This window comes from Gambusia affinis, linkage group LG06 (assembly GCF_019740435.1).
Source record: "Gambusia affinis linkage group LG06, SWU_Gaff_1.0, whole genome shotgun sequence".
NCBI classification, from domain to species: Eukaryota; Metazoa; Chordata; class Actinopteri; order Cyprinodontiformes; family Poeciliidae; genus Gambusia; species Gambusia affinis.
In genome coordinates this window covers 9,721,251-9,829,246 of record NC_057873.1, presented here as the reverse complement: position 1 = coordinate 9,829,246, position 107,996 = coordinate 9,721,251, and the positions used below count along the sequence as shown (strand labels likewise).

General features: G+C 40.4%; 1 protein-coding gene and 1 long non-coding RNA gene across 6 annotated transcripts; both read left to right on the top strand.

The window, feature by feature from the left end:
• Positions 1 to 4,901: 4,901 nt before the first annotated feature.
• LOC122832405 lies at positions 4,902 to 8,816 on the top strand. 2 transcript variants are annotated; one of them, XR_006370841.1, is made up of 9 exons: positions 4,902 to 4,970; positions 5,058 to 5,247; positions 7,327 to 7,507; positions 7,599 to 7,701; positions 7,809 to 7,887; positions 7,995 to 8,033; positions 8,133 to 8,339; positions 8,454 to 8,569; positions 8,677 to 8,816. It is a non-coding gene; the product is annotated as an uncharacterized LOC122832405 (long non-coding RNA). The 2 variants fall into 2 exon arrangements; XR_006370840.1 differs by having other exon boundaries at positions 7,809 to 8,033.
• A 34,271-nt stretch (positions 8,817 to 43,087) lies between these two features.
• epha4l (eph receptor A4, like) lies at positions 43,088 to 106,722 on the top strand. 4 transcript variants are annotated; one of them, XM_044118668.1, is made up of 18 exons: positions 43,088 to 43,509; positions 44,971 to 45,038; positions 48,090 to 48,753; positions 68,658 to 68,813; positions 76,340 to 76,675; positions 86,499 to 86,623; positions 86,711 to 86,870; positions 88,272 to 88,383; positions 90,758 to 90,813; positions 91,280 to 91,393; positions 91,818 to 92,018; positions 96,643 to 96,704; positions 97,848 to 98,057; positions 98,162 to 98,311; positions 98,628 to 98,824; positions 101,077 to 101,235; positions 101,869 to 103,100; positions 105,185 to 106,722. In XM_044118668.1, exons 1-17 carry the CDS (start codon positions 43,413 to 43,415, stop codon positions 101,981 to 101,983), a joined length of 2,982 nt encoding a protein of 993 aa, XP_043974603.1. In that variant the 5' UTR covers positions 43,088 to 43,412; the 3' UTR covers positions 101,984 to 103,100; positions 105,185 to 106,722. The 4 variants fall into 4 exon arrangements, with proteins under 4 accessions (XP_043974603.1, XP_043974604.1, XP_043974606.1 ...); XM_044118669.1 differs by having other exon boundaries at positions 43,089 to 43,509; positions 90,755 to 90,813; XM_044118671.1 differs by having other exon boundaries at positions 43,090 to 43,509; positions 91,833 to 92,018.
• The last annotated feature ends 1,274 nt before the right edge of the window (positions 106,723 to 107,996 follow it).

Genomic DNA, 107,996 nt, shown 5'->3' with positions numbered 1-107,996 from the left:
CATAATCCACTGAAACACAAGGCAGTTATGTAATAGTCAGGGATGTATAAATGTCAGTGCTATGCATTGCTTACAATAATCACAGCGGCAGAAGGTTAAGGTAGCTCTAACTTTATTCTGCTACTGTCCCTTTAGAAACCTTGTTGTGCTTTATGTCATTCTCTTGCCTGTTTTTCAGCATTTTTGTTTTGTTTATGTGATCAACTTCTGTGATTAAGAAATGAAGCTTCCTTGTAAAACAAATGCTTGTTTTTACCCAACATTATAAAACTGATCAGGTGTTCATTTTACCTATGCATAAAATAAACCCCTTTGGAGACAAAAATGCCAATAGTGTAAATCAGATTATATCTCATCCTTCAGTTTTGCATTTTTTTTTTTCCCTTTATGCAAGTTACTTGCTGGCAAACAAATCGGAATGAATAATCACAAGAGGTTGTAACAGCCACCAGCATTCCCAGAGGGCTCCTACAGCCTGAAAGCACTGTTGTGTGACAGCATCAGACAGCAGCCATGCATCACAACAATATGGCGCTGGCACCCTCTGGACACATTGACACAACAGATAGCCGGGTTGGCAAAGTGGTAATCATGCCCACCCTCTGGTATGCCTGGCAAAAACATGATCTGAAAGAGCAGCAGACCGGCACTTCAGGCTTGGCTGTTGGCTTGCTTTGGCATTTTCAGCAATGGTGTAATGAGTATGTGATTGATTGGAACCACAACAGGGATTCATGTACTGAGTGGTATACAGAACACACCAGGCACTCTCGGATTACAGGCCTCGTGGGTTCTCACCAGATTAAACGGTTACATTAAACAGCATGAATAAAAAATTGAAATTATTCTCTTTAGAGCACAGCCACAGGAGAAAACACTGGTGTGTTTCCAATGGGGATTGTTAGGAGGAATGCTTGATGTGGTCCTGTTTCCTTTCTAAAGCCCACATGCTTGCAATAATTGTTTCTCCCTTAGACTATTTGTGCATCCCTGCACCGGCAGAATCTAAATATATAATTAACAGCTACAAATTGTACAAATGGGACATCCGGAACATGATTATGCCAATGTTAAAGGTTGTCTTAGTCATTTGGGTAATTGCATTTACATGCCTGAGGCGAGATTCTCCTTGATGTGGAGAGGGCACCACCATCTTAGCTGATTTGGAGCCTCTAGGAGTCCACTATTATCATGTTTTAATAAGGACTTTTGCAACCATGGTCATCAAACCTTTAAACAAAGAGTGACCTCAGACTGCTTTTATGGTTCTAATTTGTTTAATTGGGCCTAAAGTTCATGAGCTCATGGGTATGATGCATCTTATTAAACTACACACAGGGATGGTGGGTAAAACTATTGGGCAGCAGTGGTGCCAGGCAGGATCCCCACCCCACCCCCATTACATCTTCATCTGGTCACTTAGCAAAATGAACTGGCTGCTCACATGGCATGGCGATATTTCACACGTTTTTACCAGCACCATAAATTGTACAGCCATTTTTCCAAATACTTCCTCTTGCTTTGCTTGTTTTTATTTATCAACATTACAGCTCAGGAAGGGTTTTACAGTTTTCTGTTCTTTTTATGCCAGTTTGTAACCCAGCCTTGCCAAGATCCAAGACTCAAAGAAAAAAAAAAAAGCCTACAGCCTACAAAAGGTTATATTTATCACTACATCAAGGAGAATTAGGAAATAAAAATCAGTGGTGGTATCCCTACTGGGGATTTATTAAACTGTCCCTATTGATCTTTAATTCATCACTTGATCCTGGCCATCAGGCTAACGCAAGCGGAACAAGAAGTTGGCTTGGGCCTCAGATGATGACTCGTACATAATCAGGGCCCAGCAATCAAGAGGCCTTCCTTAATATTGACAATCACAGTAAAGCTTTCCTCTGCTCCCTTATTTATTTACACAAGGGTCAGTTGAAGCCAGCTCTGCCTCCGACTCAGACTGGTCAGTTGGTTAGAGCAAGCTGTGGTCTCAGGGGACGGTAGAGGTGAAAGGGTCACAAGGTCAGGGATTTAGGGACTCTCAAGGCACAGCAACACACAATTGTTCTTTTCTAAGCTATGAGGGATACGATTAGGGTAAGATTTACTTATCAGTCAGTTCATCAGCCACAGCCACAGAATCACAGGTGCAGCTTGGTGGGTGATTGGCTTAGAGCGAAGCAACTTAATCAACTTACAAGACGAGGCAAGGACATTGTCTCCTGTCTATATCGGGTGCGATATGTACAGAATTGTAAACCTTGTGATACTGAGGCATCCAAGGCAATTTGTGAGGAAAAGGAAAATTTTATGACTTATCACATGCATTTGACATTTCTTTGTCTCCTTTCTGAAAAACAAAGAGTTCAGTTTGTTTCTCTCTTACACTAAAGACATGTATGTGATACTTGGTCCTAAGTCAGAAAACTAGGTTATTATTCGCAGGCAGTTTCAAATTCTTCTGGTAGTTTTTATTCTTTAACATCTTTGCTTTCTGACATCCATCATGAGAAGCCAAAATCTTACTGGTTTAATACAGAACTTCCAACAGACCTGCACTTAATTTGACTAAACCATGAGAAAACAGGTCAAACCAAACAACTAAATCTAAGCAGAGAAAGATGATTAAGATTAAAGAGAGAATAAAATGTAAAAAAACAAGTTTATAATGTAGTTCTACATTATAAAAAATGAATATAACATTTTGCTCTAAATTATTCTAAAAATGTATCAGGGATAGATTGTGAATAAAACATATAGCACTATTAACATGAGCGTCTTTGCAGTTGGGCAAGTTTTACAGGTTTAGTTTTACTATGTGTTTGGACTGAAAATGTCAAATCTGGCAACAGTGGCGAATGGGGCCAATTTTGTTATTAATGAGCTAGTATGGCAAGCCGTTTTAACAAAAATTCGGTTTTACCGCCATTCCATTCCATTCCAGATATCTCAAGATGTTTTAGTAATTTAAGATGTTTCTAATTATATTTTGACTAGACAAAATACCTATTTGAGATATCTCTAATTACATTCTGACAAGTCAAAATGTCGTCAGATTTACCATTGACTTGTATAGAGACTTCAGTTCAAGATATCTACAATGAATTACTGACTAACATAAATAGACATTTCAGATATCTACGTTTAAATTATGACCAGTCGTGAAGTAAATTAAAGATATCTCGATTTTAGTTTTGACTAGTCATAATTCTAGTTAAAGATATCTCGAATGGATAGGAGATACTTTTGGCTAGTGAAAATTAAATTGTAGATATCTTAAAAGAAATAATGACTAGACAAAACAAAATTAGACATATCTTGAATTGTAGTTTTGACTAGTCAAAATTCCTTTTCAGATATCTCCACATGAGAGATATCTCAAATTACACAGCTTTTCTATTTAAAATATCTTAAATTGACATTTTGCCTAGTCAGAATGACATTACTGATATCTTGTATTCTGTATAATCAAAATGTCCCTGACTTAGGTAGCAATTTGAAAATATAATAAAACAATAAAAAAAAAAAAAAATAAATGTTTTGACAATAGCAATTATAGCTTTTCAAAACTTTCAAAACAAAAGTTTTCTGACATTTTCAACATTGTTGGAAATTAATAAACAGGAAACTCTGCAGATTTCAGAAGCAGTCTTATAGTTTGTGAAGTTTTGCTATCTCCGCATTTCCTACATTGCTGAGCTCTTTGTTGTGGCATGCACTGACAATTTTGTGCAGGAAACATACAATTCTGCAGGCAACCGTTTGGACAGCTCAAAGGGGCTTCCACGCTATTCTTAATTCAGATATCTAAAAATGTAATTTTGTCTAGTCATAATTACGTTCAAGATATCTTGAATCGTAGTTACGGATATGTGTCCCGTGACAGATATCTCAAATGACAGATCCAGTGACGTCATTTGAGATATCTTGAAAGAAATTTTGACTCGTCAAAATGTAATTGAAGATATTTTGAATTATTACTCTTACTAGTCAGAATGTAAATGTAGATGTCTTAAATTCTGTTTAATCAGACGAAACCGAATTTATGTAAAAATGGCTTGTCATAGCACGTGACGCGCATGCGCCATGCTGGATAGAAATATGACGCACCTTCATCCTGAGCGGCTTTTTTTTTTTTTTTCAAAAGTTGAGGCTAAAGGCTGAACGGAGACACGAAAATCTCGGTCTGATATTCATGAACTTTTGGACTTGGAATAAAAATGATATTTTCTGATCTCCCAAGACGCGGAATGCGAGTGGACGCTTAGCTTTATGGCTGAAACTTTTGTGGACCCAATTTAAATCGTGTCAGTGTTCATCGAGACCTAGGTTGGCGTTGTTCTGTCAGATAGCCATACATGTCAGAATAGCATACATATGGTAAGAGCGCATGCGCACGCATGCGCATTCTGCAGGAGGTCCGCCATACTGAGAGGAGTCGTCAGCTTGTCATACGCGAGAAGAGACACAATAAAAAGTAACTAAATAAATTAAATTTAATGCTGCTGCAGCTGCAGTAAACTACAAAACACGTCCTAAAACACGCCCTGTTTAAATTCACGTCCCCCACTTCCTTAATATTTTTGGGTTGGATAACATGTCTGCTAACTTGGATAGCATGTCGTGTATGAAAACGCAATTTTTACCCACACTGAAACTGGGGCAAAACCAGTGTTTCACTTTTGAAAAAAATCCTTATCTACGTCATGATTCTATGTTGCTGATTAAATAAAATCATATGGTAATGACAACGTATACATGTCTGAGCTAAGCGTATGACTATCTGACAACGTATCTGACAACGTATGCTGAAACGTATGCAAACGTATGCTGATCTGACAGATATAGTTTGTCAGTTTGTCATACGCGTATGACGATCTGACAATGTATGGCTATCTGACAGAACAGCGTCTTGTACTTGACTAATTAGTAGGCGGCCAGAGCGCCACGTTTGAAATCGCTGTGTTGGTTATTCGGTAAGTTATTTTTCGGAAACCTTATTCTAAGTTGTTAGTCTTTTTCCACCGATGACGTTAGTGAAGGCATTTTTTGCGTCTAAACAGAGCAGCACACAAGAAGAGACCCAGCCATGACCTATCAGCAGCAGTTTGTTTGGTTGCTGGCGTCCCTGAAACATCTGAGGCAATATACTACAATCAAGCTGATTATCGCTTCAATCAAGCTGAGGAGTCGCTTCCGTCAAGCTGAGGATTCCCTACATGGTGCCTGGCGGATCCGCCCGACCCATCAAAGGTTGGTTAAGTCAAAGAACTGTTCCAATGGCGGGTCCAGAAGACATCTCAGGGTAGGAGCTGTTGCGGGTTTTGCTCTGCTACGCTGCTGATGCTAACGTTGTTTGTTGAAGGCCAGCGCTAGGCCTCATGGTGTGCTGGTTTGGTTTGATTCTCTGCTGAGAGTCAATGAGCTGAGAAGGATTCTGCTGTTGTAAATCCTTCTGTCTTTGGACTTTTATTGTTGTGTGAAGCAGTTGCTGTGGTCTTGTGACCTGTGGAGGTTTAGCTGTGACTAGAAACTGATATCTACAATCTGAAGTTCCTGGCTTAAAGTCAGTTGTGATGTGAAAGAAAGAAGGCTGCCAAGGACTTGGCAAATACATTTTTGAGGCTGTAGGAAGTGATTCAGCTAAGGCTTTGTAAATATCTCTATAATAAACATTGTTTACCTACTTATTAGTACAAATACTATGTGGCTATGTTGACATTAATATAGCTGCATTAGGATAATATTTATCTTTGTATATTTCAACATACATAATTCTTTTTTTATTTTTTGTACCTACTTAATATTTAGTTTGAAATTTAGGATCCATATTTTAATAATTCAATAACTCAATCACATTTAATTTACGTTCAATTTAAACGTGAAAACCGATTAATTTTTGCGCCGAACCAACGCGTGGCCTCGTGCAATTTTGTCATTTGACTTCATTTCTTCTGGACGATGACTGAACGGAGAGATCTCCTGAACCTGCATGCCGGACGTCACAGAGGTAATGTTCACACTGTAATCCACCATCTCTTATTTGCAGGTTTTCAGCTGAACTCCATGTTTTCCTCCTGGAGAGGATTGACTGGGACCTGTCCTTCAGTGTTTAAGTTTGTTTTAACCCATTTTCTCTCCTAGGCTAAGCAACTAGCGGACCTTTGGTTGCAAATAACTTTGTTTTTGCTCATAGATAAAGCCACCAAAAGAGCTTCTATGACAACTAACTCTCTTTTTTCCAATAGAAGCTCTCCTGGACCAGCTTTTTTTCTTTTTCTGTTTCTCTCTTTATTCTGTCTGTTCAAATCCCCTGGGGGTAGTGGCAGATGGCCTTCCATACAGCGCCAAATTCTGGTTCTGTGAGAGGGTTCTTCCTATTAAGGGGAAGTTTATCCTCTCCACTGTCACTACATGCATCCTCAGTAGGAGGCCTTGCTTAAGCTTACGTTGCTATTAATGAATTGAAATTAGTGCAGTGTTTCTTATTTTTTCTGGAAAGTCTTCCTGTTAAAGGGACGTTTTTCCTATTTACTGTCACAGCACACATCTTCAGTATGGGTCTCTGCTTCACCTTACATAACTTTTAATCATTGTTTCACGGCAGTTTTTTTGTTTGGTACATTTTCCTGTTAAAGGGAATTTTCTTCGTTTTGGGAAGTCTTCCTTTAAAGGGAATTTCTTTCACTCCACTGTCACCACATGCATCCTCCCGACGGGAAAGGGGTTGGTTGCCTTTCGGTCGGGTTTGTGCGAAAACTAACCCTCCCGACGGGAAAGGGGTTGGTTGCCCTTCGGTCGGGTTTGTGCAAAAACAAACCCTCCCGACGGGAAAGGGGTTGGTTGCCCTTCGGTCGGGTTTGTGCGGAAACGAACCCTCTCGACGGGAAAGGGGTTGGTTGCCCTTCGGTCGGGTTTGTGCGAAAACTAACCCTCCCGAATGGGAAAGGGGTTGGTTGTCCTTCGGTCGGGTTTGTGCGAAAACGAACCCTCCCGACGGGAAAGGGGTTGGTTGCCCTTCGGTCGGGTTTGTGCGAAAACGAACCCTCTCGACGGGAAAGGGGTTGGCTGCCTTTCGGTCGGGTTTGTGCAGAACGAATCCTCCCGATGGGAAATGGGTTGGTTGCCCTTCGGTCGGGTTTGTGCGAAAACGAACCCTCCCGACGGGAAATGGGTTGGCTGCCCTTCGGTCGGGTTTGTGCAAAAACGAACCCTCCCGACGGGGTAGAGGTATGAACATAAACCAACCAAACTGACATTTTCTGTCAAATATGTGTTTGAAATTCATTTATAAAGATTGCTAAGAAGGTAACAATAAAAATAACATTGCAGTGACGACAAAAACCGTCAAGACAAACCACTCATGGTGAGAAACGTTCTCAAGTGCCCCACCCACTCCCCGACTGCTGCCGAAAATGACCGATGGAAAAAGCCTTCATCACCCCAACTACTGATGGATGACCTCAGTTAGCCTGCCATCGGCTTCAGAAGTCTTACTCAAGAAATGCTGCAGGTATTTTACTGTTATTTAAGAGGTGATGATTTCATAGTTAAAGGGTTTGACCCTAAACCTGCACCCGTCTTGTTGTCCTGTTGTCCTTCAGTAATCCTCCTGGATCACCTGGTTTTTCATCTCTGATTACGCCCTTCATTGGACCCTCATCGATCGTTGTAGGGTTCAGCCGTCTTCCTCAAGAAATGCTGCAGGTATTTTGCCGTAATTTAAGTGATAGTTGTGTGTTTTTGAAAAGTAACAATTTCATTCTGAGTTAAGGGTTTGACCTTAAACCTCCACCTGTCTTGTTGTCCTTCAGGAAACCTCCTGGATCACCTGGTTTTCCATCTCTGATTACGCCCTACATTGGAACCTCATCGGAACCTCATGGACCGATGGTAAAGGCTCTCATCTCTCCAACGACAATAAAAAAGGCCCTCGTTGCCCCCCCCCCCCAACCCAATCCCCTGCTGATGGATGATCTTAATTATCCTATCTGTCTCAGTGGTCTTCCTCAAGAAATGCTTCAGCAGTAATGCTGCAGGTATTTTACTATTGTTTAAGAGGTGATGATCTCATAGTTAAAGGGTTTGACCTTAAACCTGCACCCGTCTTGTTGTCTTTCTTTCCTGTTGTTCTTCAGGAATCCTCCTGGATCACCTGGTTTTTCATCTCTGATTACGCCCTTCATCGGACCCTCATCGAGCGACGGAAAAGGCTCTCATCTCCCCAACGACAACTGAAAAGATCCCCCCACCCCCCACCCCCGGACCAGCCAAATCCCCTGCTGATGGATGACCTTAATTATCCTACCATCGGTCTCAGTGGTCTGCCTCAAGAAATGCTGCAGGTATTTTGCTGTTTGATATTAACAAGTGTGTTTTTGAAAACTGATTATTCATTGAGTTGTTAAAGGGTAAAACCTGCACCCATCCTCTTGTTGCCCTCCTGTCCTGTTCTTCAGGAACACTCCTGAATCATTGCCCCAACAACAACAGAAAAGAACCTCATCGCCACCCTGCTGATGACATTAGTGACCCTACCATCGGGTTCAGCCATCTTTCTCAAGAAATGTTGCAGGTATTTTGCCGTAATTTAAGTGATAGTTGTGTGTTTTTGAAAAGTGACAATTTCATTCTGAGTTAAGGGTTTGACCTTAAACTTGCACCTGTTCTGTTGTCCTTCAGGAATCCTCCTGGATCACCTGGTTTGTCATCTCTGATTATGCCCCTCATCGGAACCTCATCGGCAGATAGAGGAAAATGGCTGAACTTAAAACATTTATCAAAACGACTTCAGTTTCTTTTCTTTTTTCCTTTCTACCAAAAACTGGATAAGTCTTCAGTCTAGATTTTTTTTTTTCTTTTGATGGACAATTTTATTTAGAGACTCTATAATTAATTGTTTATTTATTTTAGATATTTAAAATTACTTCCAATTTCAGTGTTTGGATTGAATGTTTATTGATTTTTCAGAATGTGTTGTTGCACAATTTTAGCGTTACCATGGTTATGGAATTGATTATGAGAAGGCTTAGACTGGTTTACTGTGATCTGTTTGCTGATGTTTGTCATTTTCTGTTTCTACTGCATTATTTATTTCAACTATTTTTGTTTGCTCAATGTGTGTTTTTTTTGTTTTTTTTTTCTATAGATTCTAAGCTGGTCTGGTGTTCTGATTGGCTGTGGTTTCTTCCTGGAGGAGGGTGTTGGTTGACACGAGTTCACGAACATGGAAACTTCTCCTGGATCAGTTGACCTGTTGTTGTTGTGTCTCTGCTCTGTCTTCTCTCAGCTCCAGTCGGTCATGGCAGATAACTGCTGGTACTGAGCCTGGTTCTGGTTCTGCTGTTGGTTTGTTCCTGTTAGAGGGGAGTCCTTTCTCTCCACTGTCACAGCATGCATGCTCTGCATGAGGGACTGCTGTAAAAACAATGACTCTACACAAGCGATTTGCTGTCGCCCCTTGCTGGTTAGATGGAGTGAATGCTGTAAGTAATGACTCCAAACAATCTGCTGGGTTTTGTTTGGTACAAATGTTTTAAACTACTTTAATAATTAACTGAGCTTATTGTACGAGCAGTTGGAGTACATGTGATTGAACTAAATTATTTCAAAGTGCATTGAGGCGACATTTGTTGTGAATTGGCAATATATAAAATTAAACTTTCAAACTAACAAATGAGCCCCACCAATAAAAAAACAAAAGAACCCCCAACAACCTATGCCAAAACGTTCAAATCCCCAAATGTAGATGCCAAAACGTTCAAATCCCCAAATGTAGATGCCAAAACGTTCAAATCCCCAAATGTAGATGCCAAAACGTTCAAAACCCCAAAAGTAGATGCCAAAACGTTCAAAACCCCAAAAGTAGATGCCAAAACGTTCAAAACCCCAAACGTAGATGCCAAAACGTTCAAAACCCCAAACGTAGATACAAAAAGGTTCAAAGCTTATAATTCTGTTAATTCACAACAATGTTGATGTCAAGGCATTTTACGGGTCATTTCAATTTAGTCAGATTACTATTGATCCAAGTTATCAGTTCGTTAAGTTCAGTTAATTATAAAGTGGTTTAAAAAGTTTCTGCCAAATGAAACCCAGTAGATTGTTTGGAGTCATTGCTTATGGCATTCACTCCCCTGGACCAGCAGGGGGCAGTAGCAAATTGTTTGTGTAGAGTCATTGTCTTTACAGCAGTCCCTCATGCAGAGCATGCATGCTGTGACAGTGAAGAGAAAGGACTCCCCTCTAACAGGAACAAACCAACAGCAGAACCAGAACCGGGCTTGGTACCAGCAGCCATTTGCCGTGACAGACTGGAGCTGAGAGAAGACGGAGCAGAGACACAACAGGTCAACTGGTCAGGAGAACTTTCCATGTTCATGGAAGTGAGAAGGAGAACGGTTAGGTGATGGCAGCATCATGTCAGCCAATGTCTTTTTCCAGGAAGCAACCACAGCTAATCGGCTATGGCATAATGATGCAGAAACTCATTCTTAAGGAACAATAAACTTTAAAGTCTAATCAACATTTAGTACTAGAACTGGAACACGTTTCAAATGTCCAAAATAAATTTAAATGCATGACGATGTAAGATTCATATCAAGGGGCTTTGAATGTGATTTTGTTTGCTAATTAGTCTTAAGGACCTCTTCGTAAGAAAGATCTGCGCTAAAACCGAACTTCGACCTCAAACACATCCTAACCTGGACTGCCAGAACAGCAGGAAGCCATTTTGAAGGTTGCTCTTTGTTTTAAGGCCCAATCCTGCTGGATTTCTCATTCACTTTGGATTAAATGAAAATGTTTGACTGCTGTGATATCTAGAGAGGATGTTACGAGTAGTGTTGCATTATAGTACAGTTTTTAAGATGAAACATTTTTATGCATGTAGCACAAAATAAGTAAATGGCTAACTGTTGCAGAAAATGATTGTATTCAGCCTTTCTCCCCCAATCTAATTAAAAGTTACTATCAATTACTGCAATTTATGTTTCCTCTTGGTTTTTGTGTTGATGGTGTTAAATCGATTAACTGGGATGTAATCCGGTTTTCTGACTGGTTGCATTTCTGTCCCATTTCAATGATTTATCCCAGCCCAAGCAATAATGTCACCTTTCACATTCAACCTGCCAACCTCTAATTGCCTCTCTGGGATACAAAGCGCAGGGTGCAGACAGAACAGCAGCGATCAATCTTGCCTCTGCAGCCACACGTGTAAATGTTTAGATGTTCGGCCGTGTTACTTCTCATGTTAACTTGCATCCATTAGCGAAAGCCAGCATGTCTGTCTATACTTCTCCTGACCTGATGAGCCTTTATCAGTGGGAGACTCTGCACCTGGTTGCTTGATTCTTGTGTGTGTGGGAACGGATCAATCTTATGTGTGAACATTCGCATGCTTTTCAGACATGGATGTCGGAGTGCAAGTGTGACTTCCTGAGGAGAGTTTGTGATTGTTTACATGCAACAGATCAGAAAGGGAGACACTGAAATGCTGATGAGATTGACATAATAACCAAAACATAATCCCCCCCCCAAAACACACACTCCTGTCGCTGTGGAATGCCATTTTTCAGCCAGCATGACTCCTGTTTGAGTTGGAGAAGGAAATATCAGTCTGCCTTGATAAATGATGTTGATCCAGGGCCAAAAGATCAAGGCGACTGTAATGTGATGTAAACTAATGAAGAAACAAAGACAGACACACGAGAGTAGAAAAAAAGAGATAAAGTTGGCAGTAAAGTCACAATGGAAAAGGGGCAGGAGGGAAAGGACAAAGAGTGGATGTGAAGCAGAAATAATGGGATTGATAGATTTTAAGATGGGCTAAAACTGAACAAGGCAGGAGGGGGAATCAAGAATGTCTGGAGGCCACACTTATCTCTTTGAATGAAAGGAATGCACACATACACACACAAATACCAGCTAAATTAAGATTTGCACCAAGGGAGAGCAACAGAAAATCAATGAGCAGTTTAACACCCATCCTCCAGGAGGTGGAAGAACACCTTCAGGCTATGACAGAAGCATGTGTCCATGTCGATCGGTGCACACATGTACATGTGTTGGGACTCCTATGTGATTTTTACCCCAGGGTGGAACTTGAGTATGGACATACACCATCACATCCTCAATCAACTTCCCCTCCTTCATCCTTCCACTGCTGAACCCCCAGCAGGCATGTCCACCCAACTGCCTGGAACGTCAATTATTTAAAGAAAAAAATAAAACAAATGTTTTCTCGGGCAGGGGGGTCAATGATTGAGCAGTGGGGTGTGTACCTGAAAGAAGAAGAAATGTCCATTCTTGGAAAAGAGGCACAGCAGCAGATGCAGGTGTTTTGCATGGCCAGTAAATAAATGACCTCATGTGGATGGACCATTTTCACCAATTCTGTCATTGTTTTCTTCTTTGTTTCATTGTCAATCACAGAGAAGGTATACTGCCCACAAAACGTTGATCTGCAAGCTTCCTGGTGATGGACTAAAATATGCTCAGTGATCCCAGATGAAGGACAGAAGACACCATTCTTATGTGTCTGCATATTTACCATTCAGTGTAAATGGGCCTTGATGGTGGCTGGGGAGGAGATGGAGAGTATCGATGTTAGCGTTTCTTTTTTCTGTTGGACGGATTTCCAGATTATGCTTGTAGTGATGACCAGACAGGTTGGTAAATGCAGATAAGAGAAGCAGACCATTCTTCTACAATTATGTGTTACAGGTTGGGTGATCCTCTTTAGGTCTTTGTGAATGAAGACTAAAGATAAATTGTCAGTCTTAAGTTTGACTTAAGTTTGACTGGTGTCATATGTCTAAGAACTTTAAAAAGTCTAAAATTCCTTTACAGAAAGTACTATACAGATCAATGGATGTTCATAGTGGGCTTGGCATCATCGAGTACCGGCTCACAGTGCACAGGCAGTGCACCTGACAATTACATCCATGCATTGTGACTCCGTTCACTTGTTTAGAGGTTCTAGTGCCAAATATGTAATATAATATAGTGGAAATGCGGAGGTGGGGGTGTCTGTAGTGGTCACCACCACCACCTCCTCTCCCATGTATCAACACTCTGAGCCTGGCAAGTCTTGAGTCAGTTGAGACTGGAGCTGGTGTTCTTGTTCTTTCAGGGTGGTTCATTTTATTTAATTTCGGTTCCTGGTTTGGTGGTTTGGCTCCGGGTTTTCAGCGGGTTCCAGGTTTTTAACAGTGTTTGGTGACAATCAGTGGAGTGGCTTTTCTTTGGCGGAGGAGGCTAGCTGTCGGCTTGGTGCAACATTTATGACAGGTGTACACTTTGTGTGTGTGTAGGGGTGGGAGTTTGGGGGTAGGGAAATAGGTGTACTGCCAGGAAACACTAGGCACATGCTGGGGGGTGCCTCCAGGCTCATGGTGTGAACTACTCATAAAGCATTATTTGATTCAGGCCTGTTGAACCAAGAATAGGGTTCTTGGTTCAACACACCTGAACCAGTGTGTTGAACCAACACACTGGCCTGCTGTAGGCAGTCTTCAATGGCTTGTCTACAGCAGGCCATTGAAGACTGTCTTTTCATGGATCTAGGAACACAGAGAGAAGCAGAATTGGTAGCACAACAGATGATTGATGAATGAAGCAACATGGAGGCTTCATTACTGCAGCTGAAACAATTGGGTAATGTTTAAAGTAGGAGCCTTCAACTCCTGTCCTCAGGGGCCGGCGTCCTTCAACTTTTTGATGTGTTCCTGGTCCAATACACCAGAGTCAAATGACTGAACTTCCTCTTCAGTCTGCAGAAAAGGTATCTAGAGTCCTGATAATGAGCCGATTATTTGATTCATGTCTACTGAAGAAGAGAAAGTTGCTTCTCTGCAACTTTTAGCCCTTGAGGTCTGGATTTGAAGATCCCTGGTTTAGAGAGCACTGGTTTTCTCTACTCATAAAGTTAATGACTCAAATGGGAAACTACCCATTATATAGTCAATAGAGGAACTCTGTGCTGTAAAGAATGCTTCAGAGTGCCCTGGAATGCTTCACCCTGTTAAATCTTTATTTTTGAACTAAACATATTTTAGGTGCTGTGCTTCTAAACATTAAAAGCATGCTGACATTTTGTGGGAATTATTTGATAAATTGAAAAGTAAATTGAGCATTTATTTCCTGCTTCTTTCTATCTTTTTCACATCTCTTGTACCCTCTCCACCCCGCAACTACACACACACACACACACACCCAGACGCCCTGGCTGACCTTAGTGTTTAATCATCATCCATTAGTAATTAGGAGCTGTTTCCTGAGTGTGTATCCAGAGGCTTGCTGAATAAAGACTTTAGAGGAAATAATAATAAATAATAATCAGACTGAACCAATTAAGACTGATTACCTTCTGTGTCACATTGGGTGCTACACACTTCTCTGGTCTCATACACACACTACACTTGGAACACTTTGTGCTGACTTGTGAATATTTATATACACCGTTCTTTTGCAGCACTCACACATACACAAACGCGCGTGCTGCTGGGTTTCACCCTAAATATAGTCAATACTATGCTCCAGTAAATGGTGTTGCAGTAATTGGGATCCCGTGGAAAACTTCACTCCTCATGGGGGCTCAATCTAACTCCAACAAAACCAGGGCTCTGTCTCTTAGGATAAGCCCCTTTCAGTCTCAGTCTTAGCTGGAGACAATGGCAATGTGGCATGGGATGGATTAGTAAAATGGGTGGAGAGGGCCGACATCCCAAAACGTGATTAAGTATTTGGTAAGTGACTCTGAGCGGGACTCAGGAGATTTGAAAGTATGCGCTGAGGACGCTGGCTCTTTTCTGATGGTAAGTAAGGCTGAGAGATGCATCTCGGGGGAAGAAGGGATGACAGTGGTGGTGGGGGGGGAGATGCACAAGATGTCAATAAGAAATATGTGGCTGCTTTTGTTTCAGCAGGTCCCCTCAGGCTGAAACTGGTGAAGATATCAATCCGCAGATGCACTCATGAACTCATTGTTCAACACTTTCCCCCATGCAGAGCTCGAAATGAACAACGAACTCAGCTTTTTCTGCATATGAACACTTTCTCTGCAATTAAAGCAAAACTATGAGCTCATTTTTCCCTACTTCCTAAATAAAATAAAAAATTCAGCGTGTTATCACCTCTGCCTTTCTGCCTGACTATTTTAATGGGCTTTTAATGGTGTGGCGATTGTCATCCGTCAGTAGCCCATGGGGCTGTCCCCAGTGGCAGATTTGGCTCCAACAGCCACAGCCAGTCCTCTAGGAAGCACCATATGGCGACAGTTAGCACCGGCATATAGAAATGTAACACATCCTCCTGGGAGGAGGGTGGCAGTTCCTGTGGATACAGTATGAAGTGTGTTTTGCGAGTGAAAGTGAATGAGAGCAATCTCAGAGTAACAGATTGGCTTGTAGAGATATCAGTCTCTGCATTAGATGAGATGATTAGATGAGTGCCTCTGATTTGTCAAGATGAAACCCTTGTAAATTAGAGCGAGGCCGTGTAGATTTAAAGTGTTATGGTAATATGGTTGAAATTAGAGTAGAGAGAGGCTGGATGCAGTTGATGAGAGCAGTGAAGAACTGGTACAATTAAAAATTCTTGATGGGGAAAAAAGCTAATCTCATAGTTGGTGCATTAGATTTAAGTCAGAGGTTTTTGCTTTTACTCAGAAATAAAATTAGCTCCGGTGTTAAACTCCTGCTTCTAAGATTTGCACTTTGAGAAAATGTATGAAGTGATGAAACTTCAGATTTATAAAATCTTAATTTTTGTCTCAAAATATTAGAACATTCCACAAGATTAAACAAAAAACAATATTATAAACAAAACTATCAGGCTTCTGAAAAGTATGTTCCACATAACCGAGCAAGTGTTCCACTCAACACTTATTGAGTTGGGGCTCTTTTTGCATTAATTACTGCATCAATGTGGTTCTGCTGATGTGTGATGGAAACTCAGGTTTCTTTGATAACATCTGCATTTTTGGATCTGACCTCTCTCATCTTCATCTCAATAACACTCCATGTCAGGTTCACTCCATGTCTGTTTGGTGGGCAATTTAACATCATCATTACTCCTGTTGCTGCTGCGCCCTTTCCTACCTCACTTTTTCCTTCCACTCAACTTTCTACATACAGCACTCAGCTCCTTTAACAGTGATCTTTTTCGCATACCCTGCTTGTAGATGATGTCAACGACTCTCTTCTGGACATGTTTGTCTTTTGTAGCTAACTGAAACAGACTGAGAGACATTATGAGCTTTTAAAGTTTAACATTTTTACAATATTCTAATTTTCTAAGATACTCAAGTCCATTACCTGCAAGCTATAATCAGCAAAATTACAAGAATTAACATAGTTGAGGTTGTAATGAATCTATATAAGAAACTCACTTTGTGAAGCGAGTGTCAAAAGATATTAAACTTTTGAAGAATTTCAAGCACTCCCTGCATAAACTTTTATGTACAATATTTTTTTCAGTTTACTAAGTTCAAGTTGAATCTTATTTGAAACATGAACCGGGACATAAATGTATTCCTAATTTTATTTCATAATTATGGAAGTATCTGCTAGCATTGTGAAACGAATATTTTTTGTCGCAGAATTTCGCAATTTAAATATTTCTGTTCCAGCTTGAATATCTTCAAGGAGTCATTTTAAAGTCTTTATTTTGGGAGAAAAGTGTCTGAACAGAAGTTTTCAATCTTTAAAGAAGTCTCAAAAGACACTTCTTCTTTTATATGGAGATAACCTACCTGTTATTCCACTGGAGCCTCTGTCATCAAAGCTGTCTTTCTTCTCCTCCCATCCCGGTCTCTCTATCCTCTTCTCCATCACTTTCTCTGGCCTGTCAATGTATTAAATAGGCTGAGGCACCGCAGCATTGATGTTGATTTCATACATGTCACGCGACACAATTACTTTAATAGTGCCATGAATAGATTTCATGGAGAGATGGTTGGATTTGTTTGAGAGGCAGTTTAGAGACAAAAGGAGGCTGTCATCTCTGTTTGGCCTTCAGCTCCAGAGCTCCTATTAGCAGATGCGACATTTTGACAGTCCTGCCACGAATAAAGAGATGATGTCTTTACAACTTTTTTCTTCCAAAGTCTTTTCTTCCGTATTTTAGTTCATGTTTCATTGTATACTTTTATTTAAAAAAAATTTTTAGGCACCGTGTATGTGCTGTAACTGGTGAAAAATCACAAGAATGAGCATGAATGAATGAAGATGGACAGGTGAGACAGTTTCTTCAAATCTGCAGAAAGTCCAAGTACAGACTGGTTTATTGTTTGCTCAGACTGCTGTGATTTAAAGTGATCCTGGAGCTGCCGAGTTCGAGTTGTTCTTTTTCTAGCACATTATTCTGGCGCGTAGCAATTATCTATCCTGCCCTTTGCTCTGTTTAAATGTAGTAGCAGCGCAAACTTGCTGTGCTGCTGCCTGGTTCTCCGTCAGGATGTTGTTAACGGGGAGGATGGAGGTGTTTTCTTTTGCTTTCACTACCCGCCGTGGCAACCAGAACCGGGTCTCTGCGCTTTAGGGAGTTTCACAGTGGACTGTTTTTCTTGGACACTATAGTGCCCACTCTGGAGCTGGAGAACCTCTGTGTGAGGATAAAGAAAGAAAAAGAAACAACCTCTGCTGTGCTGACAGGAGTAGAACAGTTGACACATGTAAACCTACGCCACTACTGCAATCACTCGCTCATTCACCCTGTATTTCCGAAATGATAAGCAGGGAACAAGTTGTGGCGATTAGAAAGTTAGGAGTTTTTCTCCCTTTGTTCAACATATTACAACTATATGGTTTAAGAGAGTGTAGATCCTTACAAGAAAGGAAGAAGCATACAGTGTTTCTGTAGTATTTATTATAGTTTTGTAATATCTACTGTACTAAACCTTCAAGCAACTAAGAATCTGTCTTTTGATTTCATTTGATGGCTTTTTCACGTCTGTTCTTGAAAACAGGTTTCAAACTAATTAAGGTCATGCTGGTTCTATGACGGATGACTATGCATGTGTCTGCAGGTGACAAAGGTTGGTGTCTGTCCTCATTTTAGATCCCCTTTAATTACTCTCTTGTCCTGAAAGCCAGAGTCCCGGAGAGCCATTCGCCTCTAAGCATTAACTCCAGCTGGGACAGTGAGCAGGAACGGGCTGGACTGAATTAGCGTGATTCCATGTATTTAATCTAGGATGTGGTCAAGATATTTTTTTAAAGCAATCTGTCTGTTTTTGAAAATATTCAGCATTGCGTACATTAAAGTGGTAGTTCAGCATTTCTTTTACAGGGGTTTGGTGGGGAGGTTATAGCTAATGCTGTACCTGAATGAATAACTTCTGATTTCGTCACTTTGTGTAAAAAATTAAATAAGAAAAATTAAAAAGAACCATCAAACATTCAGGATTGGAATCCTTTGGGACAGAGTTCAAATTAAAAAAAAAAGTTTTTAGCTGAATCTACATGCTTACTTATACAAATAGTAACACCTGATGTTAGTACTAACCATGTGTGGATGGACACCATGTGTTAAATGCTTCACCCATTCATTTCTACTGGAAAAAATGTTTGCAGGTGTTTTAATATTTAAAATACTAGCTAAATTAATAAACACCAGTAGTGGTAACTAGCATGTCCAGAATGAGCCGAATGTTGTTAAAATATAGTTATATTATGAGAAGAAAACACAATACTTTGAATCCATTTAAACCCTCAAGCAAATATCATTTGCATAATTCTTTAAGTTAATAAAATATAGTTAATAGCAATGCAGTAAAATGTCATGCAAATGAAATCAGTTCACATGTTAAATGAAATCCAAGAAGGAAGAGGCAGTGCAGTCAGGGAGTAGGGAGTCTTTGGCGTTGGTTGGAATATTTGTCTCTCCGGTGACCCCACTCTCATCCGTCATGGTTGGTAAACAGACCTCTGACATGCACTGACACTCCACCAGGACCCTGATCATCCCCAATGTGCTGAGATACGGGTGGGCTTCTGTGGAAAAACAGACTGTCCTCTCAAACGCTGATACTGAATGTTTATGCTCAATATTGCAATCTTTTTGGTGGATTTGACTTCATGTCATGTTATGCAAAGAAAGGGAGTTAAGGTGGAGGTGTGAAGAAGAAGCCACAATTGTCAGAATAACATGCATGCATGAGCGAAAAGATAAACGCACACTTCCTCCTCAGTGTGGGGTCAGTGTGGGGTGTGAGGTGACTGGCAGTTTGTTGTCACATTCATGACAACAGCAAAGGGGGTTTTCCACCACCTGGCTTAAATTAGCACAGATATATATGTCCTCAGAGGAGGGGGAAAAAAACACAGCCGGAGAGCAAGTCTGCATGCCACAGAGCAGTGGCAGCACAGAGGTTGCGCTCAGCAGTCGTGGAGCAGTCCGGTGCGTGACATGCATGATTAAATGAGCAAAGCATCTGCTCTCCTTCTTGGCCTCTTGCAATAACAAAAGCTGATTTGAAAATCCGTTGCCTGAGGCCGTGGTTCACGGCTCATATGTAGCTCAGTGTGCCGGAGCTCCGAGCCCTGGACACTCCTCAAGTGCTCCTCAGTGATGAATATAAGGAAAATCAGACATCTATATGTTCTACTGTAAAAATCCGTTGTTCAGCTTCTATTGCTTGGGAAGCAGATTTTCTTTTTTTTTCAAGTCGTCTGACTTTGTCCATTTTTTGCGAGGAGGTGAAGCCTTCAAATAATTTATAGTTTGTTGCTGTATTTTTTTTTTTTTACCTGGGTTTTGGTCTTCTTTTGTCATTTAATGTCCTTATAGCAATCAGCTGAAAGCAGACCCGGAGGTGGGACTGTTTAGTCAGCTGCTGTTTTTACAGTAAAGTTAACCAGAGTCATATTTCTGTTCATGCAGGGCGAAAACAAACCCAAAGACTCATTTCCTGGGATTTGGCTGTAATAACAAAGCAAAATGTAAAAAAAAAAAAATCTTTAAATTGAACACAAAAGCCACTCAATTATTGTGTGGCTGTCTTTTGTTGGCAAACAAAGACATGATGCCATAGGAAAACAATGTTCAGGCATCGCCATCCTATGCAATCAGCATTGTAGCCTACACAATGTTATCGACACGTAAGACAAGCAGACATGAATTTGTTGGAAATCAAACAGAACTGACTCCAAACAGACTCCAAAAATGTGTCCTAATAATAAAATGACTGAATCTCACTATGCCATATAGATGCATCATTGTCTGTACACCTGGGGACACATGTAGAGAACTGAAATATTATTCCCAGATGATCAGTTTAGAAATGGTGGAAAGAAATTAATAACGTGAAATAATGAAATACTAACGCCACAGACAAAAGTTACATACCTAGTGCTCACAAAGCAGAACACTGGGAATTCCACACACTGGATCCCATTAAGCACACATTCGGAGTGTTTAAACATTCAATATGTGTGTTGCATCAAAAGCAACACACATACTTTAAAGAAGTAACAGGACTTGATATCCCCTTAAAATCCCTTTTATTTTCTCTCTTACTTGGATTGATGTCGTACATTTCTAATACACCAGCATATATAGTAACATAAGGAACAGTCTTACAGTAGCTTTAGGTTTAATCCTCTGCAGGACTCTAGACTGTGACAACTCCACATCCCCCTTCTGTTTTAGTGCGGCAAGATTTGTGCATATTTAAAGCAGCGTGTCACACACAGGCACAGACTAAACAAAGACAGCTCATGTTTCATGCATATCTCTGCTCCATTTGCATGCGCTTTCTCATTGAGGTCAGACAGTCAAATGATGGTAGCGAAGGGACAGAGATTTATAGCCAACCACATGTTTGTATGTGCATGTCTGTGTGTTTGTTTACATCGTCCTGCCAGCTCCCAGCACGGCGGCTGCGCGTTGCACCAACACATTTAGTGGAATGCCCCAGTCTGGCCTGATAAACGCCTGAGTAAATAGAAAGGCAGGGGTAAAAGGAAGTGTTAGAGTGAAGATAAAATATAAAGCAAATCATTGGTTCTTCTCCCTGCTTACCCAGTCCTAATTTTACAATAAAGCTTGAGTAAATTGTTTTTTAGTCAACCCGTTGAGCTGCTTTTAAATGGTCCTTTTTTGCTCTAATTTCATTGTGACGTGATGAATGCAGATCTTGTAAACCAGTCAGCTGACTTCACATAAGTAAAAAAAAAAAAATGTTTCTCATGTCTTCCTTTGAAAATTGATGAGCTGTACATTCCACCTTCAAAGCAGCTACTCCAAATCAGTTTAATGTGATCTCAGTGGGGAACATTACAGCAGAAGAATACATATAAAGTGCACATTTTTTGACACTTTAAATAGAAATGTATAAAGAAAAATTTTAATTGGTACAAACATTTGATTAACATTGAGGTTGATTTATTTATTTTTTTTCTCTGAGCTAAGTTAGACGTCAGGAGATGGCTTCTTCCCAGCAGGTTCCAAACTAGCTTAATGCCCCCCACCTGAGCTTTCTCACCCTCTCCAGTCTTTAAATCACGGCTCATTATCAAGCCGTTAGTCCTCCTAATCCTTATCCATTCTAATAAACACCCCTCTGAATGCTTAGTCTGTCTGTCCATGAAGCTACAGTGGTGTTAAAAAGTATTTCTCTCTTACATATTTCTTCTATTTTTGCTTTTTTATCACTTAAATGTTTCAGCTGATTAAGCAGTTTTCACTGGTGGTTCATAGTTTCTAAAAGTAGAATGGGTGGCAGATCTTTTTGTTATCAGGCTCGTCTCCTATAGAAGCAGCTCCCAGTTTTAGTCTGTGAGGGGAGACACTCTGCCTACATTTGAGACGAGGCTTAAAACTTTACTTTTTGATAAAGCTTATAGTTAGAGCGGCTTAGGTTATCCTGAGCTACCTCTGTAGATTACTGGAGGTCACACTGACTACTTCTCTCCACTCTGCCATATTTTCTTCATAACTTGGCCCTGTGATTTTGTTTAGCTTTGTCCCTCTGGTAGAGAGCACCATGAGCTACTGCTGCCAGTAACCCAATGTTCTGACTTGACTGTGTTTGTATGTTTCACTCCAAAATACAGTAAATGGAGTGAAACAAAATGAACCAATTACTATTCCTGTAATTGGTTCATTTTAGTCATGGACTGTTTTTCACTCCATAGATTTTTCTACTGGCTCAGAGCTTATCTGCTTAACTGGGTTTCTTTCTTAGATAATTACTGAAAGAGCTGCTGCTGCATAGAAGGTACTCCTGGTTCAGTGTTTCTGTGCGTTTTTTTTTTAATCTGTATGTTCTGTTTTTTCAGTCGCCCAGTTGGTGGCAGTAGATGGCTGCTCACACTGAGCCAGGTTCTGCTGGAGGTTTTGTGCTTTTAAAATTTTTCTTTCTACTTTTGCCACATGTATGAGGGACTTTGAATTCGTTTATATTACTAGATTCAGTTATAGATAAATTGGACATGCTTTTTTGTGAAGTTGTCCTCCTGGATGAATGAATGATTGATGTGCTTTTGGAATAATTATGGTAGACCAGCCACTTCTGTGAAAGTTCACCACTGATCTCTTGTCAAATGATTGAGCTCACCCTCTCCTTTCCCACTATGTTGGACAGTATGTTGAATTGAATATAAAATGAAGTAAAAAATAAAAAATAAGGACAAAATACAGATTTTATCAAACCTGAGAAATGTCCAACAACTTGTGATATTTCTCACATTTTGGTCATGCAGCAGAAGCCAAATACATGTAAAAAAAATTTGCAGCTATGATATTTCTGATATTTACACTAAACTGATCTTGAAGGTTTTAAGTTGACAAAGATATGCTGCATGCATGTCACTGTAACACTTGAATTCACTTAATAAACATCCATTTATTAAACAGAGAGGGATGCTAATGAGGGGCCATTTGTAGCTCAGGAAGACAATGAAAGAGCAAACACTGACTGTCTAAGATAAAAGGGTTCTCAAAGAGTGGGAACTAGCAGGATGGACCAGCAGTGTCACTCTCACCTCCAAAACCACGGTTCGAATACACTGTCCTGCCTGTCGTTATCTCCACATGAAGAGGGGATGGGTGGTCTGGGAAAAGAAGGGGAGGGCAATAAAGCACAGAGATCTTGTTGACAGGTAGTTGCGCGATGGGCCAGACTCTGTCTGACAGGGCTGCCACAGAAGTGCTGTTGACGTGTCTTGTTCTTTGAAGAGACAGCTGGACTCCCATGTTGTAGTCGTCAGTCCAGGAAGTAAGTGAGCATCTCTCGTGGTGCCACGGCGTGCTACAGGAACTTCTTGACAAGTTGTGATGTACAACATTGCCTTCCTTTGTATCAACTCAGCAACGCCTAGACCACAGTTGGGGAAATAACATGTCAAGAAATTTTTCCCCAACTGTCAAAGGAGGACAAAGCTAGGATGCATGTTATGAGAAAACATTACCATCTGGAGCCCAATCTTTGATCCTGCATTCATGTTCCAAATATCTGCTTTGAGACGGCTGTTTGGTAGGGGACACATTTTTTATTAGCATTAGCATACTCTATGTTCTTAAGACTACGAGTCCTTCAACGCTAAACATTTTTTAATCATAAAGCTGTTTCTGCACTGCTGCACACAGTCTTGGATCTTTCTGAACGTCTGTCTGCCTTGTTTCTGCGCAGGACGACCTTGATGGCATGGCTGGCTGGCTCCTGCTGCAGTGACAAAGAGTCGGAGGTTTTCTTTGGGTCCAGGCACTGAAACCTAATCGGGGTTCCATATTAGCAGGCAATGAGTGAAACAGTCATCAGTAGCATTTCAGGGAAGCAGTGGAGCTTTAACACCTACTGTAACGCCCAGCGTTGCTTCCTGCCCTGGATTACACTGAGGCCTTGGGCATACAGTAGATGACAACACAAGCGAATGCTGAGACTTTGTTTTTCCCCTCTGTCCTTTCAATTTCCCACCCATTCAAATTCACACAGAGCTTATCCAAACTAAGGTGTACTTCCTGCTCACATGGACTTACATACACAATGATACTCAAGCAATTTCTTATTCCACTTAATAGGTACTTGCTATAATCTGTTTGTAAGTGATGTTAATGGACAAGCAGCAGAAAACCTAAAGTATTAGCGCTCAGTTCAACACATGCACAAACACAAGCCTGCTGATGGAGAGCCCCTGCTATGTGCTGGCCTTGATTTAGTCATTACTGTGAGGAAAGTGTAATGGTAGCCCACAGACACGCACACAACCCAACTCCTCTCAGTGTATACAGACACATTTAGCCTGTTGCTGTACATGGTCATGGCGACGGTGCTTTAAATTTTCCACATATGTCGCAACCATATACTTTATTATACTTATAGTTTTTTATGTGTTAGGCCAACTCCTTATGGAAGAATTTTGAAACTGAAGGAGAAAGATGTATAATTTTTCATTGATTCTACCAATAAAAAATGAGATAAGCCCATCCATGCATATGAGTTCAGCCTCCACTGGTGGTGTGAGCAACATGCTGTGGGGAAGCGATGGCCGACTAAAAAGCCAAGTCAAAAAAATAATTGAGATTTTGTGGAAATGCTTTACAATTTGTGTTCACCGTCTGGCTCAGCTTGAGCTAATTTTTATACAATGGGCAAAGATTTTAGTCTCTAGAAGTGCAAAAACTTGCAGCTGGAATTGCAGCCAACTCTGGTTCATGCTAATGCATGTCATACTTGCTTGGTTGCTACTCAATCCTAAAAACTCTGGAATAAAAATAATTACATTGATGATGATCCAGGCCTGGATAAGTCTGCAAAGAAAAAAAAAAGACAATATGGAAAAATATTAGTACTTTCAGACTTTGTTTCCATGTCATCGTAAAGACTGATCCATCCATTAATCAGTTGGTTCCTCCACCAGTCAATGTATCAATCTGTCTGTGCATCTATCCATTCATCCATCCGTGGCCAAATAATAATACTAAAAAAAATTCAATTCCTTTTGAATTTATGAAAAATGGCTCCAATTCCAATTGAAAAAAATAAAATAAAACCGTGACTCTGGAAAATATTTTCTTAAATCTGGAAAATCCCTTAAAGTCTTAATAAGGTGTATGGATGTCTTTTCCAGACCCTGTTGGATTGGTGCATTTGGACTTTTACTCTTTTTTTTTTTTTTTTTCTTCTCTAGCCAGTGTGTCAGAAGCAAACACACACCACATGCACACGCACACGCGCACACAGACCACCTGTCAAACAGCTAGTCCTATCTGTTATCAGCATGTCTTGGCCTGTCATACCAGCCTGTCGTCTGCAGCCCGTGTCCCAGAATGCTGACAGATAAGCAGCGTGTGTATTTCTGCGTGCATGTGGCTGAGTGTGTGCCAGTCAAGCGTCAGTGTGCACTTTTTAAAACTCATCCACCTTTAAGGGGTTCCCACGTTCTGCTGAGTTAATCTCAGGCCCTTTCCTTCTGATCCGACCAACCGGACAGCTATCTCTGTGCAGACAACACACACATAGGCAGACATCCCCACCGCTGTCAGGCGCCTGCAAACACAACCGCATGCTTCCAAATCAGATCACGAAGACACACGCTAAGATGACACAGTGTAGACATAGTTGTAGCAGAGAGACAAGCTAAACCATGACATCAGTTTGCTGCAGTACTTGATGGCAATAACTGAGCATGAAATAAGGCTCCGCAAGTGAAACGACTACTTATGAAAGGGCGTACTGGTTTTATTTCATTATTCCTGTTTTCACTACATGCTTTTTGATGTTGCTTTAAGTTCATGAAAATACAGAGAGCACTCTGCTTTACATAAAATCCCAAAAATGTATTCAATTCCAACTACACAGAAGTATTCGGTTCCAAAGCCTTCCATGTTAAAAAAAAGAGTAGTGAATAACTAAAATGGTGAAAAATGTTTCTTCATTCATTCTTAGTGCTGAACATTAAAGCAGATTAAATCAAAAATTTAAATTGCCACATGTTTTTTTTCCCCTTTTAAATGATTGATTTTAGATTTTTTTAAATTTAAAAATGTGTTTGTCAAAGGCAGAAAAAAAGTTACATTATCAATGTACATTCAGTCAGATTAAAAAGCTGCGTCAGTACCCTAAGAGAGCTTTCTAGAATGAAATGAAGGAAAGAAGAAGTTTCTCCACTACAGTGTGTACAGACTTTGTGTTATTTGTGTCATTTGTCCTATGCAATAAAACACATGTACATTCCTTGAATTAAAAGAAGCTTGTGTCTCTCTCAGGCACAAAAATAATGAGGCACTCTGGCTAATTGTCAGGAAATTCAATTAGCCACATGGAAAGTTGGTAAGCTACAACCTGAATACATTGTTGGATAAAAAAGAAACTTCCCTTGTTTTTAACAGGACTCAATTGTAATTTATAACAAGCTTAGCAAGAAATTAGAATAATTCGGAAGAATAAAACAATAAGCAGTTTAGTGCTGGTTGCAAAAGCAAAGTAATTATTTGAAAATGTTTTAACTACAGGTAGTTAGATTCTGCTTCTCTCTTATTAGAAGCCAGGAAAACTTACTCAGATCCCTATTCCCTGATGTCACTGAGCAGAAGAAATCTCATTATCTTTTGCCCCTTTTTCACAGGCTCTTTTTTGGCTGGCTCTACTCAACCTTGCCCACTTTACAAGCATTTTCACTACCATTTTTCCCAGTCGTGACTCTGTACTGGTTGCAGGGCCAGTGGAAACAAGACAACTTTGGAGATGAGTGGAGCAAGGCGGGGTGGGGTGGAGCAGACAAAGTAGAGCCAGTGGATTCAAAATGCAACTATTACATATGAATAAAACCTTGTTTTTCTTCAAAGCACCACTCTCCAGACAACAAATACATATTACAGTGCAGAACCTGAGGAAGGTGGCAGAGCTGCACAATTTTTCAAATTATTCATGCTGTAACGACTAGTGACAGAGGTAACAAATAAGTAAAAGGAAAACATATTTTACCCAATGCAGCTTTAATGTGGAGTTGGTATTTTGCCTCACTTTTAGCATAGCCTGCACCTCACTTTTAATTGTTACTGAGCAGTTCTAATCGCTTTCCAAGTGCACTTTGTTACCTTATGAGCAGAGCTTGTAGTGGGCAGAGAGAATCAGCAACACAAAGAATCTACCAGTAAAATAAAGGGAATATATTTAACGTGTGTGACAGAAAAGGTTACACATCCAGAAACAAGGAGGTACTCATTACTACTTGTTATAAGTGCTATAATATTCTTCATTTTATAAATTGTTATTTAATAAAGACAGGCAATGTGTGCTACTCTTAAAGGAGATACACAAGATGGCTTTGGAATTATTACATTAAAATATCTCAAAGCACTTTTAATGAGTTAGCTAGACCTGATTTAATTTAACATCTCTACCTACAAAGCCTGATGAAAGAGAGTGGTTTTAGATTGTTGGCATGTAAAGATGCATTATACATTTTGAAAAGACGGTCATAATCACCTAGCACAATTTTCCGTTCTTTTCAGAGTTCAATTTGTTAAAAAGTTTGTATAAACTATGTATTCCATGTGACTATGGATTACAATTATGCTATAATTAGTGCTGGTCTGTCATAATTATCTTTTGAAAAACACAAAGCATGAATACTTTTGCAAGGCACTGTGAAATATATTATTTTTATGTGGATTTGAGTAGAATCAGAATATGAAGACTGCATCATACTGATGATGTAATATTGATGGGTAACACAGATTTGGCAGTCCAGGGCAATCAGACACTGGTGTTTCAGCACACACAGTCACACTCCAACAGGGAGCCAGCAGAAGTGGAGGAGAAGGCTTCATGGTACTCTGAGGTGGGTGGTACTCCTCAGTGACTCTCAGTAATAAAAGTCCAGCGTGATTTGAAAAGGCTCCATTGTGGCTTCATTCTGCTTCTCCATGAGGGGAGCATTCCTACCAAATTGGACAAAAGAATTTTAATGGGGCGGCTAATGGACTGTGATTAGATAGGAGAGAGAGGGAGAGAGAGCGAAATAGGTGGACCTTGCCGGGAGCGGCCAGGATGGGGGTGGAAATGCTACGACGATGGGGATGGTGAAGGGTTGGGGGGTTTTGGGTTTCATCTATTCAGGGAGGGAAGGGGCGATGGGCCAGAAGATTATCCCATTTACCTGCAACCTTTAAGGGGGAACTGGAGAGGGGGCACAGAGAGCTTCATTGCAGAGTTTAGGCTGTGAGGGGGACACAGGGGACACCACTCCAAAGGTATATTGGAATATATAGTGGTGGGATGGATGGGAGCCCACCTGCTTTTAGCTGTGAGTGGATTCAGTGTTGTTGAAGTGGCTTAATGCAACACTTACTCTTTTTGGTGCAGGTCCGTGCAGCAGGTATTACACAGGGAGATGGTAAAAACTAAATTCCTTTCAGAATCTTATTTTCTCTGATGTGGTAAAAATGTTGTTTCTGGTCAATGTTTTTTTTCTCTCTTTTTTTTAAGCAAATCTCTAAGCAGTTACTGTAATCTTCCTGAAGGAGATCTCTGTGCTTTTACCTCCTTCAGCTTCTCTTTTGGATTAGCATGATCGTCAGAACTGTCAACTTATGTCATTCTCCATTAAATCCTAGTTGGTGACATTTTTGCATTGCAGTTAATATAAAAGAAGCATGATCAAAGTAGCTTTACATTATCTCATAAACTCATTACACCATCATGGAAGGTGGACTAAACAGATTTAGCCACAAAACACTGTTAGCCTATTTTAAAATTCTTTGCAGAGATGGCATTGAATCATGGTATCATGCTGGAATTCACTGAGCTCCTGAGAGACCCATTATTTCCAAACATATTTGAAGAAGTGGTCTGCATGCCTATCTGGTGGATTGTACACATCTAAGGCCACAAAAGTAGATAGAAAACAAATCTGTTTTTGAATTTATGTGAAAGACCTTGAATAAGAAAGCAAGTTCCACATCAAATATAATTGTAGCAGCAAAATACAAAAAACTCCAGCATTTACAAAACCTAGAGCAAAGAATGAAATATTTTGTCATAAGCAGGAATGCTAACATTTTGTTATCTGTAGGTATTAACTCTTTCAGAGATGGCCAGAAACAAAAATACACACATGAAACTGAATCTCCACTGTTTGTCCTTTGCAACTAGCATTGCAAGTGTAGCACCAGTTGGCTGCTAAAGGAAGTTAGAAACACAGCATTTTATGAATTTTTGTAATTTTTTCACACAGGGAAGCCATATTTAAAGCTTGGGATAACACAGTAGTATTTTGCTGACATAAAGCAACCTTTTTGTATTACCTCCCAAGAAACACACTTGTAGGCAGTCTGAAGATCACTGATAACAAAGTCAAGTATTGTTATTACCGTCTGATTTTACCTTTGTGCTTTGACCCTCTCATTAGCCCCTCTGTATTCACAAAGACATATTTTGCTTCATGACATCTTCAGTTAAAATCTAAAATTGCAACAATTTGTTTCTAGTTTACTTTTTGAATAAATAAGAGTGAGGGATAAAATAATTTAGTCATTAAGTATGTGTAATTTCAGTCCTTCACCTTATTTCCCTTTTTTCCTTTCCCCCATGAAAAGACAATGTGAGCTGCATTGTCTCTGAATAAACTGACTTTCTTGTTTCAGAGTAACAGTTGTGTATGCATCTGCTTTTCTCCAATTCCTCCTGAGTGAAATGACTTAAAATATCCTGCCGTCACAACAGCACACACAGCACCGCAGACAGAAAACACACACTGTGCTCTTACCGCTATGCAGATAAAGCTCAGTGCTTTACCTAAACACACACATAGATGCACTGTCATTCCTTTTCAAATTGGATAGAGACACTGCCATGCGATATTTACATAAGTAATAACAGTCGGCTGCTTCGGAGGCCAGCGGCTGCTATCTCACAGCACAGAGTCGGTAATTGCTATTTTGGCAAAGAGGCTACTTGTGTGTGTGTGGCAAACATGACAGTGTATGTGCATACAGACATCAGCAGAATGCACAGTCAGAGTGTTGAATTTGTCAGGAATTTTTACTTATGTGTGTGCACGTGTTTGCTTTCTCACCAAATAGCTTCTATTTCTTCTTCTTCTTGATTTGCAGCACATGCCTGAATGACTGTTAGTGTTGTTTTGTGTCCAGTGGGAGACAGCGGGATGCCTGTGTAGGCTGCCGCTCCACAGTCAGATGTTTGGCGCTGGCTTAGCGCAGCTTGTTATCAGCACATGCTATCCCATGCTGGAAGTGAGCTGCTGTGTGTTTTAGATGAATGATGTGCTGGCTCCCTTGTTTGTTCTTTTTTATGTGCATTTTTGAATATTCTTATTCCACACAAATATGTGCGCAGCTGTCAGTAGCATGGGATGACTTTGTCTCTTAGTAAATACGTTTATTTAAAAATTCTTGTTTTGTTTTTCTATCATATTGGGTGCTTTTCAACAGGAACTGCACCTTAATTATATATTTTTTTAATTTGTTTTTTTTTTTATTCCAATCACAGAAGAACTATTTCTTTATCCAGAACACCCATTTACTGATGTCACCAACTATACATGTACCATGCACAACTTAAGTCACGGCACAAACTTCTATGTATTTGAAGTGACAGGTCAGCATAGAGTATAAATGTGAAACAGGTTCAGAATCTTACAAGTTGTTTTAGAATTAAATATTTTGTGGCATATAATATTGTCATGTTTCAACAAACGCACCATCACATAGTAATGGTGTATTCAGGGTAGTGGTGTTATGCATGTACATGGTATCATCTAAATAAAGCTCCTTCTTCAATGTTTTCTTTTGCCTCCTACAGACGCACTGCCAACCACCAGCTGCTACTTTGTTAGTGGAAATGGAAAAAAACAACAACTTTTTTTTGTATATTAAGAAATGTTTTTGATTGATCTAATCAAAGTTAAAAACTAGAAATGGACCAAAATATCCCTTAGATGGAATACAAACCCCAGAAGACTTGATGATTTATTTGTGGAAAGTTGGTTTTGGTTGAATACAAACATACACCACACTTTTCAGATTAAATAAAAACCATGTTCCTTTCCCCCTTCACAATAATTAATCATAAAATCACAATAAAATACATCATAATTTCTGGTTGAAACATTTCAGTAATTTGACAAGACACTGAATATGTGAATAGTCCTCCATGCTCTGACAGCATCCCCTCCTTTGCACAATTTGATAAGCTCTTGTAAGTGTCACTGTGCAACGACGGAACGCCATAGCAACCAGTCCACCTTTCTGTGATTACCACGCTCAGCTCTACCTCACACTGCCCTGCTATCATTGCACATCATCTAAAAACAGCCAGGCGCCTTTGTGGACCAGCAGCATGAGACTGACAGAGATATATTCAATATTAAGATCTGTGTATATCTATGCAGGGTTAAATAAACTCCTGCAGGGTGATTTTAGAGTGAATGATGCGCAGTTGCAATGTTTTGCATTTTCTCTAAACATTCAAAGAGGATATGAGGAGAACATGAGCAGTAAAAGCAGATAAGCCACTGAGAAATCCTAGCAGGCTATAAATTCATAAACTAGTTATGATTAAACAATCTTTCTTTTTCTAACCATTCTTTGGTAGTTATCTTACAACACTCATATTGCTTTTGGAGAAAACTTTCAGTTCAGTAAAATTATATACATGCAGCTAAAAGCTAAAACCTAGATTTCTTTTCTAATAAACTGACTTTAGGGCAATTTCAAAACTCTTAACTCACACCTCTTGAGGTTGTTCATATTGCCATTTGCTGTGTTTTGGATGATTCTGCTGTTGCTGAAGCCCCACAGTTAGAGCTTGCATAGACTTTGTTGCTTGCTCCGTGTATTTGTCCCGTATTTTTATCTGCACATTTTTCAGAACGTCAATTCTGAAAAATTCGACATATTCTTTTTTTTTTTTTTTACCGTTTCTTTGTTTTGATTGTCAGAGAACTTCAGCTGGAAGTCACATCTATGGCGATATAGCTGTGCCAATGCCCACTCCAGAACTTGTCTTTCAAACGTTTTTAAGAGCAATTCTCTTTTTAACCACCTCTTTATAATTACATGACAAATGGAGACAAATGATTGTCTGAAAGTGTTTTGCTGCGTTCTTGTAGTCTAATTGTCTCACTGATGGTTGACATCAGTTCATCTTCAGAAAAAGAGCCAGCTGTTTGAAGGAGCTCATAGCTGCACATTTTTTCTTAAAGTTTTGAAATGTATAACACTTAGTCTTATGTAATGATACCATTGTGGAACCTATAAACAATAAAAAGCGACCAATTATGGGGAAGTGGAAGATTTAAGACCCCTTAGTGAGCTTAAACATCTGTATGAAGATTCTTTTGTTACAGCTTAATTAAATAACGTCAGTGTGATTTTCAAGTGTTACAAACGGTATTGTTGTGTTTGTATCCTTGTTTTTGCCATCTTAATTACGTCTTTTTAATTCTCTTTGTTCTCATTTATTGTCTTTTTAATTTGCGGAAATTCCAATAAAGCTGTTCCTATTAATACGTTTTTCTGCTTTAGTTGTCAGAAAGCAAAATTAGTCTGGAATCTTGACTGAAATCTAACTCTGACACCGTTTTTTGGATGACTTAGAGATGATTGTGCCAAGAAGAATTCTCCATAAAATCAAGAAAATTATGAACAGCCCTGAGCTTCTTCTTCATGAGATTGTCATCCAACATAGACTCTTCAGTTAGAGGCTTCATTAAACGCGCTCTAATACAGACTGCTACAGAAAATGGTTTCAGCCCAGCCATATGCATCTACAACACCTTTTTGAAAAGTATAAAGTATTATGACATCAATGTCCCCCTGAAATAACTTTCAAAAGATTTTAAAGTTAACGTTCCTCATTCACAAAAATCCAAACCTGTCGGCTGACAAAATTGTCTCTCAGGAATACAATATCTCTTTCGTTATTTTGCTCATAAATACCTACGAGGTGAATGGAGATGATTGTTATAAGTGACAGAATGAATTTAGCCATTCCTCTGTCCCTCTCTACTGCACCTGCAAGACCATCTGGTCTTCATTCCTGCCTGCAGCAGGCTCAGCATAGTAACAACAAAACCACGGTGTAGAAAAGAAAAGGCAATCTGTCGGTTTCAAGTAGCCACCAGTTTTACCTGAAAGGTTTGGTTTGTTACAGCTTTTGTTAAATTCCAATCAATGCGCTGTCCAATAGCTCTGGAGAGAGCTGCAATCAGTTTAAGTTTGTTATGTAAAATACAAGCACTTCTCTGAAGAGGAACATTCATTTGAACGCATTAATGTGCAACACTGATTGTGTATTAATTTTCACCAAGATCTTTGAAGACTGAGTTACAATTTCAAATCCGTACCACCACAAACACACACCCACAGATGGAGAGTAATTTTTGGGTTTCAATTAAAAACATATATTTATGGTTTTCCAAATACAAACAAACAAATGCCATGCTGAAGAATTTACTTTAACCAAACAAGTAATTTTTTTTTTTAATTCTCACATGGCTGTCAGTTTCAATTAATTGTGTGCACTTCCGCTTTGTGTAACAATATGCAGATTTATAAATCCAACCAATTACAGGCTGTGTTGTAAGTGTCGCCATGTATCATGAGTCAATCACCAGATTGAGCTGCTGGCCTGCTGCCAGTTGTACATGTTACTGGACAGAGCTAAATGATGGAGCTCAATTTGCCTATTTTACTGCTGAAAACAGGAAAAAAGGCAATTCATTTTCTTCAAGGAATGGGTAATGTGATTTTAAATCAGTAGAAAATGTAATATATCCATAATAACTATAGTATGATCAAGGCTGTGATTTATTTAAGAATATATTAAAGCATGAATCAGTTCTTCACTGTACATCTTTATTTTATACAGCGATGTGTAGTCTGAGGCATCCAAATGTCAAGTTTCAGATCTAACTTGGCAGAAAGGTACTGCTGGTCTGAATGAACAAAGATCACATGTGGAGTTTCTGATAGCTCCGTTGTTGAGCCACTTTCACTACAAATGCTTACAGAGGTCAGATAACAATAACACTAAACTCAATAGTTTTGTCACTGTATGATTACAACCCCTTACAGCCACTATGGAAGATATGGTATACTGGATTGGTCAAAATTTCCTGCAGCCAATTGCAGAAAGACAGAAGTCATTGTTTTTGACCAATGGGGCTACAAACCACAGTACAGACCAGAAACCACTGTGACTCAGAGCAAAGCTTGAAGTCTTTTACCAAATCAGCCTACATCAGATAAAAACATTGTCAAGATGAAATGTTGACAATGTTTAGCATGATTTGTCATGATTCCTGACAAATCATGACAAATTATAATAACATGGTGTTATTATAAGTAGGGTATATTATTGAAACTTTGACTTAGTGTCTAATGTCACCCCTACAAATTCCCAAAAACGGGATTATGTCACAAGTCACTGCACTAGATTCCTGTTTTTGTGATATATTACAAAGTTGACTGTGAGATATGATGTATCTCAACTACCATCACTCCACCAGGTAATTTTGATAATTCTATTTTAATGTACTTTCTTCCTTGCATATAATCTATTTTTTGTATTTTTCTGGAAATCACCTTAAACTTCCTAGATATGTAAATGTTGCAATCCAAATGAACTTGCTTTGCCTTGTTTCCTTCTTAATACCCACTGTCTACTGTTTCTGCCCTCCAGTCTGTTAGCAGTTGTCTTTTCTTAACAAAGGAATAGAAAGCATGCACTTTCAGCATTCTAAATATCACAGATACATTTAGCGGGTGCACATTTAACAGGATGTTCTGTAACCCCTACGTCGGCTTCAGCTTCTTGTCTTTCTCCAAATGTGATTCATAAGAGCTCCTGACCCGAAACCGTTAAATGACTCAGACACCTAAATTATCCCCCCTGCAGTGCTGATTCCCTTTTGAAGCTCCTAAATGTAATTTCGGTGCAGTCCTTCACATATAAAGTTGAAGGTGATTTGTTGCTGATGTTGGGACTTTAAGCTCTGACTGCACTGCCATGCACATCTAAACGTAAAATCAGAATAATGTGACGGGAACTATAGTTTCTTGGATTATGACCCAGCCCCGTAAAGCCCGAAAATGTTTCAACAACAAAACAGAAAGAGGGTTTTTATGGTATTAAAAACAAGACACAGCAAGTTGTAAAGCGCATACCTCAGTCACACCTTGGAAGTAGGGATTTCTATGAAATGTGCTTTTCAGTTCCACCCAGCATTTATTTAAGCCTTTCTTGTGAAAGGAATGGGACCCAGACATGCTCTGATCAGAGAGGTTATATTGGAGCAGAAATGCTCTGTAGGAACACATATATCCTGCTGTCACTTCACAAACCACTGGCATTTCTCACAACAACGATTCAGGACTGGAACATGAAGGGTAGCAAATAACACAGCGGCCTCAACAGCGGTCCACTTTAAAAACCCTCAGGTAAATTTGAAATGACACAAAGGATATCCTGCTGTGCGCTTGCTTTTCCACATCCACATAGAGAGCCTCCACCTGCTGAGCTAGTCTGCTGGACCTACCGTGTGCTATTGATTGAAACACTGCAGCCAGGGAGTAAGGACCTGGGTTGCAGGGCAACGAATAGGTCACCAAACAGTGAGCAACCTGGCATGGGACTTGAAGTGGATGTTGCATGCTGGATAGAAAGATGAATTTCAGAAGAGTTCTTTGTCAGATGTTGCTTGTTCATTTATTTCAGCCTGAAATTTGTCAGTATGCAGAAATATTCACTGCTCATTTTACCAAACGTTTTCAGCCAGTGACAGTCCACAGTCAAGCTAAGGATATGTTCAAATGGCAATTTAATATGCAGTGAGCTCTGCCCACAATGTCTAACTATATTTAAAATGCCATCTTAAATCTCTAAAAGTAATAACTCACCATGCAAACGATCTATTTCAGATACTTACAGATGTACGAAATCTAGACGCTCCGACAAATATTTGTGAAAGACTGGGTCACTATCACATGCTTAAAGAGTCCCAGAAAGTGACCACATACATTATGCTACCACCTACACAAGAAATCTAGTCGGGAATGTCCTTGCAACCAAATATCCCACAGTCAGCTGTTATTGGTATTGTAATAAAGCTGAAGTAATTGGGAACGTCTCAGCCATAAAGTGGTAGGCCACATACAATCACAAAGTGTTGTCAGCAGATGCTGAGGGCCAAAATCCACAGAGGTCACTAACTTTTTGCAAAGTCGTTAGCTGCAACCCACCAAACTTCCTGTGACCTTCAGATTATCTCAAGGACAGGGTTGAGAGCTTCATGAAATTGATTTTCATTATCGAGCTGCTACATCAAACCCTTAAAGCTTCCAGGAGAATGAGACTTGTATACTTGAGATTATAAAATGGGCTTGATTTGGGTTAGTTCTTGTGATTAGTTCTTTATTTTGACAATATAACACGACTATTTACAACAGATCCACAAGGAAATAAACAAAATGTGCTGGTGAGATGAGAAAATCCAAAGGGCTTATTATAAATCTCACCACAGGTAACTAAAGATTTCAGCTGCATAAACTCAAACTGACACATTAGAAGTGAAAATACAAAATATATAACAATCAGAAGATGATTGTTACACAAGCTAACTGAATAAAAAAGTAAAAGTATAGAGAAGAATATTTTAGTGTTACATTTACATCTTCCAGTAATCATAAAGTATGAAGACACAGCTTTCATCTTAATAGGCTGAATTGCTTTGGGTTGAAGAAATATCTGCTAATTTAACAGGAAACATGAAACATGTCCTTTAAAACTCACCTGAATGGAAATTTCAAAGCTTACAAAACTGGTTAGTTGCTTGCTTTTAGAGATGTTCACACTTAAATGATTGTGTTTTCTCTTTAAAAAAGAACCAAAATAAAGCTGGAGACAAAGAAACATAAGGAGGCGATGCATAATGGCTGCTTTTGTTCACTTTTCTTTCTTTATCGGTGAATAGGATTGCTACCAAGGTCTTACTCAAATCTACCTGGATTAAAGCACGAAGAAAATAGATACAAACATGGCATTGTCTCCATTGGCTGTTTGTAAAATATGGTGGAGTTGTGATCCTTGTGAGTGTTGACATTGTGAAACAGTTGGTGCTGGAGACCTAGAACAGCTGTGCTTACAGAGTGAACACGATGATGTCATGTATCCACGTATCTGTGTAAGCAATAATTCCACCTCACTGGACTTTTTTTTAGCTCACTCCTGACATTTCGGCACAGAGCGACGCTCCTGCTCCTTCTTTGATCTTTTCATCCCTTTTCACTTCTGAACTCTTGACTCCCACTCACTTGGACCTCTGGGGATTCTCAGTCCCTGATTGGAGGGCCCCAAGGAACACTGCATGAGGCTGGGGATTTGAAGGTTTTGGGAAGGGCTAGTTGCCTAGGGGGTTAGTGAACAGCAGGAGGAATCAAAGAGACTGCAGCTGGAACAAATGCCCAAACAGTAGTTAGGTGTAGAAAATAACAGGGGGTGGGGAACCCAACAACCAATGGTGCACTTCTGGATGATGAATGATAGTCATGTTGAAGCTGATAATTCAATTGAATTTCTACTTAATGTTGGTTCAATTCCAAGGCGTAGTCAGAGGCCAAAGAGGGTTCTTGTTTTGTTGCAACAAAAGCAGAACAACTAAGGGATGATTGGAAAATATTGATTGGAAAAAACACGATTGTTCACCATTGTTTTTTATCTCATCTTGTTCTTCAGCTTTATGTCATCCTTTAAGTTTTAGTTTTAGACATAATTTCAGTTTTTTTTGTTTTTCTGACCAGTAAATTTACTCTCCAGGGTCCCCAAGGTCTGTATTCAGACAAACACGTGCACCCCAGATTTTTGTGGCCATGCTGACAATGTCCAACTAGAGCGACAGTAAGACCCCTTAGTAAGCTTAAACATCCCCTTAAGGTGGCACCAAACAGGCAAGGAAAAATGAAATAAAAGTGTATCAAACATTGAGGAAAGGAAGTGAAACAACAATGATGCTTGTTTTGAAATAACACGGTGTCTAAGCAGACTTCTACTGTCTTAAACAAGTTCAATCCTAAAAAAAAATACATTGGGATTTTTATGAAGGCCATTTTGTGGTTATTCACAAAGAACCACATGACTAATAACATAAACAGAGGTTCGTCATCAGTGGGCTTCTTGGGAAAAAAAAAAGCATACTTGGAACTGAATAAAGCATTCGAGTAACTACATGACATAAAGATAGAGTGATTTAAAAATCCAAGCTAATATAGTAATTCAAGTGAACAGTACGTTGTTATTCTTACACTGTTTTACTTTTCTGTCTGGTGGTCACTCTGAGCAAACAATTTATGTGTTCCATTCTCATTACTGGTTTCAAACAGGATGGTTTCATTACTGTAATTTCCAGCTTCAGTGTAAGTGAGAATAATAGTAATATCTAATATTACATGAAGATAGCTTAAAGGGTTGCTGGCGTTGTTTTAAGACAGTGGGTGATCACTTAGAAGAGCTCGATTGCACTCCGACTAGCCGCTAACTACAAACCATCTGGATATATACTGGATAAATGAAGATGACAAAGAGCAGCTAAAATAACAGTTCCTACAACCTTTTACCTGAACCTTACATCAAAACCCAGAAAGTGTCCCTTTAGATCCAAGATGTAAATCTTTACAAACAAAGCTGATAAATTCCAAGCATATGATTTGCAGATCAGACTGGCAAATGACTGCCCCTGTGCGTGTGAGGGCGTGTGTGTATGTGTGAGATTCAAGCTAAAGCTTTGGAGTCGGTGCAGATGATTGGCACACAATGCAGATGTGTGGGCAGCAGATGCCATCTGGAGAAAGAGGAGTGGGTTTGCAATAGGAGGGAGACGGGGGGAGGCAGATGCCCCTCCAGAAAGAAAGAGAAAGCCGATGGTTTGACAGAGGAATAAAAGAAACGATGGGAGTGTAATCAATCAAAAAGACTCTGACTCAAATAACGGGAGACAAGAGACACCACCCTCCCACTGCCGCCCTGTTCCGACCACCATTGCCGGCTGTCATCACCAGTTGAGGGTTTGCTACCATTGATTGAACCAGATCAAAACCCTCCCCTTGGTTGCTCCCCTTGGTTGCTCCCCTTGGTTGCCCCCTCTGGTTGTTTAGGTTGCCGGGCTCGCCTTCATGGGGAAATTCGAGTGGAAATTCTTATTATCTGCACGTGGTTGTTAACAGCTGAAGTTTTGGGTCCGTTTTGACTGATTCCATTGAAGAACCAGATGCTTTGCTTGCTTCATTAGAAAGTGGGCAGTCTCCGAAGAACCTTTCACCCAACAAAGACATGACATCACCGCCCCAGAAGACACACACCTCTATTGATTAATCCTCATACTTAGATTAAACACTGTAAATAAGGTGTGTCTGTGAAAAGCAAACAAAGCCACATTTTAATACATTTCAGTTAAGGTTACTTTGTTTGGATGGCCTGAATTGAGCTTGGTATAAAAGTAACAAAACAGATGAGAAATAGAGAGCTGGAGCCTTGGGTAACAAAGAATAACGAAATAATGAAATATTTAACATTTTGACATAAACTTTTGTTTCCGTAGATTTAATTTCTGTTACTATAAGAAATTTGCATATTATATTTAATGAAATGAGCTTTTCAGTGCAGGAGATAAGACATTTTACACAGACTACTTGCTGCTGTTTTGTCTAGAAAACTCATAGCAATTAACGCTCTATTGAGGTGGTGGCAGCATCATGGTGTGGGGATGCTTTTTCTCTGCAGAGAGTCAGAGTTTTTTGGGAAGTTGGATGCAGCTGTGTACAGCATAATCCTGAAAGAAAAGTTGTGTGCAGAATACTTTAAGATTTTTAAAAAAATGTATTGTCTTTCACAATGGATGTAATTTGTCAAAAGTAGAAAAAAAAATCCAGATTACTGAATATTTGTGCAAGGTGCAGTAAATGCTTCTGTCTCCAAATACAATTTTCCAACACAGACACATTCAAACTTTTATATGAGTATAATCACAGGAAGAGAGATTAAATTTTGTTTTGACTGTCCATCTTCACAGGAAATAAGCAGCCAAGCAACTGATATGGATACAATAATTTGCCCAAGGATAGTCAGGTGTGGCGCATGTTTCCCTGCTGAATCACCATGTCTGTAATCTATAAAAGGCCACATTCCAATTTAGCCGAGACACAATATTCAGGAGGTGCCAGTTGTGGTTTGCAGATCCTTCCAGTGCTCACCGGCAGCTGTGTGTGCTGATGCGTAACGCCCTGACCTGCCCACACAGAGGCAATCTCCTCTGCAGATCATTGAGAGGTTGCCTGCCAACGACAGCAACGTGCCCTTCTCATGGGAGCGACGGCCGACCTGTGTAGGAGGACATAAAAGTAAGAGAGCACCCTGCACTAAACCTCAGCCCTGGACACAGCTGGCTTCTCCGCAAACATGAACAAAGTGGTCTTTGTTAGGAGGAAAAGGCAGCGGTACCATCACTGCCTGCACACTATCACACCAGGTTGTCTTTAAAACTGTAATGGTGAGGGGAATTAAGGAATTAGGTCATTGATAGACAAAGATCAAAAATTCAAAGGCTCAAGGAAAATGTACATACTGCCACACTAATTTAATACAATAAAAAACGTGCTATGACAAACTGCTTTGTGATTTACTGATAAATACTAACAGTTAAAACCTTTATTTATTTATTTTTTGCCAAATCCCAACAAAAAAATTCTATTTTTTTTTTTATTTAAAATTCTTGAGCTGAAACAAATAAAATAAATTAGCTAAAATAATGTTTTGTGAATTGTTAAGAATATTTTTCTCCTATTATGAAAAGAAAGATAAAATATAAGAGTTAGTTTGTGAAGAACAAGGCATGAAACTTAAATACTGAAAATATATAAATGGGGTGTAGCGTTAATGAGCTGTGACTTCCTCAGGGTGAAGCAGCTCAGGTTGCTAGCAAGTTTGATGTTAGCATGACAGCTAAACTAGCCAAAGCTGAATAAAGATGGAAATTTTACTCCAGTGCAGAAACTTTCTTAACCAAAAGTGTTTTACTAGTCTTTAACCTTTACTACGTTGTTGTAGATCTGTTGGTTATAACATTATGACCACCTGCCTAAAAGCGTGTTGGTCTCCATTTTGCTGCCAACATGGTTGAGAATAGATTTCATTTGACCCCTAAAGGCTTGCTATGGTATCCAGAAACAAGACACTAGCATCAAATCTTTTAAGTCCTGTTTGTTGTAAGTTTGGGCCTCCATGCATAGGGCAGATCCCACAGATGCCTGATTGGATGCCTCATAAAGGAGACTAGGATATAGTCTCCTTTATCCTGCTAAAGGAGACCACAAACATCAGGATATACTATTACTACTAAAGGGTTTACACGATGAAGAGCTGATAGCAACACCTCTAACATCACTACTTTGTTGTGTGCCACCATAAAAACATTAAATGAAATCACGCAAAATGTCAGGAAGAGGATTGTGGACCTCCATCTTTGTAGTTTCTGGATGCATGAAGGCGGCATCTCATCAAACAGTTGTGCCCATGATGGTGCATGGTGCCAGTCAAGAAGGGGGTCGGATTCTGTATCTCAGCAATGAAATTTTGGTTTCTAGGTTTTTCACTTTCTTCACAATTAGTACTTGAGCATTTGGTCTATTTTTTGATATTTTAGCTGAACTGCTAAAAGACAATGTTTATCTGATAATCAAAAGTAGATAAAACTCATGTGTAGGAAAGAAAGAAGGTTTTACAAGATGAAATTCTGGGATTATTTATGTCTCAATTTATACTTAATCTTGTGAAAAGCTGTGGCCCAAAGTCACAAAGAAATGCTGGATTTTAGCTTTCTAAAGAAGTATAACAATTGTCTACTTGAAAACAAAGACTGATGTTGTTTAAAGGCAATCATACTCATCTTCAGGTTAACCAGACACAGTCCTGCCAGACCACAATTCAGCAGTAAGCCCTGGCTATGTTAACAACAACGGAAAACAAACAGACACGTGATATTCTGGGTATACTTACATAGCGTTAGCCTTGGAAATTCTTGAAATTGTGCCCCAAATTATTTAATAAAATCTTGTTTATGAGGGTTTGTTGCAAGTGGAACACAACAGAAACTAATACATTTTCAAGTGTTGCCTTTAAATTGTATGTCTTGATCTCCTCATTTATTTTTGCTATTTACCAAATAAAAAATGTTTTAATTATTATTTAATTATTTTATTAACACCCTAAAACAGGAAAATATTTTCACAATTTAATGGCATAGTGTAAGAAAAAAAATTGGTTTTTTTATGTAAGGAAATGTTACCCAGATTTTATATACCAGCCACTATTAGACACCATGATGACACAATCAATTATCAATACATTTTATATCAATACATTCACTCATTGCTCTACCAATTTAAACATATCTCTATACTGTTTTCTGTTAACATACTGAAACATCTAATCCAAATGTTTAGGTAGAATTTGTTACCAAAACAAAACAGCTTATGTTTCTAATTTTCTATTAATGTTTTTATTTAACCTCTTTACAACATGACATTAAGAAACTGATATTTTTTTTTTACTTTTATTTAGATATGATGCAGAATATTTGATGCCTTCTGCAATTTACTTTTCTTTATAGTGTACCAAAAGACAAAGGGACAATAATCCATACAAGTTTACCACCGATCTCAGAGCAGCTCGTGTCAATTTTTACAAAGTGCATTACCATGTAATGCAAGGGAAGGTCACGCTCCTGCTTGTTCTTTAATCCAATTCCGGAGCCAGAACAGGTGTCGATGTGTCCGCTAGGTGGCGACCTCGGGCTGATGAGGCTTACCTCGGACTGCAGACATGCAGGATCAGCACAGTGTGACTGTTGATGAGCGCAGAGGGCAAGAAGAGACGCACTCATGAGCCGACTGCTTTATTTGTAGCTTTGATTACTCATGTAAAGTAAGAGATGAGCTGGTGTTCCCAAGCAGAATAAAACTAATTAAACTGTTTACAGTTTATTATTTGATTCCAATTGGCAACTCACAAAATCATGTTGTTGTTGTTTTTTTTTTTTTTTTTTTTTTAACACCCTGCAGCACCCCTCTGTGAGGGGGTTGATGACACTTGAATAGGGGGGCAGTTAATGGTTATTTGCACCCCGCTTCCTTGTCCCCGAAGTTTCCTCCTTGAATTGTCGGAGTGCGCGTCCGAGCGCACAGACACGCCTCCAGCCTGTGGATCGCTCGGTGCGTCTCTTTCCTGCTGTCCGCTTCAAACCCATATTCCGCTGGGGAAAGTCAGAGGACGAGAGAGTGGGAGTGTGTGTGTGTGCGTATGAGAGAGAGGGAGAGAGAGAGAGAGGGAGCGAGAGAGCGGGACCAGAGAGAAGAGAAACGCGAGAAAAAGAAGAGAGGAAAAAAGCCGAGCCGCGTCGCAAATGGCACTCATGGCAGGGATTTTGTTTACGGTCACCGTTCTTATTTCTGGGATTTCTACTCTCGGTTCATCGGCACGGATATACCCACCAAATGAAGGTAAGAAAACTACAGCAGACTTTAGACTTCATCCACCCTCCCAGCTCCGCACCGTCCCTGTGCTTGTGTTTGCGCAGCGGAGACCTCTCACTCCTTGGCCCCTCGTTGCGTTTGCAAGGGGGCCCCTCAAAGAGTTTACAAAGAAAAACACAGCGACGATCACTTTTTTCCCCCTTCAAGATTCGGCGCATAAGGGATGTCCAAATGCGCATTGCTCGTTTTTGCCTCGGCTGCATGGAGACCCTGTGTGCATGAACAGATCTCGCTTGTGGTCCCGACGCAGACTGTTTTGTCAAGAAGAAGAACAAAACCTGAGCTGAGCTCTAGACAAAATGCGCTTAAATGTAAGCGTAAGCGTCTAAATAAAAATTATATTAAATAAAAATTCAGGACAAAAACTCCAGAATGAGACTAGAAAAGCAGCTCCGGACCCAGCATTGTGAGAGCTCATCGCTCTTTCTGTCACTTTGATGGAAGACGGCGACAAAATCAAAAAGTTGAATTGCGCGACTCTGCGCGTGTAAGATATGTACCGAAATACGGGGGGGAGAAAGAAAAGAAACAAAACATTATATATATATATATATATATATATATATATATATATATATATATATATATATATATATATATATATATATATATAGGTTAAATAAAATCGACGGAATAATGCAAAATGTTTACACCAAAAGAGCAGAGGGTTTGGGGTTTAACTTTCTACTGATCGGCCTGGACAGCATTCTCTTCGCGTAGAAGAAGAGAATGCTTTTTTGCAGAATATTTTTCTATTTGTGTAGAGAGCGGGATTTTAAATAAAGTAATCTGGTAGCAACACCCTGTGTGTCCCCATCGGAGGAGCAAATCTGCATTGGACTCACACAGACGCACTCATTTACATTTATTTTAGTTTTATACAGGAGAAATATTAAACTTTTGTTTCCGTATATTTAATTTCTATTACTAAATGAAATTTATATATTATATTTAATAAAAATTTGATTTTCAGTGCAGGAGATAAGACATTTTACGCACACTACTTACTGCTGTTTTGTCTAGAAAACTCATTGCGATTAACTCTCTATTGAGCTATTATGTTATGTTTTATCTCTGTTTTAATTTTAGACTCTTCATATCTGCATTTGGAACATCTCCAAGCTTAAACGAAGCACGTTTAAAAAACCTATTTGAGACCCATACACCAATCGCTATAAATCATCCTCCTCAACGAAAATCAATCAGCGGCCATCACAGCAGGGGAATTACTCAGAACACGACATACGCAGGGACAACAGCAAATTTAATTTTAATTCCCTGCCCGCAATGATATTTCTCATGTGCGGATATTTTTCAGTTTGACTGTTATTTGGTTAAAAATTAGGAAGCCATTTTTCTTGCTATGTTGATGTTGTGTGGACAGTCTGAGACTTACATGCTTGAACGTCTCCCATTCTTGTTTTCCAGTCACGTTATTGGACTCCAGGGCCGTACAAGGGGAGCTGGGATGGGTCGCCAACCCGACAGAAGGAGGGGTATGTATAAAAAAAAAAACTGTTCCACCGAGAGAAGATATCCATTATTTGCAGGGGGTTTGGGAGAGGCGGGTGTGATAAATAAACAGTCCTCCCTGATAAGAGTTTTTTTCCTTGTGAAACCATTCCAGGAATATTGGGTTGGATATTTTGTTTGTCATTTGTCTAACCTGTCAGGGTATTTATTCTTGGGGCAAGGAGGCACAGGGCTTTTGAGATTCTCATATATGATAACCTTGAGTAAAATGCCACATTATTAAAACTAAAAAAGTAATTGAAAACAAATAAGACTCAAATATGTAGCAGCATCTATTAGCAGAAAAGTGTCAGTTATCCAAGCTACTGCATAAATAATCAAATATTAATGTCAGTTAAGGCGTATATTCATTTGGTATTTGTTCTTTTTGGGGTTTTTTTACATAAATTTGAGGAAAACTTTGGAAACTGTGTGAAATCACCAGGAAGTACATTTAGAAGTAATCAAGTTATATCTAGTCATTCTGTCCTTCAGCGAGTAACACAAGTCTAACAATATGATATTTAGTGATAATTTAGTCAGGCTATCTGCACTGGTAGCCTACAGTGTGATTTCAGTTACTTACTTATAGTAACTTTGCCTTAGTAAGAGTTCTGGATGAGGTTCTTTTATCGTCCACTACATGACTGCCCGGGTTGTTCATGTTTCTTGTAAGTGAGGAAAAATGTAGGTGCCATATTTCAGCCAGCTGACTAGCTGTGCACAGCAACAGGTGGAAGTGGGGCAATTCTGTGTTACCCAATGCTCCAGACAGCCATAATAAAACTCCCTCTGGCACTTTGTCTGGCATCTCATTAAACAGACTTCTGTGACGGTAAATTTGAGTGGATTTGAAAATGTAACTTTTAAACCTTGGCATACTTTGAGACGGTAACTAGGGCATGCCTTGGAGTGAGATCATTTCATTCAAGGTAAACCAAATATTTTGATCAAATAAAATGTGATACTTTATTTTACATGTGGAGATACTTCAGAACACCTGGAGGGTCCCATGAGTTTCCAGAGTCCGCTTCAAGTACCCACACAAACCCCCCACCTCCAATGCCAGAAACCCCTGTTCCCCTTTCTGCTTGCTCCCCTTGCCTCTAACCACTCCGTAATGGTCAGATGCAGGGGCTGATACTGCAGCGGGCGTCAGGTTTCCTGAATAGACGTTGGATTGAATCGGTCTTTGTGGAGAAACTTTATATCCCTGTCCACCATTCAGTTGAGGAGGGAGGGAAAGAGGAAGAGAGAAAGAGAGGGGGGAACTTGGCAGCTTAGAGAGGGTCCTCTGGAACTGATGAATAAGGCGGAAAGTGCCGTGGGCTTCAGCCCCAGCTCCGGCTACAAACCAGAGAGGAAAAGGGTCGACTAAATGTGTGACACCACACTCTACCTGCCTCTGATATTAGATATCAGAGCTCAAATAAAATTTGGACACCTCCTCCAGCTCTACAAAGGGTAAATTTTGATAATGTGTTTAATTTCCTCAAGAACCTGAATGAATAGTAGCTTTCATTAGACAAAGATTTTTCTCTCTTGAATTTTAGTTGAATTGCATGAATAAAAAGAGAAACACAAGTGAACCTTTGAAAGTTTAAAAAACCCCATATCATTTTCAACAATTTGCCCTGTTACTGAATCTAAAATCAGTGATACAGATGATAGATGCTATGCTTTTGACCCTGCACAAATAATTCTGTGCTGCGCTCAGGTCCTCCTATCGGCCGTCTTATCACAAACCATTGATTGACAGGGTCCTGGCAGCTCCTGTGAGCCTGCGTTCACCCTCTCATTATGACCAATTGATCTCATTCTGCCTTTTTCCTGCTATCAGGGAAAGGGGCAGCCTTATCTCAGCGGCGCTAGATTTTCACAACAAAAGGGGAAGGGTGGGAGGGTGTGGGATGCAAAGGGAAGGGAGCAGAGTGGAATAGAACAGCAGGGAATGATAGACATTTTCTCAAATCATACAGCTGCAGCTGTATTTAGTATTATCCCTTCCACCTCCTGGGAAATAAGGTTTTAATCCGGAGTGTTTACGATTAGCCATTGAGTCATATCTGCCAGCATCGCCCATATCTCCCATCATCCCGGTTCTATTCGTTTTTGTATGGTTTTCCAAATAGCTAAAGCTACGCCAGCCAAAGGCTTGTCTGCTTCTGTTTACAGTCCGGCTCAGTCAAAGACTCTTTTTAAAACACACAGTTTAAAAACTTGAGGGAAGCATAGTGCTTTGAGCCTTTCAAGATGAGGTCCATATTTGCTCAACAGTGCTCTGTTGAGAGGGGGAACTATATCATAAGTAAAACAAACACTCCCCTTTGGCAAAAATAAGCCAAATCACACAGGGTAAAATAATCCATGCACCTCACATCAGTACCCTTCTCTTTATGAGTTCATGCTAACCTCAGTGAACATGTGCGTCTCGGTCTACAGGTCTCTCTTGATTATAGAGACACAAAGCAGGCCAGGGCCCATTAGATCGTTAGCACTTGTTCAAAGACTTTCTGGGTCTGTGCAATGCGGTGATGGCATTCTTTCCTTTATAACTACTCTAATGTTCTTAAACATCCACACAATGTTTGTGTGTGTGCTGGAAATTGATTTTTTTTTTCTATATCACTCCCAAAGTAATTGTACTGAAGATCATTGAGGCATAAACCTCATTACACTCTCTTTCTTTCTGATACTTCAGTAAAGGCAGCGAATAAAAGTGGCTTTGTGATTCCATATTAAGGGCTAACAAGTCTATTAGGTGTAATTCATAAAACATGCATTAAGTTAAGCAGTCATCTCAAATATTGACTAAAACAGTCAAATGCTCCTTTGAGGTTACATTACCTCATAGTCATGTTAAGCATTCCACAGGCCGTTATGATTATGAGATGTTTTTCAGATGTCCTTAAACCTTAAGAGTTGTTTTTGTACTACTTTTTTCATTATTGTTTGTGGCATACAACTTAAGCTGTAAGATCCATCAAGTCTAATTTCATTCTTGTTACATTCTTTTTCTCTTGGCCTTTCCCTAGTGGGAGGAAGTAAGCATTATGGATGAAAAGAACATCCCCATCCGTACATACCAGGTGTGCAATGTCATGGAGCCAAATCAGAACAACTGGCTCCGTACTGACTGGATCCCCCGTGGAGGTGCCCAGCGTGTCTACATCGAGATCAAGTTCACCCTGCGGGACTGCAACAGCTTGCCGGGGGTCATGGGAACCTGCAAGGAAACCTTCAATCTTTACTACTACGAGTCCAACAATGACAAGGAGCGCTACATCCGGGAGAACCAGTTCACCAAGATAGACACCATTGCCGCAGATGAGAGCTTCACTCAGGTGGATATCGGGGATCGCATCATGAAGCTGAACACGGAGATCCGGGATGTGGGTGCCCTAACACGGAAGGGTTTCTATTTGGCATTCCAGGATGTTGGAGCGTGCATTGCCCTTGTTTCTGTTAGGGTCTTTTACAAGAAATGCCCATTATCCGTGCGAAACCTAGCTCAGTTTCCTGATACTATCACTGGTGCCGATACGTCATCGCTGGTGGAAGTTCGTGGCTCATGTGTGGATAATTCAGAAGAAAAGGAAGTTCCTAAGATGTACTGCGGAGCTGATGGAGAGTGGTTGGTGCCCATAGGGAACTGCCTGTGCAACCCTGGATATGAGGAACGCAATTCAGAATGCCAAGGTAAGCAACGGCCATTTATGTTTTTCTTTCTTACTGTTTTCTTTTACCTAATTCTAAATGTTTACATCAAACTAACTCCTCAAATCCTGACCACACTCATCCTTTAGTAATGTTCCCTTCCCCCCACCTGTAATTCTTTGTTTCAATCCCCTTTGTTTTGTCTCTTTGTCCTGTGCTTTCCTTTCTCTATTTACCCACCTAGCACTCTGCTGGAAATTTTTATCTCCTCGCTCACTTGCTTTCTCCAGTCTTTTCATGGTGTTCTTGTGTGATAGAAGTAATGATGACTGTAAGTGGAGTAATTAGCAGGCCCACTGGGAGGTGTTGTGCAAAGGGATGTATCCCAGGAGAATTGGTGAAACTGGGAGTGTAGCTTAGAGCTCCAACTGGTTCACACTACTGCTGTGTCTTTCACCCCACCTGTTCTTTCTCTTGCTCCCAATGGAGCCCAAAGCTTGAAAAGGAGATAGACAGTTTTGGGAAGAGTGGGAAAGAGTGAAATAGGCTTTACGATTCCAAACATATTTGGGAGGAGTGAAAATGCTGTGGTGAGATTGGGCTGAGATGGCGATGTTTGTTTTGAAGGACTATCCTTTTTGGACAATTATTCTAAAATCAGATTGTTGTGATTCTAAACCTGGCCCTTGAGCAAAGATTAAAACATAATTTTAGAGTTCCCTCTTCTAGTTTCTTTTTAATTTCTGTAATTTCTTAATAGTTCCTCAGTCTTCTGTCTGTTTTATTATGCCCAGTGGAAAGTGTGACATGTGGCACAGCACTATTTTTGTGGATCATGTTGAGTGTTTTACCAGTCTGACCCAGGGTTGTAAGCCGTCCTATAGGGCGGATGCCAGTTTTGCTTCACTGCTTTATTGGTAGACACCTCCAACAAGCCCATCACCATCGCATACAAAAAGCAGTGAGCTGCAGCAGCGAGGGGTCAGAGGCTGGGCACGGGTGATTAACAGGAGGGACGGACCACTACACCTCTCCTAATTTACGAGGGAGCCTTTATCTTGGAGAACTAATTGCATGACAAACAGGTCTGGTGATTTAGGGGTGCCAGTGGCTACATGGGGGTAGGGACGGGTAAAAGGGTTCAAGTAGTCACAGATGGGGCTTGGGGGTTCTTTTTGTATATATGACCAAAAAAGGCTTCCCTGTTACTGCTTTCAGATGATTCCCACCAGATCAAAACATGGTTAGTTGCATAGCTGACATAATGCTTTTTTGGCACACTGTAATGCAGTTTATAATCATACCACCTAAATTTTTGGAAAAAGAAAGGTCTATGATCCTATTCACTTAACTCTATCTTATACTGGCTTTAGAAATTAAAGTAGTGTCCTTATCAGAGTAATTCCTGTTGAGAAAAGTTGCTGCTACAGAAAGCTGTATGTATATGCAACCATAGATTTTATTGGACTAATGCAGTCTTGTTATATTTTGCCAGCTCTATTCTGACACTGTTTGATTTTAAGCCAATGTATCCATTTAGGTCACATATCACTGCAGCTCTTTGATTGTGTTTAAGTTAACAATGCCAGCCAATCCATTACCTTTTAGCTTCAGTTACAATGTTTATATTTTAACATTTCACTTGCAGTCGTACTCTGGGTGACATGTCTCGAGTGCAGACTGAGCAAATGAACTCTACTGACTCCAGGGTTAAAAGGTGCTGCTCACCATTGGTTCTCAAGTGCACTGATGAGCTGGTTAGTATTCCCACAAGTGACAGGCTCTATGGGAGAATGGCTCCACATCTCGATGGACATGTTGACCAAGAAACTCAGACAGAAGCTAGTTTTGGGGGCAGGGTGGTTTTCAAGGCCAACCTGAGGGTTTTGCTTTTCTTGATGTGCGTTTTGTGATTTGAAACAATTTTGAGTTTGAAACAGTGCGTCAGTCTGCACTTAGACTAGATAGTTGTGCACCCTCATACTCAAAGGTGTTTTGTGCTTCACATGGTGTTGTTGTTAGAAGGTGTGCGTTTGTAGGCTTGTGTGTCGTTTCTCTTCCTGTGTATGCGTGAGGTTACAAGGGCACCTTGGCCCCTGGTTCCCAGCCTAAGATGAATGGAATCTCCTCCATCATTGTTTGGGTGACAGGAGAGCCGACTGAGGAGGGTGATGTTTGGGGAGAAAAGGGAGCCGAGGGGGAGCTTATGGGGCACAGAAGACTTGCATTCTCCTCCCCTGGTTGAGGTCAAAGGTTGCCCCCTTCTGCATCCATCTTACTGCTCTGTCTGACAGGGTTGTGGATCCAGGATTGATTAAGACGTCAGGATTTTGACAGCTGTGTTGGTAGAGTTTGTATGTGAGTCTATACTCAACATAGACCTGGGTGAGTATGGTGTACCCCCAGGGCCAAGGCAAGAGAGACAACCAAGAGAAACTGAGGGCCAACGGCCCCCCTGATCTAAGAAGAGGGCTCTGTCTGTTTGTGTTCAAGATCCATTTCCCTGTTAACTATGCCCCTCACCCTCACTACCCTCATCCCACCCCATATGTTCTGTAGGGATTATGAAGGTCATGGAGGACTCTCGCTCGTCATCTGGTGAGGAGCATCTTTACCGTTGAAGGTGCTGCAGTGTAGATGAGGGATTTGGAGGACGACATTAGTAAGGATTCTGTAGGCCATTATACAAACATAATTATTGCCTCTACAGCATTTTTGACACTGAAAGAAAAACTTTCTTCCAATAGCCACACATAGCAGGCATGTGTGCTTTCATTAAAATCAGCGGATTTGAAGTTATGATTTATTTGCCTTCATGTTGTATAGGTTTGTGTATGTTGAGGATGCAGCCTTGTTGAGGCGTCAGCAGTTTCATGTGACACTGCAGATTACTTGCTCGCTGAGCTGTGAACAGGTTTCCTGCATCTCAGTCAACACACAGCATGTCTTTTGTTTCCTTTGTGAGATTCTTGTTGACAATTGCATTCCCTTCCCCTTCAGTATGTGTACTTGATTTTTTTGGTGGGATTTTGCAACATGTTTGGAAAAATGAGTCCCATGGACAACGCTGGATGTTTGTATGACTAATTACACTCACAAGACGTCACCATACATAATTCTTGTTTTCATGAGAACAAAACCAAGACATTTTACTACTGTTTTTCTGGAAAGAAAACATTAAAGTTTTTCCATTTTCACAAAAAGAGCAAAGATGATATAAATCGCAAACTGTGTTTTAAAATTTTTCTTTTATTAGTTTACAATTCTTCAGGCCAGGTCGGACCAGTTTATTTATTGTGGTTTCATGCTAGTCTCCATCTATTGTTAAGAGAAAAAAAAAACATAAATGCAATACAAATGAAATCAATGTTTCACAACAGTAAAATTCTATTTTATATTCTATTTCGTTCAGGTATTTTAGATTGGAACTGTAGATGAACAAATGTCCTCCAATCTGATTAAAAACCGTAAAATTAAAGCCAGTTTTTGGGACCAGTTAGAAGCTTTAAGATTAATGCTAACTTTAGCATAGTAAGAGACTAATGATTACCCAGTCCTGGTATTCTTACACTGTTCATCCTGGTGACCATATTTTGATTTTCAAAAATTGAAGACACTTGGACCAGTCATGTTTACTTTCTTGTTGACATGCTACACATCTTCTCTAATTTGGGCATATTTCTGTAGCGGACCTTTGAAATCACGAGAAAATATATTATACTATTTGAAAACCTAACAAGTAGAAGCTCAAGAAGTAGTTGGAGAGCAAAGTTGATTAGTTTTACAGAACTGCTTAAAAGCTTGCATGCCTGACTCAGACCTTTTAACGTACATTTTCGATTGATTTAATGCAGTTAAAAGTATTATATGGTCGGGAAGATAGCTTCTATTGATCCTGGAGGCTGGACATGACTTTGACCTATAGTCAATTTACTGAAGAAGAATAATCCAAACCTAAACTTTAGCCAAGCATTGCTCTAGATGTCAGATTCAAGTTTAAAATATTGTTTGTGCTTTTTCTTTTACACTTAGAGTGTTGATTACTCAAACATAATTAATGCACTTCTCTTAAATTAAAGATTACTGTAGCTTTTTTCTGGCTAGAGGTTCCTTGATGTTAATTTACTGCAAATCTTGCATGAATACCACACTTCACTTTCTAGATCCATTATGTTACCATTCAACATTTTGCTTGTATTACCTGCATGAGTGGATCAAAGCTTAAACTGACTGGGAAGTCAGTTTGGGTTGAGATTTTTTTCATCACCTGACGTTCCCCTGCTCCCTTCCCTTCATTCATGCACTATTCCCAGCTGTCTCTGTTGAGCTGGAAGCCCTCAGTGGTCCTGGATTAAGAGGTTTTAAGGATGAAATTTCTCTGCTCATTGTGAGTGTGTATCTGGGTCTCCCATTCTTTCTCTCCCTCTGTTGACAGTTTTAAATATGCGCTTGGGAGCATCATTCTAAATTCACCACGTAATTCTATTTAGCCAGCCGGTCCCCGATGGCTTTAAATACACAGACTCACTCTCCCTCTCCCATTTCATCCCATGTTCCCCCCCCTCTTCTTCTGCATATGCACAAATTAGGTATTTGCATCTTCTTTTACGCCGGCTTAGTTGCTTGCTTGTTCTCTTTCTCTTCCATGTCATCCGTCTCCTTAAATTTCCCTTTGCTTCAGTGATCTGTTATCTGCATTTATCTTTCTTTTACATCTCTTCCTCTTTTTATGCTCCTTTTATTTTTTTCTCCCGAGCTCCTGTTAGTAATTTTCACCCATTGACACTGTCTTTATTCTCGCGCCTTCCCTTTTTTTTCTCCTCCCTCTGCGCCGGCCGTCGAGGTGGTTAGTGTTTGTCAGCCTGTCTGTGGTGGCGGCAGCAGGAAGTGGGCTGAATAATGAGATTATACCTTCAACGGTGGGGGGTTGGGGGGGCAGCACACTGAACATCATCACCCGTCATTCTTCTCTCAGACGTGCATTCACAAGTGACACTTGTGAGCGCTCACTCTAACTCCAATTATAAATGCTCAGTTTCATGCAGAGAAAGAGAGAAATCAACGTGCCCGCTCACGCACATGCACGGCCTTATGCTTGAATATCCTGCCATGCACATGTGCAAAATGACATGGTAAACAGTAAACTCAGAGTACACTAACACATATGTACAGCAGATGCATGCACAGTCAGAGGCAAGCTGAGTGCAGGAGGATAGAGGTGAATGTACTCATCACTCTTTCTGCCACCAGAGACGCTCATTTTGTGCTGCTGAATAGAGGCGAGGAATCTATTACCAATTGAAAGCAGGATAGAACAACAGGTACAGACAGAGAGGACAGAATATCCCATGAGGTTCCCCCCCCAGTCCTCCTGAAATAATTATTTAAGCCATTTTTAACACTTTGTTCTCCTAGATGTTGAAGCTAAAATCCCCTGAATGCACAAATCTTCTGTTTAGTAGCTGGAGGAGGGGCTGCTGGTGGTAATTCAGACATCATTAGCTGAGGTGCTGAAAAGTTTTTCCTGCTCGGCCGGCCGTCCCGCCTCAGTATTTGTTCCCTTTGCAGTTCTCGGCACTCAACACCCTTCTCCAGCCCCAAATCACCTCCCCACCCTCTCCCGTCGTGCCCCTCTTCAGGGCAGGAAGCCATCAGTGATAGAACGTGTTCTGTGCCGATAGTGCCGAGCGCGTGTGTATTACCGCAGTGCTGCAAAAGAAAAAAAAGCTGCTTCTACTTATTTATTCCCTAATGACTTTTTAACCTCTCATTTATTAGAACCAAAGAAACTCAAAACCTTGTTTCGGATTCTTTTTTATTTTTTATTTAACCACCCGTCCTTTGCTGCGGGAAAGTGCAAATATATGTAATATGTCAAACTTAGGTTTTAAATAAAGAACACTGGCCTGAGCTGCAGTTTAGAAATTATCCTTGGATATTAATATAGATGGCATCATTTTCAGCAAAGTGCTTTACTGGCAGATTCTAAATAAATCTTACACAGTGAATTGAAAGGAAGCGGTTCAACAATATATATAACTGACTAATAAAAGAGAGCGCATCGTTCAGAACCACTCAGTCAGATCAGAAAGTCTGTTTAAAGAGGTGTTTTCTGAAGATTTTAAAATAGATTGAAATCATAAATGCAGTGAGTTTGCATAGCGTTTTTCTTGTCATACTTATTTCTCCCAACACCTTTTATGCCAGAGCCACATCCAGAACTATACAAACACACACACATTTATACGCTGATGCACAGTTCGACAGGCAACATGGGTTTTAGTGCCTTGTGTCAGGGCATGTCGTCATGTAGCAGGGGAGAAAGCGGTACTCAAACTCATAACTTTCTTTTTGCAAAACAGCTACTGAACGCTAAAACAATAAGGCGCCTTTGTGCTTTGCATTTAGCTTAATGGTACAACTTTATTCAACCTGATGCATTTGCAGTGGATTTAAACAACCACATAGTTTAAATTTCTAAATCAGGCCATTTTACACTGCAAAATTGGAAAAATAGACTCAAAATAATTACTTGTTTATCAAATTTACATACATCGCCCAAACTTCCACAACCACCCAAACAAGCTCACTAAAATAAAATATATTTTTTAGTTTTAGTTTGCTTTTGTTTAGCTAAAGCACCTTATGCACAATGGGGATAAATAATAAAAAGCAAAAATATTTATTTATTCATTATTTTTAAAAGAAGCACGTCATAATTTTAGATTGCCTATCATCTAATAGTGTGTATTTTCAAAAAATGAAATACATAAATAAATAATGGTACAATAAAACATTTATTAATCTGGATAGATCATCAGAAAGTATTCAGAAAGTGCGACTTGTCATTTAGCCCTTCACACCTTCACTGTTCCTCTTTTAATTTTTTATGTCTACCTCTTCGGTGCACTCTGACATCTGAAGCTGCTTTTATTTTTTTAGATATAATTTAGTTTAAAAGGCATGGCTCAGCAGAAAGCATCCAGATCTTTTGTTCATTTTGTATGTTGGGTGCTTAACAGTGCATAGATTCATAAAGTCACAGCTTAAATATTGATTATAGCATCAGAAACATGCTGATAAAATGTCTTTGTGGTGTCTGTGCACGATTTAAATCACCTCTGAAGTTGTGCAAACTTAAACGTACTTATTGGACAATAAGTAAACGATTTCCCTGCCAGCGTCCTCTCTGTTTGTACGGAGGAGCTAGCACGGCTGTCAGATGGCATCAGCGCCATATGTGGCATAGAAGTGGAAAAAATTGACAAACATTTCTGCTCTCCTCTCCTCCTCTCTCCTCTGCACTCATCCTTCTGAAAAGCATCCTCTCTTTGAAGCCTGCGTTGGGAAGAGGGAGCGATTAAAGCAGTCAGCAAGCAAATTAGCATGTCAAAAGGTTCTGAATCAATACCCCAGCTCTCTACCAACACAACCCCCTCCGTCTCCCTCTAACCATCCCTGCCATTCTCCCCATTCCTCCGACTGCTTCCCCCTCCATTTTCTCCCGCACTCCTGCGTGCTCTTGCTCTTGTTCCTTTGCCCCTTCTCTTTTCTGCTGATCTCAATTGAAAATCTTCCTCCCCGCGCTCTCAGCTGGCAGACGGCTGAGAGAGAGGAGGCCGAGTTTGTAAAGAGAGATGGACGGATGTATAGGCAGAGAAAGACGGGTAGGGAGGGAGAAGTGGACAGGCATCGAGTGGGCATGGGTTGGACGGCTCTGGAGAGAGGGAGCCTGTGAAAGCGGGAAAAAAAAAAAAGGGCCCCTGCCACCCTCTTTGTGCCGACAGACAGGCAGAACGGACCTCTCTCGCCAAGAGGAGCAGAGGAGATGGAGATGAGGAGGCAGGGAGAGAGAGAAAAATGGAGACAAAAAACATGGGGGGAAGTGAAGTGGAAAGAGATTTAGTTCCAGTCTGGCAACTGTGCTTTTTCTGCACTTCATCCATCGGTTCACCATTGCACAGAAATTCTTTTGATCCGGGGCAATGTGCTGCTGTAGGTGTGTGAGCCATTATCTGTCCCGTATTTGTTCTTTGCATCTGTCTCAACAGGCGTATCACATGCTGTATCATAAACCTCTATTAATGTCCCGATCTGGTTGCACGATCTGAACCTGGAGACAAAGCGGCCCGCCGGCTCCTCGGGTGGACGAACTGCTCTCTGCTCGCTTTCTGACAATGGGAAGCTGATTGCAAACACCTTGAAAATGTTTTATCTCTCCTTGCCTCTTTCTCCCACTGATTTCTATCTTAAGCTCCCTCAGTCCCGCCGGGCCAATAGTAGGTGGTCTTTTCTTCTATTTCCCCCGTCATCCTGTTCTCTCGGGGCACAGGGTTCAGTGGCCAAATCAAAGAGCTTCTCTGCAGCAATCAGTTAAGGGTTATGACTAAAAAGGCTTGCAATAAAGCGCCGCTGTTCAATCTGATGGGCCCTGAGACTGGACACAGTGCCCATGTTAATGAGCTGAGATTCCCTCTTTCTAATCATGGTGGTGGAGGAAACTGAACACCGCTTTATGCTCTCCAGAATCACACGCATTCGCATCAAAATATGTCAAAATAAATCTCAGTACACATACAGAGGTAGATGCAAGCAAAACTGTTTCTTATGCAATTATGAGTTTTAAATCAGTTACACTAGGAAAGATGCATCACTTTGTATTATTTGATCTGTCAATATTAAATGATATTAAATAGATATTAAATGATTCGGACCATATAAGAATTGTATTCAACATACTCCAAATACTTGTTTCTAGTTGTGACTGGTCCTTAGTATGTGTATATTATAAGAGCAGAGGTGAAGCCACATCATGTGTAAGCGATACACTGTAAAACAGGGTTTACAAATATTTAAAAACATATATATATATAGGGAGAGAGAGATTAAGTTGCCTCTGTGATGTACTCTCAGAATTTTTGACCCACCACTTTTGTTTTTAAATACCCACCTTCTCTCTAAACAACATAAATCAAACGTTTCTTCAAGGAAATAAGCCAGTATTTTTTTTTTCTTGTGTTCATGTAGAAATCTTTGGTCTTATCCCAGAACTCTGAGATCAGCTGGCTGCCCTCCTGTGAATCGTCTGTGCCTCAAAATACAATCTTGTTTGTGTATCAAGCACACTGTGGGGTTTCTTGTGAGGTGCAACCTCCCTGTGGGAGAGCCAAAATGTAATTTGAGGATGTGGAGGTCTTGCAGCGCTGGGAGACCTGAAGCTACAGCGCTCCAGCCAGAGGCAGAGGTGCATCCATGCCAGGGCATGTCTCTGGGATTAAAAAAATCTTGATCCTTTTTGATCCCAAGCCTGTTGCAGAATACTGCTGGAAGGGTGGGGAGAAGAAAATGAGACGTGTTTCTCTTGAAGCTTCACTCCAAGGTGGTATATTAGAGGAAGAAAGAAACATGAGTGGATAGAAAACCGAAGGAAGAATAAAATAGAGATAGAGAGAAGTTTATTTGATGACCTAGTGTGTATACGTGACAGAAACAGTGTGTGTACAATAGAGAAGAAAGGATGATGAATCAATTGCTACCTTCTGGCTCTGATAAATGGCTGGAGATATAAAAGGTGAAGTGGAGGGTTATGGGTACAGAGTGATGCGGCTCTTTGAACAAGCCCGGTGTGGTCAAAGCTCGACTTCCAGCAGCTGCGGTTGATATCAGAGCCAATATTGCTGGTGTTTGTAGTTGAGCTGTTTCACCTGACACTGAAATGATTTCAGTGGGAATGGGGGCACCTTTGAATGGACCTTTTTTTTTTATTGAACTACCCAACAATTATTCTGCTTAACAGAAGAAAATACCTCCAGCAACCAACTTTGATTTTATGTGGTGTAAGACCTGTTTTTGTGGTCATACATTATTGAAAAGAGTTGGGCAATTCTGTACAGTTATGAGCAAATTTCTGACAAGCCTGGAGGCTTAAGTTGGCTTCAGTTGCTGGCGAAGATCCCAAAATATTGGGCTTCACCCTACAGAGCCTTGCAAAACTATTCATACCTACTAAACCTTTCCTGGCTGTGGTTTTAACCTTGCCCAGGCTAAAACCTCAAACGTAGGGGTTTTAATCTACTTTGACCAACACCAAGTAGTGCATAACTGTTCAAGGAAAATGATGCACAATTTCAACACAAATAAATGAAAATTTCAAGACATCTATAAAGTGAGTTATGCTCTTGTATTCAGGCCCATTTACTATAACATCCATGAATAAAATAAAATCCATTGCACCCGTTAGAAGTAGAAGTTTGTTATAACTCGGGAGGAGCTGCATAGTTGATAGCTGTATTCTGCTTTTCAAAAACCCGTGCCTTTTGGAAGAGTGGCAAAAAATTTTTTATGAAAACAAAACTACACAAAAATTTGTTTGAAGTTTTCACAAACCAAATAGGAATCATTTACAGTGACCTGTTTACATAAAAGATAAGAAGGATTAGTTTTTCATGAGCTTGGAGGGAAGAAATATTCCAACATAACACAGAATTCAGTTTCAGTGCTATCCAAATACATGATGTTCATTTTACACTCACACTGATTGGTTTCTCCTCTAATCACTCTGCCTGTGCATCTGTCGTCACATTAAAGCTACATGCTAAAACATATTAGCACAGCAATCCTGTCTATGCAGCCATTAACCTGAGACATGCTGTACCCCCCTCTCCCCCCCTCACACTGCAAGGCCGTGTTCAAGCTGCCTGTGGTTAGAGAAGGCTTCGCATTCAAACTATGAAACATTTATACATGCTGATTTGTCCGATTGGCTTAGGAATGCACGCAGTTATAGTGCCAAGCATGCCATACTAACAAGAGGCCAAATCACTTTTAGTCACAGGTCCCCTTTAAGACCATTACACTTCCATAAAGGAATGACCTCAGTCTTGTTTGGAACAAGAAAAAAAATTAGGGAAAGTAACTTGGAGGGGGCAACACCAGAATAAAGTAAAGGTCAATGCTTTGACACCTACATTGGAGACCATCGCTGACCTGACATGAGCTGCTGAAGAGTTACTGACCCGAGAAATTTTATGTCCCTCAGTGTACACGCACACACACAGCAGTCACAGCACTAGTGCTAGTCTCAGAAACTCACACACACACATGCACGCACAATAGAAGGTGTTTTGAGGCCCCAGACAGGCTGTCGTCTGGGAGCTGCCTGTAGATTACCTAAACAAACAAACTAAAAATAATCTTTTTAGCTGTGAATCGACCCTTTCCGAGCTCTCCTCACGTACATCCAGAAAAACCGCAAGAGGCTAATGGCAAACTTGCCCTTGAGACTACTGACAACTAGGCAATTAAAGTTTTGCATGTGCTTCTATATGCTTAAGCACTGACAGATGTGTGTATCACATACTGTGGGTCACATGTGACTGTGAGGTGTGTTTATAATCTGACTCACTACAGGGGATTGGATAGGATTACATCTGAGTTTCATGTAAATTTACTGTTGTGGGAAAGTTTTCATAATGGAAAAATCTGATCATTTGAAAAACAGACAGATTTGCACAGGTTTACATATGGATTTAGAATGTGGTAATGATATCAGATAGAAGTAATTGTTCGTGGTATAAAAGCCACCTGAAGGAAAACACATAGGACATCTAGCTGAATTACTGGTAGCACATATTTACCCTAAATGACCAGATTATGATGTTAAGAGAGTCCCATCTTAGAACCCTCATTCCCCCCAAAAATGAACAAAAATACCATCTGTCATCCAGTTCACTTTGCATAAAAAATTTTTTGGTAATAAAAACTTGCACAATTCTTTGAAAAGCTGATCTTTGAATATTTTTGAATGTTGTCATGTTACAACTTCAAGTTTTTTTATAGGAAATATCTATAATCATAAAAGAAGATGTACATTTTAACTCCCAAGAGCCAGCTTCTGTTGCCAAGAATCAAACTGCCAGTATTCCTCCCTTGAGCCACCGCCTACTTTACATAGCATCCGACCTCTTTAAGGGATGCATCAGCAGTTCACCAGTGTATACCACTTCACTGAACACACCATCCCTCAGGAAAAATCTTGTGGTGGCAGTACTATGCTGTACCTAGCTGCCTTCAACAGGCAGCTAGGCCTAAGTTGATTGGAAGGTGAATGAGGCTACATACAGGGTAATCCTGTTAGAGGGTGCAAAATCTTCCAGCACCTTTAAAGATACAGTCAGATCTGCAATGGAATGATTGAGATCAAAATATATTTGTGTGTTAGTATGGCCCAGTAAAAGATCAGACTCTAACTCAACTAATAATCTATGCCAAGATCTAAACTTTGCTTTCGACAGTTTTTCTCCATCTAATCTGATTCAATTTAGTCAATGGAGAACAGGCAAAATAATCACCTTCTGAAGGTGCAAAAGACTTAAGCAGCCAATTGCAGTGAGTGGTGGTTCTACAAAGTAAGGACTCAGATGAAAATTATGTATTCTCTTCAAGTTACAGTTTTATGTTACATCACAGAATATTCCAAATAAAGCACTCAGTTTGTGGCTGAATTATGCACAGAGAAAATATTCAAAGGGTATGAATACTTTTATAAGACATTTAATATGCTATTAATATCTGATTATGCTTTCTAAATTATTACTTCTTGTAGTGATCACACAGAATAATTTAGCCAATGTAAATTAATTGTAAAGTTGCAAAAATAAGAGGATGCTTACAGATGGAACTGCAGTAAAATAAATGAATAACGCTGTTTAACCAGCATGTTCTGCACTGATTTGTTATCGATTTACATTAAAGAAAGACACGTGTTTCATACTTGTTTACAGAATTGGATGTGAGGCCCCTTTCAATCTGTTTCCTTATCGCTTCCTCTTCCTTTTCACCTATTCTTAATGTGTGCTTGTTGTGTTCTCCTTACACATCCTCCATTTTCCTTTCCCATTCTCAACGGCTCTCCATGAGCAGAATGGTTTAACTCTCCCAATTGTTTGTCGGTGTGTGCCGGCACAGGAACATTAGCATTCACCCTTCCCCTCTCATGCTCCTGCTTATTTTTCTGTTATTATTTTGATAATAGACTCTAAATGAAGCTCTTTTCATTCTAAATAATGTCAGGAAAGGATGCTAAAAACACACATATGCAAATGTGCTCTGTCCAACATGAAACTCCATCCTTAGGAGACCTTGAGAAAATTGGTTTGACACAAAAACATGACTGTTTGTTTATTGAGCATTGTCCCCACTGTGCTGCTGTCCTATTTGTCAACCTCCTCTCAGAAAAACACGCCTGTTTAGTGGATGTGCGTGTGTCTGTTTATTTGCATGCATGGGTGGTGCTGCGGAGTGCCTCCGAAGCGCAGAGGGCTTTTGAAGGGCTTTTTGTTCATACCTGACTGTGTGCAGGTGTGCAGAGGTTTGTACGCCTCTGTTTGTGGATGAGGTATAATTTCTGGTCTTGTTTGCCTTGAATCATGGTCAATTATCCACCTTCTGTGTGGATCGTAGGTCACAAAAGGCCCTCAATCTTTTGGCGTCGTGCCCAGCTTTTGGTGATGCCACCTCTGGCACAAAAGCTGCACAATCCCAACATGTCCAAGTCCAGCAGGATTTCATCAAGGAAAGATATTATTTTCCCCTTCTCTCATTTTAAGCTGTTTGCCTTCTTTGCTCACTTTACCCTCTGTGATTATGCTTTCCTTCTTGGACCTTTCTTTAGTGTTTGATCCATTTCCTCACATTCACCTTCAGAAGCCTGTTCCTTATTTTTTAAGGAGTGGCGGTGTACGTTCTGAAGAGGCTGGGTGGAATACATTAGATTTTCATGATATAACCATTGTGCTGATATTCCTTTTTAAAGCCAGGCTGGAGAAATTAAAGGGGCAGTTAAGGCCTACGTGTCAATATGAACAAGGAGACCTTGCTGAACAGGAAGTCTAGAGAACAATATATATATTTTTTTCCACTTATGCAACACAAGGAATAACAATAAAGGTGGTTCTATGTTGCAATTTTAGCAAATAGGACAGTATTGAAGAGGAAATGGCTCATGGAACCTTAAAATTTTAATTTACCCTTGCTCATATTCTTAGTAAATAAGTCTCATTTTCCCACTGCTGTCAACCTTTAGAACCTCTCGTGGAAAATAAAATAGATGTTCTCAAGATTTGATTATAGCACGGCATTAATATAATAGCAATAATTGTTCTGTATGTCTTCCATTCAAATACCATAGCAACATGTTTACTAGCAAACATTGTTTGGGACTGTGAATGGTACGTACCAACTGAAGTGCAAATAAAAAGCTGAGTTCTCTGTCTTATGGTGACCATTTTGGATTATTCATTTCAAATAGGTGAAAAGCATCCAAATTTGATTTTGATTTTTTTTTTTGCTACTTGGAACTTAAAAAGTTGGACATTTGGTTACCATTGCCAAGCATAACTAAACCAAAATGTTTCAATCAATCACCAACCACCACTGAATAGTTATCAGTTTGTTGTCATGTCATTGTTGTCAATCACCTTAAGACAATTAGATAATTTTGGTAGTCGGAAAACTTGTGTACAATCTACATTTTATTATGTTATACACATTATTAAAACTTTGTGAACCGTTACCTGTATGGAGTTTAGCTCTTGTAACAAATTTTTAGATCTGAGTAAAAAGCCAAGCGATCAGCACAAGATTGTCATTAGGTATACCCTGTTTTGTTCTCAGGGCTTAGCTTGGTGATAATTTTGATTGTCACTATGTGTTTTACTCAGCTGGGGCCTTGGCTGATGCTCCTGTCTGCTGGATACATATATTTTAATGAGGGCTACATTTCTGGTAGCACTCAGTTGATGGATTGGTGCTGCTAATATACAGTTATAAATCATCCGACATTTGACAGACAAACTGCTGCCAAGTCTCGTTCCCCCGGTATTAGCGACCACTACCGAAGCCGCAGTGATTGTCAGCAATGTTGGCTCTTGTCTTCTTAATGTTGTTAGCCCTGCTGGCTTTTGTTTAAATCCTTCATTACCACTAGTAAGGATGTCAACCCAGATGTGACCATCCGACTTTACTATTTGCATGTTAAAGGATGATACAGCTAATGTAGGACCTTATCCCCCAATCCAGGTCAAGGTCAAGATGTGTGTCGAGTATTCGTCATCAATCATGGTGATCAGTTTCGCTGGCCGTGTGTCCCTCATCCATCATGCTGATGTGTTTTGCTTGCCGCGTGGCTCTGCGTTGCTGTCGGGGCCGGAGGTAATTAATAACGTAGAGTGACAGAATTAATGAGTTAACCTGCTCCACTCTCCTGCTGTTCCAGTGACAGATGCTAACGGTCAGTGGCTAGTGATCCTGTGCTTATATACCAGCCACTCAGGTGACTTGATGTCTAAGCTTTTTCATTGTCTGCATTCAGCACAGTTAGAACATGCAGCTTGTGACTGATATTGGGCAAGAAGATAAAGCACTGAAAAAAATACAAATGGTTTCTAACAGGAGTCTCGCAGTTATCATCAATCTACAGAAAAACAAAGAAGCCATACTGCATAGTGATGGTTGGCTCTTCAAGGTGCAGAAACGCATTTAGATTGAAGCAGAGACTCTCCTTTGCCTCAAGGCCTGAAAGTTGATCGTTTGGTTTTTCAAAGAGCTGCTTTGTGGGGATGCCTCTGACTGCTCTTCTAAAGAGTGCTTACTGTCTGTTTTGACTAAAAAAAGGGTCTGACTTTTCATCACTTAAGGAAGATAAAGTGAAACCATGAAAGCAGTGAAAATGCCATCGATTGAACTTAATTCTCTTCTTCTGATTAAAAGAGCAGCTGTCTGTCAGCAAAGGCCTAGCTATTGTGTTCTATGTGCTGGGTGTTACATTCCCATAGCTTTGAACCGCTATTGTGGTCTGCTCTCATAGTTTCAATCCCCAGTGCATCGGATACTTTGTTGTGTAGGCTGCAGTATAGCTTGCCTATCGGGCTTTATATGTGGGTCGCACAAGGTGGGCTGCAGCGTGTGGGTAGATGTGGTCTTATTTGGCTGCAATATCAGGAACATCTATGCCTGTTCAAAGCTTGTTGTGTGGGTTGTTGCCACTCTGAAGAAAACTTCAGTTGGCATGCATGTGGGTTGCGATCGTAGCATCAGTAACTTTTTTAAACACTCCTATTTTTGTCGATGGTTGTGTTGATTGCTTTGTTGTGAACAGATTTTCCTGCCTCCATACACACACTGCAACCAATTCAGCCAGAGGAATCCCCACCACACTTGCAAAACTACTCATTAGCTCCCTCCCCTCCCCACCCTTGTCATCCCTCTCCTCTAAACGGGCTTTAGCTTGGAGACAACAGGAATGAGGATTGGGCAGGAGAAAGACTGACAAAAGGAGGGGGAAAGACTAAAGCCGGAGAAGAGGACTGAATGAGAGAAGGATCTGCAGGGAGAGAATAGGGGAAGAATACGATGCCCCTGTCTATGAGGGATCCAATTTTTTTCCCGCTTTTCCAGAATAGAACAGTAAGTCACCAGTGTCTTTGTCTGCCTTTGATCTCTGAGCTCGAGGATTTGGCACCTGACAAACCCCTTTCTGTCTGAAAGGAGGCCTGCCGAGAGAATGCCAAGGAGAGCGGGAGAAAGAGATAGAAGGCAGAGGGAGAGTCAGAAAAAATAATAAAGAAGAGCTAGAGAGTGACATGGGCAAAAAGGGAAACAATATTGAAGAAAGTGTGGAAAAATTGGTTTCGACTTTTGCAAGCTTTATAAAAGGGATACGATGAGGGATCTTATCCTAGGTCCCTTATAAACTAAACACACGTGTTCAAGTGTGTCTGTATTTGCGGCTGAGTGAGGGTTTGCCATGGCTGGCCCGGACAGTGATAAATCCAGAGAGTCTTAAGGGGGAATCTCAGACCACCCACTGCTGTGGTTTCTCCCCTTAGACACACTCTCATGCTCCTAATAGGAAGCAAATTTCCCAGCTTTACTTGGATATCGACCTCTTTTTTTTCCTCTGTCATTCCTTTCTTTAGGGCAGTTGGTGCTATAAACAAGTCCTCATGTTTTTCAGACATATGCTTAAAACTCAGATGTTTGAGAGTGCAGATGAAGATGCCAGCACATCTCTGTAGGTCTGGATTTTCACAGAAAGTTTTGGGACGGCCTGTGGGCATTCTGAAGACAACCTGGGATGGCTTAATAATTGACATGCAAGTGTCTTATGAATTATGCACAGTTGGAGGTACCCCAATCTTAGGTGTTTTTTTAGGCTTTAAAGATACTCTGCAATGAAGACCATGAAGTTTGGGACTCAAGTAACTCTCCCTCCAGCTTTTAGCATCAAACACAATCAGTTGACCCCAATCTAAACTCCAGACACTTTCCTGGTCAGCGAACAAGTACCTATCCCTAATGCAACTTTGTATTTTGCCACTTGAGGTGGTCAAAACCGCTTAAAACAACACCCAAAATCCTGCTGTTTTTCTGTCTCCAGAGGTTTGAGAGATTCCCTCAAAGATACAGAGATAACTGAAAGCACCTCCTGACTAATCTGTACTCTCTTTGTTTGTGAAACTGTGAAGAAAAGAAGAGGCTTCGCTCACCCCTGCAGGCTGCAGTCAATGAGGCCGTAGCTTAGCGTTAGTGAGTGAAGCGGCAGGGATTTAGCCCCGATTGAGTGAATGGAAACCGACAAAGAATGACTCAGCAGGTATCAGCTAGCCCCACTCGGTTGACGTTCTGGTACGCTAATCCAGCTGCTCCAGAGCAGAGTCTGCGAGGCAAAGAGTTTATTACGTTTACAATAGAGGGATTTTCCGGTATTTTAGTGGGCTTGTGGAGGGTTTCCTCAGCTGTTTGTATATGTGAATGTGTTGGCTGCTTGGTGGAATGAGAGTTTTTCTTGGACTCTCTCATTGCTGTGGTGCACGTTTGCTGATTTGATTTCTAGTGTGGTTAACACATGGGGGAGTTACTTGAATTTATGTAGAAACCTCTGATGTATTTATGGCTGCGGTGTGGATACCATCAGAAACATACTTTGAGATCTGGATTGGTTGTGAGCCATTTCAACTAAAGGGGTACAGACAAACACCGTTATGGCATAACATTATGACCAGTAAAAGGTGAATTGAATACCTCAGAGCATGTAACCTTTTGGTAGCTTACTTAAATTTACTTAGATTAGGCAACTAGAAAACATTTTGTTTTCAGTTTGCTATTAAAGTAGGAAGAATAAGTGTAAGAATTTATATGAGCATCACAAATGCTACATGGCGGCAAGACTTCTGAGTCCAAGTAGCTCCAAAACTACCATTAGTTGTTCAAAAGTTGTTCAAGGAAGAAACAGTGGTGAACCAGCAGCAAGCTGCAGGCTAGTTAGGATGACCATTTTAACCATTTAAAAGTTCAAACAATGGGCATGTGAGCATCAGAACTGGGCAGTGTAACAGTTAAAGAAGGCTCAAGAATGGTTTTAGAAGCAAGCCAATGATGATGTTTGGCTATGATGCATGTAGTGCACCATCTTAATGAAACTTACCAGAAATTGCTTTGCTGGGAACAACTACCCTCAAAATGCAAAGAGAGAAGTGCAGAGCCAAACAAGATGGCTGTTAATGCTGATGCAGTATTTTGAAACTGCCAAACTACAACCAGGAAAAAAAAAGTACAGAAAATAGGCATCATTATTCATAACAACTCCTCTTGTTTGTTGATTGGCCTGGTTGAAATTCAATGAGAGAAATCCAATTCATTGGGAGAAATCCCACACGGAACAGGGAGATGAAAATCAAGTGGAATTGCATAGAAAGTCAATGGCCAGGTTAGGTCAGGGCTAAACAGTGACCAGCTCAATATCAGTCAGGTGATTATAAAGTTATTCTGGATAAATTGTAAGTGTATAAGTTAACAACCGAAATTTAACATGAATTCATTGGCTCTTTATGCACCGTGATAAGATGGATACTAACATACACATCGCATCAGTTTTAACATAACACTACCAACACCCCAGCTACCATACCATTACTCTCCAACTGACAAGAACATGCCAACCTCCCTGAATGACAGCTTATTTGGTCCAATCGGTGTTGCCACTGTCTGCGCCGCGCCTCTTCCAGAATTGCTCCTTTGTCCTCCTCTTCTGGTTCAGCGCTCAGGGGGTGAAATATAACCCTGCCAGGTTTCCCCCGGCCATTACAGAAACAGATAGACAAAGGAGAAACTCCTTGAAAGACGAGACCTCCAATCAAACTGTCGATCAAAAGAAAGCCAAGCACTGTCGCCAAAAGTAGGAAAAGTGTCACTTTGGTTACCGTTTTAGATTGAGGTGTATGTAGGTGTGTATTTGGACTCCAGCTGAATAAAAGCAACCCTGTGAGAGTGACAGAACCCCTACTGTGCCAAGTGTGGTGGTATTTGCTTGTTAAGTTGTCTAAAATGCCACAGTCTTGTGTTTCATTACAGTGCCAAGTCTTGCTGTAGCTTTGTTTACAAGTTGTGCAAGAGCGACAAAAGATGGTTATTTGAGCTTCTATTTTCTGTCAGAGAATATTGCAACCAATACCACAGTTCTCCTGTTTTCTGATACCAGAATAGGGATTAATGAGAAAGGTGAAAAGAAACAAGGCATGAGAGAGAAAAAAATGGTTAAATTGACAGAAAATGGCAAAGATCAGTATGTTCTCTACTTGTCCTTCATTGGAAAACAGCTTCTGTTAGCCTCTCAGATTACATAGAGCAAAAACAATTATGTCTTTGGTACTTCTTTTATGGTGAAATGTCAAATGCAGCAACTGACAGATGGCTTCATTAAAGGATTTATTGCATTCTAGGTGATTTTTCTTACCCATTTGTGCTTCTTGTTTTGGGTATTCATATCCCCAATATTCCTTTTCTATTTATCTTTTATATAAAGAAAACTGAAATGTTTGCTGAACATTCTGCGTGCTGATGCAGATCACATTTAACCCAAGCTCCGTTTCCTCCTTGTTATCTTCCAGCCTGTAAAATCGGTTATTACCGTGCTCTGGCCACTGATGGCTCCTGCTCCAAGTGTCCGTTACACAGTTACTCCGTGAGGGAGGGCTCCACCTCTTGTGCCTGTGACAAGGGATTCTTCCGCTCGGAAACAGACCCAGCATCAATGCCCTGCACCCGTAAGTACACCCGTATTCCAAAATTTTGCATTTCTTTATTACAGCTTACATCTTCCTAGCATGCACTGCTAAGCTGCGTTATCAACCTTACCCTTTCATAGAAAAGCAGCCCGTTCCACACACACACACACACACACGCGCACACACCCACACACAACCACGCACACACACACACACACGCACACACACACACACACACACTAATCATCCTGCACAAACATTAAACCAGCTGCTGATGCTTTAATAGGTGTCTACTGACTACAGGTGGCACATAATGATCAGTCATGGTGACATGAAGAACTAATTATGGCATAAACTGTTACACCTCACTGTAAAAGAGGAGTGGACAGTGAAAACACTAGAGGTTGAATGTTTCCAGGAGGTGGTAAAAATAAAGTTGGTGAATCAGTCAGATGGGGCAGTACATGTGCTAAAAAATTAATACATGAGGAAAGAAATATGCTTAGTGTGAAATTTCTTACTATGTGTTCATTTTTCTCTTGGTTTTTTTAAAGTTTGTAACAAATTGTGAAAATTTGTTACAAACAAATTACCCCCTTAGTTTTTTTGGGGGAAAAAACAAGCTATATGCTTTTAACATCGGAGGCATATTATTATTTATTAGATATGAGCAAAAGGTGAATAAAACACCACAATTTCATGGGAGCCAGGGATTTACACAAAACTTAATAAAATGTATAGCATTGCTTTTACATTTAGATTTTTATTTTTATTTTTATTGTGATATTTAAGCAAAATAATCAAAAATGTAGTTTAAACAGTGAGCAGTACTAACTTATCTGCTTTTGCTGTTCTTTTCTTTATTGAATAACACATTTATAACAAGACTATTAGCTCGTTAATTAGTGAGGCTATCAATTGGAAAAGAGCCTTAAAAGCAATGTTTCTTGAATTAAACCATAATGTGGTGTTCCTCTAATAATGTCTTTTGAAGTGAAAGATATCTAAGCAGCAGGATTAATGTTTCTGGTGAAGTAGGGAAAAGTGCAGTAGTCATCTTTTGGCCACTTGACTGGAAATGTTCAGCAGCAGGAGTGGGAGGGGCAGCGCTGTGCCACTCTGTGTTCCCAGTTGTAAGAGAAAACTCTTTTGCACTTTTTCTGGTTTCTCATTAAAAGGCCTTCCAACCACAGAAACTCTGTCAAAAAACATATTTGGACTAAAGAAGAAAAGCATAAAAATGTCTTAGGTATAGTGAAATAACACTGATGTTTGTTTTTAATTGTTTAATCACACATATGACGAGCCAGCTACACTAATAAACATAGGTGCTTCTCAGAATGATAACCACTAAATAACTCCAGACTGTAATGAGAAGGTAAAGTTCTATGCTGTGATTTAGGTTGGTCCTATTAAATTGCTCTGTTATTCAAGCAATATACCCAATTTGGTTAGCAGACAGGCTGTTTTTTTTTTTTTACCAAACCAGTTAGAATGATTTATGGTTGGTATTTGTCTCTAAACCTATTAAAGCTGTTTCTTGTTTCCTGTTGAAAGAGGCCACTTTACAGCAGGCAATATTGTTTTCAACAGCTAAAGCTCCTTCTGGACATTCAGCTTCCTGTAATAGAAATAAGGACGTGCTGTTTATAAATTCCCTAAAGAAAACCTGAATTGTTCTCATTTTAAGTATCTGTTCTGAAAATGATGTTTTTATTTACAGCTGTTAACCTGAGATCCTGTTTAGTTCTTTGATGTATTAGACATAGATTATTTTATTCTCCACCCTGGTAAAGATGTGTTGTTGCAGCAGCATAATATCACACACTAAAATGTTTAGGAAAATCCTAACTTTGATTTGATTAGATTTATTCAGTGGTTAATATTACATATTATGAAAAGATTCATATTGGCATTCCTTTTAATCCCATTTTGCAACATGCCCATTAGTTAGAACATAGAGAGAGATCATCTGTCTTGGTTTGGCCATATGTTTTGGATACTTACCCTTATGAAACATCAAATGATGGCCCAGTTTTCAGAATGCTCTTTAAAATGTCCTGTTTTATACTTTTTAAAAAACTATTTTTATTAGACTTTAAGACCCATTGTAAGAAAAATCGTCCCACAGCAACACAGATCCTCCACTATACTTAGCAGTGGACATAATGGTGCTTTTTCTCACATTTATACTTTCCACTTGGAGTGTTGGTTGCTTATTATTTCTCTAATCTAACTAAAGTACACACTTCCAGTTAAAGTCCTATTAGAGTTCAGGAAACGAATGACGGTCTTTTTATATATATATATATATATATATATATATATATATATATATATATATATTCAGGTTGTCACGTACAACAGATAGGGTCTGATGTTGGGTGAGTTCTTACCTCCCTGTACTTGCCATCACCGCTTTGGGTGGTGGCAAGATAAATAAGGGTCCTCATCCAGCCGAGTGACCAGCAGCTGTGTTTTGTAATACAATAATAACACCTCAGTGTAACAGAAAATCATGTATTACTATTTTAAGGTTCCTAAAAGCTCTGATCAACCTAAAACAAATCAACCACTAGTTTAAAAAAATTGTTTAAAGGGATTAAATGTTGAATTCCTTTATAACTCAGTTTGAGATTATTCTATCAGAAGCATTTAATGCATTTTAGAATTTTTTTTTTTATCATGGGCTGTCTGTGTGCACTGAATAGACTAGGTTTTAATAACAGTGTAATATATAAATCCTAAATTCTTTCACTATTTTTACTACATTACTGGCTTCGGTAAATGGACGAGCTGGCAGGTCATCCTCATTGTCTTATTAGTCAGGGTGCAATCTCGCAGTGACTGCTGCAAGCAACAGCTGTCGTAGCTTATTACTTGGCTGATTTCATAAGACCCAGCTTCATCACCTCCGCGACATTCCTAACTCGGCGGATAGGAACTGAACATTAGCTCGGCTCCCAGAGCGACCTTTGCCACTCCCCGTCGGCCGGTCAACATTTGATCTCTGAACTTTCACCCTGTCTGTCGACTGCTGTATTTTCTTTCTTTCCTCCGTGTTTTTTTTTTTCCTCTAACTTTTAACCCACATGTTGGAGCTCTGTAATTACGACTGTCACTCACGCAGCATCCATCGGGATCTTGTTTTCATTCGGTCTCTCTTTCTCTCAAAATCTACTCAGAGTCACGAACAGATCAGGAAAAAAAATCTATTGAAATGATCTCCCAGTTTGGTTTGCTGAAGGTCAGCCTGGAACATGAGCCAGCATCTCTGGTAAATGGGGAACACACATATATATATATATGCGTGTGTGTGTGTGTGTGTGTGTGAGAGGGAGGGGTGGTGGGGCAGACTGAAAATGCTTTTCACAGGTCTTGGCTCTCAGTTTATCACTGGAAGACGACTGTTAAGGTTGGCTGTCGTGTAATTCTCTTGTAGTGAGATTGTTTGTGTTACCTCAGCTGTACTCTAGCTGTTAACACCCGTGTTGCTCCTTTTCGTGTCGGCTGTGACTGTTCTTTTGATAGGCCGGTAATGGCCGCTGTATGTGATCACAACAATTGTCTTCCAGATCACATATCAATCTTCCTCCAGTTCTTTACCTCCCACTCTTCAGCCTGACCTGCGAAATGGCTGGCATGATGAAAAAAATTCCATGACCAAATAGAACAGTGGAGCCTTTCTTTGACAATTACATTGACTTGCTCTGGTATTCCTGTTTTATTTTTGTTCTTTTGGTTCATTGTTTTATTTTAGCTAAAACGCATCAGGGTTTAAAAGAATCTGGTGAAAGTTCAATTGCTCTTTGAACCCTTCAACCTGTCCATATTTGTCATGTTCCAGTCACCTTCTACATATTTTATTGGGAATTTCTGTGATAGACATAAACAGGTACGCTACATGTCTGGTGTACATTTGCATTAAGCTTTCCTGACACTTTGTGGAGTACGGTAACCTTTTGCTGCAGTCTCTGCATTCTCTGCGTGTTGGTTTATGGTTCTGACCTCAAGCCACCATCAACCTTTTACTGCCTTTCTTCCAGGATCAACCCATATTTAGTCCCATCCATCTTTCCATCAACATTGGACCAACATCCCCACATCATAATGCTGCTATCACCACCGTTTGCTGTCCATCACATTTGACCTGTGACTCCCAAACTGAGACCCTTGGATTTTTTTCAATGCCGCTTTCCCAAAAAGCCAAAGTCTGTGGAGTGCATGTCCAATAGTTTCTACGTTGACAAATTTTCCACACCTGAGCAAGATTTGATTGTTTCACTGTTACGCTTGCACTGCCTGTTCATTTTGGTGGATGGCATTGTTTCTCATTGACAAAAAAAATGCAAAAAACATTTTAAATGCATGTCAATCTATCCATTTCAGATTGCAACATTAAAGTTGTTAAAATAGTGGGAAAAATGGTCATTCCTGGTGATTAACTGCAGCTGAGTGAGCAAACATGTGCTACACAATAGTAATAATGACCAGGGAAGGACGTCCCCAAGAGCTAGCTGCTCGACCGTGTTCAGGTTAAATGGAGGGATTTTTTTTTCTCTCTCTGTTTCGGGATTCTTTGAAACCCTGATGTGTTTCTCAGATTTTTCCTCAGTTTTCTTAGTCGCTGCTTTGTAGAGTAGGAGGGAGGAGTGGAGAGAGGAATGAACATAAGCTGGAAGGACTCAAGGGGGGCGGGAGGAGTGGGTGCTGAGTGAACCCCAGCCGGATTGTAATAGCGAGGTCGATGCTCTGGCCAATTTAGCCGACTCTCTAACTCAGCCCTGCTCAACACTCAACACAAGCAACGCAAACAAGTACTGTTAAATAGAAACAGAAAGACGGAGAGCTGCAAGAAGGTGATGCGGCTGAGAGGATTGGAGTTTGAAGAGAGGATTTTAGATTGGAAGGGCAATTGAAAAAAACAACGTGACAGAGAAAAATCCAACACGTTGACCAGCCCATAAACAAGAAGGAAAATGCGTTTTCGGGATAAAACTTTCCGAACATTGGGAAGGTTTTGGAAGCACAGTGGCCCGGTTCTCTCTCCCTGGATTAATTACCGGGTGTCAGTCACAGCCGACGGCTCTCCCACGCTCCCACTGGTGCATTCAGAGAGAGCGACAGGTACTGCCAAAAGTGCTGTGTCTGTGGGCATGTGTGTGCGTGCATATAGGTGTGTATAAAATAAAATGAGAAATTCTGACATGGTGTTTAAGACTTTATGGAGTCATGAAAGTTACGCAACAGTGTTGTCATGTTTGCCATAGCAACAAACAATCTCTGTGATATGAATAAACACATCCCTACCAGTTTGCTCCCTGATTCTAAATTCCAAGCTTCTTTACAGATTCGTTTCCACAGTGAGTATTAACACATCCCTTCATTTATTCTGTCATTGACCTATACTATAGAGTATGAAGGAGTAAATGTCAGTTAAACACAGAGCTCTGAAAAACACATTGGGACAGTGGGACGGTTTCTGTTGGAAACATTATGGAAGCCTCATGTTTAACTTGTTCTCATTGTCTGAGGCGCTTATGGGAGAAATGAGGTGAAAGAGCAACAGAGGGAAGGAGAATCAGGAGCAGCAGACAAAAAGGGGTCGCTTTGTCACAGTTTTTAATGGGAATTTATTAATAGATTTTCATTGTAGGCTGCAGTTGTGAGAGGGGAAATTGAATGTTGCTAATATTAACGGTCTACATCCTTCCATCTTACAGCTTGTGCAGCCAGCCAGACAGGCCGCTCTTCTCTGTCTATTTCCTGTTCCTCCTTGCTGTAATCCTTCCATCCATTCAGAGCTGCTCCTTTCAAGTTGTTAAGGCTCATTTCTTCTTTTTAGATGAACAGACAGTGTTTGTCTTCTCCTTCTGTACGTTTTCATCTCAATCTTTTCAGCTTTTCGCTCCATATTGAACATTTACCAGAAACACATTCACAAAATGTTGACATGATAGAGGACCAACATCCGTACATCTAAAAAATATTCTCTAAAAGTACATTTCTCAGATGTTGCTTCATGGATGAAGGCTTTCTCCTTTCATGCAGCAAAACTTCATCATTAACATCATCGATGATTATTCTTCTTTGAGCTAGTTCACTTCTTTTTCCTGTCATGCTTTTGTGAAGAGATAAAGAGTCTTTTGTAATTTCATGAGAGTGCTCAAATATACAGTTTGGACTTTTAGACGGTGTCTTTACGTTCTCATCTAAACTTTGTGTCATTTGTTCTTTGTGAAATAGCTCAAGTTCAGTCAGATTGCATTTACAATTCAAGGATTTGAAAACCTTTACGAGATCTGTGCTCATAGGCCTATAAAGGCTAATTGAATATCTGCAACACTTAAATCAATGACTGTAGAAACCACCTGAGGGTTTTTGATAAATGTTATTTATTTTTGTCTAAGAAAAAGATTCATCTTGGGTAACTAATGCTGCCTACAGAGTGCGTACAGGAACTGAACTGTAAATCCATACCAAACAGATGGTTCCAAATTATATCAAAATCTAGAAGGAACTCACCTCCTTTTACACCTTAACCTGCCTTTGCACTTTGTCTCATTTCCAGTTTTCTTTATATATAGCAGGGTTACATAGATTTACTACTTAATGCTTATCCCAGATTTCTACCGCTGCTGAACGAGAATGTTGTTTTTCTAAAAATAAAACAAGTCACCGTTTTCAGTGACTTGTTCTCCTTACAGAGGAGCTCCTCTTCCTGCACTTCCTGTCCTCTCCTCCGCTCCCGGTGTCTGTGTGAAATCACTCATCGCCACGCCACTCCTCCAAAAATAACACTGATAATTAATTTCCGTTGTGAAACGATTCATCAGCGAACTGACTAGCTTTCATATTTCACCCCGCATCGATCCCGAGCTCACTCGCGTGCGCTTCATTGGTTAAAGGGAGCGCGAGTCAGCCAGGGAAAACAGAGGCAGAGCCAGACGGAGAAAGGCAGAGTTAAGTCAATTACCGCTGTTTGATAGTGCTATGAAAAACGAAAAAAGAAACTAAAAACAAACGCATTACTCACAACAGAGCTGACATGTAAAGTGGAAGTGGTGAGCTGGAGAGTTTGCATCACTTAGAAACACGGTAGCTGTTTTCACGAGGCTCAAACAGCACATAGACTTTTCATTATAGTAGCAACTTTGACTTTGTCTAAAGTCATGGAGCAGGAGCAAAACCAAATAAATCTCAGGCACTCGCCACCTTCAGCTTTTGGATCTGAACGGGGCTCTGCTGCCCTATTGGATTTCAGTTAACATTCTAAACTAACTGAGGGGAAATTGGATCTTCTCCAGCTGTAATGGACAGGACATTAAAAGGGAATTCAAGAAGCCTGAGCTCCATTAAAGGGACAACCCTGTCAATTATGCATTTACATCTCAGCCATATGTATATGTGTGGAGAGAATTGACTGACAAACCCAGAGGGGAATGAGATCTCTGAAGTCTTTACAGAAAGATATAAATGTTTTAATCTTCTAATCTCATCCACTGTTGATTAATAAGTTACTATTGTCTCCCGCTGTTGCCAACTTGATTTCTATCCCTCCCCAGGCCCTCCGACCGCACCCCTCCACCTCATCTCAAATGTGAACGAGACCTCCGTAAATCTAGAATGGAGCCCTCCTCGGAGCTCTGGGGGCCGCCAGGACCTGACGTACAACGTTGTATGTAAGCGCTGTGGGCCCGACGGCCGCCGCTGCCAGCCCTGCGGCAACGGCGTTCACTTCAGCCCTCAGCAGCTGAGCCTGAAGGGGACCAGGGTGTCCATCAACGAGCTGCAGGCGCACACCAACTACACCTTCGAGGTGTGGGCGGTGAACGGCGTCTCGCCTCAGAGCCCGGGGCCGGAGCAGGCGGTGTCTGTGACCGTCACCACCAACCAGGCCGGTAAGAGGAGCAGTGATTGGCTGATTGTGGGCGACACAATACATAAAGTGTGGCCGGTTTCCGTTAAAGGAATTTGCAAGAAGGTGATTATTATTGCTAGGGTTTATTAAAAGTATGATTTTCCTGTGGAAAAAATTATGTCTTATTTAGCAATATTAAAAAATATTTATTTGTAAAGATGGAAATGAGTAATTAGGGATTTAACTCATCATTTGTGTATAACACCTTTAACGTTAATCAGTACCTCTGGTAAAGATGTACAAAACCTGCTATTTAAAACTAATATAAAACTAATATTGTATTTATTTGAACACAAAGAATATTTGTAATAATAAATAATTCTTTATTATTTATCAATTAATTTAAAAAAATTATTTTTGCAAAGTGAGCGTATTCTATAAATTAAGAGTGATTCATCGGCACTCTGCAAAATGGGAAAGACAAGAGAACATACCAAATTAATTAAGCCTGCCGACTGTTGGTCTTCATATGCTATGAATTGACTACAAGATAATAGTGCGCCTTTCCAAAAGTATTCATATCTCTTGATATTTATTCACATTTTGTGATGTTGCAACTGCAAACTTCGCTGAATTATATGTGGAAGTCTGACATGAAGCACCATGTAATTTGTTAGGTGGAATTATAATGGTTGATTTGGTTTTCATCAATTTTACAAAAAAATTAAATAAAAAATTGCTACGTAGAATCTCCTCCAACGTTTCCTGCCATCACTTGAGCAAATGTTTTAGTGTACAGTGGAGCCTCACCTGTTCATGGATTTTAGTAAGGAAGGGAGCTCCTAATAATTTGTGGGAAACCCATTTTTTGTATGTTTGTTTTTTCTATATTCACGGAAAAGCTCTATTAATATTAAGAAGTTAAATGCAAGCTTGGGAAGCTGAAATAACAAGGCACAACGCTGCATGCCACGCAATTGGGTGGCGTTTGTAAAACAGCCAATCCAGGACCGGCATTTATTTTTCTTGCACACAGCCTAACTGTTGGTTGTCTGTTGAAAAGGAAGAAACAGGTGATACATGGCCTTTCCCGGTTATCATAAAAAAGCATATTTTGCTTATTGATGGTTCCTATATTTTAAACAAGGCCATTAGTTCAGCTTTGTTCCTAGCAGGGACGCAGCATTGGCTCGCTCTGCAGCCACCCCTGCCAAGTCATTGGTTGTTTCCATGGGCCACTGTGGCCACCGCTGAGTGAGCAATGTTCCCTGCCTGGCCACACCTATGAAAATTTTCTGGCTTTGCCACTGGTTCCTATGCAAAAAAAAAAAAAAAAGCCCAGCAGTTTTATTACCAACATGATGTTCTCTTACTTGACAACATTTTGTAATTTATGTAGGTCTGCTTCATGCAAACCCCAAAATCCACAGAGCTTTTTTGGGCTTTTCTGTGTGCGAGTGTGTTATAGACTTGAGAAGCTGTCAGAGTCTTGCTTATTTAGATTTTTGCTTTCATGGTGACAATCTGCATGTGAAAATGTGTTTACTAAAGTGGTGAGTAGATTTGGCGGCACCCGGGTGATTACTGTGGGCTGATAGACTAAGCAGTTGGAAATGATTTTCTGCAGTATTTGACTGGAGTTTTGCATAATTAGGCTTCAGAAGCCTAGGCTGAAGATAGGGGCATTGGGCTATATTTAGCTGTGGTGCTAATGAATTAGATGACTTCTATTGATCTGTAGGATTCATTACAAATGTTGGTGTATTTGTGTAAGTGTTTCTAATTATTCCTGTAGAATAAAGCTATGAATACAGAGCTAAAGAGGAGTCCTTCAGCCTGAGGATGCATTCAGAGCCTTCTGTTGTTTTGTCATTTAGTCATTCTGTTACCTGTTGTTGTGCAAATGGATTTTTACAGCCTTTGATCTTTCCTCTTTGTCTCCGTTGCCAACCATTACCTTGGCTTGCTTTACTACTCTGCTCTTGGGTGGCAAACACAGGGTCTTTTTGTGTCTTTTTTATTTCTAATTTCCCTCCATGGGAAAAGTGAATGCCTCCAATAGAGCCCGGTTCAGCAATTTAAGGACACAGTGGCTTGATTTATCAGATGGGTCCAGAAAACAGAGTTGAATGGATGTGCAGCTTGTGGGAAGAGCAGCGAGTCTGCCAGACAAGCATATGTGGGAGCCGTAATGGAGCGCACCCTAGAGTCCAGGGTTGAATGCACGTACTAGCATGTCAGTTTGGTCACACGGATTCTCCGTTGCGCCAAAAAAGCTCCTAAATGAGCTCTTTCAGACATGAATTCATACAAAGACACAGCATCACACAAAAACACACACCGAGCAGTGTCCCCCTGAGGTTGCTGGAGGCTAATCTCCTGACTCGACGCTGTAAGATATGGATGATGTTGCCTTTGGCTCCTCGCTCGTGCATATTTCACAAGATTTCGATGCTGCAGCTGGAAGCTCTATCTGTGTGTTTGGTGTGTATTTGTTGAAAGGTGGACGTGCAACACGCGAAATTTAGAGCCAACCCAAGTTACAGAAGAAACATGCGACTGGGCCTGGGGGCCCCATAACCTCTTAAATTTATGTAGAACAAGTATGCAAACGCAGCAGTTGTATAAAACCTTGAAGGTTGTTTAAAATAGAGGCTATAACAATTAAACACCTTCATAGTTGTTGATATTTGTTGGCAAAGTGAGATCTGTTTTCAAAATGCTTTTAGCATATGAGCTTAGCATGTGTGCTTCTAGGCTAACTCGCTATAGCTATGTTTGAGACTCTTATTTTGAAGTAAAAAGGGAAGTCATTCTTGAGTTGTCCTGTTCCGCTGACAGAGTTGGCTAATAGAGATATTCCCGTACAACAGAGAGAAAGACGGAATATAAAAATCCTTTGTCAGAGGACAGTATTGCCAAAGGATCGTTTCACAGTTAAAATATTTCATCATTTTGAGTTCAGAATCTAAAACATTCTTTACCACACAGTCTGAGATTCAGCAAAAAAAAAAAAATTCTTTAGAAAACATGGAAATTGAGTTTTTACAAAGCAAAAAATCCATAGAATTAAAGATGCAGGTACCAGTACCTATAGAGTAGACAAACCTAAGCTAGAATGTTTTGCACAAAGTGCATTTCTTTAAAAACACATTGTGATTTAAATTCAAATTCAAAAATACTTTAATGGTCTCAAAGCAAAATTAAATCATTTCTGTAACTGTTATTTTGCCTTTGCATATTTATGTGGATAGTGAAAACACTTTTAACATAGCATAACTAATTCTGATGGTCTGTATGATCCCAGCAATGTTATTACTGATACTTCAGTTTTTGTATTTGATTAATTGATTTATTTATTTTTATACATACTGTAACCACATGCAGATCAACAAAACAAAATATTAAATTCTGTCTGCATTCATTCCGATGGGTTTAGCTGGAAGTGTGCCCCTGAAAGAATTTCAGCCTAGGGCCTCATGCTGCCTTGGCTCAGTCGTGTCTCCATTGCTAAAGATGAACAATGTCTCCATCCATGTGCATCTTGTAATTTATGTGCACATAAAAGTGAAGGGCTCAAGACTGATTGGATTTCTTCCTCCTACTGCTCAGTAGGGGCTTTGGTAGTTCTGGTTTCAGTCTCTGTAATCCACCCAGTGATCTGCTGCCCCTCTCACCCAATTGGCTTTGCCTCATCCAGACATTGTGGATCACAGTTATTATGATAGATTTTTTGGGATTTATATGTGCTGTGGAGAAGACACCCACGCCACCGCCTTCCTATAAAGGTTTAGGTTTCGGCTGGAAAAGAAAAAGCTTGGAAAGAGTGGGATCTCCTGTGGGTTTGCAGAACGGTGGACTGGAAGTAAGTGCAGCCAATCTAGTCAAACGGAGTCGTAGATCTGTGATCAAGCTTGGATTTGTGTTGGAGGAGGTCAGATTCCGTGTGTCGCCATGAACAATTCCACTGTCATAAATCAAACAGGATGTAACCCTTTGACTCAGACTGCATGGAGAACGGGAGGGGCCAAGGGGTTGTCTGCGCTTTGAACTGACCCCTGGCTGTAAAAGAACGTTTTCTCCTGCTTTATGGGACGAAGCACTCTGTGTGAGAAAAAAAGGAACAGAAAGACATGTTTATGTCTTAATACAAAATACCTGGCAGGCTGAGGTGCCTAAAAGTGAATTAGTACATGTGTGTGTGGGCAAAATTGGACGAGAGTTTCCATCTCCACCAGTGCACCGGACAGACATACATGTGGAAATGTGTTTTGGGAGGTGAAAGCAGACTCTATTCGTGCAGGATCGGAGCAAAGGGGAGGGGGAGCGCTGTAAGCAGGAGCGGGCTTCTTTGCTCGCTAAAAAACGGCTCCCTGCTTGACTATTTCTCTTCGTTGGCAGTGAAATTGAGCGACTCGAATCTGGCGACCGGGCTCCAATCTGGCGGCCACATGCTACAGCTTTGGCTGCGTGTGTCTTTTCATGTTGAACTGCTGTTATTGCAAATGCTCGGGTTCACCGCAGTTGCTCCAAGCAGGGCAAATACTTTGCATCAAACACAACTGCAAAGACAAACTCGTTCACGTAACAAGCCAAGACAAAACCTCAAAACCATAAAAAAAAGGACAGCTTTTCCTTCAGGTTCCTTTGGGAAGGTGTTCACACAAATCACACACTGACTCAATGCGCCTCTGTCAGGATTTTAGTCATTATTTTACATACATGGGTGGTCTGTATGAGTAATGATGCCCTTTTTTTGTTGCAGGTGTGTGTGTGTGTTTGTCTGTAGTGCTAGTGTTCCATCCTGAAATGAGATGTGAATATTCATTACGTCTAACACTTATTATTAAACTGCCTCAGTTTGCCCACGCTTCCAGGAGGCTGTAACAAATTGCAGCCTTGGCCCACATATGTAAATTCACCTAGTGGGTGATTTAAAGTCTTATGTGGTCCTTCCGAGACACAGTCACAGGTAAAGTATTTATTTAAATTTATGGCCTTAGTCTGACGGTTACAAACATTGGGCTTTTTAAGGTTTGAAAGACCCAATAATGTGTTGGAAGGATATAACTTCAATGAATAAAAAACAAGAATTTGGTTTTATTGTGAGATTTCTAAAATCTACACAGGTTAGAAATTTAACAGATATATGAACTCTCAATAATACTTGGTTCAACATCTCTTAAAAACATGCAGAGAAACCACATAGACACATTTTGTAGCTATTAATAAGGTTCGGGCATTGATGTGGCTCGTAATTTCAGCTACTGCTTTATCAGAAAGAGCGCAGTCCAACCTAAGTTGCTAGCTTACTGAGAGGGAATCTACTTTTAGTCACAGTCCATAAATACTCAATAAAATAAATGTCACGGACATTACTGGAGCTTAATGTTTCCCTGCTTTATTTATTCCACAGCCAGTTTATGTTTAAACTGAGGGGTCATTTTCATGTTTGAATACTCAACTGTGTCCCAGTCTCAGCTTTCTAGCTGATGAACTGATCTGAAGTTGAAAAATGAAGATGTTGTTTTCATTATTCCATCCATTTTGTGGAAATCACCAGTAACCACTGGCAGAAAAAAAACCCACAACATGACATTGCCACTACCATTCCTGACAGGTGGAGGAGCGTCCCCAGATTTGGATGCCTCACCTCGACTAATCCAGAGATACTTCTTGTCGCAGGGGTCAGAAAGTTCAGTCTTTGTCTCCTGTAATAATGAAATCTTATTCTGGAAAGGATTTGCCTCGTCAATATGAGCAGCTGCAAATTTATGGAGAGCATAAAGGTGCTGATTTTGGATCTGGATCTAGCATTTCCGTCCATGCTGATGGTAAAACAGCTTTGCTGCTGACAATGATGATTTCGTTCTTACAGTTTACTAAGGCATGGCTTCCTTGCCTTAGTAGTTCTTTAGCTGATCCTGAACTTTCTGTCATCTAAGAGGAAAATTTTGTGTTAGATGAGATTTAGACACAAATGAGGGTTTCAGGAGGACCATGATTTCGGGCAGATGTTGGAAGACTTACATTAAGCTTCCCCAATTATTTGAGCATAATTTTGACCCTGTCTGGATTTTAGAACATTTTAGATATGTTAAAACTTGTGCAACCAATTCTTGTTTAGAACATTTCTAAGGTTGTGCAATCTATTAAAAGGCCAACACTAATGACATTTATATCCATTTTGACCATAATTGTGTCTATATAGATGTTTTGTACAAGACTTCACAATAATTCAAATCTGACTTTATGTCACTATCCTCTTCTGACATCTATCTGTCTAATTCATCTCAACATGCTATAAAACTTAACCTTGACAGATTATTTAGTTTGCATCTGATCTGCAAAGTCAGATGAGGAGCCTGGAAGGGAAGCCACCCAGGAAATCACTCATCTTTATCTTCAGATTGGTCAGGGGAAAAATAAAACGTGCAACGAGAGCAGCGGAACACGATTACGTCGCCATATCTGTCATCTTTGGAGGAAAGATTGATGCTGGGATGATCTTAGGGGAATTAAGCCCCCCGACCTCTCAGGTGTTTCTTTTCTGATTCAGTGGATTCTCGGTCAGCCCCATGAGGGCCTTTAAATTGCCTCTCGCTGCCGGGTGAGATTGATTGGGAGGGATACAAATGGCCGCCATCTAATTGTTTAACAGAGACGCCACACATTAGGCCAACAGGATGACACAACCTTGGGTTAATCCTTTTACCAAGTGATGTCTGCAATTCCATCCCTCTCCATCTCCATCAAGACACCCACCCACCCCAAACCGTCTGCCCGACCCTTTCCCTCCTCCTGCTGCTGCTTCTTCAGCTCAATGAAACCCAATCCATGGCTGGTGCTTGGATTCCAGGCCCGTTTGAACTCAATCCCTGACTAAAAGCAGGGGGTTTGTTAGGCTTAGCTTGAAGGTTTCTCCTCCCTGGAGTCCCCAGTCAAAGTGATGAGAATGTATATAGTGTCATAGATAATCCAATCATAATCGGTGGATTGGGGTTCCCTCATTAATCATCCAACTGTAATTTCTTAAAAGGCAGATGGTCTGGAATGAGTAAGGTTACAGTAATCGCAGAGGGGCAGAGGTTGAAGATTTCCCCTGTTTGGACCCTGAAGAACAGATGTCCGACATGAGGTTACCTGAGAGTTTGTGGACATGTTTTTGTTTTAGCTGCTGTGGAAAATAAATTAGCTTACCTCGAAAGTGCTGGAGACGTTTTCTTCTTTTTCTCACTGCAGATCATCTGTCATTCCTTCTTGTCTGATTCCAACTGAGTCCTTAAGAGTTTCTCTTGCTTTCAAGATTATTTCTCCCATAGCCCTAAATTCCCCTTTGTAACAATGAGAGTGTGCATAACCCAATTTTGGCCTTGTCACACTTCCTGAAGAAAAAGGTTTGATTTGTGTGCCGGTGATGCGCTGAGGGGAGGGAACAAGTGTAGGCCGTAATCTGTGCTTTAACCTTCACATGTTAAAGGCATCTATGCGCAGACAGCGCTGCTGTTTGAAATATGGCCTCATTATCAGCTGCAGCAGAAAGAGCTTAAGATAAGATCACACACTGGAGCTTTAATGAAAACCAATTGATTTTCTCTGTTTAAAGCCAAGAAAAAAAACATGAAGGTGTTGAGCTCATTTAGCTTCATTCAATCTCTTCGTAGATATGCAGGTTTTCTCAGGGTGACCTGGCAATCTGCAATGAATGAAGTTAGGAAAAGTCTCTGAGGCGGTTTCATTTAATCACACCATTAGATCAGAAATACACTCCATATTTGGCAATTCATGTATTGCACATCCAATTTTGAATGTAAGTCAAGTTCAGAGACGCATTAACACAATTGCATCATTGTCTGGCCCTGAGCTTTGACTTTCTCAGCAGGAGAAACAGTAAGGTTAAAAAGTGTTGTGCAAACTAGACTTAAAGGGATAGATAAGACTTTCTTGAATGTGTTTCTGTCAATTTATCATCAGTAATAAATTCCTTAATTGTAGTAAGAAGGTGTCACTGAGAGATTGTTGAAAAGTTAAGAAATCCTTTGCTGATTTTAGAGATTTAAAACGCAAGTGAACATTTTTCTATATCCATGGGATACACCACAATATTAACAGATAGTGAATGTTTACACTTTCTTAGGAAGCTGTTATCAAGGCTGTTGCAGTTTTATCAGTCAAAAACCAACCATGCTAACATGGTAAAGTTAATTTGACGGACGCTAACGGCTGTATCAATCTGCCTGATCATCTGTGACTCATCAATCTACTCTAAATCTGCCATCTACTCTAAACAGTGGAGCAAATTGATTTCTCGTCAGGCTGTCATTTGTGCAGCGGTGTCAATGATAGAACATTCCTGTGTTTCTGTTGTTCTCATTCTGTAGCCAGGGGAGACATTCTCATGAGCTCTCAAACAGGTGACGCAATTTATGTCCTACACTGATGTGTGCAAACGCAAAGACCGCTAAGCAGAAATAGCAACAAGTACTACAATTTCTTGCAAAAGCTATAATGGCCACTATAGAATATTTTCACGTTGACTTGTTTGAAATTGCTGATTGTACAAATCTCTCTGATTATTGGTGTTCTGGGATAATTCCAAAACAACTTAAAGAGACGCTGAGTCTTTACAGACTTAGAGTGGCCTGACAAGTAGCAGCTTATGAGGTAGCTCAACACAGCTGGCTGCTTCAGCCAACATTACCTTTTTTGTAGGAACATGGACTCTCGTTGGTCAAGAAAACACTCACAGACTAAGCGTTTTTTCACAAATGAGGTGTTTAGTGTATTTAGAATAAACTCTGGTTCACATATCCTCTTATTTCAGTTTGTTTATGTACTAGGAGGCAGACCGAACTAGCCGTACTGTGACCGTTTGCAGCAGGTGGTCTTGGTACATTTCCAGACAGACTCTAGAGCCCCTTTGTTTATGTTTGATTCAGCACATCTACCAGGTGTACACAGCCAGGAAAATCCAAATGCTTTCCCAAAGCCAAGTATGTGTTGTATTGTGCCGTACAATAAACAAACTAATAAACAAAGTGTCTTTTTTGTAAGGAATAAAAATCCATTAGGTCTACTTGTCCAACCATATTTTCATTAAATAGTGAGAGAACCAAACTCTCACGAGGACATGATGAAGTTCCTTGTGTTTTCTATGAACTCAGAGCACATGTTTTCTGACACCCCAGACAGATCTTACCTGTAAACAGGTTGCATATTCTATATGTTTTTTTGTTTTTTTTTAATATAGAATATGTAAAAAAACTAAATATTTTTTACATATTCTACATATGTAAAAAAATATACGTACATATTTTTTTTCTCTTTTTTTTTTGCATAAATTACATATTATTTAAAAGTTGACAACCTCATCAACTGACTAGAACAAAAGTAAATAAACTACAGACCGTGGCAAACGCACAAAACTACGTTTGTCTTTTAGCTTAAAAGTCTAATAACAGAGTTGTATCCCTCAAAACTGTACATTTTAAATGAGATGTTTTAAATTGCTAAAATCATCCAGCTATAATCTGGAAAACTGTTAGCATGTTAAACACCAATTTAGAGTTGCTTTTGAACCGTAATAAATGGAACGTTGACAAACATACTTGATGTGTTTTGATTACTTTAACTATGGCACTTGACAAAATGCAATACTTGTTACGGGTTTTCACAATATTTGACGATGTGATGTGTTTTTTTTTTTTTATATTTTCATGACGTAAAGCCCTTTGAATTGTGTTGTTGCTGAAGTGTGCTACACAAATAAACTTGATTGACTGATGCATTTTCTACTACTTTTTTCTTTGCTAAACTAGTCAAAAGCAGCAAACTACACTTCCTTTTTCTCTTTCTTTAATCAGCCCCTTCTCCAGTAACTTCCATCCAGGCAAAGGATATCACCAGACACACCATCTCACTGGCCTGGCAGCCACCAGAGCGGTCCAATGGTGTCATCCTGGAGTATGAGGTCAAGTATTACGAGAAGGTAAGTGATGCTATGAGAGAGTTTTCACACATCGAAGTTTCAAAAAAGCAACTTTGGAGTAACTGACTGCCTCTTTGTCATCCTCAGGACCAGAATGAAAGAAGCTATCGCATCATAAAAACATCATCCAGAAGCACGGACATCAAGGGCCTCACCCCCCTCACCTCTTATGTGTTTCATGTGCGTGCTCGGACTGCCGCTGGCTACGGTGAATTTAGCGGACCCTTTGAGTTCATGACTAACTCCGGTGAGTCTCATAACAGCGCAGCCTCTCTTCAACTTGTCTTGATGACATCACTGTCACAGAGCAGAACAGGCAGGACACCATGCCAGTTGCCACATCATTTTATGAACAATCTCACATTGATAGCATCTTTTATGAGGTTTTCTCCTCATCATTTCAGAGTGATTAATCACAACCTGTTGTCTATAAAGCATAAATTATGCTGCTCCCCAGAACCTGACTGGCAACTTATGTCTCAGCATCTGAGCCAGCCACGGTTCAGACTGGAGGTTTTAAGATAGAAGAACCTAGCAACCTTATCTCCAGCTACAGTTCAGAACTTGGCATCAGTTTCTCAGATTGCACCGACGTGGCTGCTGTATCACCCATTACAGTGTCCCACAGTACAGCCACATAACTGGTTAGTCACAGAAAGTTATTTAAAATCTTTGAGATTCCAGTCTGTCACTTAATGGAGAGCGTTAGATGTTGATGCTCTGAATATAGCTTAAGCTCTTTAGCATTTTGCATCTATTTATACAATGTTTTCTCAGTGTAGGTGCTATGAAACCATTAGAGAAAATTCATGGGTGTTGAAAACATTGTCATCATTTTGTTGTAGATTTTCTCCTGGGCTAAGCTGAACATAGGTTAGATTCTGCAATACATTTGTAAACAGAGAAGTCTGTTGGGCTCCTGGAGGACTTGCCTCTTTGTCAGTTCTTACCCAAATTTCATTCCCACGTGTTGCCATATTGTCACTTTCACATCACTTAAACAGCCAATCTGATGTTTAGGCAGGGCATTTTTTATTGATGTAACTGTTGATTTTATTATGCTTTAAATCACCACTTCAAGTGGTTACATTTGCTTGCACTTCTCTGTACAACTATAAAATCAGTTTGACTTTGCTGCTGTTTTACCAAAGTGAGCCTTTTAATTCAGTAACTCTGCGTATTCAATCCAACCAAATAACTGTCTATTATTTCCTAACATTCACCGTCACCTTGTAAAATTCATTGCATGTACATTAAATTAAAGTGACAGAGGTGCACTAAAGACCCAGGTGTCCTCTTTGTGATGCAGAGGCACAGTGGCACATGATAATGACACGGTCAAGCACACATCCTAATGGGTCATCATTGTCTCCCAATGAAGCATGTGGAGCGGCCAATTTTGTGGGGAGGACTGTAAAATGGAGGCAGGGGGAGCAAACACTGTGCTGGATAAGGGAGCGACAGGGGAGGTTGTAGGAGGAGATCAGTTACTTTGACAAACACACAATGCAGAGCAGCTCTTTGATGCATGGCAGCTCGGTCAAGCATAATGATGTTGACTTTTCTCTTTGTCTCCCTCTAACATTCCTCACTTCTACTTCTCTTTTCTTTCCCTTCTTCCACTCCCTTCAAATCCTTTTTGCCACAGTCCCAGCTCCCATTATAGGCGACGGGGCAAACTCCACCGTGTTGCTGGTGTCTGTGGTGGGCAGCGTGGTCCTTCTGATTATCCTCATCAGCGCTTTCGTCATCAGCCGAAGGTGAGCGTCATCCCTTCTTCCCCTCCACTATCCCTGCTGCTTTCTGTCTCTTCCTCATTCCCTGCAGCTGAGGGACGTCTTCCTCAGGCGTCGGAAAAAGCAGCTGTCAGGAGAGTCATTCACAAATATGCACACATCCACACCGCCAGGCAGCTTGTACAACTGGCTCACGTCAGATGAGTGATGACTTGCCACACCGGAGACGTGATTGACAGCTCCGACAGCTGAAGAGATGCAATCAGCGACCCCTCACTCCCTGTCTCCTGCGTCCATCCCCCACTTCTCTCCTTCCTTGTTGTTCCCCCCCTCTCCCTCTATCTCCTTTCTAGCTGTGGTAATCACGGCTGCTGGTTATTTTCCCCTGCTGCGGTTTTCTGTCTGCCAGGAAAAAAAAAAAAAAAAAAAAGAATGAGAGAGAGACATATAGAAGTAAGAAAGAAAAAGAAAAAGAAAGAGTGACAGGAGGGACAATGAGATAAGGGGGCAATGGAAAGTAGAAGGTCGAATAGAGAGAGAGTTAGATGGAGAGGCATCAGGTGGATTTGCAGTGACCCAATCTCAGAGTGTTAACCAGGCAGCAGGACAAAGCGCCATCACACAGATGGGATTACATGCAGATGGACTGTCTCACCTCAGGGTGTTAACCACACTCCCATCATGTGTGTTTGTGTATTGAAGGTGTAAATGTGTGTATTCTTATGCAGGAATAAAAAAAAAAGTTTTGCATGTGTGACTACAGAGAGGAAATATGAATGTTGTGTGTTGATTCCTGCCTGTGTGTCCCCCAATATGTACACTAGATCACTACTTGCATGAGTGTGTTGGTGTTGAGAATGATGATGAGTGAAAGGGGCAGTTGGTTGTGCATGCGTGTGTGTGTGTGTCCTCTTTTTTCCATGCGATTGCCTCTCTCTCTCCAGCCAAGCAGGTGGTTGTCTCAGCCCTTTTTTATATGCATGCGATGGCCGCTGTCATTGTGCTGCTGCGGCCAGTCTATGATTGTAGCAAAGGACTGCAATCACGTTGCCGTTTACCATCATTGCACAACTATTGCTCAAGGACAATGGCTCACACGTGGTCATTTCCACCACTGACTTGTACATCAATATGAACACAGATGTCAGGCTTCCTGAGGGATTTTTAGAGCATTTTTGTGTAAGGATTAATTCATAGTTTTTCTTTTTGTCCTCCCTCTTTCAAGTCCATCAAGCTGTTCCATCTTTAATGTTCTTCAAGATCAGTTCCAGCTGAATATTACTATCAATCGTGTAAAAAATTAATAAATAAAAAGTACATCTTTTAATAACGATGCTCTGTCTGGTAACCCGAACAGGACAACTGGCTAGTTGCTGAAAATCCAACTTTCCCTTATTGGTAAATGTAAGAAGGTAACCTCAGTACTGTTTAGTGAGGTACTGAATACAGAAGACTGAAAGATTGGTATTTTTATTATCAGTATGGTGTTCAAAAGTACTGTCATAGGAAGCAAAAAGATTTAAGCTAGGTTTATAGTTGACACATTGAACAGGGCACAAGGGTTGCCTGCCAAATGGGTCGTCCCTTCCCCTGGCCTCGCTTGCTGTTCCGGCAGCAGGTTGGGCACCTCTGAACTTAAAAACACGACTATAACTCAGCCTTTAAAAGCCATATCTGGACTTCATTTAGACTGCAAGAGAGTCAGACTTTGACAGATAATAGGACGGCTAACCAGAGCATAGCAAATAGCTCTGCCAGATTAAAAATGCTTTTTGAAAATAACCTTTAAGCAGATGTTAAATATAGTTTTCATTAAGCCCAAAATCCTGTATTGAAATGTTTTATTGGTCTGATGTAATATTATAATTTATTGCTTTGATTTGCCAGAAAATCCTCATAAATAGCAGAAGCAAAGGCTTCAAAACATCAGTCTTTATATAATTTATTTATATAATGTGCTTCGCTTAATGAATTGATTTATTGAAATACATTCTATTTCTTTGAATATTAATCAGTATTGTTTATGGTATTCTCACAGAACATCAACCTAGGGTAAAAATGCTATGGTTTAAAGTATTTAGGCAATAATAAGGCAATTTAGGCAAATAATTTTTTGTTTCCTATAATCAAATCAAGGGCAAAATTTGGCCTAAAATTTTTTTAGTTGGAAAATAAAATAAATAAAATTCGATTTACCTCATGCTGACTTGAGTGTTTATGTGGTGTAGCAAACTTCAGAAATACTGCTAGGCATTCTACCTTGATTGTAGTTTTTTCCAGGCTCACTGAAACACATTGCCTTCTAGTTTGACTGTAACTCTGAATATGAGATATTTTGTGGCATATTTTGAAAACCTAACATGAATGATTGTCCTATTTTCTTTTTTGTCCCCAGAAGGAGTAAATACAGCAAGGCCAAGCAGGACTCTGACGAAGAGAAGCACTTACACCAAGGTAACTCACAGTTCGCCGTCCACCTACGCACTCCGTAATTGAAAACCATTAGTGCTGTCAGGTGTGCTCATGTGCATGCACTCTAAACCACAAACGAGTCCCATAAAATGGGGAGAAAAACAAACTATTTGGAAGTTAATGTACTTGCTTGCTAACATGTTTCAAACACCTCATTATCAAGTCATCAGCGTTGTTATTTGCGTGCCAGAAGAATTTCAAGTTAATGAGCTCCATCTTCATCAGAGTCCGCCACTATGACATGAAAAGCAATAGAGTCACAGTGTGAAGTGAGGTATGGAGGGAAGTGAGGAGGAGGAGAGGATCCAGAGAGGAAGGCAGTGTAGCCTGCAGCGTGATGGAAATAAAGAACAGATGGAGGGCGGAGAGCAGAGTTGCCTAAATGAATGAACCTCACCCTTTCTTTTTCTGTTTTTGCTTCTTTCACTTCCACCTTTTCTTTTCTCAGGAGTCAGGATATATGTTGACCCCTTTACCTATGAGGACCCGAATCAAGCCGTCCGCGAGTTTGCCAAAGAGATTGACGCTTCCTGTATCAAGATCGAGAAAGTTATTGGTATCGGTAAGGAAAAAAGCTTTGTTTGGACTCTTTAAATGCTTTCATACTTCACTTTATTTTTAGAGCAATATTAAAACAATGCTAGAAGACATTTGTTATACCTTAAGAGAAGTCACAAGGCAGAAAAAAAAATCAACACAAGCTAAATATTCTGTCTGTGCTATTCCTGTGGCCAGAGAAAAGTCATCCAATGACAAAATAATAAAGCGAAAGAATCAATATCCATTTCCTCTTCTTTTTCTGCTCCAATGGATAAGAGAAGGGGGAGGCCAAAAGGGGATTAAAAAGACCCTGATCAATGTTAAACGTGGAACCCTTCAAACCTGCAGACACACACACATACACACACACACAAACACTTTTTGATTTGATTTATAGTACCTGAATCAGAACGTTCATTTATCATTGCGCCACATCTTGAATGCAGCCTGTGTGTTCTCAGGAGAATTTGGTGAAGTCTGCAGCGGTCGCTTGAAAATGCCTGGCAAGAGGGAGATCTGCGTGGCCATAAAGACGCTGAAAGCCGGCTACACTGAAAAGCAGAGGAGAGACTTCCTGTCTGAGGCCAGCATCATGGGCCAGTTTGACCACCCCAACATCATTCATCTGGAGGGTGTGGTCACCAAATGTACGTTCAGTATGTGGCTGTTTCGTTCTTTTAGCATTAAAATAGGACTCAGATGGGTGGGAGGGATTGTAATGAAACTCAGCTCCCACACTCTCAACATTTACACACACAGTTACTGTTATATCATTAGAAAGGTCATTCATTTCTGCTGTCTCCAGTAAAAAATCTAGCAATAAATCATAATAAATTACATATTTCAGGGAAGGTGATCATGGGGACTAACAGTCTCTGGCACTAGCCAATGGTATACCTTTCGGTGCTGATATTTGACAACATGTATAATAATTGAGTATATAAGGGCTACTAAGACTTGCAAAAGTCTTAGTAGCCCTTTAAATTCTTCACATTTAGTTTTTTACGAGCTCAAACTTAACAGCTAACTGAGCACGGCAATGTCATCCATCAAATCCAACAGGCTGGGCAAGAATGACATTAATTAGAGAGGCAGTCATTGTTGAGATGAAGCAGAAGAAGCCCTGATAGGATTTTGCTAAAACCCATGTAGAAAACCCAGCAAACGTGGAAGAAAGTGCTCTGATCAGATTAGACCAAAATTAAACATTTTGGCCTACATGCAAAATGCTACGTGTGGCAGAACACCAACACTACACCTCACTTTGAAAACTGGATCCTCACCATGACACTTGATGTTAGCAGAATCATGGATTTCTTTAGTAGAGACACAGAAGCTAGTCAGAAGTGATGCTAAAATGGATGAAGCAAAGTACAGGACAATCCTGGCAGAAAACCAGTTAGTAGCTCCAGAAGACTTTCAGCACGACAAGCAGCCAGAGATATAAAGGGATTGTTTAGATCCGATTTGGTTTAGATCATGCCTAAATTTAACTAAGAATCTGTGACAACTCTTGAAAATGTCCCCAAATGTTTTCTGTCCAATCTTTCTAAGATTGAGCTACTTAGCACAAAAGAAAAAAGGCCTCTAGCCGCAAAGCCGGTGCATACCCTCAAAGACTTGCAATCGTAATTGCAAGGAAAGGTGGTTCTACAAACTGTTGGCACAATTCATCTCTTCAAACTACTGTATGCATCATTTCCCTTCCACCATTTTGGCAGTGTTTTATGTTGCTGTTTTGTATTGATTTATGTTGGTTTATCAAATGAAAGCCCATTAAAATACATTGTTGTTTGTGGTTTAGCATAAGTGTGAGGGAAAAAATACATAGGTGTGAACGCTTTCGGAAGACACAATGTGTGCTGTATGGTAGAGGTAGGTTTTGTCCAGATGGATTGGGTCCTGCCTTGGGGAGGGGGAGGCAGTGTTAGAGGTAGCTGGGCATTAGGATGGGGGTGTGTTGGGGGGCTAATGGGCCAGGAACAGGCCCTTCAGCACAGCTCCAGACTCATTAATCATGGTGTCAGCTGTAAATGTGTTTGGGGTTAGGGAGTGATACCCTATCCCTTCTCTATCTGCTTCTGCATGGTCACAGAACACCGGCCAAATTTCTCTCCCTCTGCCCTTGGCACTCTCCTCCTCTTTCTACTTCCCCATCAACCCCCGACCCCTTTCACACCTTCGCTTCATGGTATTTGTGAACCTATAGGTAAGTGCGTGTGCAAGCATGTAGGAAAGTCTTTTTGGCGGTTACCATAGCTGATGGCCGGCCTGGCGTAGATGGATGAAGTGTCTGAATGCTTTGTGACACAACAGCCCAGCCATATCTTAGCTAGATAACACTGTCTCTACCCCGTCATACTCGTTCGCCTTCACACACGCACAGCAATGGTGACATGCACGAACACAAGCAGACTCTTTGTCCTGCTGGAGCTGAAAGTGCACAGTGGCACAGGCAGAATTGCTTATCACCTATCACACCGCTCACCACGCAGAATGACCTCTCAGACCCAGACAAAGGGAGAAAGACAGAGTAAAGAGGGATAAGAGGGAGGAAGGAGAAGAAACTGTAGAGGAGTGGTGGCCAAGAAAGGTGCAAACAGTTGCAGAGAGGAATAGGCAGGGAAGTAGTTAGGAGCTGAGAAAAAAGAGAAAGCAGAGAAAGCAGGAGTGGACAGTGGTGTGACTACTGAACCGGCTGAGAGATGAAGAAGAAACTGATGATTTGCATGGCAGTGACAAAGGCCGACACAAACACCAAGGCAAATAGAACATCCGATAACTCCCACTCTCTCCACCCATACTTTTGAGAGCTTGATACAAGGTTTGGGCAAATGAGTCCTTCACACTTGAGAGTGTCAGTGGAATCTATTAAAAATCCATTATTTGAATTGCATTCCACTCTCCATTACAATCAAGTTAAAAGGAATTCTCAATTTGGCCTCAGTTTGCTGGCATGTCCAACTGAGCCAATTAAGGCTTATTAATAATGGAGGAACTCCAAATAGGCACTAAACTCCATAAATGTGCAAAGATCTGTCACTGAAGACTGCTGGCTGCAGTCCACCATCCTGAAGCATGTGTATGCTTAGTGTTTCTATCATGTCAGTGTGTAATTAAAATCTAGCCTCCATTAGAGCTTGAAATCAGATGTGATATGTTTCAAGGCTGATTTACATAAAGTTGGAGAATGCTAATTTCCAACCGATCTGCTCTTAAAAGCAGATTGTGATGAGGTGCAGGAGAGAGCCAGCAACTCCCCCAGCGTTGCACCCCCTGTTGCGTTTTCCCCAAACTCCACGGTTTTGTTGGCAGGTGATAATCGGCCCTCTGATGCAGCCCCTCGCCCAGAGTTCAATGCCAAAGGCGGCAGGGCGTACTCAGTAAACAAGGAATTAGCATGCAAATGGGCTGGAGGGAAGAGGGCGGGGCTGGGAAGGCGAGAGTTTAAGGTCGCAGGTCAGACGCTCCTCAGAGTTTATTGCAAAGCTGTCAATCACCGGCAGCCCCAGGCCAGGGGCTTGCAACAAAGAGAACAAAGATGGCCGACAAAGAGGGCCCCTACTTCTCCTCCAACTTTAGTTCCACTTCCTCTTTTTGGGCATCACTGGAGTCCCCCATAATTAACAGAGTGCCAATCATGCAGCATGTAAGGGGCTGACTGACGGCCTCTTGGTGTGGCTGGAAGCCTGCTTTGGGGCCGAAGAGCCTCACCTTGAAGACCCTGGTTTCCAGTTGCTCAGCTGGCTTTCTGCTCCTTTTCTCATTCTGTTGGGTCACAAAACTTGTCCAAGCATCAAGATTTAGTCAGGGGTATTTCTTCAAATAAATAAGCTTTTTTAATGCGTTGATAGCTCCTCAACTTTTTTACATTTTCTCACTTTACAACGACAAACCTCAATCATCTTAGTGGGATGCACTAGATCAATACAAATGGGGATTCTTTTGTTCTTTTTTTAAAAACTGGTTTTCCTTTTACCATTTCTCCGTATTGGGAACATTTGTGAGTAGTTGTCATTTTAAATGAGTCTACTACCCGAGTTATTGATCTCTGAAGCTCTTCCAAAGGTAAATTGGCCTTTGGCACACATCTTCATTATTAATAATACAATTGGAGCTCTGTTTGTATGTTTAGTGCCATTGCCCTGTTGGAAGTGGAATCTTCAGTCTTTCACAGCTGCTTGCTGGTTATCCATCAGGATTTGGCCCGTATTTAACGTCTTACACTCAATTCTATCTCTGCTGAAGAAAAACATATGAATAACATGATGCTGCCACCACCACAATGTTCCAACTGGGAGGTGGTGGACAGTGTTCAGGGGTAAGCATAAAACATCATAGCAGAGTTCACCAGAGTTCATTAATTATCCTCAGCTCCTCGCAGAACTTAAATTAATGAGATTAAATTAATGTTTCCCAATTATTGGTTTTATGAAGACAACTGGTTGCATTTGTTTTTATTTAGGCATTTTAGAGTAAAGGAGGCTGGAGAAAAATAGTGAATGCACTGGTGAGGGTCGAGTTGAAATGAATATCTAAAAACTGAATACAAAGAGTGTGGAGTAGAAATTTGCAGCTTGCTGCCACTTTGCTGATGGACACAACCCCCTCCAAACACACACATGCAATCATGTTTAACTCCCCCTCCCTTCCATCCTCCCTCATTTGTAGAGACCAATGTTAAGCAGGGACCCACCGGGAAACGTCCTCCTGTTCTGCCGTCTGCCTCGGCTCAGATAAAGAAGCAGCTCCCCGCCCCTCTATAGAAAAGAAAAGGTGAAAAGAGGAGTGGCAGGGTTCAAAGGGGAAAACCGTCTGAGTGAAAAAGGCAGAAGAAATATGGGAGCTATCCGAGAGTGACAGATGCGTTGAAATTTGACAGAGAAGAGACAGGGCAAGGGGGCAGCGAGTGACATAAGTATGGAGTCTGGGGGGATGCTGGGTGTTTGACTGCAGTCAGACTTTGCACAGTGTGTCCAATGTCACTTCATATTTGCATAAACACAAGATGGTGAGAGTTTTAATGTGTGTGGTGGGGTTTTGTTTTATTGGGGACATTTTTTAATGTGCAGGGAGACATGATGGTCGGGGAGAGCTAATTAAGTCACCATGGGACCAAGATGGACGGCCTGATTGTCAAACATCACACACTCACATGCATACACTTCCTCAACATCCCGGCTGCTATGTGGAGCTGTGATGTGCATCGTTTGCCTCCATAATCATCTGCCGCTGCTTCTCCTTTCTCTCTCTCTTTCTTTCTTTCTCCAGGTAAGCCGGTGATGATTATCACAGAGTACATGGAGAACGGATCGCTGGATGCATTCCTGAGGGTCAGTCATGCGTTTCTGTCCGCGCACACTTGTGCACGGGTGTCGGTGTGTGACACGACTGTAGCGATGCCATCTTATCTCTGTAATGTCAGCCGCTGAAATAACAAGTGTTGGTTCACAAACACCGACCCTAATCCTTATCCGCTTTGATCAACTCATGCTTTTCCTGACAAGGAGGTTTCACCTCTGTTTTTCAGGTTCACTACACGCGAGGTGCTCACTGATCCTAGGCAATACACAGAACATGCTGGGAAAGTAGGCTGACATTTAAAAGAGGAATTGCAAAGACTAGTGACTGCTGCAAATACCTTAATGCATTAGACATTTTAAACAAAAATACATAATATAATCTAAAAGTAACTCCTTTTTCTGCAACATATTGAGTATTAAAGTCACATTGTCGTTTATGGTTGCCATTTTTTGGTACTTTTTATTTCTTTATGGAATAATTCATTCAGAAACACAAGTGTACTAATATGGCAAAGTCAGGGGTTAGCAAGACTTTGCAAAGTTAGGGTTACCAAAATCCTTCAACTTCTCATCAAAACTTGAGATGCAATAGAAACTAACTAGAATTTTCTTCAGTTGTATGGAGCGTACAGTGAAACGGCGATGCTGTTGCTGTTTACTTAGAGAAGGGTATCACAGTTTTCTCATTCATGCAAAAAACAAAACAAAAAAAACACAAGAAAAATGTAGGAACCGGGAATGTTTCCAGTTTCTAAAGCATGTCAGTCAAAAATAGTTTGGAGAATGTGGCTTAAAATTTGATTTGAAACCAAATCCTGGAAGATTTCACACCTTTTATACTGTACACTTTGGACAATGGACCAAACTCCTGATTGTTTTCATTATGTCATCGTCATGTCCGATACGGTAGATGGTCTTGTGTTGTACCATCACAAGAACCTACCCAGTAGACCTACACAGCAGGTTGTTCTGTATATGTATGAAATAATCATATATGCGAGCAAAAAATGTTGCTGTTGTTACAAAGATGCAAACCAGGTTTATACAATTCTCAGCTTTTCACATTTCAAAAACACACAAACAATCCATCTCCTCAGGTGGTTTTTGTTTTCTTTTTCTAGTGGTTCAAAGTCCTGATACCTACAACAGTGGAAATTTCCTTTTTTTTTGCAGAAGAATGACGGTCGCTTCACAGTCATCCAGCTGGTTGGCATCCTGCGCGGCATTGCGTCAGGCATGAAGTACCTGTCAGACATGAGCTACGTTCACCGCGACTTAGCCGCTCGCAACATCCTGGTGAACAGCAACCTGGTGTGCAAGGTGTCTGACTTTGGCATGTCACGAGTGTTGGAAGACGACCCGGAGGCTGCATACACCACCAGGGTGAGTGTGTGAGCGTGTGTCTTTTGCATCTGTGTGCCCAACTGTGTATGCTCCAGACACCTTATTTGTCAGGTTTAATTAATCAGCCCGGCTTCCAATTACAGGGAGGCAAAATCCCCATTCGCTGGACGGCCCCAGAGGCCATCGCTTACAGGAAGTTCACCTCAGCCAGTGATGTGTGGAGTTACGGCATCGTCATGTGGGAGGTGATGTCATATGGCGAGCGACCATACTGGGACATGAGTAATCAAGACGTAAGTCTGACGATACATGATTATGTGTAACAGCTCGTAAATAACAGACAGTCTGTATTAGTTTTATCATTTCACCTTAAACATTAATTTAGATAAGAATGTACAACATGCAACATGACCTGGTTTCTGTGACATTTATATTCCATTTGCAATAACACAGAGTAGAATTTCTCTTAAACCAAAGGTTTTTTCAAGGTAACATAGATTACAAGTAATTGCATTTCCTTAAAATAAAATAAAAAATGTAAAAAAAAAATAAAAAAAACCTACCAGAATCTTGAGAATTAACATCAGCAACCATTTACTGTTTTGCTAGGTAATCAAGGCTATTGATGAGGGCTATCGGCTGCCTCCACCCATGGACTGCCCTGTGGCTCTCCACCAGCTCATGCTGGACTGCTGGCAACGAGAGAGAGCTGACCGGCCAAAGTTCGGACAGATCGTCAACATGCTGGATAAGCTGATCCGCAACCCCAACACCCTGAAGAGGACTGGGGGAGAGACCGCAGTCAGGTGATGGAGAAAGACCGCAGAAAATGTGATGCTGGGATGACGGTTTTTATAAGACTAGCTCTTTGGTAATGTTGATGCTAAAACAGATGCTAAGGCTGTGCACACTTACGTTCTAGCATTACAAACAAATGATCAAAAGAGAACCCGATTTAAAGCTGCAGGGTATTGAAACGATGGGAGTCCCATTTTTAATTTGCACCAATCCATGCAAGGGACACAATAGGAACAAAGTGCTGTGGTTGAACTGGGCCAAATTTGAGATTTCTGTCCAACAAATAAAACACACTGCGCACACCACCCAGTCTGACTGAGCTTGAGCCTTGTCACAAAGAAGACTGATGAAAAGCCTTTATTTTCTGGACAGCACATCAACCACACAATGGGGAAACAGTTGTTTGAGTTTAAAATATGTAATTAATTATATACTAACCACTAAACTCACATAATGCACTCACAATATATTATGTAGTTAGTATCTGGCCACACACGCGGACACACGCTCACATCCACGCTTTTTATTCACATCACCATTAAACATTATCCCGCAGCATTTTGCGGCTGTTTTCTGCACAGATACCCTCCCTAATGGATTTCTCTGCTTACTTGCGTTAATGGCGCTGTACATTCAGGAATGCAGCCGCTCTAACAAGGGGGGAGAATTACGATGTAACAGCGAGTTAGAAACAAACACGACCCAGCAGCTCCGCCACCATTACTCTCCGTTGGCTAAAAGCGTTAAGAATGACCTGGGTGTGTTTACAGACTCGGCGCGGAGCAGCGGGAGTCTGTTTGACTTTAACGAGTGTGTGAGCGCACGCGAGCTGGTTGCGCAGACTCACAGTCACCTAATGGGACGAGGGGAGAGCTAGGAGGGAGTCCTCGTGGAATAATTAGCCGGGTTGGATCCCATAAATGAGGCCTTTTGCAGTTGCGGACCAAGAAGCGTGTGGGGGTTTAAAGGGATCTCCGCACTCATTCTGTTCCCACCTAATGAGTGGAGGTGACTTAAGGGGTCCAGCGTTACCTTACTTCACCTCAGCATGCGTTTTTTTATGGAAGAGAAGATCATAAAAGGGCTTAGAGAATATGGAACGGTGAGAAAGTTACCAGAGCGGGACGACAGTGAATAAGTCATTGCCTCCGTGTAGATTTTTCTTGGTTGAGAGGACTGTTTCAACAGAAAGGAAAGAAGCAGCCAAAAAAATAGAAGCGGTGGGCGATTCGATGATGAATATGGGAAGGTGGCCGGGGACTCAGCTGTGCTGTAAAATGCACCTTCATGAAGGGGTTATGTGTTTTGTGCAAAATAAGGATTAACTAACAGTGTCGGTCACATCAGGGAGGAACTGTGTTGAACTTGGCCTGCGTTCTGGTAGCACCCACAAGGCAGGGACGCAAACCAGAGGCGACCCTGACAGATGTGTGCTTTCCCTCAAAGCAGAACAGCTAAAGAGAAATGTAGCGTGGTGAGTTTCACAGCCTGTGGGTAGTTCTCCATCATCATACAGGATGTAATATTCATCATATGGCAGAATGAGAGATATTTTTTCACGTAGCACTGATGTTGTACAGAGCTGTGGAGTATTTCCCCCTTACACACTTCTTCTCTCTTTAGTTTCTTGCACACTAAAATGTTTCAGATCAGCAACACAATCTTAGTGTCAGACAAAAAAAAACCTGAGTAAATAAAAATGTCAGTTTTCAAGTTATTGTTTTCTTTATTATGGGAATAAAAGCTACTCAAACCAACCTGGATCTGCCTGAGACTCTAATTAAACCTTATAACTGGCCACAAAGATCGCGTTCAAGTGTTTGGCATAACTGGCAATAAGGCTTTGACATTGATTTGGAGAATGTTTTGGAGTATGAAGTTGCTGCAAACAAAGTTAAGTTCAAACTAAGTTCATTTTCTGGAAAGACCATTATGCCTGCGGACTGTCTCGTCAGTCAATTGAATATTTTACTCTGAGGGTTCATTCAAAGATTTTCTGGTAAATGTGAGACTTGTGTTTGTGATGTTTTTGTTTGTCACTGGTTTTCATCTCTGGAATATGTGTACCTTTATATTTCAAGTCAAAGTTTCAAGTCAGTTTGCAAACTCCTTTAGAAGTTATAGTTTGGATTTATGACTTAGGCAGAAGATTCAACACAGATAATCAGAACAGAGCTCGAGTGGAAGATGGTGGCATTTACTAAAATAAAAAAGGACAAAAATAAATAGTTTTTTTTTTTCTGTCTTCCACCCACTTCAGGCCCAACACCACCCTGCTGGAGCCAGGGAGCCCTGAGGCATCCTCCGCAGTGGGCACAGTGGAGGACTGGCTGCAGGCCATTGGCATGGAGAGATACAGTGATAACTTCACTGCAGCCGGCTACACCACTCCGGAAGCCGTGGTCCACATGACACAGGAGTGAGTACAAACGGGTGGCAACAGAGAAAAAACGGAAGAAAAAACTGGAAGAAAAAACTGGAAGTTAAATTGATTCACAATAATAATTTACTGTTTCTTTTTAAGTTTCTGTGACTTTAAATAGCTGGCAAAATCCTTCAACCTATCCCTTAGCAATGATCACACTTGTTGATGAAAAAAATAATCCACACCTCTTAGACATGAAAGAACTTGATGTTCCCCATAATGCACTTCATGTCTATACCTGTGTGTTTTTAATACATGAAGACAAGACAAAAATATCACAAGCTGGAGATGTTAAATTCTGCATCTTTATTTTCTCCATACATAGCCTGCTAATTGGTGACTATTTAAAACATTTATTTCTGCTATGTATTTAAATTATATTTGTGTTTTTCAATAAATGAAGCATCGATAGTTCCAACATATAGCTTTATATTCATCTATTTGAACGGATTCTTGTCTTTAATCTTATTCTTTTTCTTTCTACTATTAAGATCCCAGAACACGTTTTGCTTGTTTGTAAGAAAAAATATTTAAACCACAGGGAAACTGTTTAGCCAATTCCCATGACGCAAAATTCATCATCTAGATTTTCTTTTTCTAAACTTTTTTTCCTTATATTTTTTTCAGGGACATGGCACGCATAGGCATCTCCTCTGCTGCGCATCAGAACAAGATCCTGACCAGCGTCCAGAGTATGCTGTCCCAAATGCAACAGATCCAAGGCAGAATGGTTCCTGTCTGAGAGGAGGAAGCAAAGGAATCAAAAAGACATTTTTTTCTTAAAAAAGAAAGAAAACATAATAAAAAAAAAGTTAAATATAAAAAAGAGACAAATAAACTATGAAGAAATAGTTTACCTCATCAATGCACTTTAAATTGGATCTAAAAGAAAACAAGACCTTGATGAAGAAAAAAAAAAGGGTGTCTAAACTGGCACTTTTTAAAAAATCTGACCTTTACCTTCCCCTTTTTGTTGTTTTGGAGAATGGAACACTTCTGTCTGCAGCATTTTTTGGATTCGCGGGGCGGGCGGCTGAAAAAGTGCTTCCAAGAGGCCAATCTGGAGTGCCTTTATAGGTCTGGAAGGAAGGAGGGAGGTATTGGGATGTGACATTTCTTCCTCCTCTTGGGCAAACATCTATATCTCTTGGAACTTTCCCTCTGGAATACTCCAAGGAACAGACTTTTTGAATTTCCTGTGACTGTGTTTATAGTACATGACTTGTTTCTGCGGGACTCAAAGGCTGCCCCAGCCACCATTGTTCTCTTTCTCTCCGTCAGCTGGATCTGTTTGATATCTCTTGGAAAGTGGAGGATGCTACCTGTGAATATCTCAGAGGTTGAGGGCTGCAGTCTTTGGGGGAAATGCTGGTGCAGTGAACGCTTATTTCAAGGAGTTTTATTTTATTTTTTTTCTGTGGTCTTGCCTCTCTTCTGACCTTGTTTTTTTCCCAGAATGCCAGATTTTGCTGCCCGCTGGGCATTACTGAGAATGTCTTTGATCTTCCGAAGGAGGCTTCCCACACCCCTGTCTTCCCAAAAACAATCCCTCCTACACCTTCGATAAACACACACTTTGGATTCTTCCATTTGTCTCCCTTCGGAATCAAAGCCCTCACCTCACCGTTTCTGCAGGAGCTACAGACTATTCGTAACCACTCTGAATGGACGCTTGTTTGGAACGCCTGTATTGGTTGCATAAACCGGAGGCAAGATGATGGATTTTACTTTCTCTCAAAAGGACAATGTGGATATAAATGGAAACGCAATCATCAGCTACAAGAGAAAAAAAAAAAAAGAAAGAAAAGGAAAAAAAAAAAAAAAGAAAATATTGGAGGATTACTGAAGCTGTTATTAAGGTGAGTACTTTTCCATTCTGCTGCCCAAACCAACAAACACGTAAAGAAACTAAATTAGGCTTTCCTTTGTTGTGGTGTTGAGTTTCTAATGTCATGCATGTGTTGCTACAAAGTGAGAATCACCAGATCTCCCCCAGACCTGGCCCCTGTGCTCCAGAAGCCGTGTTAATTAACACGCAGGTTGCACCACCTCAGGCAACCGGAGCAGATCAATAGGCACTGTTCTGTGATCAGTCTGCAGGCCTGTTGCCTCTGGCATCTTAATGAGAAGAATTAATCAGCAGCTGACACCCAGTCAGCCAAACAGAGCTTTGGAAAAGGGTTTGGAAAATTTAAAGAGCCTACCATGAGGTGCAGCTTCGGTCTCAGTGTATTTTGGTGAATATCAGTGATGTCACAGTTTCTCCTCTTGCCTGCACTCTCTTGAGAAATGTGCAGTTTTTAAATGAGTTCAGTTAATTAGGATGGTGAAATACAGATTTAGCTTACACAGCCAGTTGATTCTCTACTGAGCCCCATAAGCACTTTCTCAAGTTGGAGCTCCAATTTTATTGGATGTGTATAAAAGACTCAATATGAGATTTTTTTTTAATGAAAACACCACTGTTACCCCCAAAATGACACTCTTTTCTCCAATTCTCTGTGGTGAGCATTTGAGATTTACTTGATGCAGATGTGCATTTTTGCCCTATTAGAGTGAGATTTTATTCTACTTTTTTAAAATGCAAAATGAAGTACAACGTGAAGGCTTTGTTTATTTATTAGCTATTTAGACTGCCATTTTATTATTAGTAGAATCACAAACATCTGGTGACTTTTACCAGATAAACTTTTTGACAAAATGAGGGACTCCTATTCAGTTTTTGTTAAAAGAACTGACAGAACACATTAAGAACAGAAGAAGAAAAAAATCAACCCATTAAAATAAAATCTTAAGGAACAGCATGTTTGACACCCGGGATTTTGAATGTTATTGGGTCTAACTGGAGACGGCCATTTATCATACCATTTATAAATGTAGTGAAAAGATTGGTTTTTGCTGTTACTTTGAAAATACCAATGATGAAGTTGCATCAGTTGGATAAGCAACTGTTTGTTTTGGCTTATTTTAAAACAATATAAACTTTAAATATTATGAATATGGTCTGCGGTTTAGTATCTCTATATTTTCTGGACCACACAAGTTCGTACGTTAGCTGTCCGTCACATCATTTCACCTGATCAGCAGATTGTGAGTTCACCAGGAAAATTCTCAAACAACGACGAGACAGAGAAAAGCCCTGGAATGCACCGTCTTCAATGTTGTTACACAGTTTTTTTTAATCACCAGTGGCCTTTAATTGAACGTAATCTGACAGGAAGGGAGCAGAGAGAGCAAAGGCATAGAGGCCTGGGCACTCGCTCTAACAGCTCCATGTTGTTGACGGATAAAATCCTGACAGATAAAATCTAAAAGCTTACCAGTAACTTTTAGTAAACTTGGACTGATCTGCAGAGCAGCAGCTTAGCAAACCAACAGCACCTTAGTGCAGCAACATGATCCTCATTTGGCTGAGAAAACAGCTGACGATTTGGATTTTGTTAATTTTCTGGCATTGCGTCACACAGATATAAATTTTTCCAATTTGATTCTTGTTTCAAGAATCATCACAAAAGCTTGTGTCTTAAGCAGCTATTAGCTAATTTTTTTCTTCACTTTTCTCTATGCATATTTCTTCAAATTTCTTCATGAGAAACTGTTAACGACTGAACAAAAGAGTTATTACAGCTTGCCAATATATCCTGCTCCAACAGCACCGGCTCAAAGTTATCAAACACAGATGCTGTAAAGCTGCCTATTTGTGTGCTTTTGATTTGTGCCAATAAATCAAGGACGCATATTGAATATCACACACGTACACTTTGCATTATCTCTGCCTGGCACTTTCTGACACTGGACTTTCTGGCCAGGGAGTCTAATGTGCCGTCAAGCTGCAGAATAGCATAGTTGATTGGAATTAGATGCAGAGTAGAAACAGTTTATACATTGAAAACCGCCGTGACTGATGGAGCTTCTCAGAACCTTCCTCTCTCTCTCTCCCCAGATGCTGCCGTCCATCAATAACGGGAATCTTGGCCTCGTTTGCCAGGAGTGGATTTATTTTGCCGCTCTTCCTCCTTCTTCCTCGTCATCCTGCTTCCTTCTCAGCCTCTCCTTTCGGGGCGTCTCCTCCACCAATGAGAAGACAAATCAATTCACACACGCCTGGAATATTCACCGTAGCAGCATCTCGGCTTGACAGTGTTGTCACCCTTGTGGTTGTGGCCATCCAGCGATGTGTTGGAGTTGCTATAAATGAATTTAACAGCTTAAAAAGAAAACAACAACAAGAAGAATGTAATATAACAGAGAAAACCTGCTTTGGTGGATAAAATACTTTTTTAATTCACTTCAATTGTGATTTTTTTTTTGTTATTTGATCTCTTTGCATGTAGAGTAAATAGGATTTAATTTGACTGCGGGAATGAGATGTGTGTGTGTGTGCGTGTGTGTTCTCTGATGGACATTTGTAATTGTGTTTGTTTTCATGCCACTGTTGAGAAGGGAGGAGATAACAGAGTTGTATAGTTTTTGATATTAAAAAAATTAAAAAGCCTGGACTATATTTTTTTTCTTTTTGTGTCATCTGTAAAAAAAAAAGAAAAAAAAAAGGGAACTTAAGGTGTGTTGCTCACATCATGTATGCTTTCCTCAGCAACAGCATTTAATGAACAGCTTTTCTGGAGTGAAACCCATTTGGACGGAGTTGGACGCGTAGAGACACAACCGAGACACTAAACGTCTCCAGTGCATACAGAAGCATATTGGAGTTTGGACTCTCCGTGCTCGTTATGAATCATGGAGGAAACACTTTCTGGACGTGAGAATGGGTGCGGTCAAAAATTACGCACCTGGACAGAAGAAAGGATCAGAAGGGGAGGGGGGAGGGGGTTTATGTCTAAAGAGAATTTGTTGTTTAATTTTCCGGAATACATCATAAAGCTACAGGTTAACCACAATGGGCTATTTTCATTTTTTTTTCTCCTTTTCTCTACAAACTATACTCGTGAATGTTTCTGAACCCTTGAGAGACAATTCATATACAGTAATAGAACACCTCCATCCTTAATAGAGCTCTACAATCCTTTCTAATTGTTTTCCTTTTTCGGGGGCTTGGGGAGTTATTTCTTGAAAATGGACCTGCTTGGATATATGCAAGATATGCTTGGAAGGAGAAGGAAACCAGAATGTACTGTAAAATACTTTTTTCCTTTACTTAAATGTCAGATAAGTTAAAAAAAGAAAAAGAAAAAAAAATGAACATAACGCAAGGGTTAATGTTTGTCATTGTATGCCTTCCGATGCCATAATGATCTAGACATGTAGATCTAACATCCTCTTGATCCTTTTTGAATTTTTTTTTCTTTTTTTGGACATTATCATTTCTTTGTTTTGTTTTTGTTTTTTGCTTAAGGAGCTATAGGTACATGTAACTTATGTCATTTATTTATGTCCTTTTATATCTAGTTTGTAAAATAATAGCCTAAAGTGAAGTAAATAAAAGGGGTGCCAAGGTGCATTCCTATTAAAGTAGAAACTATGTGACTGACTCTGTGCCTTTTCTCTGCTCACATCCTACGGTTCCTCATGCATTTTCATCTAAACACTAGAGAGACTAGTACTCTAGAAACTCAATGATCAGCTAAAGATTTCCACCTTTTAGTTTTTAGAAAGTTATGTTACAATATAGCAGTTAGCATGGAGGGCATTTCTAGTTGGGATTTTTTGAACTTCACTTTTAGGTGAGGTGGTTTTAAGGTGGCACAGTTGGTAGCACTGCTGCCTTGCAGCAAGAAGGTCCTGGGTTCGATTCCTGGCTCGGGGTCTTTTCTGCATGGAGTTTGCATGTTCTCCCTGTGCATGAGTGGGTTTTCTCTGGGTACTCCCGCTTCCTCCCACAGTCCATAAACATGACTGTTAGATTAATTGGTCTGTATAAATTATCCTTAGGTGTGAGGGTGTGTGTGCTTGGTTGTTCGTGTTGCCCTAAGACAGACTGGCGTCATGTCCAGGGTGAGTCCCGCCTTCTCTCTGAAGTGTCTCACTGGAGATAGGCAGGTTATCTGGAATTTATACATTGCATTTCAGGCAATACCAGCTATTCAAAGTACTTTAGAGCTACTTTTTCCCAGTGAATGTGGTATGAAATACACCTTTCATACTCATTCATATAGCATTACATATACTATATTGGTTGGCAGCCGGGGATTAGTATAAGTCAAGTTGGTATTGTGGATTGCTGAAAAGCAAGTCAGATGTATGTGATCGATATTCATATTAGTAGGATAATCCACTTTCTTAAGTTATAAAAGTTTTGCGTCAAATGTAATGACATTGTTACGCTTCCAGTGATACAACATCTGCAAATGTTTTAATTTTTGGGATACTGAGGTTAAGTTGGCTGATCATTTGGTTAGATCAGGTGGGACTCACTAGATGAGCTGAATTTGAGTCTTTTCTCTGTAAAATTGTCCACATTGAAGACTGTCCAAATGATCAGTTCTGCTCAAGTAGGCTAAACATTCAGCCAGTCACCTGCCTGTCTCCATATTTCACTGAATCACATTAATCCATTTAGTAAAAGGGAAAAGGGTTAAAATAGCACATCAAACACTCTATTTTGTTTTATATTTCTCACACTTACCTGACTTAACTGAAAAGGGAAACGCAGATTCTCAGAATGATAGAAATGGCCACTCTGTTGGTAATTTGAGGCTCAGTACAGCACATGATCAGCAGATAACATAACCCTGGAAGTCTCAAAGATTGGCCTTCAACTCCTGTCAGGCCTTTAGGCTGTTGCCTGTGCCATTTGC

Excerpts from the sequence above, each read along its gene's own strand:
- epha4l (XM_044118669.1), top strand. The coding sequence starts at position 43,413 with ATGGCACTCATGGCAGGGATTTTGTTTACGGTCACCGTTCTTATTTCT. Across the intron at positions 76,676-86,498 it reads CGTCACCACCAACCAGGCCG|CCCCTTCTCCAGTAACTTCC; the intron begins GTAAGAGGAGCA and ends TTCTTTAATCAG. Across the intron at positions 98,312-98,627 it reads GGGACATGAGTAATCAAGAC|GTAATCAAGGCTATTGATGA; the intron begins GTAAGTCTGACG and ends CTGTTTTGCTAG.